The sequence below is a fragment of the Heloderma suspectum genome, chromosome 3 (genome assembly GCF_057233095.1).
Source record: "Heloderma suspectum isolate Gila_16-S chromosome 3, 16-S_ref, whole genome shotgun sequence".
Lineage (NCBI taxonomy): Eukaryota > Metazoa > Chordata > Lepidosauria > Squamata > Helodermatidae > Heloderma > Heloderma suspectum.
This window is the reverse complement of record NC_139460.1, coordinates 283,680,214-283,812,547: the sequence shown is the minus strand read 5'-3', so window position 1 is coordinate 283,812,547 and position 132,334 is coordinate 283,680,214. Positions and strand designations below refer to the sequence as shown.

General features: G+C 43.3%; 1 protein-coding gene across 2 annotated transcripts; it reads left to right on the top strand.

Annotated features, from left to right (window-relative positions):
* Window positions 1-41,054: 41,054 nt before the first annotated feature.
* On the top strand, window positions 41,055-107,111 carry IRS1 (insulin receptor substrate 1). Of its 2 annotated transcripts, XR_014788896.1 has the most exons (3): window positions 41,055-44,658; window positions 73,184-73,275; window positions 105,791-107,111. XR_014788896.1 is itself a non-coding variant. In XM_084842028.1 (2 exons), the coding sequence occupies exon 1, from the start codon at window positions 41,055-41,057 to the stop codon at window positions 44,634-44,636; it is 3,582 nt and encodes a 1,193-aa protein (XP_084698154.1). In that variant the 3' UTR covers window positions 44,637-44,658; window positions 105,791-107,111. The 2 variants fall into 2 exon arrangements, 1 of the variants encoding a protein (XP_084698154.1); XM_084842028.1 differs by lacking the exon at window positions 73,184-73,275.
* Window positions 107,112-132,334: the final 25,223 nt, after the last annotated feature.

Sequence of the window (132,334 nt, the reverse complement as noted above, 5' to 3'; positions counted from 1 at the left end):
GGTTGAAAGAGCAGCTGCCGCCCCCGCCCCTGACGAAGACCTGCCGAACTGCCGCTGGGACCCGCCGTCGGGAGGGACATTTGTGAAAGGCAAGTCCCATCCGGGGGGGGGGGGCGGAGAATTTCTCCCCGAACAACCTTCGGAGGACCGAATGCGTTGGCACTCGGCCCCCCGAAGTTTCGGGGAGAAATTCTCCCCCATCCCTAGTGTATATATACATACATACATACATACATACATCCCCTTCATGGATCACTGCCTTGTTGTGGCGAAGGGGCTTGCGTAACTCAGTGAAGCCATAAGCTATGCCGTGCAGGGCCACCCGAGACGGACAGGTCATGGCAGAGAGTACTGACAAAATGTGGTCCACTGGAGAAGGAAATGGCAACCCACTCCAGTATTCTTGCCAAGAAAACCCCATGGAACGTATCACAAGGCTAAAAGAGATGACGCCGGAAGATGAGCCCCTCAGGTCGGAAGGTGTCCAATATGCTACTGGGGAAGAGCAGAGGGTATTTCCAAGTAGCGCCAGAAAGAGTGAAGCGGCTGGGCCAAAGCCGAAAGGACACTCAGCTGTGGATGTGTCTGGTGGTGAAAAGAAAATCCGATGCTGTAAAGAACAATATTGTTTAGGAACCTGGAATGTCAGATCAATGAATCAAGGTAAGCTGGAGGTGGTCAAACATGAGATGGCAAGATTGAACATCGACATCTTGGGAATCAGCGAACTCAAATGGACAGGCATGGGCGAATTTAATTCAGGTGACCATCATATCTACTATTGTGGGCAAGAATCCCTTAGAAGAAATGGAGTAGCACTCATAGTCAACAAAAGGGTGGGAAAAGCAGTACTGGGGTACAAACTTAAAAATGATAGAATGATCTCAGTACGAATCCAAGGCAAACCATTCAACATCACAGTAATTCAAGTCTATGCCCCAACCACTGAGGCCGAAGAAGCTGAGGTTGATCGGTTCTATGAAGACCTACAACACCAAAAAAGATGTCCTCTTCATCATAGGGGATTGGAATGCTAAAGTAGGAAGTCAAGAAATCACCGGGATAACAGGCAGGCATGGCCTTGGTGTACAAAATGAAGCAGGACAAAAGCTAATAGAGTTTTGCCAAGAGAACATGCTGATCATAGCAAACACTCTTTTCCAACAGCACAAGAGGCGACTCTACACATGGACGTCACCAGATGGTCAATATCGGAATCAGATTGATTATGTCCTTTGCAACCAAAGATGGAGAAGCTCCATACAGTCAGTAAAAACAAGACCTGGAGCTGACTGTGGCTCAGATCATGAGCTGCTTCTTGCAAAATTTCGGCTTAAATTGAAGAACGTCGGGAAAACCACTAAACCGTTCAGGTATGACCTAAATCATATCCCTGATGAATATACAGTGGAGGTGAGGAATAGATTTCAGGGATTAGACCTGATAGACAGAGTGCCTGAGGAACTATGGACGGAGGTCCGTAACATTGTTCAGGAGGCAGCAACGAAATCCATCCCAAAGAAAAAGAAATGCAAGAAAGCCAAGTGGCTGTCTGATGAGGCTTTACAAGTGGCTGAGGAAAGAAGGGAAGCAAAAAGCAAGGGAGAAAGGGGAAGATATACCCAACTGAATGCAGAGTTCCAGAGAATAGCAAGGAGAGACAAGAAGGCCTTCTGAAATGAACAATGCAAAGAAATCGAGGAAAACAACAGAATGGGAAAGACTAGAGATCTCTTCAAGAAAATTGGAGATCTCAAGGGAACGTTTTGTGCAAAGACGGGCATGATAAAGGACAAAGAAGGCAGGGACTAACAGAAGCAGATGAGATTAAGAAGAGGTGGCAAGAATACACAGAAGAACTATACAGGAAAGATCTGAATGTCCCTGATAGCCATGATAGTGCGGTCACTGAACTTGAGCCGGACATCCTAGAGAGTGAAGTCAAGTGGGCCTTAGGAAGCATTAGTAACAACAAAGCTAGCGGAGATGACAGTATTCCAGCTCAGCTATTTAAAATCCTAAAAGATGATGCATTCAATATGCCAACAAATCTGGAACACTCAACAGTGGCCACAAGACTGGAAAAGGTCAGTTTACATTCCAATTCCAAAGAAGGGCAACGCCAAAGAGTGTTCAAACTACCGCACAATTGCGCTCATTTCACATGCCAGCAAGGTGATGCTCAAAATCCTACAAGCTAGGCTTCAGCAGTATGCGAACCGAGAACTACCGGAAGTACAAGCTGGGTTTAGAAGAGGCAGAGGAACTAAAGATCAAATCACCAACATTCGCTGCATCATGGAGAAAGCAAGAGAATTCCAGAAAAACGTCTATTTCTGCTTCATTGACTACGCTAAAGCCTTTGATTGTGTGGATCACAACAAACTGTGGCAAATTCTGAAAGTGATGGGAGTACCAGACCCCCTTACCTGTCTCCTGAGAAACCTGTACGAGGGTCAAGAAGCAACAATAAGAACCAGACATGGAACAACCGATTGGTTCAAAATTGGGAAAGGAGTACGACAAGGCTGCATATTGTCACCCTGCTTATTTAACTTATATGCAGAGTACATCATGAGAAATGCTGGGTTGGATGAATCAGAGGTCGGAATTAAGATTGCTGGGAGAATTATCAACAACCTCCGATATGCAGACGATACCACCCTAATGGCAGAAAGCGAAGAGGATCTCAAGAGCCTCTTGTTGAGGGTGAAAGAGGAGAGTGCAAAAGCTGGTTTGAAACTCAGCATTAAAAAAGCGAAGATCATGGCATCTGGCCCCATCACTTCCTAGCATATAGAAGGGGAAGAAATGGAAGCAGTGACAGATTTTACTTTCTTGGGCTCCAAGATCACCGCAGACGGTGACTGTAGCCATGAAATTAAAAGACGCTTGCTCCTTGGGAGGAAAGCTATGGCCAACCTAGACAGCATAGTAAGAAGCAGAGACATCACCTTGCCGACAAAGGTCCGTCTAATCAAAGCTATGGTTTTCCCAGTAGTAATGTATGGCTGTGAGAGCTGGACTATAAGGAAGGCTGAGCGCCGAAGAATTGATGCTTTCGAACTGTGGTGCTGGAGAAGACTCTTACGAGTGCCCTGGACTGCAAGGAGGTCAAATCAGTCCATCCTAAAGGAAATCAACCCTGAGTGCTCATTGGAAGGACAGATAATGAAGCTGAAGCTCCAATATTTTGGCCACCTAATGCGAAGAGAAAACTCCCTGGAAAAGACCCTGATGCTGGGAAAGACTGAAGGCAAAAGGAGAAGGGGACGGCAGAGGATGAGATGGCTAGATAGCATCACGGATGCAATGAATATGAACTTGAGCACGCTCCGGGAGAGAGCGCAGGACAGGAAGGCCTGGCGTGCTATGGTCCATGGGGTCACGAAGAGTCGGACACGACTGAACGACTGAACAACAACAACAACATACATACATACATATTTTAAAGAAGTTGCAGGACATGAATGTGAATTTATACCACTTCCAGCTGCTTCCTATACTCAATATATTGAAGATTATTTTAAATATCATTACTCCCAGTAGCAAGACCCAAATAGCTAGAAAAGATGAACTAAAGGCAAGAGTTTGGATACAGAAGCAGAGATTACTGTAGTTTGGCTAAAAGTAAAATATTAAGGGTGCAATCCTATGCATGTTTAGACAGAAAAAGTCCTACAACTCTCAGCATGTTGGCTGGGGAATGCTGGGAGTTGTAAGACTAAACATGCATAGGATTGTGCCCTAAGAGACAATAAAGTTCCCTGTGAAAATGACTTGCCGAAACCCTGCAAGCTGCCAACCATTTGCTCTTATGTGCAGAGAGTGACGTAAAAGTGGGGACAAGATTAAGTAAGTGAATGCACTTATAACACAATAAAATAAAAGAGGCCCACCCTCTTTTATTTTATTATAAAAACAATATAACTTGTTTTTATAGACAGTTGCATATTGTGTTAAAGATTTTTTCTTTTTCTTCCAGTTCTTTTAGTATACATACATGGATTTGTATATATCCGTAGCAATGAATACATGTGAAATGCATATATATATGGAAATATAACTTTCTAGCAGTTATACATTGTATTCTTTCCAGCGCCAGGTGAAGACCTTTTTATTTTCTCAGGCATTTTAATATTTTAGCTCTTTAGACTTTTAGCTTTACTGTTTTAAATCTGTATTTTAAATCCCTGCGTTGCTGCTAGGTTTTATTCTGGTTGTATTGTTTGCTGTGGTTTTAATGTTTTATATATTTTGTATTGTTTTATTGTGTGCTCTTTGATTTTAATTTTTGTGAACCGCCCAGAGAGCTCCAGCTATTGGGCAGTATAGAAATGAAATAAATAAATAAATAAATAAATAAATAAATAAGCAAGCAAGCAAGCAAGCAAGCAAGCAAGCAAGCTTCAACAAAAGTGGACCAGATATCCAGATAAGCAACCATTTGAAGGTGGCCTCTATATGCCACCCGTTCAAATATTGAAACTATTGTCAATCCATTGCATTATAGGAGGTGAGTGTTTATCTTTCCAGTGTTGTAATATGAGTCTTTTAGGTGTCAAAAGGGTGCGGGAGAATCCATTGATGCTGACCGTTCATTAATTTCCATGAGGCAGGTAACTAATTTAAAAGCTGTTCTGTTATCCAGTAGACAGGAAATAAATGGTTTTGCTGAATAAGATCCATAGGTATAGATGCCAAAGTGATGATCCACTGATTAGGCAATATTGTGTTATAGATTTGACCAGCCATACCCAACCTGATGCCCTCCAGATGTGTTAAACTATAACTCCTATCATCCCCAATCAGCCATTGGCCATTCTGGCTAAGGGTGATGAGAGTTGTAGTCCAATACATTGGAGAGCACCAGGTTAGGGAAGGCTGAATTGGACTAGTACTACAATGTGCTGACCAGGCTGGAACCCTTTCTTGGGTGACTTAGGGTGCAATCCTATCAGGATAGGCAGCTGCCTCTGAACTCAGAGGCAACTGCCTATCCAATGCAGGTCAGGAGCAGCGCAGAGGGGATCTTCCCCTCCGTACTTCAGCCGCCCTGCATTCGTGGCTAGACAGCTGATTTTGGCTGTCTAGCCACAGGAAGTCGGAATGGGTGTGTGTGTGGACGCTGGATGATGCATAGGAAGTGTCAGAAAGGCACGTCCGCCCTCCTCGCCTCAGCCCGCCCCCAGGAATGCCCCGTTTTTGCTGCTCTGCACTGCTCTTACAAATGCAGAGTGTGGGGCTGATCCACACTGCCTACGAGGCAACATGGGAGGGGGTGGAGGTCACTTCTCAGGAAACCAACCTATCCTATGGCCGTCTAGCTGCTGACTAGCGGCCGTAGGATTGCGCCCTTAGTGTTGGTGAGATCCTAGATGGGTGCAGTGCTTATATCAAATCCAGTCCCTGTCTTAGAGGGGCCTCCCTAACACTTGATCAGGGCTGGCATCAAGAGTAGGCATGGTCAGCCCAGTGGGGTCCCACTGACAAGAGCCCCCTGGACTTGCTCCTCCTCTTCATAATTACAACCTGCTTCTTCACTTGTTTCTTAAACTGGTCGAGACAGTGGTGGTGGGGGGAAGGAAGAGAAACAGATGCCTCTGCCTTCTTGTGCACTGGCCCTCTGCCTTTCAAGCAAGCAAATGGTAGCAATGATGAGAAAGAGGGGGAGCAAGAGAAGCTGGTGACAATGGTGGTGAGAAGGCAGTGAGGGGGAAGGCCTATTGAGGGCGCCTTGCCCAAGGGCCCTCAGAAACTTGAAGCTGGCACTACACTTGATTCTTGCCATGAGGAAGGAACACGGATTGCCGCTAGTAGCTGTTTCTTCCTTAAATGCTGCAATCCTGTGCACACTTACTTGGAGTAAGTTCCATTGATTCAGTGGGATTTACTTCTTAGTAAATATGCATAGAAGTGTGCTGTATCATTCAGGAGCAACTTCATAAGTGCCTTTTCTGAACCATCCTAGACCTAGCTTCACCTTTTCTGCATTTCACTGCCACCTAACATTCCCCTCCCAGTCAAGGCATCAAGTTTATTTATATACTCCTTTTCCATGACTGCACTCAAAGTAGGTTAACAACAATATAAGTTCACAACAGAAATGAATAAATAATCACAACTAATATAATTACAGAATAAACCATTTCAGTCGTCAGTACAATGATGCTCAATTCCCAAGAACAGTTAATTGTAGTAGAATAAAGAACAACATAATGTCAGCAACAACAGCAGAACTCTGCAGTAGCAGTAACAATAATCACTAATTTTTAAAAATCCCTTTCACTATTTGTGTTTTCTGTTTAATGTATGTTGTGGCTTGATGGATACACAAATCTGTTAATTGGTTGTATCTATTTTCAGTTTCATTGTAGAATTGAGATTCGAGCACTACACCAAAAGTGTTTCTTGTTTTTCCACTACATAACCTCTAAGTGGCACTGTGATATAGCAGAAAAGTGCAAATATACAAGTAGAAACAGCACTTTCTTTCACTTTCACAATTAAATGTTGCATTTTTTTCTGCTCTAGAAACACTTGCCAGAAGCGCTGGTTAGACACAGAAGTGAAACTTGAGGGTCATGACATTGTCTACAGAGCCTGTAAAGAACCATGAGTAGGGAATGACAGGCACATGATAAATGCCTTATGTAGAAAAGCCTGAAGACACGGGCTTGGATCCTATGAAATTAACTTACAGAAGTTCATGGAAGGAAAGTTGTGTATGCTTCCCTTCCCCCTTTAGCCTCCAGCACTCCCTACAAAGCCTTCCTGGGGATTGGAGAACTCTTCTAAACAATGTAGGGTGGGGTGTTCAGGGGGCTGCTGGGTGAGGGTTATTACAGAGGAGCTTCAGATGTGTTGGCTCTCTGACATGTGTATTCTATGCTATCTGTTCAATCGGCATGGCCCTAATACCTTGGCTCAAGAATCTGTTTTGGTCTGGAAGAAGCAGCATGGGAAGTTGCCAGCAACATTGCCGGTAAGGCTCTGAATGGCTGCAGATGTACAGTGCGTATGTGCTTCCCCTTTAACTGTAATTACGGAAACATGCAAATACCTGCCTAATTGCAATGCCACTGCCCAACCAAGTACCCCACAAGGATACCTTTGAATTAGCCAATCCAGAGCCTTGGCAGGGAAAAAGTCCCATCCTGAAGCATCCCCACTTCCTAGACTTGTCAGCAATGTCAAGCACCACCTGATGACACATTTTGTTTTGAGTACTGTAGTATTGCCCTGTATAGCCATCTAGCTGTAAATAAATCAAGGGGCAAGGAACCTGAACCTCCCTGAGCTTTATATTCATTCACCAGAATGAAACTATTGTTCCCTTTGTTTTGTCTGAGTCCATTATCTGAGCCATCTTTGTACCCTTTGTTTTGAACCCTGTAACTGCCTTGGAGTTAGGGCAGCAGTTGTTCATTCTTTCTGCTTAAGGATCCCTGACACTGGTCTGTTTCAGCCCCATGGTCCGATTGGATATTTAATATAGGTCCTCATGACTCCTAGCAATTTTCTGCTTCATGCTGGTGCCTGTCCCATGATTCCAGGGCCATACTGCCCCACTTTCCTATTGAACCACCTTATTGCTGCATTTGCCTTGTTTTCCCAAAGAGAAAGCTTTATTCCCTGGTAACATGCCCCACTTAGCCCAGAGCCAGGTTGATACATTGCAGGAATGCAGCTCGACCTGCCTCCCTCTGTCAGTTGCTAACTCTGAGTCCAAGGGAGGTGGTTGAGAAGAGAGCCCAGAGCATTGGGAAGTTGTTGCTAAATGTCTCTTTTAAATGCACAATTTCTTAATTTTAGTGGGAATTCTAAGGAGAAGCCCCATTTTTATGGCTTTCTATCCAAATCTTTAGCAAAAATTGTGGTGGCTCCAGGGTTCCTAATAATGGCTTAGCCTCCATTCGGTCCCCCCATCACTGCCCATCCAAAAGCCTTTCTTCTGGATGTCTGTGGACAACATGGTGCATCTTGTTGTTAATAAGGCCAGTGCAACTTTCACCCCATTTTTGAATCTGTAGCTAAAACCTAAGGCAGTTTCCCTGCCACTCCATTTACAGAGCAGCACAAGGTAACTATAACCTTGAGGTGACAAACTTAGCTCAGCAAGGTAAACCATGATTTCACTATCCATTTGGGATCTTAACCAGGGTTAGGGCAGCAAATCATGATTACAACTAACAAGGCTAGCATTAAACATTAATTATTATGGTTTGGATCTTAAGACAGTTAACTTAGGGCATAATCCTATGTATGTATAGCTGGGGCATGCTGGGAACTGTAGGACTTTTTTTTCTGTCTAAACATGTATAGGATTGTGCCCTTAAGGAAGTGCACAGAAGGAAAGCTTCCTATCCCCTCTTCTCCTTACACTAACCTGTGCATCCTCAAGTCTCTCCAGAGAGTAGGGAAGGGCCTTCTGAACAACATGGGGTGGGATATGGTAATCTGATGCAGGGACAAGTGAACAGAAAGCTCTCCTCCTGTGAAATTTCTTAAATGAACTCATCTTAAGATCCAAGCCTGATTTTTGGTGATTCTGCCCTGTTGCAAACATCTAATCAAGATGATATACACAAATGAATCAGGCTTAGCCCATATGAAGCTATCTTATACTGAGTCAGACTATTGGTCCACCCAGCTCTCTAGGGTGTCAGGCAGAGCTGTTTTCTGAGCCCTAATACATGAGATCCTTTCAGATGATATCAGGGACTGAACTCTGGTCCTTCGGCATGTTGCCACCAGTGAACTAAGGCCCCCTCCTCCCCTACATGGTTCTTAGCACCTCATTCTACAAGAGAACTCCCTGAGCTATTTGCATTGGTATCAGAAACAGCAAGATGGTTAGAGGGGTCCAGATTAAATGTCAAGGAAACCAGTGTTAGTAATACAAGGGGCTATTGGAAATAAATTTTCTCATGCATCCTAGAGACTAACAGGAAGAGGAGAATTGTAAAAGGACTATTAAAATATGAAGCTATCCACTAACATTTGCATGAGAGCCAGTGTGGTTAGATTATTGGACTGTGATTTGGGAGATCCGGGTTCTAGTTCCCACTTGGCTATAAAGCTCACTGGCTATGAAGTTCACTGAGTGACTTTGGGCCAGTCACTAACCTATATCACAGGGTTGTTGTGATGATAAAATGGAGGAGGAGGTATTGGGTTCCTTGCATGAGGGAAAAAAGGTGGGATATAAATGTAATAGAATCATAGAATCATAGGGTTGGAAGGGGTCTACAAGACCATTGAGTCCAAGCCCTTGCTCAATGCAGGAAGCCTGATTCCCAGGTGGTCTCCCATCCAAGTACTAACCAGGACTGACCCTGCTTAGCTTCCAAGATCAGACAAGGTCTCTGATGTCATGTCTAATAAATAAGATGATGAACCCACATTATTGTGAAACTTTTCATTCCCGTACATTACAACAAGGGACTAGTGCTCTACAAATTGATCTTGGATTGAGTATCTTTCCAGCAGTCATTCATAATACATTAGTTTCATCATTACAGCAAAGTTCCATATTTTGTAGAACTATAAGCAGATGATGCAACTGGATATATGATGTGTCTGGTGGTGAAAAGAAAATCCGATGCTGTAAAGAACAATATTGTTTAGGAACCTGGAATGTAAGATCAGTGAATCAAGGTAAGCTGGAGGTGGTCAAACATGAGATGGCAAGATTGAACACTGACATCTTGGGAATCAGTGAACTAAAATGGACAGGCATGGGCGAATTTAATTCAGGTGACCATCATATCTACTATTGTGGGCAAGAATCCCTTAGAAGAAATGGAGTAGCACTCATAGTCAACAAAAGGGTGGGAAAAGCAGTACTGGGGTACAATCTTAAAAATGATAGAATGATCTCAGTACGAATCCAAGGCAAACCATTCAACATCACAGTAATTCAAGTCTACGCCCCAACCACTGATGCCGAAGAAGCTGAGGTTGATCGGTTCTATGAAGACCTACAACACCTTCTAGAACTAACACCAAAAAAAGATGTCCACTTCATCATAGGGGACTGGAATGCTAAAGTAGGAAGTCAAGAAATCACTGGGATAACAGGCAAGCATGGCCTTGGTGTACAAAATGAAGCAGGACAAAAGCTAATAGAGTTTTGCCAAGAGAACGTGCTGATCATAGCAAACACTCTTTTCCAACAGCACAAGAGACGACTCTACACATGGACATCACCAGATGGTCAATATCGAAATCAGATTGATTATGTCCTTTGCAGGCAAAGATGGAGATGCTCTATACAGTCAGTCAAAACAAGACCTGGAGCTGACTGTGGCTCAGATCATGAGCTGCTTCTTGCAAAATTTCGGCTTAAATTGAAGAACGTAGGGAAAACCACTAAACCATTCAGGTATGACCTAAATCATATCCCTGATGAATATACACTGGAGGTGAGGAATAGATTTCAGGGATTAGACCTGATAGACAGAATGCCTGAGGAACTATGGACGGAGGTCCGTAACATTGTTCAGGAGGCAGCAACGAAATCCATCCCAAAGAAAAAGAAATGCAAGAAAGCCAAGTGGCTGTCTGATGAGGCTTTACAAGTAGCTGAGGAAAGAAGGGAAGCGAAAAGCAAGGGAGAAAGGGGAAGATATATCCAACTGAATGCAGAGTTCCAGAGAATAGCAAGGAGAGACAAGAAGGCCTTCTTAAATGAACAATGCAAAGAAATCGAGGAAAACAACAGAATGGGAAAGACTAGAGATCTCTTCAAGAAAATTGGAGATCTCAAGGGAACGTTTTGTGCAAAGACGGGCATGATAAAGGACAAAGAAGGCAGGGACCTAACAGATGCAGATGAGATTAAGAAGAGGTGGAAAGAATACACAGAAGAACTATACAGGAAAGATCTTAATGTCCCGGATAGCCATGATAGTGCGGTCACTGAACTTGAGCCGGACATCCTCGAGAGTGAAGTCAAGTGGGCCTTAGGAAGCATTACTAACAACAAAGCTAGCGGAGATGACAGTCTTCCAGCTGAGCTATTTAAAATCCTAAAAGATGATGCTGTTAAAGTGCTGCATTCAATATGCCAACAAATTTGGAACACTCAACAATGGCCGCAAGACTGGAAAAGGTCTGTTTACATTCCAATTCCAAAGAAGGGCAACGCCAAAGAGTGTTCAAACTACCGCACAATTGCGCTCATTTCACATGCCAGCAAGGTGATGCTCAAAATCCTACAAGCTAGGCTTCAGCAGTATGTGAACCGAGAACTACTGGAAGTACAAGCAGGGTTTCGAAGAGGCAGAGGAACTAGAGATCAAATCGCCAACATTCGCTGCATCATGGAGAAAGCAAGAGAATTCCAGAAAAACGTCTATTTCTGCTTCATTGACTACGCTAAAGCCTTTGATTGTGTGGATCACAACAAACTGTGGCAAATTCTGAAAGTGATGGGAGTACCAGACCACCTTACCTGTCTCCTGAGAAACCTGTACAAGGGTCAAGAAGCAACAGTAAGAACCAGACATGGAACAACTGAGTGGTTCAAAATTGGGAAAGGAGTACGACAAGGCTGCATATTGTCACCCTGCTTATTTAACTTATATGCAGAGTACATCATGAGAAATGCCGGGTTGGATGAATCAGAGGTCGGAATTAAGATTGCTGGGAGAATTATCAACAACCTCCGATATGCAGACGATACCACCCTAATGGCAGAAAGCGAAGAGGATCTCAAGAGCCTCTTGTTGAGGGTGAAAGAGGAGAGTGCAAAAGCTGTTTTGAAACTCAACATTAAAAAAACGAAGATCATGGCATCTGGCCCCATCACTTCCTGGCATATAGAAGGGGAAGAAATGGAAGCAGTGACAGATTTTACTTTCTTGGACTCCAAGATCACTGCAGACGGTGACTGTAGCCATGAAATTAAAAGACGCTTGCTCCTTGGGAGGAAAGCTATGGCCAACCTAGACAGCATAGTAAGAAGCAGAGACATCACCTTGCCGACAAAGGTCCGTCTAATCAAAGCTATGGTTTTCCCAGTAGTAATGTATGGCTGTGAGAGCTGGACTATAAGGAAGGCTGAGCGCCGAAGAATTGATGCTTTCGAACGGTGGTGCTGGAGAAGACTCTTACGAGTCCCCTGGACTGCAAGGAGGTCAAATCAGTCAATCCTAAAGGAAATCAACCCTGACTGCTCATTGGAAGGACAGATAATGAAGCTGAAGCTCCAATATTTTGGCCACCTAATGCGAAGAGAAAACTCTCTGGAAAAGACCCTGATGCTGGGAAAGACTGAAGGCAAAAGGAGAAGGGGACGGCAGAGGATGAGATGGCTAGATAGCATCACCGATGCAGTGAATATGAACTTGAGCATGCTCCGGGAGAGAGTGGAGGACAGGAAGGCCTGGCGTGCTATGGTCCATGGGGTCATGAAGAGTCGGACACGACTGAACGACTGAACAACAACAAGACCTGGAAGCAGGATGTGGCAATAGCTCCTTACCTACCTGCCGTCAGCTGGTTGCTTGTGTGCCCTATGTGCACACAAACTGCTTTCTGTAGGATTCCCAACCATGTGAACAAAGCCTATGTGTGTACAGTTTGGACATATTTCGGTTCTATTCAGGTGACCAGCTCTAAATATGCCCATCCATTGTCCTTGGTTATGGTGTCTAAACAGGGCTATTTTGTTAGTGTGCTGTTTTCTCCAGAGTCAGACATAGTAATTTTTGCTATGGCCAGCAGATCTATAATCCATTTCCAGTCAGCTTCCTGCACAGTATCTTCAGATATCCTAACAGTGATGATAGTGCCCACCTAGCAGGAATAGTTTGGGAATAATATTGCACTGGGAACAGGCAGCTGAATATCTTCCATATCCAGACTCAATGCTCTAACCCAGTCAGCTACTTGCCGAGCTTTTCCATTCACCCCGCTACCCCACTTTTCTTTTTACATGGAAAAATACAGCTTCTCAATTCTTTGTCCTCATTTTTTTTGGCAGATTTGAACTGCTTTACACAAGGGTATATATATAGAAGGTTCTCAGACTATGAACAACAAAAATAGGGCATTGCCATTCTTGACACAGGGAAATGAATAAGCTAAGGGGGTTGGAGGAGGATAGTATAAACAGGAAACTTCAACCAGTGCAAAAATGATTTCCTCATCCACGTTAGCATTGGTCCTTGTCTTTTTATTTACATATTTGCACTGGGGACTAATAAATATGTGTACGCTATTTTGTTATGAAACGTCACAGGAACACATGATGGCTATTTTCTTTGGACTGTTTGGAATACAATGTATAATGACCAGATATTTTGAGAATGGATAGGATTAAAACAAACCCCAAACTTAATTTAAGTTTTATACAACCTTAGTGAGCCTACTTTTTGTACACAGTTCAGACAAACATTGTCACAGGATCTGTCTTGCAAAGGTGAAGCTGCATTAAATTTGTCACCAGGTAGGAAAGTCAGCAAAATGGTACAGCGCAATTCTGTTGGAAGTTTTGTAGCAGACAGGGTCAATAGAAGGTCAGCTGCTGACATCACATCATGGCCTGGAGGTTCTGACCTTTAATCATAAGCTTTATAGAATGCAATTCAGCATAACATTATTGAATTCACCTCTAGATTGAGAGGGGCCTCATTGACATATACTGCTCTATGTGCAAGGTAATAGCTGGCTTATCTGTTTAATTTCACAGACTTTGATGTTAGACCAGTGACTCTACATTTGCAATTCAGAGATATTTCTTTAAAGGTCTTGACAGTTTGAATGTTTCATGAAGTAACATAAAGCGACATTCACGATGCAGCTAATTCTTATTCAGGTAGTGTTCACATGTATGCCTGCTGGCTCAAGGGTGGCAGATCAAACTGCCCTCTTCCCCCCTTATCACCCATCAGGTATGACCTGTTTGTGGTCAGGCGGGTTCATAACTCCACATGTATAGTTTCTGGTCCTTTTCAAGGAAACCCATGCCAGTATAATGTTTGGTATCCTGTATATGACAAATGACCAGTATCAAAATCCTCTTCTGTGTATTTGGGAGCAGGGCGATGTAAGGTCTGAGGGGGAAGAAGGTAAAGATAGCCCATAGCCAGTATTTATTTAAGAGAGCAATCCTATGGTCCCTGGGTGAGTGTTTGGAGTCTCCCTTCTGAGGTTAGAGACAGTGCATCGACCATAGAAGAGGGAGTCAGAGATCTGCCTCCCTGCCCCAACCCCTTTCAGCCGGAGTGGAAGGAACAATACCGGCTGCCCTCCAACATAAAAAATCGACCTTGGGGGAGGAGGAAAGGGGGCATTCTGGTGGGCATGGATGTGAGGAGACCAGAATGACCAGATTACAAGATATCCTGAGCCTCCTCCAGCCTCCTTCCCTTCCCCTCCAAAGCTCCCTCACTAGACAGGCTGAAAAAAGTCCATCTGGGAAAAATCGCCAAAGATGGAGGATGGGGAGGTGAAGATCACCTCCGCTGCTCCTCTTGTCCTGCTGGCTTCAGCCTGGCCGGGCATAGGAATCTCGGAAGCCTCTGAGTTCGGAGGCTTCTGAACAGCAAGGGCGCAATCCTAAAACATTTATACCCCACTTTTCAGCCAAAAAGGCTACTGGAGCAGCTTATATAAGATCATTAACAAGCAAGACAGTCCTTGCCCTCAGGTGTCCTGTTGCTTAAGCCAGCGAGCATAATTGTAACCCAGATATAAAGGTCACTTTCCAGAGGGGTAGCCGAGTTAGCTGTAGCAAAGAAAGAAAGAAAGAAAGAGGAGAGGAGAGGAGAGGAGAGGAGAGGAGAGGAGAGGAGAGGAGAAAAGTCTTGTGACACCTTAGTCTTTTAACACACTTGTTATGCCATAAGCTTTTGAAGATTCTACTTCACCAAATGCATGAAGTGTAAACCTAAATTGGCAGACACACATGTCTCTGGGGTGGAGAGTTGTGGTGGGGAAAATGAAGAGGAGTGAGGTCAGAGGGAATGCAAAACGAACAGACAGTGATAATTACATAAAAGCAAAATAGTTACTGTACACAGGGTCAGCCCTACCATTAGGCAGAGTGAGGCAGCACCTCTGGCAGCAGACATTGGATGTCATGAAAGGGTAGCAAATCTTTATTTAAATAAATAGTTATTTGATTTGTTATTATTTTATTTTTTCTTTTATGGGGGTGGGTGGCAGGCAGCATTTGCTGCTCTGCCTCAGGCAGCAAAATGTCTTGGGCCAGCCCTGACTATGATGATTAATTGCAGTAGTGGTGATCACTTGACGTATCACCTGACTCTCTCTGCCCTATTGGTGCAAGGGGGCTTTGTTCAGTTCCCTCTTCCTTTGACTAGAGACTGATGGTACCCAGGCTAACTCCCTGGCTGCCATCCCTTATGTACTTCTTCACACAGCGCATAGTCAAATTATGGAATTTTCCTACCACAAGACGTAATGATGGCCACCAATTTGGATGGCTTTGGGGGTTAGACAAATTCCTGGAGGATAAGGCTCTTGATGGCTACTAGCCTGATGGCTATATGCTACCTCCAGTATGTATTAGGATTTTAATGTTCATCAGGACACATATTGAATGCTCTGTGTTTTTCACAGGACCATTTTTGACCAACAAAGACAAGGCTTTGTATTCTTACTATACATTAAGAAGGCATGATGTATCTTAAGATTTATTTATCATATTTGTATCTCACAAATACACGGATCCAAGGAAGTCAGAGTAGGGTATATAGGGACGTCCTATTTTATTCTTACAAAAGCCCTATGATTTGAACAAAGCTGCATCAGTCAATCAAAGTTGATTATACAGACACAGACACATTCAATGAACAAAGACACACACCCAAAACAGCCAAGTTTAACATAAGATCATAAATTACACTATGTGGACTGAAATAACAAAGTACTGTAACATCACCCAGATAAAAATGTAATATGCAAAATTAAAATATACAGACTATGATATGATGCAATAGATTAAGGTATGTGAACTAAAATATATAGAATAGTAAATTCGGATATAGAAATTAAGATATATGGTGCATATATAAGCTAGGGAAAAGACAACACAAGATGAATTTAAGCAGAGAGAATCCTTTTCAGCTGAAAAAAATAAATATGGCCTCTCTTTCTCTTATTATTTTTTTCTCATCTGGTAAATCAACCAGATGAACAAAGCTGTATTAGTCGATGTTCAAGTCCAGGATCCAAAGTGCGCACTAGGGATGAATGGACCAGTCTGTTTCTGGTCTGTGTCACTTTTGCATGCATTCATTCATAAGACCAGTTATGCCTGTTTCAACATTAGTCTGCAATTCTTTTTTTAATCCACACAAAAATTCACATTTAAATTTTCTCACATAATACGTATTTCTAAATGTATTCTCTCTCAAAGTACGTATTTCTAAACATCCTTTATCATAAAATACAGACTTTATATGCATTTTGGTATGATTATTTTTGAGCTATGAACCGCATTGCAAAATTCAAGAAGTGCATAATCCGAAGGAAAACTGTGATACGATCTGCACATTAGTCTAGGACAGCCTTCTCCAACTTGGAGCCATCCAGATGTTTTGGACTTCCATCAGCCCCAGGTAGCATAGGCAATGATCAGGAAAGCTAGGATTGGTAGTCCAGAACCTCTGGAGGGTACCAGGTTGGGGAAGGCTGCTCTAGATGCAGAGCAGGTTGGGTCACTTCAAAATGTGGACTGAATGAAATCCTGGAGCATCCTTAATGCTCATTCAAGGGTTCATGAATCCTCTAGGGTTTTATATTTTATCTTTGAAGAAGCCATAGCATTAACTGCTTTTGAAACTCCTCTCGACCATCATTTAGGGATGAAGGAATAGGTATGATCTAAAGCCCCACAGGGACTTACTAAAAAAAAATGTATGATGGGAAGTCAAATATTCTGCACATGCATAAGAATTCCCCATTGTTCACTCTGCCTATGGAAGAGCAAGGAAAAGTTCTAAATGCACATTGGAGCCATTGGATCATCACCATTATCTTCAATCAATAATGAAGATAACATTGGACATCCTTGCATCAATCACTGTGGGTGACGGCAATAATGTCATGAAGGTATTTATTTGATTTGTATCCCATCATTCTATCAAGAAAGGTGGCACATGAAGTAGCTCTTGCTTGAGAGCCAGTGTGGTGTAGTGGCAAGAGTGTTGGACTAGGAGCTGGGAGATCTGGGTTCTAGTCCCCACTTGGCCATGGAAGCTCACTGGGTGACTTTGGGCCAGTCACAGACTCTCAGCCCAACCCACCTCACAGGGTTGTTGTTGTGAGGATAAAATGGAAAGGAGGAGGATAATGTCAGCCGCCTTGGGTTCCTTGCAAGAGGAAAAAAGGCAGGGTATAAATGCAATAAATAAATAAATAATAAATTTAGCCTTTCCTGACATTTCAAGCACTTGCCTTTTCCATCAATAATATTCCCCAAAATTAACAGCCTTCCATCAATTTCCTTACATTAATTATTTCCAGCTTTATTAATGACATAGTCATGTTTGGAATAGAGCCCTTATCTCTATTAAATCATCAAGAAGTGTGTTTGAAAATGGAAGAGTTTTGTCTGCAGAATATTTTCTTTTCTTCTTGCATGTCACACACTTCCCCATCTTTCAGAACTCTCCCTTCTATCCTACTCCTCTCCTTTAATTTCCAGCAATGAGAAGATATATTGATAAGGGAAATGAATGGAAGCAATGCTGACCTGGGAGATAGAAGACGATATTTGTTTCCTGACAAATCACTGTGTCTGCCTCTGTAGTCTGTCAGTAAAGTGATGGGAGCATTATCCTTTTACCTCTTAAATTACCTTGAAGCACCAAGCTACATGTTACATTATTTACACATTTTAAAAAGTGTACTTAAACTGGCTACTTTAATTTTGAATATAAAACAGCTATGGTATACTAATCTAAACTGTGCTCCCAAACCAGCTTCCTGCTGATCTATCATACATACCCGCCCCCTGGTCATGGACCAGCAATGTTGTGTCCCATGACTGGAAGGGCAAACAGGCAAAATAGGATCCCCCACTCCTTGTTGCCCTCCTCGTCTTATGGCCTTTTCCACTGCCGCTACGTGGAAATTTTTCTTTCTGGCTGCCTTTCCTGCCAAGGCTGAATCAGACTCAGTGTCAGAGCAAATTATGGGGCAATCCAAAAGGCAAGGCAACAAAACAGGCAAATGGTCAAGCACAAGTTTCAGTCCAGCATGGGATCAGGCTAAGGCGGGAGCGGCCAAGATACAAGCAAAAGATAAAGCACAGTTAAGCAGTCAGTTACAGTCCAGAAGCAGACTCAAGCAGAAGTCCAAGTAGGGATGGGAGAGAAATCCTCCGCGGACCCCAGTGAGGCCGGACTCAAAAGAATCTGGCCCCCCAGAGTCCGTGGAGGATTGGAAGACTTACCTCCGTCTCCTGAAGAAATCCTTGATTTCAACTGCCAGCTGGTTCTGGAGTGCCAGCGATACGGCCGCCATTGCCGTATCGCTGGCTGGGCGGATTAACTGTGGCTGCATATGGCACCTGGAATGCCATTTTCAGCTGTAAAGGCCTTAGTTTAAGGTAAATGCAGCCATAAATGGCTGCATTTACCTTAAACTAAGGCTTTTACGGCTGCAAATGGCGTCCCAGGTGCCATTTGCGGCCACAGTCATTTCCCTCCCTTCAACCAGTGGTACAGCATGGTGACCGTACCCCTGGCATTTCGGAGCCGGCCGGCGGCTCCGCAGATTCGCCGCGGAGTGGAGCTGACCAGCAAAGATTCCGGGGGGGGGGGACAGATCACCTCCCCCCCCATGGACCCCCACGGAGCCCAGGTAAGGGGTTTTTGTACACCCCTAAGTCCAAGGGTCAGTAGCACGGAGGGTCAATCACAAGGCAAGGTCCAGGAAACAAGGCACCAGAACTGAAAGAACAATATTATTTCCAGCACTGGCTAGGCAGAAACTGTAGACTTTTATCACTAGAGCCTGCTGAGCCCCACCCAGGGGTCAGCTGCAGACATTAGAGTTCTCTGGCCAGAGCCCTACTCATGAGGAGTCACTTTCTCCTGAGGAGTCCTTGGCAAGTTGGCACACCTTCTCATGGGACCCCTACTAGCTTGCCACTTGAGGTGACAATGGTCCCGGGGCCCAAGGGGTTGCTCAGCCTCTGCCTCAGAGTCAGAGTCCCCTCCCCTTGGTAGGTATGGGCCTGTAGCCATCTCCCTGAGGGCCCAGGCACCTCCTGGTCTGGTGACAGTGATTGACCTGGAGTGTTCTTGGTTTCTGGGTGTCAGGAATGATTCTGAGCATGTGGAGATAGTTAGCAGCTCAGACCCAGAATGGGAACAGCCAGAACCAGGAGAGGATTCCTCCCTGGCGAGCTCAGATATGGATAGGCATTCTTCTCAGGACCTTGGCACACAGTTGGCTTGACCTGAAGGCCCCCCCCTTTCCTCCTCCATGAGAACTCAGGTCTCGGAGGAGGAGGAGAGTGCGGGGTGTGACCTGAAGGGTGCTAGAGTCCGGTGCACGGTGAAGCAGGAAAAGTTAGAGGCAGAGCTCAGACGTTCCACCCAGTTGGCTATGCATGATAGCCTATGTAGGAGGGCACAACTGTAAGGGAGGGGAATCCCCCCTAACTTATTCTGGCCAGCAAGTTCTGATTCCCACTTGGCTCCTCTTTTGATATTCATAATTGTGTGGAGTAGCTCTTTTCCTTTGTAACCTGAGAGTCTCCAAGGATTTGCATTTGTAAAAAGCCTGGTCATTAACTAATAAAGTAGTGAGCCTGAAGCCTGGTATCTTGGAGTGTGTTGATTGAGAAGGGGGAGGACCAAGGGACCTGACACTGGGAGCTCTAGCTGTTTCTCAGGGGAGGATTCCTCTGCTAGGGACATAACACTGTCTCAACCAAACCATCCTTAAAACTCTCTGGTTCTCAGGTATCTACTTCAGGTATTGTGCAGGTTGGCTATTAGATGTGGGGTGGGTAACCTCTCAAAAAGAGAGACCAACAAAGTTTAAAATAACAAAGTTTAAAATTTTACTGAAGAAAAATGTCAAAAGGAAAAAGTCCTAAAATCTGAATGGATATACACACAACACACAAAAAAACATATGGTTAATAGGGCATTAAAACAACCAGAGGTATCCAGGGTACCTAAAACTATATGTTTCCATCATTACAGGCCCAGAGTCTAGGGATTGCTGAATGGCTTCCTGACTATGAGGTGGAGGCATGCCTGTGAAATGCCATTGAAGTGAAGCTAAAGAAGAAAGGCAGCAGGGGAGGAAGGCCATTTGTCAAAGACTCCAAAGGTTAAATTTAAGAGTCCAGAGAGTGACATAATCACTGAGGACCCTCCCAGAATCACCAGGTAAGATTTTCTTGCTTTCCCTCTTCACCTTTCGCACTTGATTGGTGACTCCAGGGCACAGGGTCTTCAGAGAATCAAGGACTTGGGGAGATAACAGAAACCAAACTAACCCAACCTCTGTTTATAATGATCAGAGCAGTGTCATGAGAAGATGCTCAGGTACAAATACATACTAAGAAATGAGAACCAACACTGTTTAAACAGAACTGATGTCAAGTTCAGCATAAATATGTGCTGGATGAGGCAGGAGGTGCTGAATGAACAGCTACTTCACATAACATGGTAGTTAAGCATTTTGCACTTCTGATTTCAGAAGTGTGTTGTTCACTTAAACAAGATACTTTTAGAATGCGACTCCATATTTAATTTTAAGATTATATCAAAAGCATGCTTCCTCCAAATTTGGTTAATCTGAAAAAAGAATTCCACACAGAGATTTTATCCTCTGGAGCTTCATCCACACTGTTATTCTAAAGGTATTTCAGCCAAAATGGATTGGGGACATAGATGTCACTGGAAACCTGTGCAGGTGCCAGATGAGAAGGTAGATGGAAATATAACCAGAGGGAAAGCAGGACTGAGAGAGCATTAGTGGTATCACAGAAAAGGAAGGACCACTTGACACTTACTTATTTGGACTATGTTTAATTATTTAGAATGCTTGAACTGGATGGAACTGGCATTTATCAATGCAAGTAGCACCAGCAGCCAGTGACAAAGGTAAAGGGAGGAAGCATATAATTTTCACCCTATTTTCCCTATTTTAAATATACATAAATGTTAACAGTTATATAGGTTAATCTTCACTTACATATATAATCTATGCAGCCGCAGGAAGATATTGTCTAGCGATTTGGAGTGCAGTATCATCAGTATACTGTTGACAGCCAACTCTACTTTTCTTTTTTACCTGATCTAGCTGCAGCAGGCAGTTCCTTGTTGTTTGGACTTGATTAAAGGGCTGTCTGAGGAGAATAAAATGAATGCAGAAAGGCAGAAGTGCTAATGGTTGGGGAGTCATGTTATCTGGGTGCTGGTAACTAAGGTTGCCTAGAACTAGGTTTACCTGTGGGCAGTGGGTCAGACTCCCTGCCCTACCCAAAATATGGCTTGCAGTCTAGATCTGGTCCTGTATCCTGCCTTGCCAGTTGATTCACAGGTGGTAGCAGTGGCCAGGTCTGCATTTTGTCACCTTCTGAAACCCTTTTTCCACACTTGGACCTTGCCATTGTCAACCATGCTTCAGTTCCCTTCCAGTTGGATTACTCCACAGTGCTCTATGTGGGCCTGACCTTGAAGACAGTTTGGCAGCTGCAGCTGGTGCAGAATTATGTGGTCTGTCTTTCAGGGAGCATGTTACATCTATTCTCGTTTACCTGCAGTTGCCGCTAGTTAGCTTTGGAGCTTGTTTATTACCTTTAAAGCCTTAAAAGGTATGGTCTTCGTCTTATATATTCCTCCCCATCTTCTGAGGTCAACAGAAGAAGGCCCTGCTTCAGATCCTCTTCTTTTAAAAAGTGAGATTGGTGACTTGGAGCAGGGCCTTCTTGATAGTTGCACCAACACTGTGGGACTTCTTGCTCAGGAAAGCCTGACTTTCAACATCGTTACACTATTTTCATGGTATAATTCAAACTTCGCTGCCTGATAGGTTTCTCTGGGGTTGATGATCTTTTTTTCTGTTGTTTTGTTTTTCATCATACTGCTGCTGTATTTTTCTTGTATTTGGATTGTTTGTTTTATTGTTGGTTGCATTGTTTGTATTTGATTGTCTTGCACAATGTATTTTTGCATAGAAAAAGCATGTCATAAACAAATTTAATAATGAGAAAAATAATGATATACTATGCTAATGAAGTACTTGCACACTGCCCACTTGCTTCTATTTATAGGGAGGTGCACAAGAATTTTCCAGTGGAAGTCTGGATTTTAATGTTTATAGTATTATGAGGTATATATGAGAATATTAGCCTCATATTATTTGGCACTAATGAAGGATAACTCTCCTAAGTCAAAGTCGTATTTACTTATTTTAAAATGTGCATTCCACCTTTCCAGTTGCATTGCCCATGGAGGTTCAATATAATAATCAATTAAAATCGCCATTTGAAGCAATAAAATAACAATGCAAACCCCATATGTAACCAGGAGCCAGAGGTATAAAACTCTATGCAGCTAAGAGACCCAGCCATTGACGTTTGTTTTCATTAGGCCAAATCAATTTCTTAAGAGATGCTTCAAAAAAGTGATTGACCCAGTTAAGCATGTTCTAGTTAAGTAACAACTAGAGTGGCAATATTTTAAATGCACCGTCGTGGGGCTGGCTCTTGATGTGGAACGTTTCCACAGGAATCATGTCGCTGACTTGCTTCTGGCTACTAAAAAAGCCAGACACCAGACCCCATTCCCCTTGAGTCTTTTCTCTGAGAGTGCATTAGTAATCACAATGATATACAACCCAGGTTCAACCCAATTGTTGATTTAATTCTAGCTTTCCCCCAGCTCTTAAATTTATAATTTGAGATTTAGGGTAGATTTGCCTGTTCACTTGAAGTGCCAAAGTCCATACTGCGTGTGTATATGCACTGTGCTCCCTGCTGCATATACAGATACATATGTATAAAACATATGTTTTTAAAGCAAAATTTTAATATGGTGTTTTAACCTTTTCATTCATTTAGTGTTTTATGTTTTGGGTTCACTACTCTGAAATCTATTTTAGATATGGAGCGGTATACAAGTATTGTAAATAAATAAATAAGCAAATGAAATGGTGGAATTTATTTCTGGCAACATGTCTTAAGATGTACATCAGTAATAATAATTTAAAAAATCCCGGGGATGCTCTTCACTGGTATAATACCTGTAGATGAAATCACTGCACTAATCTGAGATAAATAGTAATAAAAGAATAAATAAAATATTGAAATAGTTATAATATTTGGAGCAAAAAACCCTGCAATTCACCCATTATACTGTAGAAGTGCTGACCTCACCACGCAAATTGGCTGTGCATGACATGAGAATTTGGTATGTAAACTGAACCACTGAATCTTTTCACACTGGGGTTAGTATTGCAGTTTGCAATTTGAAGTTTGTTTGCCCCTCTTGTATGATAATCTCCCTGGTCAGCTAAGCTGAGGAGGGACCATAGCTTTCAAAAAAAAAAAATGAACATGGGATATCCCTCCCAATAAATGACATTTGATTGATATGCTGCCAGCTACTTCCTTCTAATCTCATTGTATTCATGTGTCTTGTGAGGGTGGGCATGTTTAGGATCAAAGGAAGCTGCCTTATACCAGGTCAGGCTATTTGTCCAGCTAGTGTGGTATTGTCTATTCTGGCTGGCAGTGGTCTCAGACGGAGATCTTTTACATCACTTGCCACCTTTAACTCAAGATGCTAGCAACTAAACCTGGGACCGTCTGCATGCAAAGCTATGGTCCTGGCTGAGTTGCTTTATGGAAGGAAGAAATAACAAAGTTACTCAGTCCTTATCTTTCAACCACTTATCTATATCCTCTCCTTCTGTTCTCTCAATAGTGTCAGGTTTTTAATTGTATGCTCCATGGGATTTTTAATTGTATGCTCCATGGGATTGTATGCTCCATGGGATCTGGATCTTGGATTCCCCCCCCCCCACTCATGTGGTAAAGAGCCAAGTATGATTTACGATGCTGAATCAATCATCATCACCATTATTATCGTCATTGTCATATTGACTGGGAGACTAGAATTCTGTGCTAAAGAAAGGAAAGTAGATTACACAGCTCCAGAAGTTGTACAGAGCCTGGAACAGTGATTGGATTTTTAAGGATCCCATTACTTAGTTGCACATTGGTGCACAATCAGTGGATAGGTGAGCTATGGATTATTGCTGATTGTATGGGCCAGTTGTCCAGTAGTGTGGTGCTAATGTGAAACCAATGGTACAAAAGTACAATAACTGACTCTTTATTTTTATTGTCCTTGGCATACCCCTGGATGTTCATGCGTTTTATACTGGAGATAGAAGCATTTCTAGAATAGGGATACTTTTTGGAGTTTGTTAGAGGGCTTTTCTTCCCTCTGAAAGGAGGATGCCACATCCATACCATGAAAATCATCTGGTGCGATGCTATCCAGGTAAAGGATTAGCTTTATCTTGCCAGAGTATTTCTTGTCACATAAAACAAGGCTATATCTCCCTTGAAGCTGTTATTTTCCTGTCTGGTTTGCTGTGTTAAGAGTTTGTCAATGTGACATCTGCTGAGAAACTGAGGGAACTGCCCTTATCTGCCCTACTTTCATAGTTTGTCATGCTCAGGACCCTGGAAACAGTGCTTGGAGAGGCAAACAAGCAAGGACTTGATATTCCTTGCCTTCCGCCATGATACTGTGGCAAAGAAACATGAGCTTGAACAAGAGGTGAGCCTTTGTGTGAATGACAAAGTGGAATTTATTAGTACAATGCACAGGGCAACCCTATCACATCTTCTATGTCTATATATCCATTGACTTATGAAATCCCATTTCCATCCTGGTATTCAACTGGTATACAACGATTGACTGTTTCTTGAAAAGTCAATGCTGGGATTTCAGTCTCTTCAATGTCAATGGACTGAATGCACCCAGGAACCCAACACCACCAATCATCTGGATCTAGTGCCAGCCATTTGAGGGGGCTGACCTGTTTCACATTCTCTGTACACCCACTGCAGTTGTGGAAGATCTGGCCAACCATTTATTGCCTGTAGAGAAAGGAGCAAATCAAACCTTTGCTAGGCAGTTACAGACCACAGTTCTTAAATACTCAAGGTGTGTGTGTGGGGTTGGTTATTAGGGCTTTTGTGTGTCTAGCAGTTAGAGGGAGAATTGGAGGTGAAGCCAGGAGAGGTTGAGAGGAGCTGAACTGGGAAGTACGGAGCCTTGTTTGGTGTGAGGTAGTAGCAGGGCCAGCCCTACCATGGTAGATGCTGGGGAAGGGCCAGCCCTCCCATGAAGCAGGGTGAGAAACCCACATTGGGTGGCAGAGCAAGAGGAGTGGTGAACTGCACTGCTCCCTCCTCCACTCCTCCCAGAGGGCCTGCCACTGCTGCTGCCCCGCTGCCTCCAGTGGGTGCTCTGGAGAGCCCTGCCACTCACTTTCCTGCTGTGGCATTTGCTGCAGCAAGGGAGTGGCCATGGGGCTCTCTAGAACAGCCTCCCATCCTCTGTTTGCCTCAAGAGAGCCGCACAGCCAGAAGAAGCAGCCACCAGGGTCTTGTGAGAGCTCGCCTGGAGCCAGGGGGTGAATGGCGGTGGCAGCAGCAAAGGTAAGGGGAGGGGGGAATGTGGTGGCGATGACAAGGGGTGCAATGTGGTGGTGGTGCATATTCTCTCCCACCTCAGGCAGCAAAAGTTCTTGCACCAGGGCTGTGCTGGGGGTGGTGATGGTGGTGGCAGTTTCCTGATCAGATGGTAGATGCTGGGGGCTAGCAGTTTCATGATAATTACTCCTGGGACCCCTAGGCTAGCCTGCCCTGCATCACCTAAGCTAGCCTGCTGCCCTCACGTGCACTGGAGGATACCACCCCGTCACCAGTGTTAAGGTAAGATTCAGCTGCCAGTCTGGTCAAATTCTGTACATGGGATAGAAAGTTGGACTTACTGTGAAGTGGTGTTCTCTGGTCAGCGAGGTATGGACAGGGAGGAAAGGGTTAACTCCCACTTCTGTAGAAGGCAGGGCCAATCACATCAAAAATGTGTCCCACAGGAAGAGGAGGAACCCCCTCACAGTCACAGGACTTGCTGCAGCTACCAGAAAAGCTAAAAACTGTAACACTTCAAAATAATTGCTAGAACTAAATTAACCATGGTAGCATAGTCTGGATTTACACGGAGCCAGTTTTTGTAGTGATTCTGTTTAAATCTGAATTTTCATGAAATCGAGTTAGCAGATGGTAGCCAGTAAAGCAGTTTCTACAAAACAAAAACAAAACAAAAACACAACACCCCCTGCTTGCGTGGGGCAAATGGCTCCTGAAACCACATTAGTTTGGGGTTGGGTGGACAGAGTCCCGCTGAATGTCATCAACTGCCTAGGTGTGGGGCAGCGAATGAGCAGAAACTTACTCCCTGAACTCCCCCCCCCATGCTAAGTGAATAGCAATAGAGGATGAGTTACTTCCAAGTAGGCACGCATAGTTTTCAACTCAACAGGTTTGAGGCTTGCTCTCCGCCACTGCCACTCCCCATTCCTGCAGTCAGTGAAGGGCAATTAGAGAGTGTTACTTCTGGGTAGGCATGTTCACAAGAGCGTGGTTTCAAAGCAACAGGGCTGGCTGCCCACCCCCTCCCCACTCCCACAGTCAGTGAATATTTAAGGCAACAGGCAAAGGAATTCTCCTGACCCCTCTGCTCCTGTACTTGGCAAAGTGCAATTGAAGTTACTTCCAGGTAGACATGTTTAGCCCTCTGCTCTCCACACTCCCACCCCCCATGCAACTTTCTCTTCCACCAATCAGCACTGCTCCCAGCAGCCCACACCGAGGGCAGTTCAGGGTTACAGAAATTCCCAAATGAAGCCGCCCTGATGGGAAAATCTGTCAGAAAAGTAGTCCCCCCACAAAAAGGGGGGGGGGAGGATTTTATGGCAAGAAACAGTGCTCTTGCTACGGAGTAGAGCATATCTCGTATGCCATGATCGTCTTGGGGCTGCAGCAGGACAGGAGTAAATACCCCATGTAGATAGGCCCCTGGATAGAATAACAGAGAGGGACTTGAGCAGAATCCCTAACTAACTTGCGGGGTGTGTGTGTGTGTGAGTGTGTTTCCATGCAAATGTGAAGTAGCACGAACCACCACCACCCATAACAAGAAAAACTCCCCTTATTTATATGTGTGACACAGGGAGGGTGTAACATCTGCCTGTTTTGTTTTGTTATATTATCTTATATTGTTAAACTTAACCCAGGTAAGAGAGGGTTAATAGTATGCCAGAGAGTGAGTGAAAGCTGAGAGGGGCCTGTATGTGTGTGAGGATTCTGAGATTATATAAGGAATGATCTCACAGATAGGGTTCATGGTCTGAAGAAGCAACATCTAGGTAGTGGGTTTTGTGTGTGGGATTTTAGGAGGGTAGAGTAGTTAGGAAAGTTAAGAACAAGCATTGATTAATAATAACTTATAACTTTTCAGGTTTTAAATAAATCTTTATTTGTTTTTAAAAATGCGAATTCCCATGTGTTGATTGATTTTACTCTACCTTTATTAAATCTGTTTCCTTGTTACTTCTGCTGTAGTGAGTTGAGAGAACCAATTGATCATATTGAATTTCTCTGGAACACAGTGAGAGTAAAAAGGGATGAAGCTTGTGGGATGGTGGGTACAGCTTTCCCAATGTGAAAGCAGGCGTTCCCTGAGGGGTTTGTTTCTGTTTCTGAGTAGGAGGCTGAGGACAGGTGGAACTTCAGGCGAGATTGTCATAGAGGGAATCCTTGCTCCACACCTCACTGACCAGAACACTTCATGGTGTCCAACTTTCCGTTCTTGGTCAGTAAAGGAGTGGAGCAGGTAGGAAAGGGATATACCAGAGCTGTATCCCAGGTAGGGTGGGTCATGATGATAAGACCTGTTGTAGGACTTGACGTCTGAAGGATGTCTTGGCGGAAGCAAACTTATCAATTTTATAGTGGCGTATGCATGTGGAAGGCAAAGATCAGGTAGCCGTTTTACAACTGTCTTCCAACGGTGCATTGGTCTGTAGTGCAGCTGTGGTAGAATTTTATAGAATTTATAGGTTATAGAATTTTTAATGAAAATTATGTCCTGTCCTGGCCCCCACCCCTAGATCTGTCCTTATCCTTATATAATGTTATTAAATGAACAAGGGAAAAGGCACAACTGGAACTGAAGGTGCATCCCTGGGAAAACCTCAGCTGCTCCTAGCAGCATCTCATCAACTGCCTCAGTTTCAGCTGGAGCTTGGGACGGAACCTTTAATTTTAAAGTCTTTAGGGCTTTGGTCAAAATAACTAGAAAAAACTCTGGGCTGAACAGTCTGCTCTGGGAGGGTGCGAAGTCAGGGGGTGTCCCCTTCAGAAAACTCCCCTTCTCCTTGCTCAGAGCCTACGTTAGACCCTTGCTCAGTATCCAAAGCATACCCCAAAGAATCCCCTCTGCCAGAAGGTGACGAGCTTTCCCAGTATTTTCTGTCTATCACCCCATCGCTTCTGAGTTTCTCTGGTAATACACTAGCGGTAGAAAGCTGGGGCAAAGGAGGAGGTTCTGTCTTATGCACTGAAGAGTGCCATGATGACTGCTGGTGCTGGGGCTTGCTCTTTATTACAAACTTTCCTCCCTTTTTTTTGTAACTAGAGGCAATGGAGGAGGTAGAGAAGGAAACAGAGTTACTAGATGAAGAAGTGTGGCATCATCCTGCTTTTGTTTGTGACCGCGTGACTCCTTTGCCAACTGTTTGCCTAGTGCTGTGGCTGCTTCACGGACCATCTGCTTGTTTAAGTGCAGGATATCTGCTTGAGTTCAGGCCAGTCCACCTGTTGCAGGCAAGCCTGAAACAGCTTCTCTCGCTCCTTTGGAAGGGCCTGAGAATGACAGAGCAGTTTTGCTGAGCTGCCCTCATGGTTGCTGCTGTCCTCGCTAATGTAGAGAGATTTCCCATACGTGGGAGATCTCTCTCCTCCTGACAGATATTCCCCTTCCCCACCTGTAGCATAGCTTTACATGCCACGTCTGAAGGAGTGATATGAGAGTGGTTGTCACCAACTCCATAGAGATGAGGCGTCTGGAGTGGCGGCAGAGACAGTCTTGCCTGGCTGGAGCCCTGTGGGCACTAGTGAAACCAGCGATATTAGGGGACGGCCCCTCCTTCGATGAGGGAAAATGCTGAGAGACCCGGTAGCACTGTGGTAGTGAAGTGCTCCCGAAGCCTGCAAACAAAATATTGGGGGTAGGCTCCCACAGGCAACAGTGGTCCTGAGAAAACAACCCCTTTCCACAGATTTTTTTTTTTTTTTAATGAGGTAATTTCGAAGGTGAAAAAGACAGAAAGGAGGGGAAGCCAGGGCAGGGGGTGGGTGGGTTGAAAGAGTCTCTCACTCACTCATGCAGTGGGAGCCCAACGCAGAATATAAGAAAACTTAACACTTCTGTCTAAGAACTGATGGAAAAGTGACAGAAAGTGAGAGAAAAGGCCTATGCTCCAAAATAAACGAGGAACAAACGATTAACCCCACACTAATGTGGAAGGCCAAGCCTAGCCTGAGAGGGGGTTCCTCCCCTTCCTGTGGGACACAACGTTGATGTGATTGGCCTTGCCTTCTATGGACGTGGGAGTTAATCTTTTCCTCCCTGCTCCACTCCCTTGCTGGCCAAGAATGCCATTTTTTCCTGTGTCTCAGCAAAGGCAAGGCAGCAAAATGTCTTGAGCCAGCTCTGAGATGGCCCATGGTGTGACAGTGAGCAGGGCTCTGAATACTACCCAAGCCACTAGAGACCTTAATCCTTGCCTTAATTACTGTATAACTAACTCTTATCCCTGTCTAATTTTGAAGTGACTTCCACTTAATATTTTAGAGTAAAATCCTGCAAGGAACAGTAATATTACAGTGTAAAAATAAATGCACCTCTTTGACACGCGACTGTTTGGAGGGACTCCGAAACTACTCCCACAGAATTCATAGTGTTTATATCACACTTCTTGCAGTCTGTTCTTTAAAAACATATCACCTGTTGGTTTCTTTTGATTGGGGGGGGGGGGGCGTAAAGTGATTACTTTTAAATCCAATCCACACAGCGGCTCATAAAAATATGCCTGCTAGTTTTAAAAAACAACCACCCTCTTCTTAATTGTTTCTTTTTGCTTCTAGCTATAATTCCTTCAACAATCCTAAAGAGTTCCCTCCCGCTACCTTCTCTCTCCAAACGTTCTGATTATTGTAGATGCCTGGTGTATAAAAGGAGATCTCCTCAGCATGGCTCAGCCCTTGGGGCAGGCTTCCTCTAGTGATTTCATTTTCATTACTTTCTAGACTATATTTTGCTCACTCACCTCTTCTTGCTCAAGGACTGCTGGACACTGCCCCCCCCATTAATACCGCTTAGTGTACTGGACAGATGATTTTTACAATGCACATGACTGAGCATTTTGACTACAGAGGCTATTGTCTATCTATCAGCAAGAATAATATATGAGGAAGTGTTTATTTTTCATGAACTGGCTATCTAAGAAAGTGTTACAGATAATTGCTACAGGACTTCAGGGCTCATCCGCTTAGCTGTTATCCAATGATCATTTTTAGTCTTCTATTGGATTAATAGAATAGCAATGGGAATTCCTGGTTTCTCAACAGGAAGAAGGGGAAAGGAATGCAACATATGAAGAAGCATGGAAGGAATAAATTACCCATAGGTATAACCAATTATTCTCAGTAGAATTTTCCAGGTAAAAAATATACTGTATGCTGTATATTATTGGGTTGTTTTTTCTTGCAACCCTGGTTGTCTGTGGACTATAATTACTAATTTAACCATCTTGAGGTTGGATGTGCCATTCTAGTCCTGCAATCCACATTCATGGGTACCAAGTTCAGCTATTTTGATCTCCTATCTGTTCAAACGGATGACAAAAATGATTGTGAGATGTGTGGTCACCTATCCAGTAGGTATTGGCCAGAGAAATCACACACACACACTGAATTTTAGGGCAGAAATCACCCTTCTTGACTTCATTAATTCATAACTGAATGATCAGAGTGAATGTGTTTATCATATGGTGCCAATTAATATGAACAGACATTCAGACATTCATATTTATTGTGAATAAATCTCTTTGGACAGAATGTGTTCAAAAGGGGTTTTTAAAGGAATATGATTGGCCCACAGATGGCAGCATTGAGCAATGTATTGTCTATCATTGAATTGTTGAAATACTTCTTTTAAAAATACTGAGACTGAAAGAAAAGTTATGTACCCAATCCGGTTTGATACTGTAAAGTGTAGATCTTGTTGCATGTTTAGTTTAATCTGGCATATAATGATTTTGGAAAATACAGTTGATATGACATTAAGGAAGTAATTAAAACCAAAGGGAAGGTGAGAGTTTCACAAATGTTTTTATGAGATATGAAAAACACATTCACTTTCGGTAATTTTTCAGGGATCACTGCAAAGGAGAGAGAGAGAGAAATATTTGCAGCATGACCCTTCCTTCTCTCAAGTCAATTTGCAAGTACTTTGCCAATTTCAATGAGGTGATTTACACAGTGATCCCTCCTTTTGCAAGCACATTGCAGATCCCACTACAGTTTGCCTCCTTTACACTAGTGAAGGAGTTGACTCATGGTGTGAACCTTTTCCTCTCTTGGCAAATCACTTGAAAATTACAAAAGAAAAGCAGGGATGATTACACTGTGCATTCCATTGTCAGATCATTTTCTTTAAACTGTCCATTTGCAGGTGCTTGGCCTGTTTACAGGAGAGATGATGCCTTTCTGATTAGTTAGGATTGCCCATGTGTTCAGTCCAGGAAGCACTGCCCTCATTTGCCCTCAATAATGTATTCTTATAACATGGCCCCTGATTGGATAGGATCACCCCAGAAAAGAGAATTGGGGGTGGGGAGGAAAAGTTGCTGGGGGACAATGGCTGTGAACAGTGGTTTTTTTTAAAAGTTAAAAACAAGAGGTTGAACAAAATAGTTTATCCCCGCCCCCCAAGCACAATGTTCATTTTTGAAAATGTTCCTGGACAAATATTTGGCATGCCCCTACAAGCAATAGAGGGAGGGAGCCTCCATTGTTTTATGGAGCTATGTCGATATATGACGGAAACTGGGTATAAATCTCAGCTCATCGCTGAAACTCAAACTCAAGCATTATCATGCTGTAGTCAGAGAAGACAGAAAATGGCTATTTCTAGCCCTATGAAACAAAGGTTGTTAAATCAGAAGTAAATGTGAAATACAAACATACAGATCACAGAAATATTCAAAGGATAATTCTCAGACTACTTGCACTAGTGAAGCCAATAAGCCTAACTAGAAGAAGTGGTTGGTGAATCACCCCCCACAGACATCAAGAGCTCCGATCTAGCAAAATGGACTTGTGACTAAATCCCATTGAAAATAATGGGGCAAGTTAGTTGTGACTCCCATTGCTTTCAAAGAGATGTGTGGCAGAGCCTGTGCATGTTTTGACCCACTGAGCTAAATAGGACTTACTCCTAAGTAAGTGTTCATTGGATTGCAGTCAATTGTGACTAAGGAAACAATCCTAAATTCACTTACCTGGAAAAAACGCACACACTTACCTGAAACTAAGCCCCACTGAAATTAGTAAAATGTATATTCAAATAAACCTGGCTAGGAGGCTCAGACTGCATGTATATCTGCTTAAGGTTGGGCTGCAACATATTTAGTATCAGGTTATAAAGCTACAATGCTAAGCATCTTGGTGGGCCGACTGAATTCAGTGGGTTTCTTCTGGGAAAGCATGGTTAAGATCATGCAGCATATGTGCTAGCTGTTGTTTTTCCTTGTCTGAAAGATTTGTTTCTCATTTATTATTTCTTGACATTTAATTCACATTGTGCCTTTCAGATCCAAACATCCCTAAAGAGTGGCTAGCAAAATCATAAAATGCAAATATATAGAAGAAGGATATGATGTTTCTAACTGAGCACTCCTCCGTTCAGTTTAATACCATAAGAACATACAATACAAGTTAATACCTTTCTATTTTCCCCCTTCAACAGAAGTATTAGTTTATGGAAACATTGTTCTATGTGTACTTGCCCTTTTCTTGCTTGTTTTGATTGGGAAAGGCTGGAACCTTCATAGGTTAAGATGGAATTATTATGTTAATATATGAGAAAGCTGCATATAAAGAGAGAAAAATATAAAGCTAGTAGAATTAGCCATAATGCCTATTCAGTTCTACAGTTGAGGCTGTAGTTTAGAGTAGTTAATTACAAAATTGTGTATGTTTGGTTAGGGTATGACATTGGGTGCTTCCAGATGAGGCTTTTAATGAGTAGTGCCCTGCCTCATTCACAGACTTTTACGGGGTGGGTGGGTCCAGATGTTGTTATTTTCTACTCGTAACCCTCCCATATTTTCCCACCACTTTCATCTTTTTTCATAGCAGGTAAAATCCATTAATGAGAAAAAGAAGGAATTGCTGCACAATGCTCCCTAATAAGTAGTGCTCAGAGCCCTCTGGAAGCACCCATTGTTATCCCAAACTTACACCTTTATTTGGACACAAGTCCCATTGATTTTTAAGAAGTTATGGTTAAGCAAGTGTGCTTCGGATCAAAGCCTTAGATTTGGTACTGTTTCTATATTTCTTACTATGTGACTTAAGGTTTGGTATGAAATGGCATTAACACTGCACTGTTAATGCCATTTAATAGGTAATGCAAGTTGAGTTCATGTGACTGAGAGTATAGGAACATTAAAACTATGTACTAGAAAAAGTGGTATTGGTTTCAGGTTCATTCTTTAATACAGAGATGGGAAACCTTTTCTGGCCCAAGGGCCTCATTACTTCTGTAGAAACTTGTTGGGGGCCACATGCCAGCAGTGGGTGAGGCCAAAACAATAGTGGGCGGTGTCAGAGCTGACACTGGATGTAGGCACCCCCCCCCTCACATACGCACACACTTGAAAGGCTTCTCAAGTCTTTAAAAAAATGATAAGAACAAGGAGTGGGCATCCTAATTGCTTGCACTTTCATATGATTGCTCAGTCCTATCAGTAGTTTCCAAATAAAGATAATTCTTAGAGGACTTCATGGTATGTCTTCACCACACTCTCATCACCACCATATAGCCTCATTATTGTTTGGAAACATACATAGGATCAACCCTTTTTATTCTAGATGCATTAATTTGAAGTATCAGCCACCCCGACTAGCTAATTTGATTAGAATCACCAAACCACACAATGAAAGCACAGAAATAATTTGGGATTTTATTCGTCTTGATGGTGAGTGAAAAATAATGGATAAATTGGTATTAATAGGCTAATCATTCCAGAAGATTAATGTGAAGAAAGGTGGATCATGTGTGTATACCCATAGATCAGCCTTCCCCAACCTGGTGCCCTTCAGATGTTTTGAATTCAGGTCCCATCAGCGCCAGCCAGAATGACCAATAGTTAGGAATGTTGGGAGTTGTAGACCAAAACATCTGGAGCACACCAGGTTGAAAAAGGCTGCCATAGATATATCTTCCCATACTAATTTCTCCTCAGACTCATTGTGGTCATGCTGAGGGGCACTTATTTATTTATTTATTTATTTATTTATTTAATTTATCTTATCACTTATCATCTTATGGTTTTGTACACATGTAAACACTCATAAATGAGGATGTGTATGTTTTGCAAGATGAGTATGGTATGGATCTGTGAATGTATCTTTGTTCTCATCTTGTTATATGAATGTCAACACTGACAGACAGCGGATCTCCAGGGTTTCAGGCAAGAGTTTTTCCTAGCCCTACCTGGAGATGCCAGGGATCGAAGCTTGGAACCTCTGCATGCAAAGCATATACTCTTATCACTGAGCTATCGCCCCTCCCCTGTAGATCCCTCTATCTAGTTCCTGACATGTGTATTGAGGTGAAAAAATACATTGGTAAAGACATACACGTGTTATAAAACATACGTTGTGTGAATGTTTCTGCATGGCAATGCAAGAGGAAAATCACCTTTTCTTCTGACATTCAAGCCCTAAATACTGTGAGATTGGAGACACTACGTATCTACCCTAGCAAGATGAATAAGGGTGCAATCCTATGCAAGTTCAGACAGAAAAAAGTCCTACAACTCCCAGCATTCCCCAGCCAGCCTAGGATTGTGCCCTAAATCCCTGGGGACCAACAACCTAATACAATTAATTGTACAAATATGTATTTTTAAAAAATATATATTGTTTTTTTCTAATCACCCCTACCTGAAGAACTTTGTAAAGTCTGAAAGCTTAAAGAAAATACCCTTTTCTCCCATTTTGAGTTGTACAGAAGATAATAAGCAAGCACAAGACCACAGTGCACTCTGGAGTGGTTGCCTGGTATCCTGGGCCAAGTCAATATGATTGCAGTATTTCCCTGCTTCCTGATTCTTTCTCTATCCCATTAGAAAAGAAGTGTTATTGTGGATTTTAAATGTTTGCATTGTTTTTCTTGTTATCGTTTTCTTAGCCACCTTGTGAAAAATATACATTAAAATATAATGTATAAATATAATATGGGGTATATAAATGTGTAAGATAAATACATACATAATAAATAAATTTTTGTGGGACAGCAGGAGAATGATATCCCTCCTAGTGGCTTCTTAGGGACTGGTTTTTGAATGAAAATCAAGTTGAAGGGGCAGGTTCTGGGAATTACAGGTCCAGAGAAAGAAATGGGGTCCAGGCCACACTTCTTCTCCAGTAGGACTATGGAGGACATCCCCATCTGAAAGGAATTTGCATGTGTGTGTGTGGGGTGGTGGGGGGAAGGGGGAAACTGGACAATGCTTCCTACTGCCTATGAATCCTAGGAATGTTCTTTGTCAAAAAAGAAGCTAAGCGTCTCCTATGAGGAGTGACCATAAGAAGGGCCCTGCTGGATCAGACCAAAGTCCATCTATTTCCCACAGTGGGCAACCAGATACTTCCTGGGTTGTGTCTCCATGACAATGGAAGGAGAAGCGAATGGAGGAATACTGGAGTTTTTAAAAAGGCATCAGCTTTGCTGTGCTTTGGTTTATGCAGGGCTCCACGAGCAGGTTCTCTGCACCAGTAAAAATGGTTTCAACGAACATACTTCCTGGTGGGGGTTGAAGTGAATTTCACCTGACTGGCAGGGGCTGCTCAACCAATAAGAGAGGCTTTCCCCCTCTCCCCTTTTCTCCTCTCCCCTGAAAGTCCAGATGCACCTGCATTTCAAGAGCAAGCCTCACTGAACACAATGGGAGTTACTTCTGAGTAAACATACATACACTTGTGCTGTGAAAGAGCGGGGGGGACACACAGGGATGTGACACCAGCCCCTTTTCTAACTGCAGGATCTCTATAACGAAAGTGTGAAGTAGTTACTTTCTAAGGCAATAAACCAAGCCATGGAGAATCGCATGTTCAGTAAAGTGCTTTACAGGCTTCAGGGAATCCATGCTTTAAACTCTGTATTCAATTCAGGGGGATCTCTGTAAATTCTGATATGGGAATTTAGAGAGCAAGCCTCATTCAGCACAATGGGAGTTACTTCTGAGGAGATAAAACACTACTGGGTTTGTTGTGGGAAAGAAAGCAGTAAACACAAAGATGGGAAACCAGCCCCCATTGTAACATGATGCTGTGGAGGATTTCTATAACGAAGGGTTGAAGTAGTTACTTCCTAAGGCAATAAACCAAATAATAGAGAATCAGAGCCTTGAGATCACACTTTACAGCACTTAGGGAATTGGGCTGTAAACTGTGGCATTTCAATTGAGGGGGATCTCTGTAAGTTCTGATGTGGGCATTCAGGGGAGAAGCCTCACTGATTGCAATGGGACTTACTTCTGAGTAGACACTAACTGGTTTGTGGAGGGATGAGAAACACACAAGAAACGTCTCTTGACCGGGTTCACGGTGAAACGTGCACACTACTGGGCAGGGCTAGCATACCCGAGGTAAATGTGGGGGTTTGGGCACACAACTATACTGGGGAGAACCTGACATGAGGAAAAGAATCGGACTTTAAGCAGTCTCAGGAAATCCGTTTTTTCCCTGATAAGCTCCAGGGTGGCTGCTGGATAGCCACGATGTCATATATCCCTAACGACCTCCAAACACAGCCAGCTTGGAGTAAAAGGCTCATGGAGACACCGCTCTGGAAAGCCATAAGCAGGACATGAAGGCAATAGCTCTCTCCTGCTTTTGCCTCCCCACAACAATTTGCATTCAGTTAGATATGTCTCTGAGCATGGGAATTCCAATTATCAAAAGTCAGTACTTGTTAATAGACCCGTCCTCTATGAATTTATCTAATCCCCTTGTAGCTCTTTAAGCTAGTGGGCATCTTGGGGGGAGGAAAGTCGGAGCTCTTCATGAATTTGTGTGGCACCCTTGTTAGGGATGTCAGAGAATTCCGCCACGGATCTCGGTGAGGCCGAATGCCAGTGCATTTGGACCCCCGAAATCTGTGGCGGAACGGCCTGCCACCCCACCGTCCCACCGCGGATCCCCCCCAGGACAAGACTTACCTGGGGCGGATCTTCCAGGCGGTGGCTCCGGCAGGCGGTCTTCCGACTGGCTGCCGCCACCGCCATTTCCAGGCTTGTGTGAAAAAAAAAAAAAAGACGTGATAGGCTACGTAAATCTTTACGTAGCCTATCATGGTTGGGGGTGGGTTTAATAAAAAAAAGCGTATGCAAATGGCGGCGGCTATGGCCGCCGCCATTTGCATTCCTTCTTTTTGCCCTCTTAACCTACGTAAATATTTACGTAGACTATGATGGCGAAAATCAAGGGGAATGCAAATAGCGTAGCGGGCACTATTTGCGTTCCCCTTGATTTTCACCGTCATAGTCTACGTAAATATTTACGTAGATTAAGAGGGCAAAAATAAGGAACGCAAATGGTGGCGGTCATAGCCGCCATTTGCGTACGCGGTTGTTGTTGTTTTTTTACCCAGAGCCCTCCGCGGCCGGAAATCCGGCTGCGGATGGCTCTGGCCTGGCCGGGCTGGGCCTGGCCGGCTGCTCCGCAGAGCTGCAGGATTCCGGGGGGAGGGACAGAACGCCTCCCCTCCCACCATAAACATAATCCGCGAACAGGTAAGTCACTTTTGTACAATCCTAACCCTCGTGCAGCAGGAGCCAAACCAATCTCTGTATTCTTTCAGTTTTGGTAAGTGTGGCCCCAAAGTGTGTGCGTGTGTATGTGGGAGGGGTGTTGCTTCTTCTTGCCCTGGCACTGATATTTTAGAAGCATCACAGCCTAGGCATTCCCTCCCATGTACTGCCTGATGCATGAAAGAGGTTCTAGTGTGGACCTCCCCTTGCCTGCAGCCCAGTCCCTTCCATGTTTATTAGGAAGTAAGCCCCACTGAATTCAATGGGACTTGTAGCCTTCATTATTTATTTGTGACACTTATATACCACTGAATATAATAAAATCTCTCAGCGGTTCACAATAAATCTTAAAATACATTTAAATACAGTATTAAAACACAACATTAAAAACACTTCCAACTACAGTTAAAAAAAAAATTCAAAGAGCAGCATAACGTGTTGAGACGAGATGAGAGGGAGAATGAGAATAGTTTATGGGAGAAATATTAAATATTTTGGTGATTGCTACGTTGTGACTTTTTTTAATGACTACATTTTGGTCTAGCCGCTGTATTTATTCCTTGAATGGTCTTGACATTGATTTTGCATGCTTGTTTTGTTTATATGCAGCCTTCCTCAACTTGGTGTCCTCCAGATGTGTCAGCCTACGTCTCCCATCATCCAAAGCCAACATGGTCAATGGGGATGATGGGCTCTGTAATCCAACACATTTGGAGGGCACCCAGGTTGGGGAAGGCTGTATTACTGTATTTAATTTGGTTTGGTATGATTGGTTTGGTCATGCCCTTGTTACCTGTAAGGACCGAGCGCAGGTTAAAAACGTATTTTTCACAAATAAATGATTTTTTTTTTTTTTTTAAAGTCTGAGGGGACTGCAGGGCATTTTCCCGTAAATAAATAAAAAGTCTGAGGGGACTGCAGTCTGCAGGGCGAGAAGAGGAAGAAGAGCACTGCTTAAGTCACAGAAGCCGCCCGGCAGAGAGCGAGCGATTCACAACCCCTCGTTTATAAATAACACGCCGCTGAATGGCGTCTACTCCCTCCCTCCCTCCCTCTTATTTGAAGGGGGGGGGAATACTACGCCGTGCTTCTCAACCAAGCCTGGGTGCCTCCCCGTCTGGCTTTCCACAGCCCTTCGATGGCTTGAAGGACAGGCAGGCGCGCCAATAGGGCGGCGGCCCCCCCGAGGCTCGGGACGGATCGGCGCCCAAAGGTAAGCGCGCTCGCTGCGGTGCTGAATGAAAGCCGCGGCAGGCGGGGCGGGTCCGGGCGGATTGGAATGCCGCGCCACTACGTTCGGCTGCCGGAGAGCGCCTCCCTCTCCCCCTCCCTCTGCCGCTGCTGGGTCTGGAGATGGGGATGGTCCGCGCGCTGGCGCCGTCACGTGTTTTTCTCCTAGGAGTGAGACGGAGCGGCGGCGGCGGCGGCGGCTGGAGGGGGCTGGACTCGTAAACACAGACGCGGCCGCTTGTTTTGGTTTGGGGCTCCTCAGAAAAGTCTGCGAAGCTGCAGCTCCTGCAGCAGCAGCAGCAGCTCGAGCCGCGAGTCCGGCGGCGGCTGCGTGCGCCGCCGCGCTGCCCGCTCGTCTCCCGCGGTCGCCACCAGCGCGCCTCGCCTCCTCCGTTCTGGGGCGCACGAGGAGGAGGAGGAGGAGGAAAAAGACCCGGCGGCGGGGCTGCCGCTGCCGCCGCTGCCGCGGGAGGAAGGGACCCTGCCGCTGCCCTCCGAGACTTTCCCGACTGGAATGAAGAAGAGGAGGAGGAGGTGGAAGCCGCCGCCGCCGCGAGGATGTGCCCCCTCCTCTCGCTGCTTCTCCACTCGGGCAGCTTCTCCTCTTCGCCTTCCCGGCTCTCGCCTCTGCAGCCGCCTGCTTCCCTTCGGCGTGGAAATGACACTTTCTCTACTTAACCAGGCGGGACTGAATGGTGCCGCCAGCCGCCGCCGCCTCCTGCACAAGCTGAAGAAGCTGCTGCTGCTGCTGCTGCTGCTGCAATCTCCTTAGCGCCGATTTGGGATATTATTGGCGTGTTCGTTTGTTTGTTCGCGCCCCCCCCCCCACCCGACCTCTCTCCGCACGAAGGATATTTTTATTGACATCTCTCTCTCTCTCTCTCTCTCTTTCTTTCTCTCTCTCTCCCTATATAGGCGGGGAAGAAAACCAGGGGGCTCGTGTGGTGTTATTTGGCTGCCCCCCTTTATTATTTTCCTTATTTTCGAAAAGGCTTGCCTGTGTTCAGCTGAGACTTTCTCTTTTTTAAAAACAAAAACAAATCCTCCCCCCCCCATCCGCGCGCCTCCTTTCCGAGAGGAAGGATATTTAATCGGCGTCTGAAATTTGCTCCTTGCGGAGGGGTAATCCGAGAAGGGGAGGGGGCTGTTTGTTTGGGAGGGAAGCGACGGGGGAACCCCATCCTGCTCCCGTCGCCAGAGGAATTTCCACCCAGTACGGACGAAATGATGCACTTCTCCCCTTCCCCAGCGGCTGCTGCCCGGTTGAAGCTTCCCTGCGGCTTAATCGGGACTGGACTTTTGAAAGCCACGTTTTTCCGGCGGAGGGTGATTTGGGAATAAAACAGCGACCCAAGCTCTGCTTCTGGATCTGGGAGAAGGCTCTGGTCGCTGAACAGCTGTTCTCTGCCTGCCGCTCGTCCCTCTTCCCGCCCCAGTTTGGAGAGGGGAGCCAGAGCTATTTTGCTGGGGTGTTTTGTTTGTTTATTTTTCTGGGTCGCTGCTGCATGAATTGTATTTTGGACTGCTGCATTTGTTCCTTCTTCGTTTCTCCCTCCGCTCCCTCACTCTGCCGTTTTGGAAGCTGCCCCTTGCAATAGGAGCCGCGCTGCCACCTCTCTCCTTCCAGCATGGCGAGCCCCACCGAGAACAGTGAGGGCTTCTTCTCAGATGTCAGAAAGGTGGGTTACTTGCGCAAACCCAAGAGCATGCATAAGCGCTTCTTCGTGCTGAGGGCAGCCAGCGAGTTGGGACCCGCCCGGCTGGAATACTATGAGAATGAAAAGAAATGGAGACACAAGTCGGGGGCTCCCAAGCGCTCTATCCCGCTGGAGAGCTGCTTCAACATCAACAAGAGGGCAGACTCCAAAAATAAGCATCTGGTGGCTCTCTACACCAAGGATGAGCACTTTGCCATTGCTGCTGACAGTGAGCCCGAGCAAGAGAGCTGGTACCAGGCGCTGCTACAACTACACAACCGGGCCAAGAGCCAGCACCACCATCACCACCAGCACCATGGAGATGTCACGGTGGGAGGTGGGAGTGTTGGGATGGGAGAGGCAGGGGAGGACAGCTACGGTGATACGGCTCCTGGCCCGGCATTCAGAGAAGTTTGGCAAGTGATCCTGAAGCCCAAGGGTCTGGGCCAGACTAAGAACCTGATTGGCATCTACCGCCTGTGCCTAACCAACAAGACCATCAGTTTTGTCAAGCTGAACTCCGACGCAGCAGCTGTGGTGCTGCAGCTGCTCAACATCCGGAGGTGTGGCCACTCGGAGAACTTCTTTTTCATTGAAGTGGGGCGCTCTGCGGCTACTGGACCGGGTGAGTTCTGGATGCAGGTAGATGACTCAGTAGTAGCACAGAATATGCATGAGACTATCTTGGAGGCTATGCGGGCCATGAGTGAAGAGTTCCGGCCTCGCAGCAAAAGCCAGTCTTCTTCCAATTGCTCCAATCCCATATCCGTGCCTCTCCGCAGCAGGCATCACATCAGCAACCCACCACCCAGCCAGGTGGGGCTCAGCCGTAGGGCCAGGACTGAGAGTGTGACTGCCACTTCTCCTGCTGGTAGTGGTGTGGGAGGTGGAGGAGGGGCAGGGGGCAAACCCAACTCTTTCCGCGTCAGAGCCTCGAGTGACGGAGAAGGTACTATGTCCAGGCCAGCGTCAGTGGATGGAAGTCCAGTGAGTCCAAGTGCCAACCGGACCCACTCCCACAGACACCGTGGCAGCTCCAGGCTTCATCCTCCTCTCAACCATAGCCGCTCCATCCCAATGCCCTCCTCACGCTGCTCCCCGTCAGCCACAAGCCCCGTCAGCCTGTCATCCAGCAGTACCAGTGGCCATGGCTCCACCTCAGACTGCCTCTTCCCACGTCGGTCCAGTGCTTCGGTCTCTGGCTCCCCCAGTGATGGGGGCTTCATTTCCTCTGATGAGTACGGATCTAGCCCCTGTGATTTCCGCAGCTCCTTTCGCAGCGTTACCCCTGATTCCCTGGGACACACCCCACCTGCCCGGGGAGATGAGGAGCTCAGCAACTACATATGTATGGGGGGGAAGGCTGCCTCATCCTGCTGCAGCATCACAGCTCCTAATGGCCATTTCGCCCCGCGCACTTGCCACCTTCAGCAGCAAACCCGCTACCCTGGTGCCCCGTGCTGCCCACGGCTTGGCAGTGAGGATGCAGGTGATTTGGAGAAAGGCTTCAGGAAACGGACACATTCAGCTGGCACCTCCCCTACCATCTCCCACCAGAAGACTCCCTCACAGTCCTCGGTGGCATCCATTGAAGAATATACCGAGATGCTCCCCTCGTATTCCTCTGGTGGCAGCAGGCTCTCCTCTTATCGACATTCTGCCTTTGTGCCAACCCATTCTTACCCTGAGGAGTGTCTAGAGATGCACCAGGTGGAGGGCAACCACCACCGGATCGACTCTACCCCGCACACTGATGATGGCTACATGCCAATGCTGCCCGGAGTCGCTCCTGTCCCCAGTGGTGGTAGTACTCCCAAAGGTGGCGATTACATGCCCATGAGCCCCAAGAGCGTGTCTGCCCCACAGCAGATCATCAACCCCGGGAGAGGAGGTCGTCACGCACAGGCCATGGTGGACTCAAATGGCTACATGATGATGTCTCCCAGTGGCAGCTGCTCTCCAGACAGCGGCCCCACTGGCTACAGCAAACTATGGATGAATGGGGCTAGTCATCATCCCAAACTCTCAGTGGAGAGTAATGAGGGGAAGCTGCCAAGCGGTGGCAGTGATTATATCAACATGTCTCCAGCCAGCGGCTCTGGTACCAGCTCCCCTCCGGATTGCTACTTTGCCAGCCCAGGACCTCCAGGCCCAGAAGAGCCATCAGTGCAGGGTCCCAGCCAGTCCCTCCACAAACCCGTGTACCCCTACTTCTCCCTGCCGCGTTCCTTCAAACACATGCAGCGCAGGGCAGGCGAAGAGGGAAACGCCCAGATGCGCCTGTCCTTCAGCTCTGGCCGCTTGCTGTGTGCTGCTGCGGAGGACTCTTCCTCCTCCACTAGCAGCGACAGTCTCGGTGGTGCTGGGGGACAGGAGGGGGGCGGGTGTACCCTCCCCGCCCCAGCACAGCCTCTGCAGCCTGCTCCTTCCTGCGCTGCGGACACGGCTGTGCGGACCAAGAGCCATCTGGCCAGACCTACCCGTCTGTCCTTGGATGGCCCAAAGGCCAGCACCCTGCCTCGTGCTCGGGAACAGCTCCCAGAGCCCAAAAGCCCTGGTGAATATGTGAACATTGAGTTTAAGCAGCCAGCCTTCCCATCGCCCCATGGAGATGCGGGCTCCAGTTCAGAGGAGTATATGAATATGGATTGGGGGGCCGCCTGCCCAGCCGCCTTGGGATCTGTGCAGCCAAGCCGAGGTGGGGCAGGCCCCACCGGTGCTCGAGACTATATGAGCATGCAGCTGGGCAGCGGGGGACAGTATGTGGTCTGTGCCCACACTCCCTCGCCGTCCCCTCCGGCCCTTCTGCTCAGCTATGCTGACATGAGGATGGGTCATGCTAGGCCAGAGAAAAGCCCACTGCCCCTGGGGCTGCCTTCCCCACATCCTCAGACTCAGCCAGGCGAACTGACTACAGTCTTGCCCCACTCCTGCTCCTCGTCCACGATTGGGGGCCCAGGGATGGGTAGCGCCTTTACACACGTCAGCCTCAGCCCTAGCCGCAGCACCCAGAGTGCCAAAGTGATCCGTGCTGACCCTCAGGGAGGCCGGCGTCGTCACAGTTCCGAGACATTTGCTTCCTCCTCCACCCGTAATGGTGGCCTCGGGGCCTCGTCCCTACCCCATGGACCAGGAGGGGGCCCTGAGGATGCAAAACGCCACAGCTCAGCCTCCTTTGAAAACGTCTGGCTCAAGCCTGTGTCTGGGGAGCTGGGGGCCTCCCCTGGCCTTGGAAGCACCATCAGGAGAGAGCAGACAGCTGGCGGGATGGGGGGAGGCACTGAGAATGGGCTCAATTACATTGACCTGGACTTAGTGAAGGATTTTAATCATCACCAAAATCACCATCACCACCCCCACCCTCAAGAGAGTACTTCTCTGCTAGGGGTCAAGCAGCCGACCCAGCAGCATCAGCCACCTAAATCTCCAAATCAGCCTTGTGGGAGTAGCCACTTGAGTGATGAATTAAGTGCATATGCCAGCATTAGCTTCCACAAGGAGGACATCCAGTAGCTGGGCAGGAGCCAGAGACAAGGTGAGCATGCTGTAAGCTAACAATTGCTCCGTAGTGTTGGGATGGCGGGGTGGTGTTGTGGAGATGGAAACTGCTTTGGGTCATTACAGAGGATGACTTCAGTAGTTTCCCTTAAACTAACATGTGCTCAGTTTGAGTATGGCTAGGTTACGTTTTGCTAGTTGACTGCATAATGGGTCCGTTCTATTATCTACATGTATTAGTTAGTACACTATTTAGTCCCCTTTCCACTTTCACCTCTACTCCTAGAATAAGCCTGTTTTGTAAAGGGTTTGGGGTAGGGGTGTTCTAGTTAAGAAGAGTTAGGATTAGTGGTATTATATTCTTTTTATGGATATAATATAAATATTTATATTTATACATGTAAGTCCTATGAAAGGGTTGTTAATGGGTGGAGGGAAAAATCACAATTAATAGATAACAAACATGAAATGTAATCTCAGGCTGTGATTGTTTTGAAGCCTGTTAATTGCAGAGAAAATGTATGTACAATAACCTCAAATATCTTTGAGTCTTGCTTCATGTTTTGTTATGTAATATCCCTTTTAATAGCATTTGATCTTGGAAATGGTTGCAGTTGCACAAAGGGGGAAAATTGCAAAATGTTGCAGCAGTTTAAAGTGCTGATAATGGGACAGTAAATGGATTTCTGTAGTTACTAGTTTGGTTTTGTTAATTAACTATTCCTTTAGAAACAAGATAGTGTATAATGCAGCATCCCTGAAGCATAGTCTCTTCTTAAATGTGAGTCTGTAACAATACACAGGCTAGACATTGTTATTATTAATGTTATTTTTACTAGTTATAGTGTGAGTGTTTTCTCTATGAAATCCCCTAATCTACTTTTGCTGAGATTCTGGGAAGTGTCTTTGTGAGTGCTCTACTGCCCTACTTGTGTAACCTTCAGAAAATTGCAGCTTAAAAGAAAGGAATCCTGTGTGTGTGTGTGTGTGTGTATGTGCGCGCACACACATGTGCGCGCGCACAGTTGCGTATGTTGTGTATGAGAAAGAGGTGTGGTCTTGTACTTAGGGCATGAGAGCTGGAATTGGAAACCTCTGCAGTCTAATCCTGAATGAGCCAGTGACAAGTTTGGTGGCTCTGGGCAAGTTTTCCTGTGTGCAAAATACATGTAGTAATACCTCAAATGGTTGCTATGGGGATTAATTAGATAATGTTTACAAAGCATTGTGTATATGAAACAAATGACACAATACTAACTTAGTAGTATGTATGTGAGTTTGCTTGTTGCTGTTAAAAAGTTTCCCTGCTGTTGCGTTCCATTGAGAGGAACACTGATGATTTAGTAATTCTTAAATTGTAAATTAGGCAGAATTTCCATAAACTTGTCGCATTACTCTTAGCGTGATCAGTGCAGTAACAAAGATAATGTTTTAGGTTCTTTTATGGTCTGAGTCTGCACAAGACCCACGAATAATGAGATGCTTTCTCACCACTTCAGTTTTCCCAAAGTGTGTGTACTGCTGATGTGAATATGGCTGCCACTCTTATGAAGTGTTTCTTCCACCAATTATACTTGTCAAAATGTTGACGTTCTGCACAGCTATGACTCTGTTCCAAGCATTGTATTATCACAGTCCTCCTGATCTGAGCTGACCTCTCCCCCCCCCCCATCTTTGATCCATAGTAATCACTGGTGAGACGTAGAAAATGTTTATATTGGCACAGATGGAGGCAAATTCAGCAGTACGCTTTGGGGTTTTAAAATGTCATAACAAACATTTCTTCTGTGATGTGCTTTAATTGCTTGTTTGCTGGGTGCAAGTACTAACGGCATGAGAGAGGGGAGTGGTAAATGCCCTTATAAAATACATGAGTAGCTATCCTGTGTTTGAACTTGTGAGAACTGAAAACAAAAACCATAAATACCCCGAATAAACAACAATTAAACAGTTTTCATTGTCAAAAACAAATCAAGCACCTTACTGCTGCTTTCAGCTATGTAGTTAACCACGAATTACCATGTGGAATATTAAGACAGTCCTGCTGCTTCTCCTGTATGACTGCTAGGCCAGTTTTAAAAATTCAGTGTGAGAAGTGCAACTGGAAATAGTACAGAATGGGTGGCTATGTGTCCTGTTTTAGGTGGTTGTTATAATGAAAATAATGTTTTTCATGGACACAATCTTGAAAGTCATGTTAGTTGCAGTCACAATATCTCTAGGACATTGTTACAGGCAGCTTCATTCCTGTCCATTCAGAATAGTCTAAACAACCTTCAGGGCACCATTCTCTAGGTTCCAGTTCACCTTGAACAGGACTGCTTCTCCCCTCTTGTTTCTGCTCTTAACCAGAGATACATTCCCTTGCCACTGCAGCATTAAGAACACTGTAATACTGTTACTGTAGGATGTATAAGCAGATAATTGTTTTACAGTCCGCTATTTCCACGCTTCTTTAATTGTTCGTTCATCATGCCGCCATCAGATCTTGAGAACAGTTATGGAGTTAAATAACTGTTAATGCAAATTTAGTGATAGATAGGAGTACTTGGCTGCTAATAGTATGGTGATATTAATGTCGGTCTATTCCTTGATGGTCTCAATAAAACGTTATTGCATTGGACTTTAGCTGGCATGGGGTTGTGTTTTTTTAATGAATCAGTCATGCTTTTCTAAGGTGTTGAACGAGTGAATGTCATTCTCTCATTGTAGTAGAAATCACTGTAAGAAGATCAAGTAAAAAGACCAATACAATCATATTGTGAAAGTTTATTACTTAGCTTTTCCCCCAAAGGACATACATGCTGCTACTTCCTAATATTTAGCTAGCCAAAGCATCGTTTTTGGGGACATGCTTTTACATTCTTTGAAGAAGTGACGTGGGAAATCTAAACCTTGGAGAGCCCAAATTCTCCCCCTATCCACTGATGAAAAGTACACCACTTACTTTCCTCAAGCCTAACTCCAGGCCCCAGCTTGCTGAGAACTGGCATCTTCATGCTTCTCACTGGTGCCATTGTTCAGAAATAGCATGAAGGTAGCATGCACGCTCATACTTCACTGTTGTGCTGGTGGTGGTGGTGTGTGTTTCAGGAACCAAAACAAAGCAACCAGTGTTTCTGCATAACTCAGGAGAGATCCACTCCTGTCCTTTCCCTTAGTGCCAGCATTCCTGCATACAGGATACCCACTTCACTGAAAGGGGGTGATATTGACCAAATGGACTCAAGTAATGCGTTGAGACAATCCTCAGTCAATGGGTTGGAGCCAAATGTAGTCATTCTTTGAGAAGACCCATTGAAGCCAATGGGACTTAAGTTATGTAAGTCCAGTTGATTTCATTTATTTATATTTATTTATTTATTTATTTCATTTCTATACCGCCCAATAGCCGAAGCTCTCTGGGCGGTTCACAAAAACTAAAACCAAACAACACACAATAAAACAATTTAAAATATATAGAACATTAAAACCACAATATAACAATACAACCACAATAAAACCTAGCAGCAGTACAGGAGTTTAAAATTGGATTTCATTGGGTCTGTGATTAAATTTGGATCCCACCCAATATCTCTAACCCTATAGAATATATTTCCATAAAACAGAATTGACTAATACAAAGCAATACTCTATGACTGTCCCACAAATGTAAAACATTAATTTTTTTTGCACCAATCCAATTATTTGTAAATTATTAATCTCCCTTCCAAGAACACCTCATCTCATTCACTGTGTCCAGTATCAACATGGTATACAGGACAGATAAAAAAATAAACTGGATTTGTTTTTTCAAATTAGATTTTTAATTTAAAAAATAATCAATACAATATTACATTTATCTCTTGTTTAACAAATAACATAGTTACAGTTAAAACTCATCACAAACATGCTAAACCTTCACTTACAGTCTCATAAAAATGAAGTTTCTTACCAATAAAACGGGGGCTTAATTTCAGTTCTTTCATCAGATGAAAATGGCTCTGTCCAGCCTACCACCTCTTGCTTCTTGAAAGTTCTGGAGTTTTAAGTTTCTGTTTCTGTCATATGTGCAGGCTGGATGGGATTGTTGTTGTTCTATGCTTATGTGGTGGTGGAGCCAGGCCAAGCAAGGCAGAGGAATTAGTTGAATCAGAGAGACAATATAAGAATGGCTGGCTGGAGGCAGAGTAGAAAGGAACAGTGGAGTGGAGTGGAAAGAATTTATTTCTTACTATTCCTAATGTACTGCTGCTGCATCTGCAGCTTGACACAGTTAATAGTATTAAGTACTATTTCCTAAATTGATAAAAATCAAGTTATGTAAAAAATTACACAACGTCTACCCTCATCGATGTAAAATACTGTATAGAGTTGTGTATTAACATGTTTTAGTGATCGGATGTGCACCATTGTTTAAGAAATATGTGATGAACTATCAGTGGCAAACTTTATCTAAATCAATGATTTAAATCAGGGTTTTCTCATAGTGATTTAAATAATTGATTCAAATTGCCTTGTTTTAAATCAATCTGTTGTGATGGTCAACAAATGTAAATTATCATTACAGGGAATGAACAGGCCGGCCTTAATTAATTCTCTTTTGTCAGTGAAAGTATCAGTGGCTCTTCATAGTGCTTACTGGTTCGCAGTTCTCCTCAGCCTGCGTAGGCTAAAAAGTGCAAGACGTCTTAAAGTCAAGACTATTTTTGTTTCGTAACCCTCTTATGCTGCTCTTTTGCTGGTTTATGAGAGGGGTTATTTTGCTGCCATTTTGTGTGTGTGCATGATGAAATCCACTAGATATTGGTAGGGGATATTATGCATGTACTGATTGGCGAATGTCAGTCAGTTGCAACCTGCAAAGTTTGGCTCCTCTTAGTCCTTTTTAGATCTGATCATACAATCACAGAATGGTAGGGCTGGAAGGGGCCTACAAGACCATCGAGTCCAACCCCCTGCTCAATGCAGGAATCCAAGTCAGAGCATCCCTGACAGATGGCTGTCCAGCCTCGTCTTGAATGCCTCCAGTGTGGGAGAGCCCACTGCCTCCCTAGGTAATTGGTTCCATTGTCCTATCGCTCTAATAGTCAGGAAGTTTTTCCTGATGTTCAGCCGGAATCTGGCTTCCTGTAACTTGAGCCCATTATTCCATGTCCTGCACTCTGGGACGATCAAGAAGAGATCCTGGCCTTCCTCTCTGTGACAACCTTTCAAGTACTTGAAGAGCGCTATCATATCTCCCCTCAGTCTTCTCTTCTCAAGGCTAAACATGCCCAGTTCTTTCAGTCTCTTCATAGGGCTTTGTTTCCAGTCCCCTGATCATCTTTGTTGCCCTCCTCTGAACCCTCTCCAGCTTGTCTGCATCCTTCTGAAAGTGTGGTGCCCAGAACTGGACACAGTACTCCAGATGAGGCCTAACCAGTGCTGAGTAGAGGGGAACTCGTACTTCCTGGGATTTGGAAGCTGTGCTTCTATGAATGCAGCCCAAAAGAGCATTGGCCTTTTTTGCAGCCACATCACATTGTTGGCTCATCTTCAGCTTGTGATCGACAACAATTCCAAGATCCTTCTTGCTAGTAGTGTTGTTGAGCCACGTATCCCCCATCTTGTAACTGTGCCTTTGGTTTCTTTTTCCTAGGTGCAGAACTTGGCATGTATTCCTATTAAATGTCATTCTGTTGTTTTCTGCCCAGCGCTCCAGTCTATCAAGATCACTTTGAATTTTGTTTCTGTCTTCCAAAGTATTAGCTATCCCGCCCAGTTTTGTGTCATCTGCAGATTTGATCAGGATTCCCTGCACCTCCTCCTCCAAGTCATTAATAAAAATGTTGAAGAGCACTGGGCCCAGGACTGAGCCCTGTGGTACCCCACTCATTACCTCTCCCCAGTTTGAGACCAGATTCGTCTGGTAGGATTTGTTCTTCACAAATCCATATCTGGTGGGCTTTAGTCTGATTCATAGTTGAAGACATCCATATGTTCACTTCTCATTCAGACACAGGCGAAAAACTGTTCAAACTGGCAGTACTGCCCCTATAAGCCAGGATTGCTAACCAGTTGAGATGCCAATTCAGATGTGACAGCACGTATGACTCAGTCGTAATCCTCCAAATCATGATCCAGAGGATCAGAGAACGTGACATCTGAATGCGGCTGCCATCTTGTGCTGTATGAGACTAACATATCGCTTTTTGAGACAGGCCAGTGGAAACTTAATTGTAGCTTTTATGATACATGCTTTTTCAGTTACCGGTTAGAACTATTGACATCAGAAAATAAATAAAATAAGCCCCATTCAAACTTTTGGCTAACCTGCCAGTAGAATTTTGACTTCATTCACAATGTGCCAAAAACTGACCTGGAAATAATAATCTCAACAACAACTCCTGGGAGCCTGGTGAACCATGACTGCGCTGGTGAGGTTCCAGCTCTCTATTTAAGAAGTGCTGCTTAACTGTTATATTTGCTTAGTGACCATTAATTTATTTCTTGTCGTATTTGTGAGACACATTCTCTTAGGCAGCCAAAACAATATGCAGCATTAAAATAATAGAGAGCTAATGTATTCCTTTTATACCCCTTGTGCAGTTTACCTTCTTTATTTATACAAGCCTAGGCTACTCCCATGGGGGAGTTCAGATATAATGCCAAGCAGTAGCCCTGCCTACACTTCCCTGTGCTATCATTGCATCAGCAAAAGTTGGGTTGGCAGGCAAATATGCATTTTTGACATGGAATCTCAGGACAGAATGGGCAGAACATGTTTCCCAAACTGGTTGTAGCCCATATCTGAGCTTTACGTAACTCTATCTGCTTCCAGCAGCAAGTTAAGTATTTGAGGTTTTCTTTTCAAAGCTATATTAATATCATGTTTTGTACTGTTTAAAAACAACACAGAATTGTTAATGGATGATTCCTCCCATTACTAGCATCTTGGTCCAGTTAAGGAGATCTTTGCACAGAGGCAGGCATATTTATTGTGTGTTTAAACATGGTGTGCATTGGAATGTGCATGTGAGTTGGATGCCAGCTGTCCACTCTTGAATTAGGCCTGGTGTACATATGCAGTAAACTGGATATGTCAGGCTGCCAATCTGGGACAAGATTTCTCCTTTGTGAAAAAAAAACACCTCCCTCTGAGTACAAAACCAGAACAACAAAAAGAACGGGGCTAGAAACATTCTCCGGGTTTTTAGTTAGGGCAGGGTTTTTCAAACTTCCTTTTCCCAGGGCCCACTTGAGAGACCTGAAAATTATTGAGGCTTACCAGTCAGAAAATGGCAGAGCAGGGGTAGAGCCAGTCACAAAATGGTGGAAGATGGATACAGAGCTTGGCAAAATCACCCGGCAATTATTGATAGCATTTTCTATTGATATCTAATCCCTTTTTGGAAATGGCTTAATTCTTTGCCATAGTAATTTCCTTGTGATGGCCCTATTCAGGTGTTCTTAACTGTGTAGTGTAAACATGCGAGGACAGGGAGCATGCTAGCCCTACCCCCTTTTCTTGTGCATTTCTGTCGCTCTCTACATATGGAGAATGACATTCTGAAAAGGAGAGCCTCTTCTATTCATGGAGGCTCTTCATGCAAGCTCAAACACTGGAAAACCAGCATTCAAAATAATTTCTGTCTCTTTCTGTCTCTGTGCCCTTGTTCATATTAAATTGACATTTTATTTAAAAATGTGAAAGCTAATGAGTCATTGGACTACCTTGCACACCATATTGTGCAGTGTGGAAGTATATTCTAAAAGAAGTTTTAAGAGAGAGAAAAGAACTCTCATCTGTTAACCAAAGATCTAAAAAGAGTAAGAATAGTTTGTTTAAATGGAAAACTTGATAAGGAATGTCTTATAAAACAATTGCCAGGCTCAGTCATTTTTGTACTGCACTTTATGGAACATGTTGAAATACAGTAGTTCACAAATGTGGCTTTGTACGCCTTTGCTTAACTCAGTATGGGTTCAATCATTTCAGAATAAAATATGGATTATAAACATTTCTGCTAAATTCTACAGTGGCAAAGAAGTCACTAATCAAGTCCTGTTGGGAATGTCTGAGTAAACATCATTAACGATTCATGTATCAGTCTGACAAATTTTAATCAACACAGAGTGTAAATAGTTAAAGGGGATTTAAATAACTCTGACACTTAAAAACCAACCAAAAGATGGCTTGAAGTGTACCTCTGTGATCATACTTGACATAGTTAGATCACATTCAACCTTCTATAATTGAAAGGTTTGCTGATTTCTTCATTAAACTTCACAGTGCAATTGGAAAGGAGGGAAAATGTGTGTGGGGTGTCTCATTACAGATTGTTGTTCAGTTGTTCAGTCGTATCCGTCTCTTCGTGACCCCATGGACCATAGCACGCCAGGCCTTCCTGTCCTCTGCTCTCTCCTGGAGTGTGATCAAGTCCATATTCATTGCATCGGTGATGCTATCTAGCCATCTCATCTTCTGCCGTCCCCTTCTCCTTTTGCCTTCAATCTTTCCCAGCATCAGGGTCTTTTCCAGGGAGTTTTCTCTTCACATTAGGTGGCCAAAATATGTGAGCTTCAGCTTCAGTATCTGTCCTTCCAATGAGCACTCAGGGTTGATTTCCTTTAGGATGGACTGATTTGACCTCCTTGCAGTCCAGGGGACTCGTAAGAGTCTTCTCCAGCACCACAGTTCGAAAGCATCAATTCTTCTGTGCTCAGCCTTCCTTATAGTCCAGCTCTCACAGCCATACGTTGCTACTGGAAAAACCATAGCTTTGATTATATGGACCTTTGTCGGCAAGGTGATGTCTCTGCTTCTTACTATGCTGTCTAGGTTTGCCATAGCTTTCCTCCCAAGGAGCAAGCGTCTTTTAATTTCATGGCTACAGTCACTGTCTGCGGTGATCTTGGAACCCAAGAAAATAAAATCTGTCACTGCTTCCATTTCTTCCCCTTCTATATGCCAGGAAGTGATGGGGCCAGATGCCATGATCTTAGTTTTTTTAATGTTGAGTTTCAAACCTGCTTTTGCACTCTCCACTTTCACCCTCAACAAGAGGCTCTTTAGATCCCCTTCACTTTCTGCCGTAAGGGTGGTATCGTCTGCGTATCTGAGGTTGTTGATAATTCTCCTGGCAATCTTAATTCCGACCTGTGATTCATCCAACCTGGCGTTCCTCATGATGTATTCTGCATATCAATTAAATAAGCAGGGCGACAATATACAGCCTTGTCGTACTCCTTTCCCAATTTTGAACCAATCGGTTGTTCCATATCCGGTTCTTATTGTTGCTTCTTGAACCTCGTACAGGTTTCTCAGGAGACAGGTAAGGTGGTCTGGTACTCCCATCTCTTTAAGAATTTGCCAGTTTGTTATGATCCACACAATCAAAGGCTTTAGTGTAGTCAATGAAGCAGAAATAGACGTTTTTCTGGAATTCTCTTGCTTTCTCCATGATGCAGTGAATGTTGGCGATTCGATCTCTAGTTCCTCTGCCTCTTCGAAACCCAGCTTGTACTTCTGGTAGTTCTCGGTTCACATACTGCTGAAGCCTAGCTTGTAGGATTTTGAGCATAACCTTGCTGGCATGTGAAATGAGCGCAATTGTGCGGTAGTTTGAACACTCTTTGGCATTGCCCTTCTTTGGAATTGGAATGCAAACTGACCTTTTCCAGTCTTGTGGCCACTGTTGAGTGTTCCAAATTTGTTGGCATATTGAGTGCAGCACTTTAACAGCATCATTTTTTAGGATTTTAAATAGCTCAGCTGGAAGACTGTCATCTCCGCTAGCTTTGTTGTTAGTAATGCTTCCTAAGGCCCACTTGACTTCACTCTCTAGGATGTCAGGCTCAAGTTCAGTGACCACACTATCATGGCTATCAGGGACATTAAGATCTTTCCTGTATAGTTCTTCTGTGTATTCTTTCCACCTCTTTTTAATCTCATCTGCTTCTGTTAGGTCCCTGCCTTCTTTGTCCTTTATCATGCCAGTCTTTGCACAAAACATTCCCTTGAGATCTCCGATTTTCTTGAAGAGATCTCTAGTCTTTCCCATTCTGTTGTTTTCCTTGATTTCTTTGCATTGTTCATTTAAGAAGGCCTTCTTATCTCTCCTTGCTATTCTCTGGAACTCTGCATTCAGTTGGATATATCTTCCCCTTTCTCCCTTGCTTTTCGCTTCCCTTCTTTCCTCAGCTACTTGTAAAGCCTCATCAGACAGCCACTTGGCTTTCTTGCATTTCTTTTTCTTTGGGATGGATTTCGTTGCTGCCTCCTGAACAATGTTACGGACCTCCGTCCATAGTTCCTCAGGCATTCTGTCTATCTGGTCTAATCCCTGAAATCTATTCCTCACCTCCACAGTATATTCATAAGGGATATGATTTAGGTCATACCTGAATGGTTTAGTGGTTTTCCCTACATTCTTCAATTTAAGCCGAAATTTTGCAACAAGAAGCTCATGATCTGAGCCACAGTCAGCTCCAGGTCTTATTTTGACTGACTGTATAGAGCTTCTCCACCTTTGGCTGCAAAGTACATAATGAATCTGATTTCGATATTGACCATCTGGTGATGTCCATGTGTAGAGTCGTCTCTTGTGCTGTTGGAAAAGCGTGTTTGCTATGATCAGCGTGTTCTCTTGGCAAAACTCTATTAGCTTTTGTCCTGATTCATTTTGTACACCAAGGCCATGCTTGCCTGTTATCCCGGTGATTTCTTGACTTCTTACTTTAGCATTCCAATCCCCTATGATGAAGAGGACATCTTTTGTTGGTGTTAGTTCTAGAAGGTGTTGTATGTCTTCATAGAACCGATCAACCTCAGCTTCTTCGGCATCAGTGGTTGGGGCATAGACCTGAATTACTGTGATGTTGAATGGTTTGCCTTGGAGTCGTACTGAGATCATTCTATAGTTTTTAAGATTGTACCCCAGTACTGCTTTTCCCACCCTTTTATTGACTATGAGTGCTACTCCATTTCTTCTAAGGGATTCTTGCCCACAATAGTAGATATGATGGTCACCTGAATTAAATTCGCCCATGCCTGTCCATTTTAGTTCGCTGATTCCCAAGATGTCGATGTTCAATCCTGCCATCTCATGTCTGACCACCTCCAACTTACCTTGATTCATTGATCTGACATTCCAGGTTCCTAAACGATATTGTTCTTTACAGCATCGGATTTTCTTTTCACCACCAGACACATCCACAGCTGAGTGTCCTTTTGGGTTTGGCCCAGCCGCTTCACTCTTTCTGGCGCTACTTGGAAATACCCTCTGCTCTTCCCCAGTAGTATATTGGACACCTTCCAACCTGAGGGGCTCATCTTCCGGTGTCATATCTTTTAGCCTTGTGATACGTTCCATGGGGTTTTCTTGGCAAGAATACTGGAGTGGGTTGCCATTTCCTTCTCCAGTGGACCACATTTTGTCAGAACTCTCTGCCATGACCTGTGCGTCTTGGGTGGCCCTGCACGGCATAGCTTATGGCTTCACTGAGTTACGCAAGCCCCTTCGCCACAGCAAGGCAGTGATCCATGAAGGGGTTAGTCACAGTAGGAAGCTTCTGATAGGAGAAAAACGAGATTGAAGAGCAATTATGATAAGAGAACACATTTCAGTCTTTTGCTAATTGGATAAAACTTCAGCACTGTGGTTCTTCTTGGTGGAATTCCCAGATGTATCTTCCCATCCATATTCTGTAGAATACGTAAGAGGACGTAGAAAAGAGAACCATTTTGAAGAACTTCACAAAAGACAAGTTCAGAATGTCTTTTGAACAGTTCAGATCAAAGTTGTGGCACTGATTTCTGGGTCTGTGAATCAAGTGCAATCAAAGAGCTTTTGGAATTTATAATACAAATAAATTCCAAACGATTTAACTAAATAGGATAATCTGCAGCCAGGGTTACTTAATTCAGTGGCAGGGAACTGTGGTTCGGGGCAGGGGTGGGAACAGTACCAGAGATGTTCAGCTCTGCAAAGGCTGGAATCCCAGATTATTAAGGGTCTTGCATTCACCTAATTGCTAGCAACATCTTGTGTAATCTGCAATTATTTGTTTCACTTAGTCTTTCTATATAAGATTGGTCACTGTGAACACAAACATATAATTTTGTTTGTTTTGCTTTAACCTTAAAGTTAAATACAAGCTTTGAAAAGGAACTTTATGATGACATTGCGCTCGATTGTATACATATAATGTATGCTTCTGTGCCTATTTTGCTTAGGAACTGTAGAGTTTCAAACATATTTTGCGGGGTTTCTGCCCCTTTCCAATGTTACCTCCTTAACAAGTTAGGTATAATAGCGCTGACTTTTGGTTTTGCTGCAGGAAGAGTGGATTTTGTAGCAAAATATTTATCTTAGATACCTTGTATTTTAAGCACCATAAATATATTTAATTTAGTACTTCTTCTGACATGTTCAATAATATTTGGGTTTTAAGGGAAGAGTGAATAGAGCAAGTAGACATAAGATAGAAAACACTTGTCAGAAATGTTTGGTAAACATGTTGTCAGGTTTTCCTTTGCCCCCACTGATCTTCAGACGCCGAATCAAACACAGACAAGAGGCTTCAATCTACAGCTTTTAATTCCATTACCACAAGGAGTCATACAGATGCAAATTCTCAGTGACTCTCAGTCTGTAAGGAAATGCCTTCAGGGAGTTCAAAAGGTAGCTACAAAAGTTGCCCACTGTTTGAAAGAAGGCGGGCTTACTAGCCTAACTTAAGGGGTGGGCGGAGGTCTCTCTCTCTCTCTCCCACCCCCCCCTCTCTCGTGAGGCTTCTAAGCGCCGCTGTTCACACAGGGCCAATCGGGAAGACCTCCTGAGTTCTGCCCCGTCCATCTCCCTCTTGGCTCTGCATCTGTGCCTTACCTCTATTAATTCAGATTCACCAAACACCACCTCTCTGTGTTCGCTATCTCTAATGGTGTGTGTGTGTGTGTGTGTGTGTGAGTGTGAAGAGGGACCTTCCTCCAGCTGCACCTTTGAAACCTGAGGAGCCTGCCTCGCCATTTCTGGAATAGCCTGGGAACATTCCTCGCCCATGTCTGGCAGCTCCTCTTCAGACTCTGAACTGCTCTCCTGCTCCCTGCACTCAGAAGCACCGCTGACACACATTGACAGTGGCAAGGTTTTAAAGAAAGGCATTGGATTAAAGATCCCATTACTTGAGCAGAAGGCCTTTCTACTTTCATTGGGTATGTGGGCTGACCTGCTTTTCCTCCAAATCTGTAGTTTCTCCCCCCCTGCCCCCGCCTGCCCAAAATTAGCTCCAAGGGGTTAAGGGACCCTCCACAGCAACTTGTGTGTGTGTGTGTGGGGGGGGAGTGTTGTGGCTGCAGACAGAAGAAGTATTGGCAACATTCCAAACCCAGCATGAGTGGAAGTATCTTTCAGTCATGCAGATGGATGTTTGGACTGAAGCCACTACATTTACAATTGTGTTTCTTATCAACACATGCATTGCTAAGTGGTCAGTGCCTTATCAATTTGGCATGAAACAAAAATTGAAGTGGATGGAAGGAACTGTAGCAGTGTTGGCTGTAGCAGTTGACCATGAACTACAGTTTAGTTGCTGCCCCGACACATGTGTTAAATCAGTATGGAAAGAACATGACAAGATTGTAGATCCCCCCCCCACACACACACATTTCTGAGTGGCTCTGCTAAATTGCCCATGCAGGGAATAACCAGCTATCCAAATACTGTTCTAGTGTTTGGAAGGGAAAGATCCTGCTCCTGGAAAGAGGAGGATAGGCATGCCCTTGGAAGCGTGGAAGTACTTAATATTTAACCTAAATCTACATTAAACCCATTCCCTCTCCCCACCCAATAGACAGAGTGACCTATTGTTCCCTCTTCTTTTTGACTATTACGAAACGTGAACAAGCTGTTATGACACCCCCCTCCCCCGCCTTCAGTCTTGTGACTTTCACTATTTCTGATGTTATTTAACATGTATTTTTATTTGGTCCTTGCCAGAGCTGAAGGGTTCTGCATATGTACCTCTTGCCTGATAAGGAATAAACATAAACAGGTCCTGTGTGTGCAGGTCTAACAGCTAGGGTCACGTGCAGAGTCCTTTTAAAAAAGCTAAAATCCCACCAATTGGCTATCTCCCTGAAACATCTGATGGATAGGAATTTAGGTTTTTTAAATGCTGCATGCATATTTTGTTGGGTTGGAGCCAGAACAATTAAAATATATGAAGCAGTTTCTTCAGACAAGGAAACGAGTTTCAGCAGAACAGCAGCAAATTGTGCTGTTGTAGAATGCTGCTGTAGACCATCTGAGGCAGGACTAGATCCTGCATTTCTTTTTTGCAATAGTGAAAAACATTTTACATTACAGCCCCCTCCCATTACACCCCTTGGGAAATAGAGGTGAAAATGACATTTGATGTACCTGGTATAGCCACTTCTGCCTGGAATGGGTGTTGAACACATCCAGAATAACAGAAATGGGGGTGGGAGAGATTAAAATGAGATAGTATACATCTGCTGTTGCAATTGCACACACCATTGTAGCCACTCAACCTAACTGAGAGGCTTCATTGTACATGTACATAAACACTTCCACATTCATTGTGCTTTTTGGGAGAGCTCTGCATGTGAATTGGACAGGCTGTACTTCCTAGGGATTTGATGTATATACTGGAGTACCTGCATAGCTTGGACTGGGATCACTCCATGCTGTAATTTGCTATGGTTTATAATGCATGAAAGATGAAATGTTGTAGTCCTGTGAATTAAATTAAAATGGTTGCTTATCTAAATCAAAAGTTCTGATGACAATTTTACCTAATTAACCATCTTTAAACACTCTAATAAATATGTGCTTCATCCCACTTTTGTATCTTGCAAGTTTCTACAAGGGGAAAGGTGTGCAGGCACGTAACTGGGATATGTGGTTTCTCAGGCCTTTGAACTAGGTAAGGAATGTTTCTCAAGATGGAAGAATGAATGGTTGGATGGTGCTTTCTGCCTAAGGGCTTGAAACTCACAAGAGGAATGTTATCATGTATTCAAAGCCTGTTTCACACAAGTCTTTGTTGAACAAGATCTTGGATAGATTCTTTGTTATTATCCAGCACTCTGCAGCAACAACGAAAAAGAGTTCCCCAAAGTGCTTTCATTGAATGGTGATATAGAAAAGAATGTGAGGGATGTGCAAATTGTGATATGACACTATAAACTGTTTTCAGACTGTCCTTTTTTATTTATATGGAAACACCATTCAGAGCTAAGGCTGCATAATCAAGGTCAATAGACAAATTGGTCTATTGCTAGCATGTCCCGCTAAGTACCAGTGGTGGTATGGAACCCATCTTTCCTATGTAGCAGCGGGTAGCATTTCTACCATTGTTGACTGCCTTTTTGAATTATCCCATATTTTATTCAATACAACCCTACTTCTCTGCATTAGCCGAGAGAAGTAGTGGGAATAGTATTCCATGTTGTTCAGGAATAGAAATACTGCAGTATGAGTCTATGCGAGGACTGAACAATATGTGGAATTGGTGGAATATTTCAAACCTATAATAGTACTATCATTAAAATCTGGTAACATGTACAGTCAGGGCCATGCAGCTGCTTGTCAGCCATTCGTTCCATTACTTATGAGCCACCAATGATGGGTGTGTGTGTATGCCACTGGCTGTACTTCCTGAATGGTTAGTGCCCTACTTTTGTCAAACCCCTTGAATTACGGCTGAAAGTCCTGACTTCGCTCCCATCTGGGTGTGTTTCCTTCCAACTTCAATGTGGTGGTGTACAGAGGCCAACTGCCCAAACAGTTATCCTTGTTCCAGTATGACTGTACATATTGTTACATGGCCCTGACTGTATGTAACAAAACAAGTGTGAGCTTTCTGGTAGGTAGAGCTGGCTGGGTAGAGGGAAGCAGTAGAGTCCATCTTTTGCTTGCTTGCCCTGTCCACCTTCCCATGCCTCCTGCCTCAACGGTTAATCAGCTGGGGTGTTATCTGGCACTGCTCTTTAAGGTTTGATGGAGTTGGGATCTTCCCAAAAATGTTGGTTAAGCTGTGCCTTCATTTCAGCACACCATGGAAGTCTGAGGAATGATTCCTGACATCTATTCTCAAAACTGTTGATAGTCATACCAAGCTGTGGTTAAATGTTAATTAGACATATCAATAATATGATACCAAAAAGTGCTCTGTCTAATTATATCAATACCCTTAGGTGTTCCCCATTTCCCAAAAATCATGGTCTTGAAATTAACAGGGCCTCATTTTTTTATGTGAGATGTTTACTGTTTCACTTGCTACGTTAACTAAGCAAGTTCTATTCTGTTTCTAAAGAGCTCTTGTAACAGTAATTGCCTCTTACTGATTTAGGTCATAGCAGTTTCATTTAGGTTTGAGGACAGAAAAATGAATGGCTGTGGTGTATGTTTTATAGTTTAGTTTACTGTTGTAGAACTTGTATTTCCCCCCTGTCTTAGACTTGCCTATGTATCTTGTAAGATGGTGCTTACAGCTAACTTTGAATGGGACAACAGGCTTTTAATAAGGTTTTACAAAGCCACAACCTGCACATTTCAGGTGTATGCAGTCAGTGGAATTTCAGTAGCCTAATTTTGTGCAGGGTTGCAATGTCTGTGTGTTTTAATAATATTTCCAGGACTCTAGGTTGTGGTAGTGGATTAATCTTCAGATACATTCTCTGAGGTTTTCAAATGCCCTTTGTCATTTGCCCTAAATGTGTGTGACTGGAAATGCTGTATGGTCTTTTTAAAAAGGAGGGCTAGGATATTCATAAGTCCTGCGATTTTGCTGGGGTGTCTCAGTCTGTCATGGGCATGTCACACTAAAAAGGAATTTCCCTTTAAAGCATTTTTTTGGAATCACATTGCTCAGTTCTGTATATATGCAACTTGGGATGTGTTTGGACAGTCAAGATTCTGAGATTGATGCCCTCTTCTGTGTGACAGAGGGAATTCCATGGTGTTTCAGCCATGCCCACTACCCCCTTTGTTGACTTCCTTTGGTTCTACACTGGTCACTGTGCTTCTGTATGGGAATACAAACTCCAGTGACTACAGGTTAAAAATAAGCAAACTCCTGCTGTTGTTTGCATGGCCACTTATCCTAGGATGGAAGAAAAGAAGCTTAAGAGCTCTTGCTAGGGATGGTTGACTGCCTCTGTCATTTAATGTAATCACATCTGATAGGGATTTCATTTGCTATTAACCCAGGGTAACCAAGGGTGTAAATGGACCTAACATATTATAAAATGTAAAGTGAAATAGAATACCAGCTAAACCAGAAAGCAAACCATTTCTTTTAGCCTGGCAAATAATTATTTGGAAGAGAGTGGCTCAGCCATCTGTGGCTTTGAGTCTCCTGGGTACCTTTTGCTCCTTCTTTCCACTTTTGGGTTGGACAAGTGAGAAGCACCTGCCTCAGCTGCAAGAGGAGCAGAATGGCAGCATGAAGGCAGTGCAGTGCAGTTTGTCACTTCAGGAAGATTGGCACTTCCTGAGAATCGGATTGCAGTCATCAAATTACTTGTAAGCATCAAATTACTTGATGCCATTCCTTCAATAATATTGAAGCAGAGTCAGTGATTAGAGAGTTGCTATATAATATACTAGGCTATGCTGGCTAGGAATGATGGGTGTTGCAGTCCAACACATCTGGAAGGCAACAGGTTTGGGGAGGTTATGATTGAAATTGACTGGCAGGGTTTGGTACCATTCATTTTAAAGTTGGGCTTTAATTTTTGCAGAAAACCTCTGCAATGGGAGACTAAACATCTCTAATTGTAGAACTGCTAAGATGTTTTCATGCCTTTGTTGAAAATGGGGCTCTGATAAGAGGGCTGAAATAAACACTAGGGGTGGCAGATATTTTTGTGGCTTTCTTTTTTACATACCTTTTGGGGAGTCTACACTTTTCTTCTTGGTAGGATGAAAGTAATGGAATGGAGCAAATTGATGCAGATTGAGCAGTAGTTTTCCTCCACCTTATGTGACTCTGGCTGTGTCAACCATTTTGGCACCTCCTAATCTCTCTGTGTCACTCTATGACAGGATTCCCTTAAGTTCATTCTGCCTTAGCAAGTGAAGGTCACATAGCACACTCTTCCTTTCATTTGCCATCTGGCAGTTTATTATTAGCAGTACTGTGAAAAACAGAAATTAGAAACACAGGACCAAAACAGTCTTAGCAAGTTCAGCCATTTTGCTCCACCAAATGAAGCCATTCCTCCTCAGATGGCACCTTGGTCAAGAAAAGGAGGATGCCACTTCCACATTTTACAGATGCATCATTCTGTAACACGTGGTATTACTAGATGTCACAACTTTATAATAACAAGAGCAGATATGCTAAGCTCATCTTGGAATGTAGGAATTGCTATTATACACCCCAAATTAGCACAAACCTGGTATTAATAGATCATCTTGCAACATCAGCAAGCTGGATTTTTAAAGCTTTTACAGTATTTCTTCATCACTATAGGTAAGAATAGATAGGGCTCAGTCTTTATGATGAGTTTCTACCTTCACTACCTTTATTCCTTCCAGAACTTATGAAATGTACGTCTGTATATAGAATTACTGATATATACGACCTGGTATATACGGCTAACAGTTCAGTCCTATACATGTCTACTCAGAAATAAGTTCCACTGAATTCAATAGGGCTCACTTCTGGATATGTTTGCATAGGATTGCAGTCCAAGTTTCAGTTTGTAACAAACCCATTGGGCATTTTTGTCATTTTTTGCTCACGCCACTAAAAGGTGTGAATGTATATTAGAACATGGCCACAAAGATAGAGTATTGCTGCATGGTCAATGTGTGCCTGTCTCAATTTTCCTTTCCTGATCCTAACAGGATTTGGCTTACCTTCCTTTTCTTTGGTCCCTGCGTACTGGCTCTGAACCCGTCTTGCCCAAGATTCCCATGGATCTTGCTTCCTCCATGTCCCATGTTGTAGACCTTTTGTTTCCTCCATGCTCCTTCTGTCAGTTCCCTTGCCTCTGTCTATGGCCCCTTCTGCTGCCTTACCTTAGTCTCCTAACCTGTTTCCCTCTTCCCATGAGTCCTATTCAGTTACAACCCCAGCTTGACAGCACTGTTGGATGGAAATATGTAAATAACTATGAGAGGAAGGATGACATTGGCTGATGATTTCACAAAAGCATTGAAAGCTGTTTTTGCTCTCCTCCATTGCAGTTTCTAGGTAGAAGGGACATTTGAGAGGTTCACCCTGACTATTAGCTCCCTCTCAGCGTTCCATTGTGCCTCTCCCACCTACACCAGCAAAGCATTTCAGTAGGATAAAGTGGACAAACAGACACACTGATACGTGAACAGTAATTATATACAGTTGTGAGGCACTCTGTCCAGGCTCTCAGTTTTTGTGTTATGCTCATGTTGTTTACTGTAAATCTGACTTGGCTGGAAAGGAAACTGTTGAAAGACCAATGTTCTAACCCATGTGGCTCCCATTATACAAGGTGTGCTTGTGTGTGTGTGATAGGTAGTGAACGAACGAAGAGTTGGTCCCATACAAGAATTTTCACTGAAATAACTGAACTGATCCCTATTCCTGTGCAGGTTTGTATAGATCAGCAATGTGTTCCTTTATAGAAGTTGCTTTTGCAAGCTACTGGAGGGGGGAGGTTATTTGTAGCTCAGTCTTTTAATGAATGCATGTAGAGCATCTATTACATATTCAAAATACATGTTACATGTACTATGAAATGTAAATAAATAACCAAAAAGTAGTTTCACAGAAGATTTTAACCTGAGAAACTCATGGAATAGAATATTTAGAAGTGGGCAAGGGTGAAAGGTAGGGAAGAAATATTGAGTATTAACACAAAGGATGTCTGTTTTCAGCCCACCCCCACCCAAACCTTTGTGGGAAAGGGTGTATATTATAGAGGGTCTTCAACCTTACTAGGAAAATAACTTCTGGATGTGTTCTTCCAGTATATTTGCTTATATGCCACTACTCACCAATAGAGTTTTGGTATGTTTACAGGAACAGGTGATTTTCCAGGAGTTTGGGTCTCCAGAAGGTAGTTATCAAAGTGGAGAATTCACAGGCCAACCGTGCCTTCCGGCACATTTTCACTCCTTCCTGATTTGTTTGAAAGCACCACAAAAATGTAGGGGGCAAATTCAAAAGTCTTCTTTCCATTTCCAAAACTTAGAGTGCCGAGCCTCAAATCACGGCAGTCATACTGCCTACCCAGTAGACTGTCAGTACTAATCCAAGATATATGTGGGCTATTAATAGTTGCCCTGGGGTGAAGAAGTATATTCTGTATATGCTCAAGAAACACACTTCTTTTTTTAGTATTTCACAGGTTCTAGGGTAGAGATCTGTTACTGAGAAACTTAGCTCTAATTTTATCCTTGGGAACACTTTCATATTGTAAACTGGAGTTGACCCAGGGAGGGGAAAATATCCACAAGTGACTAATTATAATTGCTATGACCCGTCAGTTTAAGAAAAGAGTCCATGTCTGAAACCTGACTGTCATAGTCAGAAATCTTGTCCTTAAAGGTGATATCCAAAAATCTGATATACCAGTACATCCCCATCCAAATACTTATATTTGTCACATGCATATTATTTCTTTCCTTATCATATTATTTCTTTCCTTATTACCCTGTCATCTGTCCTGCTGCCTTGACTTATTAATTGGAACTTAAGAGCAACACAAAACAGTCAAGAGCTAATGTAAATCTTTCATTATTTAATAAGATATTCTTTGTCATTTTTCTAAAATAGATCTTTTGATGAAAAGTAAACCTGCAAAAACTACTTGGCATCAAGCTATTTGTTTGTTATTAAATACAGTTTGTTTTGTGTCGGTGTGTGGAATTTCCCTATTTAGTGAAAACATATGAAGCTTAGTACACCTCACCCTTATACAGATCTCAGAGATGTTGAATGAGGGAATGTTTTGAAGGGTCCTTATTGTAAGTCACTTCTATTTATTCATCACACACATTGAAACTTGCCCTTCCTTCAAGGATTTCAAGGTGACATACCTGGGTTCTCTATCTGTAGAACAAAAAGTGAGGTAGGTTAGGTCAAAAGGTTTTAACTTGGCTGGGTCCATCTAGTGCACTTTTTGGCTGAGCAGGGCTTCAAACTTGGGATTCCCACATTCTAACCCAGCATTCTAGCCATAGCACCAGTTATCTACTTGTGCTGTAAACTGAAAAAAGCGAGAGGCTAATGACTTCTGCTGCAAATCAAACAGCAAGAGGCTTTCCACTGATATGTGATACTAAACAAAAGGAATGGAAGGTAAATTTCATGAAGAATAAGATTATGACAGTTTATACTAGTTGGAGGGGGGACGACGCTACACAAGTGCACTGTGCATGTGCATAGCTGCTACTGTGCTCACAGTAGCTGCGAAGCACTCACAAGGAGGCTTACTTGTATGAAGAGTTTTCAGCTGTCACAGCCATGACGATTATGGCAACCATGTGTATGTCTTCTACTTCTGTTAATTAAGCACCACCTCTGCATACATACCATTAGGCCTTGAGCTGGGCATTCACACACTTTCATGACACCTTTGTGCAAGCCGCTGGTCCGTGAGACCTGGATCAAATATACTCTCAAATAAGGTTGAGTTGAATATTCCCCACCACCACTTTTGAGAGTGTCGCCTGTGACAGTGGAGGATTATATTCAGTGACTTTCCTGGGGCAGGTGAATTCTAAGAACTTTGGGAAGGATAGGCTTACCTTTTGAAAGATGGGGTGTCTGAGGTTCCCACCTTCCCCCCCCTTTTTTTAGCAAAAAAACCCATTGCCACTTCAAGCAGCAGCTTGTGTCTCTGCAGTTGCTCAATGGCATTCGCTTTCTAATTTGGGACCCAGTGCCCCATGGGAACGAAGTCACCTGTCCCAAATTACAACACAAATATTTTTTTCTGTTCTTAAAAAACAGGGGGGGGGGAAGCAGAGGTGAGACCTTAGCCACTTCGGCTTTAAAGGTAAGTCCAGCCTAACTTAAAAAGTTCATAGATTTTGCTACCACAAAAATTACTCTCCCCGAAATGCTTGTAAAAATTCTGAATACTTTGGCCTATCACTAGTCTCAAACAGCATCTTTTGTCAGTTTCTTCTTTACTGCATAATTACTATTGGCTGTGCTTTCCTTAGCTTTGGTCTAGCCCACTAACAATAAATGCTAATTAATAGATCGTCAATGTGAACTAGGAATGCAGGTCATATCTACCTGCCAGGGTAGAATTTTAGGCCAGTCCTCCTTTGGAAGAGTAAACCAAGAGTCAAGGGCAGTGCTGAATCTGGAGTGGTGGGATCAGCAACAGTAACAACTGTGTAGATTACAAAGGTCAACACAACTCTACAGTGCCTAACATTTTTAAAACACCAGCCCTTCTCAAGGGCAAAACTTGTTTGATTTTGGGTGTTGTTTTTAGATTTGTCAATCAACACCCTTATCTTTCTATGAAAATAATCCACATACCTACATGTCATTTTCTTATGTCTATACTGTCAAAAAGAACAAATTTGTTTCTTAACAGACAAATAAGTAATTGGATTTGTGACAGAATTGTCCACTGGGACTAACAAGCCTAAAACTAACTCCCTGTATGTGACAACTTCAGAAAAAGGACACCACTTGCTATGTAGAAGATATACTATATAGGTGAAGACACCTACTCCGTGTGATGTGAGGAAACCCCCTCCCCCCCAATCCTGAGTCAGGGTGGGAAGAGCAGTTTCGCATGTCATTTGAGACAGGCAAAAGCAGCAGAATAGAAACTAGAGCTACTTATACCTGCAGGGTGGGTGACAGGTCTGCTCTACACGTTGAAAGTGGGGTGGGGCACAGTCACTGTGAAAGCTGGGAGAAAGGTGTGTCCTAGTTGTGCAAGAAGAAGCAACCCAATTTAATGGAGCGATGGAGGGGATTCCCCACATGATCATGGGGTCAGATGAAGTGGTAATCAGGAGCTCTGTTGTAGTGGCAACAGTAGTCTCAGCCCATGGAAGCATGCCTAAGAGAGGTGGTTCTGTTGTCAAAGTGAGATAGGGACATCTTCCCCAGGTCCTGAAAGACCTAGAGCAATTCTGGAAAGAATGAGGAAGAAGGCATTTTCAGCTTCGATGCTACTACTAAAGGGAGTGAGGAGCAACAGGGCTCCCACCTGACCCAAAACAGCCTGGGAGGTGGAGAAAGAGGCTGCATGTTTGAGAAGTTCTCTAGCTGACGTCTTTAGCATGTATGCTGTGAGTTGTACAGCACCCCCTTTACGACCCCTGTCTCCCAAGTTCTCTGGCATGTTTAGAGGATTTGGGAGCAAACCTTTGCCAGGGAAGATACTCATCAGAGGACCAAAGGCACCTGCTCCTTGTGAGTAGATTTGTGGGTGCCTGATTGGATAACAAAAGGTAAATGTCTGTGTATAGCAACTCAGATGTATATGTCCATAAGCTGGAGCAAAGACTGTAAGAGAGCAATTAACACAGCAAAGCTCTGAGGAGAGACCGAGGGTACATATGCATGCTGTCACCTCTCTCTCTTCCTGGTTTATCAGTTGCAGCCAAGTCTGCACTGTCATTGTCTGTAGCTGGAATTTTCCCTCCTCCTGAGTAGACCCTTCCTCCTGATTAGACCCTTCCTCCTGAGTAGATGAAAGAGTTTTCTGGCAGGCAGTCCAGCAGCAACTCTTGAGTCTTCTTTCTGGTTCATCATTCCCAGTGCTCTGGAGAGCGGTGGGGTGAGGGAGAAATGGGGAGAAAGGCTGGGCTTGGAATGGGGTCAGGGGGTTCCGTCGGGGACCAGGCAAAGCATTCCTGTGATGGGGCTCTTCAGGTTGCCCCATGTCGTCTGTGGGAGTAGGACTTAACTGTAGAATCCCAATCCTCGCCGAAGTAGTCTCCCCTGGAGTTACGTTGGCCTGGGGGACTGACACCACGCAGGAACTGCTATTATTGTGAAAATATGCTAATAAACATAGAGTTATATTTAATGTAGCAGCCCTTTCTGCATGGCTGTTTGGGAACTGACTCATACATGCCTTAAATAAGGGGTGCAGAACAATTTTGGGGTGGAGGGCCAAGTTGCCCCCCACCCTGCGACCCACAAGCCAGATGACATCAGGGCGTGTGATTCCACCCCCTGTTGTCACACCCTCTTTGTTGGCAGCAAGGTTGGGATTCTTCAGTGCACAGGGACAAGTGACTGCTCTTCCTTGCATGTAGACGAATCCCAACCCCTGTTGCCTCTCACCCTGTTGTTACCCCTGAGATCGGAGATAGCAGCAGGGATGAGAGGCAGTGGGACTCAGCTGCGCAGAGGGAAGAGCATTCACTTTTCTCTGCATGAGGGGAGTCTTAGCAGTGGAAATGTCCAGCAGCAGGGGCTATCTCAGATCTCAGCCCTCCAAGGGGTTTCCTCTAGGGGGCAGGGTTTGGAACCTAAGCCCTGCCCCCTAGAGAAACCCCAGGAGGTAACGTGGGCTAGATTGGGGTGCCCTGCAGGCTGGATTAGGTCCATGGGCTGGTGGTTCTGCAGCCTTCTCTTAGATTGTAGGCAAGAGTATGATCAGAATTAGTGGTCATTGAAACAGTTGCGCAACTGGTTCACTGCAAATTAGAAGTTCGCAGTTATTTCAGAAATCAGATATACTCCTTAAGATGCTAGAGGTTGTATGAATTGGCCCTGTGAATGTCAAAGTCAAAGAATACCTTATGTAAAACAAGGCCACATAGGAAAGAACTACATTCCAGCTTAGGGCAACTCATTAAATACTGACCATGAAAGAACATTCTTCGCTAACTCGGTTGATTTTCTCATAGAATCACAGAGTTAGAAGGGATCTTGAAGATTCTCTCCCTCGCTGTCCGACTTGGTTCTTTTTGTTACTTTATTAACTTTCAGGCAGGAATTGAACAAAAACAATTTATATATGTGCCACTGCAAATTCATATCAACAGAAGATGTTCTCTACTCTTTTGAACTGGATTCCAAACACAGAGAGGAGGGTAGAGCCACAAAGACTGGTTTAGGGAATTTATGTTGTTGGCGGCCCAAACTCTTTAATCAGAATAGTTGGGTGCAATCCAGTGAATGTTAGTCGTGCCTGCATCCAATTAAAATCAGTGGAATAATTCACATAACTGTGGGCTAGGCCTACCTTTCTCTGGATTGTAAATGTGTAAAGCTCAACTATGTAGATAATGATCACGTGAAAACTGCAGTCATAAATTCATTAGCACATCATGTAAGGCTCCTATCCAGTAATTCTCTGATTGCTACCAATGATGCCAAAGCCCATGCCCAGAATTGCAGGTTAACCAGCAGCTGTTTTCATAGGAACTTGAACATGGGGATAGCAAGGGAAACTCTGAGCAGATTGCCAGTTACATCTTTTTAGTTCCCACAAAGTAGCATCTTGTATGGAGATCTAATACTGTTCTTATCTTGAGGCTCCTTTGGATATTTCAGCCCATAGTAGCCCTTTAAAATAAAAACATGGCATCTTCCAGTTTCTCAAACTTCTGTTGTAATTGCAAACGATCGGCTTATCTATCTAGAATCCTGGAAAAGTGCAGATATGGAAACTTGCCAAGTTAGCACAGATTCTTACAAAGAGAATAGGAATTATGCTTCATTTCAGTTAAAGGACACATGACTGTAGTAGCAGAAAGTCTCTTAAGGACTGAAAACTTCAATATCTATTACTGTTCAGTATGAGAAAAAAGATGTTCGTACAACCAGATTTTTCCTATCAAAATGTGCATCTATCCCATAATTGCTTTGTACAATGGAACAGTCCTTAAAGATGAGCAGAAAGCCATCATGGGCATCTTTCCATTCTTATTCTGTGTATCCCTGTCTGCCTTTACTAAGTCCTAGAGAAACCTGAATTCAACATCTAACCTGAGACACATTTGCCACACCAATTGCAAAATTCTCTGCTTGTTGTTGTTCAGTCGTGTCCGACTCTTCGTGACCCCATGGACCATAGCACGCCAGGCCTTCCTGTCCTGCGCTCTCTCCCGGAGCGTGCTCAAGTTCACATTCATTGCATCGGTGATGCTGTCTAGCCATCTCATCCTCTGCCGTCCCCTTCTCCTTTTGCCTTCAGTCTTTCCCAGCATCAGGGTCTTTTCCAGAGAGTTTTCTCTTCGCATTAGGGGGCCAAAATATTTCAGCTTCAGCTTCAGTATCTGTCCTTCCAATGAGCACTCAGGGTTGATTTCCTTTAGGATTGACTGATTTGACCTTCTTGCAGTCCAGGGGATTCGTAAGAGTCTTCTCCAGCACCACAGTTCGAAAGCATCAATTCTTCTGTGCTCAGCCTTCCTTATAGTCCAGCTCTCACAGCCATACATTACTACTGGGAAAACCATAGCTTTGATTAGACGGACCTTTGTCGGCAAGGCGATGTCTCTGCTTCTTACTATGCTGTCTAGGTTTGCCATAGCTTTCCTCCCAAGGAGCAAGCGTCTTTTAATTTCATGGCTACAGTCACCATCTGCGGTGATCTTGGAGCCCATGAAAGTAAAATCTGTCACTGCTTCCATTTCTTCCCCTTCTATATGCCAGGAAGTGATAGGGCCAGATGACATGATCTTCGTTTTTTTAATGTTGAGTTTCAAACCAGCTTTTGCACTCTCCTCTTTCACCCTCAACAAGAGGCTCTTGAGATCCTCTTCGCTTTCTGCCATTAGGGTGGTATCGTCTGCATATCGGAGGTTGTTGATAATTCTCCCAGCAATCTTAATTCCGACCTCTGATTCATCCAACCCGGCATTTCTCATGATGTACTCTGCATATAAGTTAAATAAGCAGGGAGACAATATGCAGCCTTGTCGTACTCCTTTCCCAATTTTGAACCACTCGGTTGTTCCATGTCTGGTTCTTACTGTTGCTTCTTGACCCTCATACAGGTTTCTCAGGAGACAGGTAAGGTGGTCTGGTACTCCCATCACTTTAAGAATTTGCCACAGTTTGTTGTGATCCACACAATCAAAGGCTTTAGCGTAGTCAATGAAGCAGAAATAGACGTTTTTCTGGAATTCTCTTGCTTTCTCCATGATGCAGCAAATGTTGGCGATTTGATCTCTAGTTCCTCTGCGTCTTCGAAACCCAGCTTGTACTTCCGGTAGTTCTCAGTTCGCATACTGCTGAAGCCTAGCTTGTAGGATTTTGAGCATCACCTTGCTGGCATGTGAAATGAGCGCAATTGTGTGGTAGTTTGAACACTCTTTGGCGTTGCCCTTCTTTGGAATTGGAATGTAAACTGACCTTTTCCAGTCTTGCGGCCATTGTTGAGTGTTCCAAATTTGTTGGCATATTGAATGCAGCACTTTAACAGCATCATCTTTTAGGATTTTAAATAGCTCAGCTGGAAGACTGTCATCTCCGCTAGCTTTGTTGTTAGTAATGCTTCTTAAGGCCCACTTGACTTCACTCTCTAGGATGTCCGGCTCAAGTTCAGTGACCGCACTATCATGGCTATCAAGGACATTCAGATCTTTCCTGTATAGTTCTTCTGTGTATTCTTTCCACCTCTTCTTAATCTCATCTGCATCTGTTAGGTCCCTGCCTTCTTTGTCCTTTATCATGCCTGTCTTTGCACAAAACGTTCCCTTGAGATCTCCAATTTTCTTGAAGAGATCTCTAGTCTTTCCCATTCTGTTGTTTTCCTTGATTTCTTTGCATTGTTCATTTAAGAAGGCCTTCTTGTCTCTCTGCTACACTAGTTCAAAACCAGGGCATTTTGTTTTTCCTCTCTCCTAGAAACAGTCATAGTAATAAGACATTCTATTTTCTGACAATGTTTTCTCATAAGTGACTTAAAATTTTGTCATTAAAACAATAAAAACAAAATATTTTTTAGCAATGAAAATATAAAGTGAGCATTTCTAAAATGTTATCTGTCTAACCGTGGGGACTGTTTCCTGCCTAATCCACATCCAGATGTTCTGCCTACTTCAGTCATAATAAACGGACAATGTTAAACTCTTGAAGGAAACTTCAGAATTCCATTGCTGCTTGTTAAGTATTACCTATTTCTACTACTTATAGATGCTGAATGAAAAATGTAAATAATCTTTGAAATATGCTAGTATTAGTCCTATTTCAGTGCTTTCAATTTTTGAAACAGTACAAACTAAATGTTTTAAATTCTTACAATTGTCTTAGACTGCAATCCTGTACCCACTTACCAGGGAGTAAGTCCCACTGAACTCAACAGGATTGACTTCTCGGTAAATATGTATAGCATTGCACTGTTAATTCTTGAAGCAATGTCTCAAAATCTTTTGAACTCACAGTATTAAAAGGGCCAGTTCCCACATGCATATTCATCATTTGTTCACCAAAGCATCAGTAATAACTTGCATGTGCAAATCAACCATCACAGATTAATCTCTAAAAACAACAACATCTTGTGGCATCTAAAGAGTAATGAATTTATTGTGGCATAAGCATTCATGGATTCCATCTGATGAAGCAGACTCTAGTCCACAAAAGCTTATGCTATAATAATTTTGTAAGCCTTTAAGGTGCTATCTTCATTGCTCTTGTTTCAACAGACTAATGTGACAACCCTTCTGGAGATTAATCTTTCCTATCACCTGGAGTCAACTCTAGAACAATATTTTCAATGGAAATAGTTCACAGTCAGGTGAGCTTCATCAAGTGTTAATTATGTGTGGTTCTAGAAAAAAAGTGTGGCTCTAGTAAAATGTGCCTACGGATTGTAGTAGAAATTATGATAATATCCAGAACCCTTTAAGGAGGTTATATATAGAAGAAAGGACAATGAGCATTTTATCAGAGAATACCAGATTTTGCAAACAACTTCCAAATATCCTTTTTAAAGTAAGATTAAATGTTTTGGGATGACGTGTTGCACAAATCTACAAAAAACATAAAGAGGAATACGCATCACCTCAATTTCTGAAGGTTTACTCCAACCAGTGAAACTTATGCTACCAAGCTGGAATCGGAGGGAATGCTCCTATCCTCCTTTCCAGACATCTTCTGATACCCAGTTGAGAAATTATCAGTTTTGTAGTATTATGTCTATAGAATTTTTTAAAATATCAAATTGGTTATCAGGATCAGCTGATAAGAAGTGTCCTAATTCTATTTGGAGGACTGTGTCTAGAAGTCCTAATTGCAAAATACAGAAGTGGGTGGGGAGGGGAGGAAATTGTCATTTACTTAAGTGAACGTGACTTGCCACATCAGCAGCTGCTCCTTATGTACATTTATATTTGCCTTTTTCTTGATAATGCTATTCAGTTTGTTTTCTACGTGTAGTTTTACATAAACAGCCAGCAATGAAACTTGGCACTATTGGTTTTCCTCAACCCAATGAGGGAAACCTCAGCGGGTCATGCAGCTTGGCAGAAATGGGCACATATAACTAGAGCAAGGAGTCTGCTATTGCAGTGTTATATTGCACTTTCAATTCCAAAGGTGTCCCTCCCCCTAAACCACATATCCATTTTAAGTTGCTGATAAGTCCTAATGACCAGGTTTGGATGAACAGCATGGAAAAGAAGCCACCATGGCTTCTTTCCCTAGCCCTGGACGTGCTGCTTGAATGCCTGCAATTTCCCTAATTACCTGCGCCACAGTGCAGTTTGCTGAGTTGTCCAAACCCAGTGAGGTGCCTGGTGGGGGTGGCTTCCAAACTACCCCACAACCCCTACAATAAGCCATGGGTTGTGCGGTGGTTTGGAAGCCACTCCGCTGCGCACCTCGCCAGGTTCGGGCGACACAGCAACCCGTGTTGCGGCGTGGGCAATTAGGGAAATGGTGTGTGTGCGAACGGTAAGTGCGGAGCTTACCATGCTGTCTTCTTTTCTTCCACTGATTGTCCAAACCTGGCCAATGTGTTTTAATATAGGTGCATTTTAACCATGCTGTGTATGTGTGTCTGCTATTCTTTTTGGAAAGCTAAAGTTTGCTTATAAGGTAGTAATCCTTCCCAATTTCATAGGAAAAGACTTTAAAACCAAGCATGACTATCACAAAAAGAAAACAGTTGTCATTTTACTTGCATCCTGGGGATTCTGTCATTTGCCTTTGGATTCGTTCTTCATTTTGTACATATGTATGTTGAATAAAATTTTGACCGGCTCTATCTACTACAAAAACATGCTTTAGTTTCTGTCCATGACATAAAGATATTCCATGTGTACATGAATACTGATAATATGGTATGTTTCAGATTTTATATATGAAGCTTATGCAAAAACCCTTTAACAGGATACAACTCTACTGGTGGTATATACCTTGCTTATATTTAAATAAGGTATTCCTGTGTTTAGTTGTGATCTTTTTTTTCTTTTTTTTACAGAGATGTTTCTTTTGCACATGTGTAGTTTTACAGGATTTTGAACAAAGGAGCCTCAATCAGTAATTGATCTAACCTATTGCTTTTCCATGGCCTCATGCTTTGTACTGTGGTCTACTGTGGTCTTTTCTTTTTTTAAGGTTATCTGAAATGTTATGGGATGCAGGTATCAAGTTTTCATCAGGCTCGAGTAGTGTTAATCTGATGTATTACTACTCAGTCACATACAATCATTTAGTTTATTCTTTGCATGACTGCTAAATCTCCAATGCTAATTGATGCAGATGGTATCATATTTTTGCAGCAGTTGAAAGAAGGGTGACATATTGTGCCATGTTGTAGTGACTCTTGCTTTATTGAGAAATGGTTTGCTTTACCAGGACTGCTTCTTGCATTATGTTCACAGCATGGGAAAGACTGCAGTGTGGGTCCTTCCTATGTCTGGCAGGTAATGTGAGAAGCCTAGGGCCACATGGGAAGAGCCTGTACTACAGCTCCTCCCAGTTTCAGCACTGCCAGAGTTGCCTGGAGGGGCAATGCTGATATAGGCACTTTCCGCACGGCCCCTGGTTTCTCGTGTTACTAGAGCAGTGCAGGAAGGAACCACACTCCGGTGGCTTGCACACCGCAAACTTAATGTGAGAAGAAGTGGAGTGCAGAAACTGATGCGGTGTGAATAGAGCTCTGGTTGGATGTGTGCAGTTTTATTGGGAAATGAAATAATCTATTAACCAATCTCATTGAAGTATGTAAGTGGCTTGATGCCTCTGTTTAGTGCAGTGTACATACCAGAATATATTCTGATATAGGAGGTGCAGCAAAGTTTCTGAACTTGATTTGCTGCAGCTGCTCTTCTGTGGCTAATGCTACAAGACATTTACCAGCTGCCCCCATAGTCTAGATCCTCAAAAATAGCCAACTGGTATCATTTGGGTTGGCAAATTTTCTTCATATTTTTTGTGAGCAACTCTGCCTGCAGATGTTAAAGCTAGTGTGTATTATCATGCAAAGCAACTTTATTCATCCCATTGCCTTGGTAGATGTAAATATATGGAATAATTCCATATATGTATTTGTGTGTGTTTATGATGTCTTACATGCAAATAAAGACTTTGATTAGTTCTTGTAACAAATGCTTTATTAAGCATAAAGGAGCTTAAGCTGTTCTATTAAGGACCTGGAGAGAGGAGCTAAGTGAGCCCTTTGGGATAGAGTTTTGATTTGATTGTGGGAATTTTATGTTTTTTCTCCTCCCCAGAGGCTGTGGGGTGGGATTAGTTGGATAAAAGTATGCATTTATGCAGTAAAAGTGTTGAAGTAGGTGAAACTATGGTGCGTTCTTCCAACATTTTGAGGGTCAGTCACCCGGCTTGCTGGGAAGCATGGTGTTGTTTAATAGTGGTGTGCAGCTTCTCTTTCTGTATTAGATTTTTGCTGAGGCTCCTTGCACTAATACTGATTGTCAGTGTGGATGCACTTCTTGCAGTGATGACTGATTGGACTTTTCTCAGTAGCATCGCTTTTTACTATTTTGCCTTGACTTGTTCATTCAGCTTGTGGCGGCACTGCAATAGAGAGGACTAGTGTGAGTCCTTTCTTTCCACAACTCATGGGCATTCACGTAGCGGGGATATCTGTAGTTAGCATTGCTCTTCCATCATACTGCTGCAGAGACACCCTTGAGTGGATGTATGAACCAGGATTATATCTCCATCCTTAATTTTCTTTCCCTCCTTTTAATGTAATGTTATTGTGCACAGTATAGCAATCTCCTATTGCATTGATAATGGGCCTCAATTTCCCTCCTTTTCATACTTTCATTGTATTCTAGCACTTTGGGCATTTGGAGCTGTTCAGGAACTCAGGTTATCTCTTTTGTATTTGATTGGCTAAGGATTTCATTGAACAGAATGCACCACTGGGGCATTCTTAGCTGGCAAACACATAACATTGTCCTGAGTCACATTAACCTTATTGCATGCAAGGCTGTTACATTTGGGAATGCAATCTTTGCCAAGCCACGCCCCCCATTATTTTTGGTCTTTCGTGTTGCATTGGCAAGTTCTGGAGTGGTGATCAATTCCGAGACCTTTGGGAAACTTGATTGCCACTCCAGAGATAGCTGGGGAAACACGGAAGTGCTCCAGAGAAAGAAGCCTGTTTCCAAAGGAGCCACTGTATCAAGGCAACATTTGTATGAGTGCAAATGGGTACAAGGTGTTTCTGTGTATAAATGGTGCGTGAGTAATTTGAATGGTGTGTACATGGAATGTGTGTACATCAGAAGGAGGGTGGGGGTGGCTGTGGCCCCACTCATTTTAAGCTGTGCCTCTTCCTGCTGCTGTCATGTGGCCCTTGACATCTGTCAGGGTGGAACTTGAGCCCATAGAGCCCCAGAGCAGTTCTGATTCTGAGGATGAGCAACAACCCATGGGAGAGGAGCTCGCCCATCGCTCACAGGCACAGTGGCAGGGAGAGATTCCTCCTGCCTGCGTTTCCCAGAGAGATAATGACCCTGGCTGCGAGAGAGCGGGGGAGGGGGCCTTGCTGGATGCACGGCGCAGATGCAGGGAGCGGCGCCAGATGGAGGGCGCCGAGAGGAGGCGCTCTGCTTGCTTGGCGCTAAAACAACGGTTGCGTCCCGAGGACCCAAGGGTAAGAGGAAGGACCTCTCCATAACCCATAAGTTCAGAGTCTTCCCGCCCTCCTCCTTCAAATGGGGACCAACTGCCTTACCTGGAGCTTAGGCTACTCTGCTAACTACCCCAGTGCAGTTCCTTACTTAGACGCTGGTGATTAGCATCTGAAAGAGTCATTAAGTCATTAAGAGTCATTAAGTCATTAAAAGGAATAAAGCCTTGGAAAGAATCCTTTTCATCTGTGTCTTGAGTTGGCTGTTGGAGGGGCCTGTAAGAGTCAGCTTTCCTGGTGCAAAACTGGCCCTCAGGCCAAAATACTTTCGCCATGCCTGTTGTAAAGGTATGGTTGTCTTTGGTTCTGGATATAGTGGATGGGATGTCACAACATTATAGTACTATTACCTTTTAATATAACAACATTATTTCTGTAATGGAATTATTAATATTGCCTTAGCTATTTCTTAAAAGAATTTATAAATTTCCCTTCATTTTCAGAGATACAAGGGTGTTATGGAATACGTATGACTAAAGACAAAGTAAAATAGAATACAATCATCAAAGCAATTAAGAGGTAGCCAATACATTAAGACAAATAATACAACTTAAAATGCCTGGGCAAAGAGAACAGTTTTAACCTGGCACCAGAAAGATTGCAGTGCCATTGTTGGTCCCAGACTCTACAGGAAGGGTGTTCCAAAATCTGGACAGCACAGCTTTTCATGATGCTGGTGAAGCTATTTAGATTTGCAGAATTCTATCCATATTTTGGATTATCCAGAAATGTTTACAGCAGAATTTCTATTATCCGAAACAAAACACTATGTACTTCTATGTTATCATTTCTGCTTTGAATAAATCAGGAAATTATGTACAATTATGGATGTCCATAGATATAATGAAGTAGGTACCTTACACAAGGCATGTAGGTTTAGTTTCTTTTAAAAAACTGAATCATTTTGTGTGCAGCACACGTTGTGGATGCTGTCAAAATCTTACTGAATGCTTTAGTTTTGTATTGTTTGACCTGAGTAGTTGAAGCAATAAAATACGTGAAGGCTTTCAATCCAATACTAAAGAAATCTCAGTTCACATTGGTGTATCAACGTTATAATTAATGTTGATGATTAGCTTTTAATACTAAATGTTTGATTGATAAATTACTTGTGCAGTGACCCATTTCTACATTTTTTTTACTTTGGCTGTTTAACACTAGCAGTTCAAAAATAAATTTTGCTATCACACATACAGCTACGTGTTGTGGAGAGTATAAGTGAGTCACTTTCTGAAACTCGCAAGGCATGAAGAACTTGATGAGGGACAGACTGGGGCCCATTCAGTGTAACTTAATCCAGAGAACAGATAAATTCTTTTCAAAGTCAAAGCTAGGAATGAGTTCTTTCCCAATATACAAATGTTACGCCACCGTATAAATGGCCGATTGATTTAAGGGCTTCCTTTCTGTTGGGTTCTAAATCATGACCAGATTTGAGACAGCTAAGGCTTTAAGGTAAAAAAAAAAAAAAAGTCTAGTAATAACTTCAGTTTAACTAAAATTATTCCACAAAACCTTTCCTGGACCATAATGTTGTCTTTTCTCTTCTGCCTACCATCAGTTAACCTTCCCAACTCCATCCTTACTTCCTCCTTTGTTAAGGTCTGTCTTCTCCCTTTGACTTTGACTCAGAGAGTAAGTCCTCTTGGCAGTATGTAGAATAGGACATTGGTGTACAGAGAGTGGTCTAGTTTAGTGTGATTCACTGGGTTCAACCACTACAGTTGTCAGTCTTCCTTCTAAACCAGTTGTGGGTTGGAAGGATCCCCTTCCTCCCATATCCCAAAAGAGCAGATGTTGCCCATATAATTCTACCGGCCTATTTAGCTCACATTTACTTTAGTTTACCCTAGGTATAGAATGAACCACCTTGGTCATCTGACTCACCTTGTGTTGCTCTTTCTGTTCTGGCCCTCATGAGGGAAACCTGAACCTTCCCTTCTTTTATTTATTTAAAATATTTCTGGACTGCCTTTCAGGGCAGGAGCCCTTCTTCCAGAAAATTTCATTTCAAGTTGTGCAGTATTTGAGCCCATCCATACTGGAACATGCTTACTGAGGGCCTTTTCACACATGCATGCATACACATTCTTTGATTTCTCATCACTTGGTCACTCAGCACTTGATGACTTGTTGCAGAATGTGTGAACTCCATCAAAAAACATATTGCCTGGGATGATTTGAAAGTTCTATCAGTGGTCCCTAAATCTGTGATGGTTCATCCACATATGCAAGTCATCACTTGATACTCCAGTCATTAGGTGATGAAGCAGCCCACAGTAACTAAGGTAGTATATTTCTTTTCTTTTCCTGTTTCCCAGCTGCCTACTAGCCATGCACAGTAATTATTACTAGTAGTAATAGGATTAGTAAATTGAGACAATATGGAATATTTAATTTCAAAAATTAAAACAAAATTGGCGTTCCTTTTTTTGTTGATTTGCTTAAATGCATTTTCTACCGAATTGTCAGTGGCTTCTTTTCCAGAGCGCGATCCAGATGGCATTACTTATTCCCTTGCATTCATTTGGGTGCCCAGCGTTCTCCAGTGAAGTAGTGAATGGTGAGCAGCGGAGCATGTAACTGTTCGGTGCAAAGCACTCCAAGCACTCCTCATTAACTTTCACAGATATGAGGGCTTGTTCTAGTGCAGCTTTGATGAAATGACCATACCTATAGCCATACTCTATATTCACCAAAAAGAAATATTGTAGAGTGCATATTTTTATTTCTCAGAAATTGAATTGCAGGTCCTGGTTTGTGTATGCTTTCAGAGTTTTCTGAAAGCAGTCATAATTTATTTATCATTAAACTGCAGTATAGAATCATAGAATAGTAGGGTTGGAAGGGGCCTACAAGGGGCCTACATTAATGTCAATTGAGGTCATACTCATAAATGTAGCTTCAGTTGTCTTGCTAAACTGGCAGTGCTTTAAAAGCAACGTCATTGTTTAGCACTTATCCGGGCACAGCATGTTTTGATCTGTATAGGGAATATTTTACAAAGTGGAGGCCTCAGAAGAAGGCCTCCATTTCTTCTCCTTATTGTTTATGAAACATAAACAATAAAGAAAGGAAAGGGCAGCTGTTTTCTATTAGTTTTTAATCTTGAGCACTTCTCTGTCCTCTAATGTTATGGGACATTTTGGCTGCATATGAGACACCGTGGCTTATAATATTACAAATGTCCTGGTTACGTTTTACCATTTTTAAAAAGTAAGAAGAAAAATCTGGTAAGATATATAAATTCTCAGACACTGGGATTGAAATACAAGGCTCGTTGACCTGTAAAGGGCAGTTATTTATAAGTGATTGTGTTAAGAGACATAGAATCATAGAATCGTAGAATAGTAGGGTTGGAGGGGGCCTACAAGGTCATCGAGTCCAATCCCCTGCTCAGTGCCCCCCTAACATGTTGGGTTAGGGACCTCTGTGGTCCGACGATAGCTTTTCAGTGATACTCTGCAGTAGCCCTAGTGCTGGGATAGGTAACTTTATGCCCCCCCAGATGTTTTGGACTGCAACTCTCATAAATTCCAGTCAGAATAGCCAATGGTCAAGGATTATGGCACTTGTAGTCCAAAGCATCTGGTGGCACAAGATTGCCTACCTGTCTCCCAGCGACTTGGGGGCTCCTACAGTGTCATTCAGCCATCATGCAAGTGGTGCTGGTGTGGGAACTTTGATACTACCATAGTGGCATGGCATAGCTGCAGTATCCTGGAAAAACAGAAAGTAGCCCCTGGGAGTGTGACTGGCAGTGTTGCAATTGACCTGTGTATGTTTTCAGCTGTTTATCTCACACATTTGCTGGATAGAATCCATGACAAGTAACAAACCCTCACACTAACCCCACCCAGAGCACTTTGAATGGTTTTAAATGTATTTGCAATATTTCAGAATGTGTCACCAACCATGTGTTCATCTGCTTAGCTACAAAATACATTCATAATAAACAATTATATATTTGGATTGTTTTAAGTAAAGGTTTTTGAGAAAATCTTAATATTTTTGATTTTTCACTGTGTTGAATTATTTTATTGCTTTCAAACTACAAATGTATATTAATTTGTAGTCATTCATCAATCCTGAATCACTCATTACTCTCATTATGAACAATTACTATCATGTAGTTCTGGGTTTTATTTAAAATCAGGAATATTAAATTGAAGCTGTCCAGGCCATTTGTAACACAGAGGTATACCCCTCAACTGGCACTGGAGCCCATACCAGCATTGTAACCCAGTAACTCCAGTTATAGAAAAGAGAGAACCACTGGTGTAATGGACCAGGAATACAGGGTGGGGTGGGATGCAGCTCCAGTACTTTGTAGAATAGAAACAATGACATAATCTGCTGGAGTGGTATTTGCTGGTGTTGTAAACTTGTGGTGTTGGAGGGCACATCTGGCCTGGAACATGATCCCTTCGTTAGGCAGGCTCAGACAATGACTAGTCCATGCTCACCCACTGAACTTCATGACTGATCAGAGATGTGAACCTGGGTCTCCCCAGACACACCCACACACCCAGACACACACACAGTGGCCTATGGATCCACACAGCTGCTTGAATTTTTGGACTCTTCTTGGAGTGTGGCTATGAGGGTTGTCATGAGGAGCTCTTGCACTTCAAAGTTTAGCACTACACCACTGGAGAGAATGCACAATGCAGTGCAATGCACAATGATACCCATGCTGTTGTTCAAGCTGGCAAATAGCTAAGACTTTGCATGTGACTTAGGTGAGGAGCCTTCTGCTTTGGCCTGGAAGTTGTATCAGCCATAGGGCAAATAGGACTTTTTTTGTAAGTGCTGACATGCCAGCATCCTTTGGCAGAATACTCAGGTACCACATGCTTCTAGCCCTATCCTAGCTGGCCAGGCAGGTCTACAATATAGAGAAGATACATATCTGGTGAATAAAGAGCATAGGAAGAGCACTGCTGAACCAGACCAAAGGCCTATCTAGTCCAGCATTCTGTTTTTACAGTGGCCAACCAGATGCCTATGGGAAGCCCACAAGCGGAACATCAGTGAAACAGCATCTTCCTTGCGTTCCCTACTGATATTTGAAAGCATATAGTCTTTAATACTGGAGGTAATGTATAGCCATCATAACTAGTAGCCATTGATAGCCCTATCCTCCATAAATGTGATTAATCTCTTTTTAAAGCTGCCCAAATTGGCAGCCTTCACCACACCTTATGGTAGTAAATGCCATAGTCTGACTGTGCTGTATGAAGAAGTTAATCTGTTTATCTGTCTTGAATCTCCCACCTTTCAGCTTCATTGGATGACCCTGGGTTCTAGTATTTTATGAAAAGAAGAAAAACTTCTCATATCCAGTTTCTTTGCACCATGCATAATGCTACACATCTCTATTATATCTCCCTTACTCACCCTTTTTCTAAGCTAAAAAGCCCCAAACATTGTAACCTTTCCTCAAAGGGCAGTCGCTTCAGTCCCTTGGTCATTTTGGTTGCCCTTTCCATGGTAATATCATGGTGAAGTATTTCCTTACTCTTTCTGCTCAGAGTGACAATACTGGGTCAGCAGTGACCTTGTGGAGGACCACCAAACCAGGATAGAGGGTGGGCACAGATCCACTTTAGACCAGTCACATCTTGCTGTCTCTGCTCTTACCTGAATATTGACCCTGGCTTTGTGTCTTGATCTAGAGTGCTGATGCCTCTAATAATATTTTTGGTAGTTTTGGAAAAGAGAGCAAAGGGTTGTTCTTGTTTTTAATGTAAGCCTCAGTAAGGAACTTGTGTCAGAATCCTACACACAATGCATTTTAATGATCCATAAGTGTGCTTGTGAAGAATAAGTTGTTAGCAGAGATTGAGAGGTAGAACTGTGCAATATTGCATTACAGCTTCATTGTGAAATAGCTTCTCATTGACCATGTCTTTGGTTATGATGATACAGCAGGTGTAGGAGTTTCTTTTTCCACTGGGATGACACAAGTAGTCTATGACATCATTTATATCAGGTATCTTATAATATGATCTTCAAAACAGGACACTTAATATGGCTCAGAGCTTGTGATGAATTCATTTACAACATTTGTTAAAGCCCTGTGTAGATGATACACATCCTGTTCATAGCTGTTTTCCCTGCCATACTGACAATAATAAGTAATAATAAACAAACACGGTTAACTATATCAGTGGTATACCATCAGTGAATCTCCTCGTTGTTCTTAGGGACATGATTTTGTGGTAGCTACAGTACAGAATATACTGTAGGTCTCCTGGTCTCCTGGGAAGGCAGAGAACCCAAGCTAGGCTTCATAGTCAGCACATTGACTTTCCTAGGCCCACCTTTCCCATATATCCTCTTCCCAAAAGGTGGGGAGCACCAAGGGTTGCTTCATCATCCTAGTATTCTCCGTGTTTTCAGGGCCCTGAAAAGCTTGGCAGTAACTCACTCCACTTCCCCATCTCCTCTGACAGTGGGCCAGTTCAAATGATTAAACAAGCTGCCATGGTGGCTTGTTTTAATTCCCAGTGTGTGCTGGGTGCCATTTCCCTAATTACCCACCCAAGCATGGCTTGTCAAGTCATTTGAACTTGGGTAACATGGCTTGTTTGAGGGGGAAACCAGCCACACCTTGTCAAGCAAGCCACATGACAAGCTGTGCCTGGGTTGGTAATTAAGGAAATGGCACCAAGCACACGCTGGCATGTCCCAGGAATTAAAAGAAGCCAACATGGCTTATTAAGCCACTGTGGGTTGTTTTGATCATGTGAACCAGAGTCTGGACAGGCAGACAGAGGCCCTTCCCTCATTTTTCTTGGTCTGAATTTCAGATCTTCACCATGCAGTACTCTTGTATTCTACCATTTTCATTGGCTTGCAGTGTGTTTCTGGGTTCAGTTCAAAGGAACACCTCCTTCAGTACAAGGCTCCCTGTGCACTCAGATCATCAAGAGGTCCTCCTCTGTATCCTCCACCCTCAAAGTGTGGGGAGAGAGGCTCTGCATGAGAGGGCATTTACATTGATTGCCCTGAGATTGTGGAATTCCTTCCTGAGGAAGTCTTCATCCCTTTTGACCTTCCGGTGGATGGTAAAAATCTTCCTGTTTCAGAAGGCATTTCAAAGTGTAGCAGTTTGAGCTGCCACTGTGTGTTTTGGTCTGTATATTTAATTTGGCTGGTTTGTATATTTAATTTGGCTGCTGCTGTTATTTATTATTTTGCTTCTGTATCTGTGTTTTCATTCTGGATCATTTTCGTTTTTGTTAATTTTAGGATTTATGTAATGATTTTTTTTAATCTTTTGATCTTGTTAGCCCCCATGGATATCCTATGAGAGAAGGGAATGCCAAAACATGGTAAATAAATGAATCTCTTTATTTCCCTCTGTCATCCTTTGATTCTGTTAGCTGTGAGAGAGAGAGAGAGAGAGAGATGCTGAAAACCTGCAGGCTGCCCTCCCCAAAACATTGCTTCTTGGTATCCTTTCTCTGTCTGATTTTTTTTTTAAGTGGGGAGAGCTAAGAGATGTTCCCCTTTGCAATCCAACCTCCCCAGGCTTGTCCAAATAGATTGCTTTGGAAAGATAAGGAGTTTGCAAAGGGGAATATGCATCTTTGCTCAGATCTGGGAAGGAGGAAGTTCAGAGGAAAGGGAAGTACAGAAATCCCTTTCCCAGTTTGATCATGGAACGTATCACAAGGCTAAAAGAAGGCCTGGCATGCGTGCTATGGTCTATGGGGTCATGAAGAATCGGACACGACTGAACGACAACAACAACAAAAAAGTGCATGCTCCTTTGAGAAGCGTTGGGGTATATTGGATAGAATGTTGGACGAGGACCAGGGGTCGAATCTCTCCCTTACTTCGTGACCTTGGACAAGTGATTGTCAATTTAATGCACCACATAGGGTTATTGGGGGGTAAAATGGGTTGGTCCCCATGTGCACCACCCCGAGTTCCATAGAGGAAAGTTGGGTCAGGAGTGTGATAAAAATAAACTAGGGGTCCATAGCCAAAGATTTGGCTGGTTATTTTAGACTCATATATGAACTTTAGCTTCCCTCACTTTTGTGGCTTCGGGCCTTGAGCACTTCTCTCTCTGTTTTCCGTCTCAAACTCTTCTCTCTTATCTTCCCTGTATTCATTTTCCCCACTTCCTCTTCCCCCCTGTTTTCTTAGCATCCCCTCTTTCCCTTGTCCTGATCCTGCAGTGGAGCCAGGGCTCACAGGAACACAGCCCTGGCACTTTTTTATTAGCTAGGATGCTCATGTCATCTGGCACCCTCCCCAGAATTTCCTGTTCCCTCAGAGCTTCTCTGCAGTCCTCACAGTAGCTAGGGAGAGAAATACAACAAGAGTATATTGTTCCCCGTTGTAATGCAAAATATTTTGGAGTGTCTTGGTCTTGAATGGGCAATTGACCATTAGCTTTACAAAAGGCCTGGTGGAGGTGAAAACTGCTAGAACTTTGGTTTGTTGGTACAGATCAACAGGGCAATTTTGGGATTCTCCTTGGGAGCATGGCTTTGGAGACTGTCATGAAGAGTGCCTTGAACATTTACCTCTACACCACTGGTCCTGATGCTTTTTCAAGTCTTTTCTTTCGTAGGCCTCTGCTTCTTCTGTCACTCTGTCTCTGGGTGTTTGTTTGCGTTGCCTTTCTGTAAGAAGTGAGCAGTTTGGTCAATGGCAATAAGAGATCTTAAGGATTCGAGCAGCCCAGCCAATTGAAGCCAAGAGCCTTCTGCCCACCTTGTCCCTCTCTGACATTGAGACAGCTCAGTCAATTACAGCATTACAATTTAGGCAACCTTTTACCAAATTCTAAATGTTGTTTTAAGTCCTCATTTAGATAAGAGTAAATATCACATAGGTGTCCTATTTTAAGGAAAGGGCCGCTGTATTTGGTGATGCTTTGAGATTTTCCACTCTGTTGATGGTGAAATGTACCCTCATCTCATAAGTCCTCTTTCATAAGCCATAAAATTATCATAAAATAACAGTTTCAGAGTAATCAGTAAAGAATGGTGGTATAGTCAAGCAAAAAGCCATATAAATTAGGGGTCTGTCCATCACTGTTAAGATTTCATTTGCTATAAAACTGAGGCTATGCCTTGTAACCTGCTTAGGATTTCCCATGTATGCCAACTTGCCAAGGTGGGTGGATGATGCATTGCTGAACTCTCTTTTTACTAATGGTTTTGTTGTCGTTCAGTCGTGTCCGACTCTTCGTGACCCCATGGACCATAGCACGCCAGGCCTTCCTGTCCTGCGCTCTCTCCCGGAGTGTGCTCAAGTTCATATTCATTGCATCGGTGATGCTACCTAGCCATCTCATCCTCTGCCGTCCCCTTCTCCTTTTGCCTTCAATCTTTCCCAGCATCAGGGTCTTTTCCAGTGACTTTTCTCTTCGCATTTACTAATGGTAGTTGCCACCAGCAACTTCCAAAGTGACACACATGCATCTCTCATAGCTATTGAAATACTAACATATTTGTTATTCAGATCTTTTTCTATCTTTGGAAATGGTATGTGGAATTTTGTTGTTGTTGCTTAACAGCCTACAAAACATGTACCCTGCAGCTTTAAAAAAGCATGTAATATGTGTACTTTATAAGGCAGCACTAGTGCCCATGGTATTGCTTTACTACCAAAGTCTTTTGTATTAAAAACAACAACAACAACAATTCAGACTGAATGATTCCCCAGTGTATCTTTTTCTATTCCATTCCTTTTAATACCTCTTTGACTTTTGCAATGATTTTTGTCCTTTTCTTATTGTTTGTTTTAATAGTTTTACTAGCTTCTTGCATCTTTATTTTAGTGCCAACAACAGCCTTTGCCTACTTATGAATGCTCCTTCTGCTGCCAGTTGGGTAATCTTCTGGGCAAGGGCAATATATTTTTAAAAGGTTGTGTGTGCCAAAAATAACTGTCCTGAAGGAATATTAGCCGTCAAGAATTTAGAATGAGCACTAGTGTGAAATTTTGAGTTCATAGAAGCCTTCCACTGGTATGACTATGATTGTTGTCTTGTGTTTCATGTGTAACATTTTTTTTTAGCATGTTTGTCTAAAGAAAGCTTTAGGAGATAGCTGAAGTAGATAGTTGGTTAGATCAGCCTTCCCCAACTTGGTGCCCTCCAGATGTATTGCACAACAACTCCCAAAATTCCTAGCCAGCATGGTCATTGGCCATGGGAGTTGTAGTCCAACACATCTGGAGGGCATCAGGTTGGGGGTTAGATGTATGGCCACATTGTGCCCCACCCTCCATCTGCACATCTCAAACTGGTACAGACCTAAGGAGTATTTATGACTTGTTCAGATGCCAGTAGTGTGCTTTGTTCTGGGTATAAATGAAGATACTGTGCCTGAACGAAGGACGTTTATAATTTAAATGGGCAGAAGCACAAATATAAAAAAGTAGAAGTCCAGAGAATTGTATGAATATAACTACATGTTTAAATGGGAAAATAAAGGAGGACTTGTGAACATTGGTTACCATAGTATTTTTGTGCCTTGAAGGGAGAGGAGGAGTCTTTATGCATTTTGAACACTATTTTCAGTATAGGGTTGAAAACATTTTCTGGTTAGGGGGCTTGCTTGGTGGCAAAATCTCAGTGGCCTATAGATGTTCCTTAACTAGAAGCAGGCTGGGATTACAGCTAGCAGACCTGGTATAGATACAGAGTCTGGCAGGCCAAAGATTAAGGTATTCACTTGTACAAGGCTACTGTGGTGTAGTTATTCTAGGACCAGGACATCCTTGGTCTGAATCCCCATTTAGCCATGATATTACTGGTAATCTTGGGGCAGTCACTCTCTGTCAGGTTACCTACCTCGCAGAGTTGTTGTGAGGTGAGGATATAATGGGGAGGGCAAAGATCCATGTATGTTGCCTTGAGTTCCTTGGAGGAAAAGGTGGAATATAAATATATTCCATCTATTAAAGCTGAGTGCTGTGGGAGCAATGCACAGGACTCGATTTGAGGATGTGGAAGGTTTTTATCCCAAACTTGGGTGGGAAAACGTTAGATTTTACACTAATAACTCATATTCTAGAACCATAAAATACAAATTTTACATTCGAACAAAAAGGGGTAATGCTGAAATGTTCAACTGCAAAAGGATTCCCTACAGGATTGGTTTGGAGCAGCCTTCCACACCCTGGTGCCTCCAGATGTGTTGGACTGCAACTCCCATAATTCACAGTACCAATAGGGGTCGGAAAAAATGTCTGTAAGGCTGGAAACCAAAGTAAAAAAGGAACAGCTGCATCAATTGAATTCCCAACGCGTTTTGACATGAGTCTTTTTTAAGGGAATTGCAAACTCTTAGAGACTTTTCTGGAGGATTCCCTCTCCCTTCTTCTTTGGAAGAAGTAAGGGAGAGGGAATCCTCCAGAAAAGTCTCTAAGAGTTTGCAATTACCTTGATAAAGACCCGAGTTGAAACACATTGGGAATCCAACTGGTGCAGCTGTTCCTTTTTTTATTTAAACTCCCATAATTCCCAGCCCACATGGCCATGCCAGCTGGGAATTATGGGAGTTGTAGACCAACACATCTGGGAGGCATCAGGGGGAGGATCCAATGGGGACCTTACCTCTGGCAGCAAGCACCACTGATTCCTGATGCGTGCACGGCCCCTACTGCCGGCTGCAGTGATGTAGCGCTTCTGGGGGCAAGCCCCCAAACGACTGGAGACACATGTTTCTGGAAGGTGCAACCTGTTGCTCGTAGGTGCCACACCAGGAACTAGCAGTACTTGCCATCACTGGTAGGCTCCTGTTGGATACCACTCTATGGTGGGGAAGGCTGGTTTAGAGATTCATTTTTCTTTTTTGTGATCAACTTCGTTAAAGTCTGCTGAGAAACTTCACATTGGAAAATTTATTTGGGATGAACAAATTTGTGGTCTGGAGTAATAGAAATGGGATGACATTTACTAGTACAAAGTGTAATGGCCTGTCTTTGGGGAGTAATAAAGAACAGTGTCTTGCTGAAAATCCATCAACTGGAAACACCAGAGGAAAATCCAAAAGATGTTGAAATCTTGGTTAATCTCAAAGTATAACATGCTGCTGATGTCAACATGATACATCCAAAAAGATGGCAAATGCCATTCCCAACCATGGAAGTTGCAGCAGCAGCACTGTGAATTATCTGCTTACATGATGCACTGCTCATGTGAACAGGCTGATCAAATTGAGAGGTGGGGATAAATAAGTAGCGGTATTTGAATGGATTTTGGTGAGGCATTTCCATTTGTCTTGAGGAAAGACCCATTTCATTGTAGAAGGTGTTAGTCAGTTTTCATCCAGAATGCTGTGCTGAGGATTGGCCACTTTTGTTTGAGGATGACTAATTTAAACAGCTACTCCTGTTCTCTTAAAGTCACTTGATGAAAGGAACAGTCTTTCACTGCCAGATACACTCTTTGACTGTATCCTTTGGGATACAGCTGTGAGTGAAATGGAATATAATCCTCTCCAAAGAGGAAGAGAAGCTATCATTTTGTTTTTTAAAAAACAGAAGGAAAAGTTATACAGGAAAATACACTCAAGGCATGGGTGGATAACTTTCATGTCAAATACGTATTCCATTGATACACATAATGGGATGGGCTTTGATCATAGGTAGAAATAAGGCCAACCAGCCCAAAGTTGTAGATTTTCAGGGAATATTATTAATTCTGCTGTTGAGCTCACATGTAGTTTTCTTGAAGTATCTCTGGGACAGGGCAGTCTTGACATGGAAAGTGTGTGACTCAAGAGTGAATGACTCAAACAGAATGAAGCTATGATAATTACAAGAAGGGTTTAAGAATCCCTTGTCCTCTCACAGTAAGATACCATAGCAGTTTGTCTGGAATAAATACCCAGATAGAAGGTCAGAGCTCTTTGCGTGAAAGTACAACCTGCCTTTTTAACAATTGGTAGAGGCATACTTATGATGATGATCATTGTGAAGGCTATCTTTTTATACAGCAATCTTGATTACTGCTGATTTTACAGTGTGGTTCCTGTGCTGGCTCCCAAAGCGGTTGATTTATTTATTTATTATTTATTAAATTTATTAATCGCCCATCTGACTGGTCACCCAGCCACTCTGGGCGATGTACAACCCACCATAAAACAATTTAAAACAATAAAATTTTACCATAATTTTTTTTTTTTTTAAAATACCCTAACCCACCCGAAATGCCTGCCTGAACAACCACGTTTTTAATGCACGACGGAAGCTCATTAAAGAGGGGGCATGACGGAGTTCCCTAGGGAGGGAGTTCCACAGAGTGGGGGCCACCACAGAAAAGGCCCTCTCCCTCGTCCCCACCAGTCTAGCTGTCCTGGCTGATGGGACAGAGAGAAGGCCATCCGAGGCTGATCTTGTTAAGCGGCCTGTCTGGTGTTGCTGGAGGCGCTCCTTAAGATAGGCTGGGCCAGAACCATATAGGGTTTTAAAGGTCAAAACCAACACCTTGAATTTGGCCCGAAAAACAACTGGTAACCAGTGCAACTCCTTCAGCACTGGAGTGATGTGATCTCGCCGGCGGCTGCCTTTAATCAGGCGAGCCGCCGCGTTCTGTACCAGCTGCAGTTTCCGAACCGTCTTCAAGGGTAACCCCACGTAGAGCGCATTACAGTAGTCTAAACGAAAGGAGACCAGGGCATGTACTACCGATGGGAGCAGATGGTCGGGAAGGAAGGGGTGCAGCCGCCGTATCAGATGGAGTTGATACAGCGCTGTCCGGCTCACAGCTGACACCTGAGCCTCCATGGACAGCTGGGAGTCCAAAATGACCCCCAGGCTGCGGACCTGGTCTCTCAAGGGTAGCCGTACCCCATTCAACACCAGGTCAACATCCCCCAGCCTCCTCTTGTCTCCCACCAAAAGTACCTCGGTCTTGTCAAGGTTCAGCTTCAGCTTATTCCTCCCCATCCAGCCACTCACCGTCTCCAGACATTTGGACAGGGATTCTACGGCCAACCTTGGTGAAGATTTGAATGAGAGGTAGAGCTGCGTGTCATCCGCATATTGATGACACTGCACCCCAAACCTCCTGATGATAGCCCCCAGTGGCTTCACATAGATGTTAAATAGCATCGGGGAGAGGATGGAACCCTGTGGCACCCCACAAATAAGTGGCCACGGGTCCGAAACCTCCTCTCCCAGTGCTACCCTCTGGTACCTGCCGGAGAGGAAGGACCGGAACCACCGCAATACAGTGTCTCCAATGCCCAACCCCTCCAGGCGGTCCAGGAGGGTACCGTGGTCAACGGTGTCAAAAGCCGCTGAGAGGTCGAGGAGAACAAGGAAGGAGCATTCACCCCTATCCAGAGCCCTCCTCATATCATCCACCAAGGCGACCAAGGCCATTTCTATCCCATGCCCAGGCCTGAAGCCCGACTGAAATGGGTCTAGATAATCAGTTTCTTCCAAGTGTGCCTTCAACTGCACCGCCACCACCCGCTCAATCACCTTGCCCAAAAATGGCAGATTTGAGACTGGGCGAAAGTTGTTCAGAACTTGAGGATCCAAGGAGGGCTTCTTTAAGAGCGGTCTTATCACTGTCTCCTTGAGGGCTGATGGCATCACTCCCTCCTCAAGGGAGGTGTTCACCACCGCCTTGATCCCCTCACCCAGTCTCTCTCTGCAGCTCATAATGAGCCAAGATGGGCAAGGTTGATGTTTGCTTTAGGACAGACAGAAGCTTACATCTATATTGGGCACAATCCAAGATCATGCATTCAACTTGTAAGCAGATACTTCTTCACAAAACAATCTGCAATTGTTTAAACGATTTTCTCAGTTTTTCTCTTTTCTCCATTTTGCATTGGCCTTTATCCTAAGATGTTTTTATCAGTACAAACTGCAAATGTTACTACTATAAATTGATTGTTTTTATTTAATATTTTCCTATAAGTACAGGTGATAGATAGGGTTTCCCCTCATAAGTCAAACAAGGGCAGGGCAGGTGGCAGTGACGATGGCTGTATTTGTGGATTTTCACTTTGCTTCTCAATCATATGGAATCAGCATAGTGTTGGTGGTTCAGGCAGTGCTTGATATAAACAAGTCTCAATGTTTAGATAGTGTCAGACATCCTAAGCTGCCATATCAACAATGTAATGTTGGTCATTTTGTTGCATTTCTACAAGAGGCCTTGTACCAGGCCATGCAGGCATTATGACAGCCCGGCATTTTGATATGTGAATTGATGGGAAATTTACATGCTCAGGGTCATAGAAACTTCAAGTGGGCTGCATTTCCCTTTCTCTTTGCTATAAGACTGAAATGCAATGGGTGGCATCTGCTAATATATGTGCAGGAGTTCAAAGCACATGGGAACGCAGGGGAGCACTGCAGATTTTTAATTGATGGATACAGATGCATCAGCTCTGTAATTCTTTGAAATGTCTGGTGACTGGTTTTATAATGTATCAAATTATAAGTTAAATCTGTAAATTTAAATGTAGAATTGATTTTATGTACTTGAAGTGTGACTTTGAAATATTAATGTACCTGCCGTGGCAGTGTAGCTTTAGTTACAATTAAGGGCATATCCTTTATTCCTTTTACACACTGAATTGTATCAAACCATAATTTTAAAATCTCAGGGAATTGCTAACTTTATTCATGTCACCCCCATATATGGACTTTGAGACATCATATCAGGATAATTTGTTTCTAGTGAAATAATGCAAGGCAAACAATACTGACACTGTATTAAATGTGTGTTTTTAAACTGATATCAGATTGTTAATCCAGCAGCTCACTAGTTTTTCATCAAAAACTTTAATGTTAATATCTGTCTAAAGTGAGGCACCCCATTAATATCATTTTTGTTGTTGCATGTGCTACTAAATGATTTAACATGCATATCATTTTAACATACTGAATTTCCATGAATAGAAGTATAAAGAACCAAAAATCAAATGGTTTCAATTTTATCCAGGGTTGTATCCAAATCATTACCTCAGGCCCTGCAGTATGTTTCTTTCTTTGTCTATCTGATTCAAACCCTGTTAACTTCCTCTTTTTGTATTTGAGAAAAATGGGACTTGGTCTGCAGTCCTTCTTTAATTAAAGTGTTTTCATCTTTCTGTTAAGTTTACTTCAAAATGTAAAATTGATGTCACTACTGGTTTTGAACGGCTAATCCAGAGGCAGATAGTGAAGTGTACAGTTACAGAGGTAAACGTGCAGCAGTTAGTTCAACTCATGCTGTGTGAACTGATTAAGTAATTCCATGCCGCTTTTGATGTTAATCGCACTAGAGTTCAAAATATCTTGATAGTTAAATCAAGAGGACTATATGCTTGTACATAAGAGCTTCTTGCATGAGCAAGAAAGGAACTGCTCATCCTCTCTGTAAACCGGTCTTTGCTTACTTTTTGTTTTTGTAACTAGCAGTGGGTTGTTTAAAAGCATCTTAAATGTTGACTCCCGTTGTCCTTTGCATCCCAGTAGCAGATGGATTATCATTCCAAAGTTTTTCTTGCCATGTTGGTCCCCTGTCTGTACTCTTACTTCAGTGTGCATTCAGAAACTTCCCAATATCTCCTAATACACCTGCCTGTACCCACCTGCTATTTTCCCCTCAGAGCCTCACTCAAGATATTTCTTAAAGGTTTTATTTTGTTCTCTTTGTCCTTATACAAATACAGTTGTAGAAACAATAGGAATAGGCCACCTCTTTCTGAATTAAGCTGAGAAATTTCACTATAGTTAGACATAATTAAGCATATCACCCATCAGCACACCATAATATGGGCTCATCTCTCAGTGAGTCTGAGGAAAAGCTTCAGGGTCACAAGATCTTTGAGCTTATGTCTGCAGAGGAACACAGTCACTGGATTGCTTTTAAAGGGTGAGGAATACAGAGGGCAAGTAACAGTTTCACTTGGGATAGAAAGAGAAGGGGAAGGTTGAATGGGTCATGGATTGTCTCAGTTTGATTTGGTTACTTATAATTACTGTTTCTGACTTTCTGAAGTGGGTGAATCATGGGTTACTTGTTATTGTTAATTATTACATTTTAATCCCACCTGTACTCCAAGGAGCTCAGGGCTGTATACATGCCCTCCCCAATTCTCACAACAACCCTGTGAGGTAGGTTAGAGAGAGAGAGAGAGAGAGAGAGAGAGAGAGAGAGATTAACTGGCCTAAGGTCACCCAGTGAGCTTGGTGGCTGTATCTGGATTTGAACTCAGTCTTCCCAGCTCCTATTCTATCTCTATAATAAGTACACCACATTAGGTGGATAGCCTTTCATTTCTCAGCTTGTGGCCACTGCTGTCAAAAAGGCTCTAATCTGTGCTGACCTCCATTGTGATGTTGGTTACATGTGTGTACATGGTTTTTCTTTAAAGTTGATATTCAGTTGCTCCTAGTGTAATGGATTAGTAGGCTTCCCTGCCTTGTGTAATAGGAAGCAGCTAAGCCTGCAGCCTTCAAGTGTTTGGCTGCCTTCACTCTCTTTATCTTTTCCTTTCTGCCTCCCTCTCCCAAGTGTGCTCCTAAAGAACATACCCTGTGTGCCGATGCTTTTGCCCTTAATGTTAGTCCATTGTTGTGGACCATCCCACATCTAGGGAAGGGTATGGGTCTGTATTGCAATGCTTTTCCCATCCTGCTTCATGGAGGATAAGGCTGTCAATGGCCACTAGTCATATTGACCCAGTTTGCATGAACATGGTGGCTTGTTTAAGCCGCAGGGCATGCCGGGCACGATTTGCCTTATCAGCCACCCAGGCACGGCTTGTGTCGCCTGAACCTGGGCGGCATGGCTTGTTGAAGGGGGAAACAACCCTCAAATAATCCTACAACAGCCCATGGGTTATTTGAGGGTTGGTTCCCCCTCCAACATGCCATGCCGTCCAGGTTTGGATGACACAACAAGCTACACCTGGGAGGGTGATTAGGCAGATGGCACCTGGTATGCTCTGTGGCTTAAACAAGCCACCATGGCGTCTTTAAACTACGGTGATCATGTGAACTGGGCCTTGGCTGTAAGTCCAGTATCAGGGAAAGTCTGCCCCTCAATACCAGTTGCTGGGGAACATGCATAGGAGGGTGCTCTTGCGTTCATATCCTGTTGTGAGCATCAGGCAGTCACTGTATCAACAGAATGCTGAACTAGATAGGCCTTTAGTCTGATCCAGCACAGCTTTTCTTATGTTCTTATGCTTCTTTCATGGTGTCTCTGTCCCTGGCCTCCCAGTTGTATCGATGGCATTGCTCTAATCTTTCCTATCCTCTTTACAGCAAGAATAGGAGTGCCTCATGTTCCCTGGCTGGTTTTATATGGATATCCTCTATTATTTAGATAGTGCTGTTATTTCTTGTTTCACCCAATAAAACAAGAAATACTTCCTTTTCACTACATGAAGAATAAATAAACTGCCAGGAAGATGGGAGGAAAATGGCAAAGGTGAACGCTTTGAAAATTAAATGCCTGTTTTTCTCAGTTCTTATTTGTGTAAAAGAAGTACAGCTATCTCATTAGGAGACGATTCTGCAAGACGTAAATAGGGATTTAAATAGCTGCTTTGCAAATACTTAAATTTTTATTAGTAATCTTGAGCATAACATTTTTGAAAGATAATTAAACTTTAACTGCAGTCAGTGAAGGGTTTTTTCTGGTTTCATTTCAACATTCCCTCGCCCTCACCGACAATTGGATTGTGCTGCTTGCCTCTCTGGGCAACTGAGGCAACCCTCCCCCCCACACACCTTCTGTAAAAGACTGGTGGCTGTCCCCACACAGGGTCTCTCTGAACTTCAGGCTAGGCATAAATACTGTGAATTTCTCCCACTGCTTCTGCTTCTTCTAAAGCTCTGCACAACATTTAAAATTCACCATCCCCATCCCCAACTTCAGAGAGGGAATGGTGTCTCTTGAGGAGGGTCCTCACCAGAGGACCATAAGCATTTGTCACTGATGAGTGGATTTGTGGAGGCTTCCTATGGTATAGATATATTTAGGAGAAATCTTCCTGACCTGTCCAAAAGGTACTCATAGAATGTGACTTTCAATACCTGCTGTAATTAAGCACAGCTGAAGTAGTAGCAGCTATTTTCTTGGAGGATCTGTTTGCTGTGATCAGGCTCATGGCCAGGAAACACAAGGGGCAGATTGTAAAAGCTTTCAAATGCTAAAATGCCTGCAGAGGCTGGATACGCAGTGCTGCTGGCACCCAACTCCATTGCCTGGAAGCTGCAGGCGCATATCATCCCTGTCTTTCCATGGAGGTACCTGTGCAGGTGACCCCTTGCGCCAGTAATGAGTAGTGCTGTGCATCTCCCACCAGGCTGTCATGCAGCTAGGGCTATACAGGGTGTATAAGAGCTAGGCAACTACTCAGAAGGACCATGGTAGGGGACCTTGCTGAGGGGATCCCATGGTAAAGAGCAGGCTTCTTGTGACTGGCAGGTGCTGTAGATTTGACGTGAGGCTTAAAGGAAACTTGAGACCTAGGTCAGAATAATTGGCCGCACAAGGGCTTCCTTGGTCTTCACTTATGCACTTATACTTGCTGAGCTTGGATAGCTATTGCATTGCCCATGGGAATGAGCTTCAGCAGGTAAAGAAGAAAAATAAAGTAGCTGCTGCTCACCTGTTAATTTGAAAGACCCTTTTTGTATTTTCATAGTTTTGAAAAGTGTTAGGTTTAATGGTAATTAACAAACACATTCTTAGGTTATTTATTTATTTATTTAAAATATTTCTTGGTCGCCTTTCAGAGCAGAAGCCCTCCCAAGGCGGCTTACAACAATAAAATACATAAAAATAATTAAAATGTGATAAAAATGTGAAAAAAATAAAAACAATAAGAGCCAACAATAAACAATTAAAACCAACAATAAAACCAATTATGATACTAACAGCAGCAACATGAGCAGTCATATCAGTAGAAGGCCAAGGTAAAATAATATGTTTTCAAAGCCTTCTTAAAAGACTGCAATGAGGGAGCATGGCGGACCTCCAATGGCAGCTTGTTCCAAAGATGTGGGGCCACTGCAGAGAAGGCCCTATTACATGTGTTCACCCACCTGACTGCTCTCACAGATGGGCAAATGAGAAGGGCCTCTCTTTCTGATCTTAAACTGCAGGCAGGCTGATATGGGTGTAGAAGGTCCTTCAAGTAACTTGGTCCCAAACTGTTTAAGGCTTTAAAGGTTAAAACCAGCAGTTTGAATTGGGCTTGGAAACGCACTGGTAACCAGTGCAGCTGACGCAGTATAGGCGTTATATGATCAAATCGGCTTGCCCCCACCAATACCCGGGCAGCCACATTCTGCGCAAGCTGGAGTTTCAGAACCGTCTTCAAAGGCAGCCCCACATATAGCGCATTACAGTAGTCCAGCCTGGACGTGACTAGTGGGTGGATAAGTGAGGCAAGGTCTGTCCTCACCAGATAGGGCTGCAGTTGGTGTACCAGCCTAAGACGGTAAAAAGCACTCCTGGATAACACGGCCACCTGGGCTTCCCCAGTTAGCTCAGAGTCCAGGAGGTCTCCCAAACTGCACACTTGGTCTTTCAGGGGGAGTGCAACCCCATCTAGGACCAGTTGTAAACCTCCATCCAAAGTAGTTGGTTTTCCAGCCCACAGTACCTCCGTCTTGACTGGATTAAGTTTGAGCTTGTTCACCTCATCCATCCCAAAACAGCCTCCAGACACTGGTTCAAGAGTTCCACAGCCTCCCTGGGATGTGCAGATGGAAATGAGAGGTAGAGCTGAGTATCATCTGCATACTGATGACATTTCATCCCAAACCTCCTGATGACTTCCCCCAGCGATTTCATGTAGATGTTGTGAGGCCATCACACGGCCCAGCACCTTGCCCTCAAACGGCAAATTTGACACAGGGCAGTAATTATCTGGTACCGTGGGATCTAAATTTGTTTTCTTCAGCAAGGGCCTCACCACAGCTTTTTTCAAAGCTGTGGAGACCTTGCTGTCCTGCAAGGAGACATTTACCACCTCCAAGGTCCAGATATCCAGCCCAGCTCTGGCAGATTTCACAAGCCAGGATGGGCAAGGATCTAAAGAACAAGTAGTAGGCCTCAGTCCTCCAAGCAGTTTGTCCACATCCTCAAGTTGCACAAGCTGAAAGGTATCCATAACATGACTAAATGGTGTACCAGCCTCATCCATATCAGACTCTGTCAAAGCATCCAAATCAGCATAAATGTGAGTGATTTTATCTGCAAAGTGTCTGGCAAATGGTTCACGGTGGGTCTTTGAGGGTTCAAGTTATTGTGTGTCAAGACCTACGCCTAAAAGGCCTTTAACCACATGAAAGAACTCCGCTGGACAACGCTGAGCAGATGCAATGGTGGCGGAGAAGTAGGATTTCTTCGCCGCCATCACCACCACAGAATAAGATCGCAAGTGGATTCTTACCTGTGTTCGATCGTATTCATTCCGAGTCTTCTGCCATTTGTGCTCTAATCGTCGACACAGTCATTTCATCGCCCTCAGTTCCTCAGAATACCAAGGAGCTGACACAGTTCTACGATTAGGTTGAGGACGTTTGGGAGTTATCATATCAATAGACCGGGTCATCTCCTCATTCCAAGCAGTGACCAGGACCTCAGCAGGACAGCTGCCTAAGCCTGCAGGAAAATCCCCAAGAGACCTCAAAAAACCATCTGGATTCATCAGTCTCTGGGGGCCGACCATCAAATTTGGTTCCCCACCCCTGTGGAGGTTACAGGTGGCCTGAAGGTCTAAACTGATATATGATCTGTCCGTGCCAAAGGAGTCACCACTGGCTCCCCCACCTGCAGATCATTTTCTCCCAATCCAGCACAGAAAACCAGGTCCAAAGTGTGTCCTGCCACATGTGTTGGGCAAGATATTATTTGAGACAGGCTCATGGTTGACATGGTGGCCATGAAGTCCTGAGCTGCGCCTGACAAAGTAGTCTCAGCATGAATATTAAAGTCTCCCAAGACCATAAGCTTTGGGGTCCTCAACATCATGCTCGAGACCACCTCAGTCAGCTCAGGCAGGGAGACTGTTGGGCAGTGGGGTGGGCGGTACACCAACAGAATCCCTATCCTGTCTCAGGTGCCCAGCACCAGGTACAGACACTCAAAACTGGATGACTGTTGGATAGGGAATCTGACCAGGGGGATAGAATCCCTATAGACCAAGGGTACCCCCCCCCCCGCCCCTCTAGTCAAGCTTGGTGCTGCACAGGAAATCCTGGTGGACACATTTGGGGGAGACTAACTCCTCCCTGTTCATCCAACCAGGTTTTGGTAACACAAGCCAGGTCAGCATGTCCTTCAGCTATAAGCTCAGAAATGGTGTTACCTTTCTGAGTAGCTGACCTGGCATTCATCAGCAGCACCTTCAGGCTAGAGGGGACTGCAGGCAAGACACCAAAATCACTGAGGTTGGAAGGGGATAGAGCATGCAGATGTCTCAATCGCCTTCCCCTCTCCTGATGTCGTCGCCTCCCACTACCATAAGAAGAAATGGATGAATAAAATGTCAACACATTTTCAGTCCTTATGAAAAAAGAGGATTCCATAGATTTCGGATAAATTGTTGTTTCATTGCCTGAAGGCTTAAGCCCTTTTAGCTTTATAGATGAATACAAACAAACTTTTTCTATATTAATTATATGGTTATTTGAAATATTAGTATGCTTTACTAGTAGCGTGAGCCATGACATAAATGCCTGTGTCCCCTTGTTGAACAGCCTTAAAAAGAAAATGGGTTACGAGCTGAATCATGCATTAGTGTTATCTCCATGTATTTTGCAGCAGATGTTGAGCAGAGACCACTTGTCAAAGGTACCTTATAGTATAAGATGCATGTTGGGTGGTTTGTTTTGTTTTGTTCAAGTACATTTTTCTTGCATTACCAGTGACTTCCATAAAGTCAGCCACAAAGCCATATTATTGGGGAATCCAGCTTGAAGCCTGTGGTGAGTAGGAAATGGATTAAACACAGGTTTTCCCTATTTTCAAGCTGCCAGCAATGATGTCATTAATGTTAACGACCCTTACCACAACACACTGAAGTCAGAGAACCTTCTTTTAAAACTCTTGTCCTCTGCGTAGTTTTATGCGTTGTTAAGGAAACATTGATCTTTGTTGATAAGAAACAATAGGGGTATCCAAACACTGACTTTAAAACTGTGAAAGCCACCCTCCAAATGAACTTAACTTTTTATATGATTCATTTTTATACTAACATATACTGCCAATGAAATAAATTGGATTTTTTAAAAGAGGGAGCACTTTTAGTCATCTCAATGTTCTACATTAGTTTCTTAACATACACTACATGTTAATATATCACATGTTCATAAGATAAAATTGTTCTGATGTTTCAATGCTTTATTGTGCCTGTGAATCAGATGTGCCGCTTAAATTATAGGATATTGCTGGCTAGCAGTTTTGACAATCTCAAATTAAAATCCTGCCAGAAGAGGAATTTTCCTTATTTAGCATTCAGCATATCTGATTTTTGTTCTCTGGTTGCATAAACTCTGTGATTTTTAACTCTCCAAAAAGAAGTGAGTAGTGCTGTATTAGTTCTGTCATGTTATTGAAAATGTCAACCGTATATGAATATTATATGACAGGATATCTGAGTGTATGGTTGTCTGTGTCATCTTAAAACTATACTTGTAAATTGTATGCTTGCACATATTATTTCCCTTTTCAGGTTTTGTCACTTACTGAAAAAGTATTTTGGAGGTAGGAAGAGGCGCACAATACACAATAGGGTTTCATCTCATGCTATTTTTAAGTTGTTGCATTTTCAGAGCCTACTCTAAATTGTATCAGATAATATCCTTAAGCAATTAGTATTATCTTTGGTCCACATTTGATCCTACAGAAGCATGCAAACAGGTGATCATGGTGATTTTGTTTGTGATAAATTCTAGTTTCCCATGCAGAAATCTTGTGATTATATTGCCAGTAGAAAAATGCCTTGCTGTTTTTGAGTGGTATCCATGAGTAGATCACATCATATTTGAGCCAATGACAAAACCTTCTGTGTCACTAAAACCCTACCCATAGTGTATGATGGAATCTTGCTACTACTACCAGGGCTGGCACAAGACCTCCCGCTGCTTGCCCACCTGCTGTTTTCTTCTCAGCCCCAGCCATGATGATGATGGGGACAGCTGCTGCTGCCAATCACTCCCCTCCTCCTCCTCCCTTCCCACCCTGATGATGGTGACAGGGGCATCTGCCCCTCCTCCCTTCCCCACCCTGACAACAGTGGTGATGGCGGGCACCATCACTTGCCCCTTCCTCTTCCTTGGCCCTTCTCCACCATTGATGATGATGGCAACAGCTGCTGCCCCCCCCCCCATTCCCCTGGAGGTGGCAGCAGCGATGCACTGCAGGCCTCTCCCTCAGTGCCTCCCTGTGAGGGGTCCTTCCTCAGAGCGAGTCATTGTGGGGAGATTCAAGACAGATAAAAGAAAGTACTTCTTCACACAGCACATAGTTAAACTATGGAATTCGCTACCACAAGATGTAGTGATGGCCACCAATTTGGATGGCTTTAAAAGGGGGTTGGACAAATTGATGGAGGAGAAGGCTATTGGTGGCTACTAGTCCTTATGGCTATGTGCTACCTCTAGTACCAGGGGCAGTGAGCCTGTGTACACCAGTTGCTGGGGAACATGGGTGGGAGGGCGCTATTGCGTTCATGCCCTGCTTGTGGGTTCCCAGTCTACAGCTGGTTGGCTACTGTATGAACAGAATGCTGGACTAGATGGACCCTGGGTCTCATCCAGCATTGCTTTTCTTATGTTCTTAAGTGGCCCTGGAGATTGCCTGTGCTGTGGCAGCACAGGCGATCTTCAGGACCATCTCCCTGCCAGTGTCTCTCAATCTGAGGAAAGGCCCTTATAGTGAGGCATTTGGTGCTGGCTCTCTGGAGAACTGCACTGGCCACTCATGGCCAAGTTCATGGGAGAAGAGCGAGTTCTTCACATCTGCATACCATTTTAGGGCTTTGTAGGTAATAACCAACACCTTAAATTGAGCACAAAAACACACTGGAAGCAATTGCAGATTAAGTAGAACTGGAGTAATAACCTCTGAAATGCAAGCCCCAGATACCATTCCAGCAATTGCTTAGCCATTTTGTCATACAACCAACTTTCACTAGAAAACTGTGCATGTATTACATCAAGCTTCTGCAATCTAGTGCCCCCCAGAGTTTTTTATTTTAACTCCCATCAGCCCCAACCAGCATGACCAGTGGTCAGGAATGCTGGGTGTTGTAGTCCAAAACAACTGGAGGGCACCAGGTTGGGGAAGGCTGTATTACGTGATCTCATTCTGCACAAACCAGGGCTTTCTCCTAAGTCTATAAATAGCAACCCAGCCCTGCCTGCCTCTTGCAAGAAGCCCCCCCAAACCCACATTCCAACATGCAGCAGTGCAGGCAGGCCTAAAGCAGGGTTCATCCAATCCAACCCCCTTTTCCAAACGGATTATGTCTGAAAATATTTCAAGACCTTACTGCTGAAGAACTTGAGAGAATAGAAATGTGTGACCTGTGCTACCACTATTAACTGGTGTTTTCATGCTTGTGGTTGATAAAGAACGATCTCTATGTACTGTCCCCTGTATTTTTAGGGTTCGTCTCCAATTATAAAGATAAGACCTACTCTAGCCTTTGCCTAGTTCTGTCTGTTGAAATCTTCAATCATTGTAAGAATGTCTCCCTAATTTCTAAATTGTATCGATTTTTTAATGCTGCAGAACTGACAACTTATCTCCCAAGGTGAAAGGAGTGTTTGTAGAGGCCTGGGCAATATTGTTAAGTCCCGAAAGCTAGTGCTGTAAATTTTAAGGACAGATGCGACAAGCCTAACCCATAGGATCACAGTAATATGTTGTTTATATTTGCAGTCCTATGTGTATTTATTTATACCTGGAAATAAAACCTGGTCATTTACTATTCTTGGGCATTTTCAGAACATCAGACTTGCATTCTAGTCCTGTGCATGCTCACGCAGACACTAAGCCAGCACTAGTATCTTGGGGATTTTCAGAACATTCTGGTTGACAGAGGTGAATTTATTTTCCAAGGCCTTTTAAATGTTTATTGTATTCATTGTTTTTAGCTTGTCTTGCTGTGTGAGCTGCCCTGAATTTTTTTGTTATATGGCAGCATATAAATATAATAAAGAAATAACACATGACTATGTATGACGGTTAACCTCAAAAGTCACATCCTTCTGCGCCTAGTTTACTCCTCCCCCTTAAAAAAAAATAAAATAGAAAACTGGCCTTACCTCAAACAACATAGAGAGTCATGGATTCAATTTTAAGAGATGATTAGTGTAGACCTTTGTATTACATTTGGTTATCTGTTTAAACCAGGTTATTGATAAGGGAAATGTAATGTAACTGTCCCCCCCCCCTAAAAATTAAGAAACTAAATAAGGAAAATAATTGATTTTTATCTACCCTAGAGGGGAGTTGCCTTTCCTCTCAACTGTCCCTCACGTTTGGGTAGTGGAGGTAGAGGAGAGATGCATTAACTAAAGTGGGACATTTCTGCTTTCATCTGTTCCAAGTATCTCAGGGCAACAAGCACTGACATATGTAGCAGAACTGTCTATTTCCTTCTCCACTTCTTTGATTGTATATCTGTCACAGGTTAGAGCATGTGATCATTTTGCTGGGTACAGTTTGTTCCTGGACTAAGCTGTTCATTCAGCTATACTGGAAGAGAGCCAAATATGAAACGAAAAGTAAACCATGTACACCTCACCCCTTCACAGTTTAAATGAAGCAATTTCTTTCTTTGTTACTAGCTTTTAAATAAAGTATGGCAGTCCTGTCTAATTTTAGGCCCAACAGGGTTTAATGCTGGGACTGTATGTAAGTTTCATATAGCTATTCTAGTTGGAATGTTCCTATAGATTGGCAATTGGAGTTCAGGAGAAAGTTGAAAGTATATAAAAGGTCTGTGAGTGAATTCTCCAGGGAGTTTTCACAGTACACCACACATTTGCAAAGATAGGCTTCCCGTTCACATGAAGGACTGCACAAAATAAATTCATTTTCTTGGGCAATTAACGTATGTAGCACAGGCAATCTTTTCAGTCTTTCTGTGTCTCTGAGGGGAAGTCTCAGCATTTTAGCAAAGGGGGATAATATACTACTTCGCTATCTTCAGGAGCAAACAATCTATAATGTGAAAAATACAGACCTTTTTATACATCAGAGCCTTGGTTTAAGCAAGTTGAGAATAATAAAACTGTTAAAGGCAAATCAGTAAATGCAGTTTGCACACCAGAAAGCACAGTGGCAGCACAGGCAATCTTCATAGCCACCTCACCCAGAATGCCTCTCTTTAGGGAAGGACCCTTTGAAGCACAGTATTTTGGCCTGGCCAGTACTCTGGCCACCCTGTTTGCCCCCACAAAGCAACAGCCCTGAAGGGGCTAAGAACTTTACAATATTCATCCATAATGCTTGTCCTTGACTGTCACGAAGCAAAATATTCTCCCATTCCCTGTCCAACATTGCTTGAACTGTGTAATAAGGTAACAAGAGAACTGAGAGATGATAAAGTGTCCAGCCAGTTGTAATGGCTACTCACAATATTCAGGAGTTATGTATAGTTCTGTTTTGCTTTTCCCTGAGGGCTTATTTTAAAAAACCAGGTAAAGCAGCTACCAGCAACTTCAGGCTGAATGGAGAACTGGTGTAAGTCATGGGGAGAAGACAAGCCCTTAACTCTCAGTGATTTGTCTGCTCTTAATTGCCTCTCCCCAGCTGTTGATATGTTAAATAGCCCATTTCCACTGCCAGTCTTCTGCTCACTCTGACGCTACCCATGGCTGCTTTACCTGATCAAACAGAGCCCTCAGGGAAAAGAATACATGGAACTTGTAGATTCCTCCTTATTCAGTACAATAATTATTGCAGATGTCTAGCCAGGTAGGCTGCAGAAGATTTTGTATGACTATTGTGGTAATGTTTGCTGATAGCATTTGCTTATATTTTATCTGTTTAGTCCCCCCCCCCAAAATACTTCTCACTCCATGTCTTCCATTTTTACAGGAATTGCAATCGTATGTTTATAACACACACACACACACACACACACACACCTATAAGTAATTTTTTTTCTTCTATTCTCAGGACGATGACCTATACAACCTCAGAAAAATCCTTCTTTGAACTCATGGGTATCCAGACTCTGTTTTGTATATCACAACTAGGACCCCACATCTTCTTCCCTAGTAGATGGGTACGATGCATCCAGTTCAATTTGTTTACTTTACACAAACCTCAGGAGTTAGTTGACTGAACTGCACATTCTTTTTCTTTTTTTCTTTTTTTTTGTGCCAAGCAAAAGCACTGTGACACCTGGACAACGAGTCTATGATTACTTCCTCCTCTACCATAAAGACTTAGCTGGCTACAGCGAACTCACGTGCCCACCACTGTAATATGGTGAGAGTGGGTATACTACTAGCTTATTTACGTAAGACATGAAATTTTAATTTGCTGCTGAAAAACCTGTACGACAAATCATCAGTGTAAATTATTACATACAAACTGTTAATGTTGGTTGAAGAGTATTAAATATTTAACATAGGTTTTTGATTTATACATGTACTTTTTTAATTGTAACTTTTCCTACAGCACATCTTTTTTTTGATGTGGAACTGAGGTATACTATATTCTGTTGTAAACAGAGTGGGGTGGGGTGGGGGAAACTGCTTAAAATAAGGCGATTTAAGAATAGAGTAGGGTACTATTCTTTTTAAGATTGTAATTCAGAATATAATATAATATGGATCGATGGCCCGTGGATCTGGATTGTACAGTCATATTTACTGATAACATAATTTGTAAGATAACCCTGCAATTGAGCTGAGTTCTTTCAAAAAGAAAATATTTTGTACTCTTCCTGTAAAACAGTAGGGTGTATTAATGAAAAGGCAAACTTAACTGTGCATGGTATTTACAAGAGTGAATTTTAAATTGTTGGTTGCACAGGAACTTAGAAAACATCAGAAAAATAAATCTAAGTCTTCCATTGTATATATATATTGAAGAAGAAAAAGAAAGCAGTCAAAATATGGGCAGACTCTTCAAATCAAAATATCCCTGGAATGAAATATGTGGGTGTTTGTAAATTCTGGAAATCTCTTTCTATACATAATAAACTAGATCCTGTTTTATCTTTATTTCTCCTACTTCAATTACTTCTCTCTCTCTTCCTCTCTCTCTCTCTCTCTTATCTCTTTACACATAGTAGTTTTGGAGGTATCCTTGCATTCTCAGTGATGGGGGCAGGTCAACCTTGACATTGTTATTTTAGAATTAATATTTCAAATGTAACTTGAGTAATGATATTTCAGTAGAAAGAATACATCATCCCTGTAGGATCTCACTGATACCATGAATCCATGTTATTTCACAGTCTGATAATATTAAATCCTTTTTCCTTTCCATTGAGAATTTCACAGTGACTTCAATATTAAGAGGATCTTCCCATTACTTTTAAAAGGGTAAAATTGCGCCACCATATGTACGCTGTGCAATAGTTCTTCTGCTGATGCACTTTTACATCTTGTCTGTTCCATTTAAACATACTTTTAGAACAGGGATTCTGTGTTCTACATCATCATCCCGTCCTATCTAGGTGTTGGACTCGATGGTCTTGTAGGCTCCTTCCAACCCTACTATTCTATGATTTTAGGTGGCCTTTCATGCCAAAATAGGAACTTTATTCCTTTTGGTGTGTACCATGAAGAATTATCCTGCTGTTTCCCATTCCTCATATGTTTAACAAATAGTGTCAGCCAGTAGGTAAGTACTGTTGGAGCTTCAGTGGGAATCACAAGATCAGGCTGGGGGGCAATATGATAGATGTATAGATATACTATACATAGATAGTACTCTACATGTGGGCAGCCATCAGCTGGATATTAGGGAACAGATAACTGTTTTGCTGCTGTTATTAGCAGCAGGAAAAAAGCAATCTTCATCAGAATCGCTAGAGGGCAATGTTAAAGCCTCCCTCCCCCAAGTGATCCTGATCAGGGTTGCTGGGGGGGGGGGGATGTTTTAACATCACCCTCCTAGCAGTCCTAATGAGGCTTGTTCATTCCTTGCTATTACCAGCAGGGAAATAGCAATCTAAATTGGGATTGCTATGGTGGGGAGTGTCTTGGCCCCATCTACCAGCAGCTCCACCTGTTCATGCACCCCCCTAAGGCTTCCATTTGGGCCAGTGTGGCCTCCAACCCTGAAATGTTTGCCAAGACTTGGTTTAAACCAGTAGAAGGTCATAAAACAATTGCTCAGACACATAAGACACAAATACAGAATATAGATGAATTAAAACCATTTTTTAAAGAAAGTTACCATTCACATGCATAAAAAGGGACACCAAGCCCATGAACCATATCTACCTTTTTACAATTTGGATTATAAATTCAGATCTAGGTTTGCTGCAGCAAGGTAGCAAAACATGCTTACTTTAAGCATAATTTGACAGTTTTTTCTGTTCAAGTTTAAGGTTGAAATCCTAAACACATGGAAGTAAGACTCATTGAAACCAGTGGAACCTACTTCTGAGTAGACATGCATAGGATTGCACATGCCATCATTGGTTTGTTTTTTGAGACATAGATGTGATGATTCACATTAAGTGTACATTTCTGCAGGGATTCTTCACTAGTGCTATGCAGGAGATCAGGGGAATCTATGAGGTTAGTGTGGGTAGTAAAGTTCAGGTAGAATAGAATCATAGGGTTGGAAGGGATCTACAAGACCATCGAGTCCAACCCCCTGCTCGGTGCAGGAAGCCTGATTCCCAGGTGGTCTTCCATCCAAGTACTAACCAGGGCTGACCCTGCTTAGCTTCTGAGATCAGACGAGATCAGGCACATCCAGCGAAATGTAGAACTCTGCATATCCTGGTACCTGTTTTTTTCAGGAACTATCTCATACTGTTTTAGTTTATCCCTAATGTGTTGAATTTGAAGCATGGGAAGCTCTCATATGGGCATACATGAAGTGGAGAGAAAAGATACATAATCACACACAATAATATATATAACCAATTATATATATACACACACATAACCTCAACATTTTATATAATGTATATTTTTGTGAATATGCAAAAATATCAGTGGATGCTGGTAGTCACCTAAATGTGATTGCCAACATTCACTAGTGTATCTGGAAAGTGAAGAGATATATAGTTGGACAAACTGGCATTCCTATGTGACTGTGGATGTATCATATTTCAGGAGAAGAAGGTTACTGGAGACCACAGTAATGTAATTGACAAAGTCTACTTTTCAGGAGAAAATCTCAGATACCTACAGTTGCCTCCAAACCTCAGTACCAATAGGGATCAGAAAAAACAGGTTTCAAGCTGTAAGACTTGAAACCAAAATCAAAAAAGGAACAGCTGCACCAATTGAATTCCCAACGCATTTCAACCCAGGTCTTTATCAAGGGAATTACAAACTCTTAGGGTGCAATCCTATTCAAAGCAGGGCAGGAGAAGCATGGAGAGGATCGTTCCCTCCACGTTTCTCCTGCCCTGCTTTTTTGGCTAGACAGCCAATTGTGGCTGTGTAGACGCGGGAGCATGGAGCGGGGAGGGAGGCTGCTGTACAACACACAGGATGTGTCATACAGGCATTTCCACCCGCCCTGGAACGCCCCCAGCCACGCCCCTTTCTGGCTGCTCCATGCTCCTCTTGTGAGCACAGAGGATGAGGCTGTTCCGTGCTGCCTCCAAGGCAGCGCCGAAGTGGGGGGAGGTTGGTTCACCAGGAACTGACCTCGGAGCGCGGGCTCCAAGGTTGGTTCCCAGAAAACAACATATTCTATGGCCATCTAGCCACTGTCTAGCATCCATAGGATTGCTCCCTCTGAGGCTTTTCTGGAGGATTGCCCCTCCCTTGTTGTTAAGTCGTGTCTGACTCTTCGGTGCATGGACCATAGCACACCAGGCCTTCCTGTCCTCTGCTCTCTCCCGGAGTGTGCTCAAGAACACTTGAAACCATCATCTATCACTCTGTACATTTGCATGATCAAGTATCAACACCCAAGCCCTATTATATAACCACATTTGTTCCAGGTGGACGCAAATGCAATCCCAATAACTCTCCACTGTCTAGCTGATTGAATACCTTTTGCTGGATTGCCCCTGCCATTACATCACTATATTGACTGCTACAAGAAAAGGATAGACGTCTAATTCCTAAAGAAATAGTACTTTAGCCATAATATCACCATAGAATGAAAAACAGCAACCCACTGACATTATCATGATTTACAACTTTCCTCTTAGCAATAGCAACTTTTATTCCAAATGTTTGGGCACAAACACACTCACACCTGCCTACCGTATGCTAGTTTTATGAGGGAAAGTACCGTGTTGTGGGAAAATACCTGGAAAAGATCCACTATTACATTTCACATGTTAACAGGCCTTAAATCATTTTATCACTTCTTTTCCACCATTTGAACCCTTTCGAAACATCCCTGGAGCATTTACAGAAAGCCATTGAACAATGGGCTTCTGCAGACTGCTGCATTATTCATAACGTACACCTACCTGTATAGTCCAGGAACCACACAAACACACTCTTTTTCCTGCAGGTAGGTGTGACTGAGCCTTCTCCCGGGTCACCTCTCAGTACCCTAAGACTCCTGTCATGCACTTTAACCCTTCTTGTTAACCCCTCCCAGGGCTTTCCTTAACGGGAATAAGGTGCTTATTTAAATGGACAAGTGGGTGTATCTTTGTGTCTATGATGGTGCATGGCTGGGACCCAGTAAGTTCCCTGACAGATTAGGCTCAGGCAAAGGGTTAACAGGAACAAAGAAATAGGTTTTATTTACAGGCTTCTCTTTATCACAACAGGAACAGACTGCCACACATTCCCAGCTAATTTGGTTACATTTGTACCAGTTCTTAACCTTCCCCTGAACTACATCTCTCTCTCCCTCTTGCTCCAAAACTCCCTCCTTTCCCCCTCTCTCACCCAGCCTTCCCTGAACTGTCCCAAGCCCCCAAACACCTTTTTTCCCCTACACCTTCACAACATTCCAGGGGCTGTGATTGGTTGACCCAGGAAGGAGCGGACTCCACTCTGTCCGTCACAGTAGGTATGAAGGTAACACAGAATCCACTCGAGAAAAGCACTATCCACAACCCTCATCTTGGTACATTTTAAGAACAGCCTTTACCATGGAAGGCCATCCCATCCCAAAGTTAGCTCAGTAGTCCCATTATCTTCAGTGGGATTTATTTGAAAATAAGTTCCATTATCTTCAGTGGGATTTACTCTCATGTAAGTGTGTATAGGATTGCAACCAAATATTATTTCCGATGGAGATACTTCCAGTTTTTCTTGTACTGTCTCTTAATATACAAAGTTTTCAATTTTAAGGTAATGTTATTTAAATTATTTACTTCGATAACGAATCTGGCATTCATACCTTAAGGATGTGACATGCACTACAGTTGATGATCAATGACAGTTGGACATCTGTGTTTGCCTGTAATCAGCTATTTGTTTATGGATGATTACAGACCTCAAGAATATAATGACTATGGATATCTTTACCAATTATAAATTAAGGATATAGTCATTTCTGATATTATGTCTTTTAAGTCATGAAACTACACCTACACATAATGGCCTTGTCAAAAGGCTAGTATATTTGTCTTTTTCAGGAAATTCACCGATTCACCAAGAATCTGAAAATTAGTTTGGTGACATTGTAAAGCTGCATGTGCTCATGATAGGTATGTTTTGCATGAAGCGGGCTTTGTTTTTACAAAATACTACTTTGTACTTCTGTTTGGCAGCAGCCTGCTCCCAATATGGAGTACTGTAACTGGAAGTGCCCTTGACATTTATGTTAAAAGATCTAGCACTTTAAATATCCAAAGTGCAGAAGAGCACTCCAAATTTTTTGAGGAGTTGTAGATCAAGGCTTTAGAAATCTAAAAATCTAATTCCAAGAACCTCCTTTGCTTATAGCAAAGCGCAACATTTTTCATTATGGCTACTGTCACACTACAATCCTTTATGTGGAAGTAAATCCCATTGAACTTAATGAGAAATGGATCTGTTCTACACATGCAGCAGAATGAGGTGGTAGAATGCAGAGGTGACCAAATGGACTCTATCACATCAGACTACAACTGGGGGTATCACTTGAATGTTCACCCTTTTTTAAAAAAGAAGCCTAGAAACAGAAAATCAGCACATCAAGGAGAAAGGCTGTAGCCCAGGGGTAGGCAGTCTGGTTCCTTCCAGATGTTTTGGAATACAACTCCCAGAATCCTTGACCATTGGCTGTGCTGGCTTATGAAAACTGTAGTCCAAAATAACTGGAAGGCACCAGGTTGCCTATCCCTGCTCTAGCCAATCTCTTTTCCAGCTGTAGTGTTGTCTGGATTTTTTAAAGGGGATTCCCCACCTGCCATCTGATTAGGTGCAGTCCATTCTATCACTTCATTCTGCTGCATGTCTTCAGACTCATAGAATCATAAGGTTGGAAGGGGCCTACAAGGCCATTGAGTCCGACCCCCTGCTCAGTGCAGGAAGTTTGATTCCCAGGAGGTCTCCCATCCAAGTACTAACCAGGACTGACCCTGCTTAGCTTCTGAGATCAGATCAATCCAAGCAGGTGTGGTGGGTTGACACAGCCTTATTCCAAGTAAACATCTATGGGGTCGGACTGTCCAGATGTTGGTTAATGATGATGTCATCGTGATCATTTAGTTTTTCTGTGCAATTCTTTGGGTCATGATAGTTCAGATAGAGCAGTTCTGACCAACATTCAAAGATTATTTATGGGAAAGGGTGTTCGTTTGTTTTTTGAAGAAGAATTACTGTTCTGCCAGTGCCTATGTGGATTACTATGGCTAGGACTTAGAGTGCATCTTAGGCAGCCAGTGTGGTGTAGCGGTGAGAGTGTTGGGATTGGGAGCTGGGAGATCCAGGTTCTAGTCCCCACTCAGCCATGGAAGCTCACTGGGTGACTCTGGGCCAGTCACAGACTCTCAGTCCAACCTACCTCACAGGGTTGTTGTTGTGAGGATAAAACAGAGAGGGGGAGGAGGATTATATAAGCCACCTTGGGTTCCTTACAAGAGGAAAAAAGGCAGGATAGAAATGAAATGATTGAATGAATGAATAAATAAATAAATAAATAAATGTCCTATGCATGTTTAGACAGAAAAAAGGCCTACAACTCCTAGCATACCCCAGCCAGCCATGCTGGTTGGGGCATGCTGACAGTTTTAGGCCTTTTTTCTGTCTAAACATGCATAGGATTGCGCCTTTAGGCTGCAATCTGTGCATAATTACCTGGGAGTAAGCCTCATTGAACGCAGGACTTCCTTCCAAGTAAACATTCATCTGATTGCATTTTAACATTGCACTCAAGTGTGTATAGGATTGCAGCCTAACAGCACAGTCCTGTACATGTTTATTTGAAAATAAGCCCCATTATCTTCAGTGGGATTTACTCTCATGTAAGTGTGTATAGGATTGCAACCGAATATTATTTCCAATGGAAATACTTCCAATTTTTCTTGTACTGTCTCTTAATATACAAAGTTTTCAATTTTAAGGTAATGTTATTTAAATTATTTACTTTGATAACGAATCTGGCATTCATACCTTATTAAATTTTTGTTGTTGTGTTGCTTTGGTGGAGCAGTATTAAAGTATTTTTGCTTTGGATCAGTATCAGAACACTGGTCTGTTAAGAAGTCTGGTGTCATCGTCCCCCCCAGTTCTGATTTCTTAAATGATGTATTTTATGCATATACTGAACCGCACCTGTTGCATTTGAATAATATAAACCAAATGGACATGAATTTCTAGAGTTGTATGTTGGACATTCAGAAATTTGATTTAAGGAATACATGAAACACTTTGCAGAAAATGTAAATGCTTCCAGATTATTTAGTCTGTCTAGTTTTAATTTCCAGCCAAAGCTAATATCTGTGATTAGATGATCAGAAGTTAACCTAAGTGTTTTTCCAAGTCATTTCCGTTTGTTAATTCGTACCAAAATGTGTTTAGGGTTGTGTATCACTGATTTAAGTGTTTGCATAATTCATCAGTCCAGTGTGATCTCATCCATTCTCCATCCAAACAACTCCCAGATGTTCATTTGGAAGGATATGGTTACATCTACAATAAATCAAAAGTAAAACAATGCAAAAGTGGCTTATTCCCTCAATTAGTGTAAAATAAAATAGGAGGCACGAAACAATGCTTTCAGCTGTCACATTTACACTATCAAAATGTGGCATCCATACTGCACTCCCTAGCTCTTTTGCCACTTGTTCTCCTATAGAATGTGGGTGTAGGGTGGGTCTTAATTTCTCTTCCTTATATGTTAACTGCTGATTGACAGGCATCTCTTTACCACAAAAGGTGATAATTGGATGAAAACTATACAATTCTGCTAGAAGAACTGTAACACAGCCCACAGTGCTCTCTGGTGAGAGAAATATAATGGTCTAAATCCAGCACTATGAAAGCAAACGTCCACCCGTGCAGTGGAAGTTACCCTTCCTCTCCTTCTCCCCCCGCCCCAGGCACCTGCACACACCCCAAATCTTCTCTGGAGTGTGTCCTAGCCTCTGGAGCAGGGGGCAGGGGAAATTTGATCCATCAGCAGCATCTATTTCAGTGGCAAAAGCACACCTTTGGATACAACCCAATCTCTGAAAGCCGCAGGAGAATAAACTTGTTCAATTCCATGTCATCAGTGGAATATTCCTGTTTATTACAACTCATTCATTTACAAGGTATTGGGAGCTGTTGAGCCAACAATCACAATAGTGTGGAATTCGCTACCACAGGGTGTAATGATGGCTACTAGCTTAGGTGGCTTTAGAAGGGGATTAAATAATTTCATGTAGGATAGGTCTATCGATGACACTTAGCAGGGCTGGCCCAAGAAATGTTGCTGCCTGGCAAATGGCAAAATGGTGCCCCCTCCCCATTCCACCTACAGAAGCTGACTGGACTGCCAATAGAATCTTACTGCAACACTGGTGAGGGGATAGCATCCTCCACCACACCCGAACGCAGCAGGCCAGTTTAGACGATGCAAGACAGGCCATGTGGCACACACAACTTTGTCCTCCAACAGTGGGGAACACCAAGGGGGTTCAGGTGGAACAGCTGAGGGCCATTGCTGCTGCCCTCCAACATCTGTCGCCTGAGGCAGTTGCCTCACTATGCCTAATGGAAGGGCTGGCCCTGGCTCTTGGAATGCCCATGTTCAGAGACAGCATGTCATTGGATACGATGTGTGTGTGTGTTTATTTCCTTCATGCCTTGCTTCCAAGCTTCCTAGAGGTATCTGGTTGGCTACTGTGAGAAGCACAAAGCTGGACTAGATGGATCTTTTGGTCTGATCCAGCAGGGGTCTCCTTAGGTTTTTACTCAACAGAGAGATAAATGAAATTTTGTATACACACAGTCTATGACAGCTTGATTATAAAAAGACATTTACGCCTTTCACCCATAAATATGTCTTCCCCTTACCTAGCAGGCAGCACTCCAGGAGCCAGGAAATTGGCAAGCCAAGCCATGTCTCATTCAGGTATGTGGGATTTCCCTCTTCAAACTGTAACCACCATCAGATTAGGATTGGGGGGGGGGGAATTTCCAAGGATAGCAAAGAATATATTTTTGCATGCAGTATAATAAAGTAAGTTTGTCTTTCTTTGTGGTGTAACCCAATTGAATCATAAGGTTGGCCTTGATACTTGAAAATGTACTCAAAACACATACAGCATCCCCATGGTCAATGTTGCTGCTGGAAATTCTTCTTAATATTGCACCTCATTCAGAGTTGATTGGAATGTAGATTCCCCATGTTATACTATACCTGCTTCAGCAACAGCCATGTTTAATGTTTAATTAAAACATTGCAGCTAGCGAAGATATTCTGCCTTCTTCTCACAGCCTTTTATTAGTTCGGTTTGGTAAAAATTCCATGAACCATACTGAAGTTATGTGATGAATCCTTTGATGATCATGTCCTGCTACTGAATATGGTCATAAATTAGAACATACGTCTCCATAGTTATACATCTATCCCAGGAATAGGCAACCTTTTGGTATGGGAGGTATGGCAAAGGACAAGTAACCCAAAGACTGAGTGCAAGGCAGAGGTAGCGTCAGAGCCACAACACTCTAAAACCACTCCTTTGAACCCACAGTTTTCAGCACCAACAGAAACCTATTTCCTAGCAATCCTAGCTGCTGGTAAGAAAATGTGTTTATTAAACAAAAGATAGGAGGGGTGGGGCACCTTGGGAGGTCCCAAAAATGTATCTGGGGGTGCATTGGTGTCCGTGGGCCCAGTCTATTCTTCTCATGAAATGGACTCTAGTCTACAAATGCATAGGCCATAAGAAATCCTAACATAGCTCTGGAAGTTTTTATCCCTAATATAGTTTAGAGTGAGTTTGCTGTGTTGACAAATAATCTCTCTCTCTCTCTCTCTCTCACACACACACACACACACACACACACACAATCTCAGTATTCTGAGGGCTGGTTGTCAAAACAGCATCTACCTATCCACAACAGGGATATATCAGAAGATTTAAACCTCATGGTTTGCAGAAGTACAAAAACATCTTTAAGAGACAAAACCCCCTCAGGGCTGGGGTACCTCCCTAAACAGCCCAATGATGGAACCTGTTCACTGGGTATGCAAAGCTGACCTACTGTTGGGAGAAAAAGCAGAAAAGTAGGTGGGGAGGGGATATGGATTCAGGTATCCTGAATAGAAGCACTCCATGCTTCTTAGGGAGCATTGGCTAGAGCAACCATACAATATGATGTCTAGAGAAATTCCTATTGTGCATGTATTGCTGTTTACCAGCACTTGGCACCAAAGTTGCCAAGTTGCCACCAAACACCAATTCTTGGCCTCATTTAAAAAAACAAAAACATCTCGTATCACTTTCCACTCGGTGTGTGGAAAGTAGTTGTGTTAGTGTTGCATGTGCCTGGTGGTGCATACCTGTGATCCTGCCTCCTGCACATTTGTAGAATGCATACTGATTCTATATTAACCTGCTAGTCACATGCCCTTCCCATATACAGGGAGAGATCTGGAAATTGCTAGCTATAATACACTACTTCTGCCTTTGGGGGAAAGCACTTTGATCTTGAAAGGCTTTACTCATAGGTAATACCTAGATATAAGTATTATGTAATTGTACTTCCAGTAAGACTTGTTTTGGTTTTCTAAAGCTCTAGAAAATTAGAAATAAGAGCCTCCCCTGCCCCCAACACACTTTGGCTGCTATCCTGTACTCACTTTCTTTGGCATAAGCCCCGTTGGATTCAATGGAACTTACTTCGGAGTAGTCATTTGTATAACATTGCACAATTCAACTCTGTGTTAGATCCTGCTTACCCAGTGATAGGTTTCATACTAAGAAGTGGGGATGATACAGATGTTAAAATAATGCCTTTGTAAAAAGTCTTTGAAGTTGCCATTGATCATTCCTGTGGGTAGTATCTGCCAGTGAAAGTTTTATATTTGAGGTGGTCTCTGATGTGCGTGTACAGTCCCCTAACTTACTGGTGTTGGGGGACTTCAACATACATTCGGAGGCCATCCTCACAGGAGCACCTCGGGACTTCATGGAGACCATGGCCTCCTGGGAGCTGCACCATATTCTAACTGGGCCTACCCATGTAGCCGGTCATGCACTAGACCTTGTGTTTGTTTCTGGAGAAGCGGGGAGTGATCTGGAAGTTGGGGGTATATCCACCACCCCCTTGTCATGGTCAGATCACTATCTGGTGATGTTGGACTTCTCGGTTCCACAACCCCTCCACAGGGGTGGAGGACCCATTAAAATGGTCCGCCCCAGGCGTCTTATGGATCCAAATGGATTCCTGAACGCGCTTGGGGATTCTCTGGGGCATGCCAACGGCCACTCGGTCGAGACCCTGGTGGGTGGCTGGAATGCCGCAATCACTGGGGCATTAGATCGGGTGGCTCCAAAATGCCCTCTCCCCCTGAACAGGGCTCGGACTGCACCATGGTTCAATCCACGGTTACGAGCTCTGAAACAGGAGGTGAGACGGCTAGAGCGCCGGTGGTGGAAGTCTCGCTCCAAAGACGATCAGACACGGGCTAGAGCTGTATTTTCAGCCTATCACGTGGCGGTGAAGGCAGCAAAAAAGGAATATTATGCTGCCTCCATCGCGTCTGCAGAGTGCTGTCCCAGGAGGCTGTTCCAAGTGGTCTGGAGCCTGGTTGGTCCTGTGGCTCCGGAACCACTGGAGCATTCTAAGGCCTCCTGTGAGGCTTTGGCAAGGCACTTTGCAGATAAAATTGATCAGATTAGGTGTGTTACTCTGCACACTGTGTGGATACAGTTAGTGAGCAAGAGGCGGCTGGTGGCAAACCGGTTTTGTGGGATCGGTTCCAGCTTCTTCCTCCTGATGAAGTGGACAAGGTGCTTTCATCTGTAAGGCCGACCACCTGCTTACTTGATCCTTGCCCATCTTGGCTCATTATGAGCTGCAGAGAGAGACTGGGTGAGGGGATCAAGGCGGTGGTGAACGCCTCCCTTGAGGAGGGAGTGATGCCATCAGCCCTCAAGGAGGCAGTGATAAGACCGCTCTTAAAGAAGCCCTCCTTGGATCCTCAAGTTCTGAACAACTTTCGCCCAGTCTCAAATCTGCCATTTTGGGGCAAGGTGATTGAGCGGGTGGTGGCGGTGCAGTTGAAGGCACACTTGGAAGAAACTGATTATCTAGACCCATTTCAGTCGGGCTTCAGGCCTGGGCATGGGACAGAAACGGCCTTGGTCGCCTTGGTGGATGATATGAGGAGGGCTCTGGATAGGGGTAAATGCTCCTTCCTTGTTCTCCTCGACCTCTCAGTGGCTTTTGATACCGTTGACCACGGTATCCTCCTGGACCTCCTGGAGGGGTTGGGCATTGGAGACACTGTATTGCGGTGGTTCCGGTCCTTTCTCTCCGGCAAGTACCAGAGGATAGCACTGGGAGAGGAGGTTTCGGACCCGTGGCCACTTACTTGTGGGGTGCCACAGGGTTCCATCCTCTCCCCGATGCTATTTAACATCTATGTGAAGCCACTGGGGGCTATCATCAGGAGGTTTGGGGTGCAGTGTCATCAATATGCGGATGACACGCAGCTCTACCTCTCATTCAAATCTTCATCAAGGTTGGCCGTAGAATCCCTGTCCAAATGTCTGGAGACGGTGAGTGGCTGGATGGGGAGGAATAAGCTGAAGCTGAACCCTGACAAGACCGAGGTACTTTTGGTGGGAGACAAGAGGAGGCTGGGGGATGTTGACCTGGTGTTGAATGGGGTACGGCTACCCTTGAAAGACCAGGTCCGCAGCCTGGGGGTCATTTTGGACTCCCAGCTGTCCATGGAGGCTCAGGTGTCAGCTGTGAGCCGGACAGCGCTGTATCAACTCCATCTGATACGGCGGCTGCACCCCTTCCTTCCCGACCATCTGCTCCCAAAGGTAGTACATGCCCTGGTCTCCTCTCGTTTAGACTACTGTAATGCGCTCTACGTGGGGTTACCCTTGAAGACGGTTCGGAAGCTGCAGCTGGTACAGAACGCGGCGGCTCGCCTGATTAAAGGCAGCCGCCGGCGAGATCACATCACTCCAGTGCTGAAGGAGTTGCACTGGTTACCAGTTGTTTTCCGGGCCAAATTCAAGGTGTTGGTTTTGACCTTTAAAACCCTATATGGTTCTGGCCCAGCCTATCTTAAGGAGCGCCTCCAGCAACACCAGACAGGCCGCTTAACAAGATCAGCCTCGGATGGCCTTCTCTCTGTCCCATCAGCCAGGACAGCTAGACTGGTGGGGACGAGGGAGAGGGCCTTTTCTGTGGTGGCCCCCACTCTGTGGAACTCCCTCCCTAGGGAACTCCGTCATGCCCCCTCTTTAATGAGCTTCCGTCGTGCATTAAAAACGTGGTTGTTCAGGCAGGCATTTGGGGTGGGTTAGGGTATTAAAAAAAAAAAATTATGGTAGAATTTTATTGTTTTAAATTGTTTTATGGTGTGTTGTACATCGCCCAGAGTGGCTGGGTGACCAGCCAGATGGGCGATTAATAAATTTAATAAATAAAATAAAATAAAAATAAATTATATGAAGTCATCAGCACAAGGGAAGTATGAAAGCGGCGAGAAAAAGGAGTCATTGTAAACATTTGATAGTACAGTATCTTGGCTTCTTATTGCTCTAGTACCTTTCAAATAACTTTTGGGAGCTTTGTGCTATGTAGCTGCTATAATCCATCTAGTAATAAATCATGAATGGACTGTGTCCAAAACTCAACAGTATCAATGAAAAGTAAGCTGCCATTTGACTTTCATCAGCTGCTTGTTAGTAAAATTATGGAGAAAACGTCTAGAAGGGAAGCTGTACCTTCAGAATATATCCTCATAGCACAACATTTCTAGAAGAATGGGTTTATATCTGGAGAAAAATGAACATGTGCAATAAACATGACCTCTCCAAAAGAGTAAATTAAGCTGGTTTTAGTGGTGCTTTTATTAGTGTGGCTCTCAGTGTATGGTATTTATGATCTAGGATACACAGATGTTTATTTGTTACATTTATTTCCCTCCTTTCCTTCAAGGCACCCAAGGCAGCATACATGATCCTCCTCTCAATTTTATCTTCAGTACAACCCTATGAGGTAAGCTAGGCTAAGAGTCAGTGACTGGCCCAGTCTTAGTCCAACACTCTAACCACTACACCACATTGCCACTGTTTCAAAAAATGTTTCAAATTCTTTGTTCAAAAGGCAACAGCTCTATAAATTATACTGGATTGAATCCAGGTGTAGTCATACTTAGAGCAGACCCACTGAAATCAATGGGACTTAAGTTAGAGATTACTTCTCCCATTAATTTCCATGGGTCTACTCTAAGCATGACTAAATCTGGATCCAACCAACCATGTGCAAGTGTACACTACAACTGTTTTCATTCTCATGGCTTTCCCAAAGAATCCTGGAAATTATAGTTTGGTGATCCCTAGCACCCACTCTCATGCATAGAACAGCATCTTAAAGTTTCCCTGGGAAGAGGGAACAACTATGAAGTACAGTACTGTTTGAGTCTGTAACACAGATAAATCCTGTGGTCTTTGGGAAGAAATTAAGTCTAGCATACTCAGCAGAAGAGCCAAAACATTTATGCCATGCTTAAGCATCATTGTATTACTTAAGAAGAAGACTTATTCTAAATGTTACCAAACATACATACTCTGCTGTAAAAAGAGATGGTGTTCAGAATCTATGGGTAGGGCTGGCCTAAGACATTTTGCTGTTTAATGTGAAGAACAAGATGGTGCCCCCTCCTGTTCCATGTAAGAAAGCTGACTGGGCTGGCAGATGAATCTGTCTTCAACACTGATGATAGGATAGCATCCTCCACTTCAGCTGAAGGCAACAGGCTAACTTAGGTCACTTGGCACACAGGCCTCTCCTCCATCACTTTGGTGCTGCCTCCCATTATCTGCTGCCTGAGGCAACTGCGTCACTCTTCCTAATGATCCGGCTGGCCCTAATATGGCAGATATGTACTATAGGTAAATGAGGTTGCCAGATGATGGGATGGCTCATACCCCAGTTCTATAGTGTTTAAATCTTAAGTTGTAGAACTAAACTGTAATAACTAGCGTATAGTCTGTGGATTCACATACATAAAGGTTTGAACAAACATTTGATTCATTTATTTAATTAAAATATTTCTATCTAGCTCCTCTGCCAAAAAGGCTCCTGAAGCAGTTTCAAACAATCAGGTAAATAAGATGCTTTAAAACATCTAAAAAAGGCATGACACACAAGGAAAAGGGTATGGGGAGGGAAGAGGCATTTACTTTCAAAATACAAATTTAAAACAATGTGAATTTCATTCTGTAAATGCAAATATACCTGATCACTACTTTGTCAAACTAGTAGAAAAGCAACCATCCAGCTGCATACCTTAGATCAATGAGCTAATCCTGAATTAGGATTTTTTTTTTTTCATTTGGGGTAGTTATTAGACTGGCATAACAATAATACCACCCTCCCAATAGTTTCTCTCTTTCTTCTCCCCACCTCCCCACCACCACCTTTGGAAGATTTGAGGCAAAATTAGATTAAACGCTGTGCTTTGACCATTGTTTTTGCCTGTGACATGTCAGATGGGTTGATATTATTGTGATGTCGAGGGCTTGTGAATACATACAGGTTTGTGTCCAGATCTAGCTGAGAATAGCAGGATCATTTCGACCTTCTATGGGGAAACTATTGTCCTCCTCTAATAAAGTAATAGATGTTTCCGAAGTGCTTTGAAGTCCTTCCAGCTTCTTCACAGCACTGTGAAATCTGATACTTCTGCTTTTAAGAAGTCTGTGAAAGTACAAACTGTAGTACATGTGGAATTCATTCACTGACTTCCAAGCTGAAGTCTGGGTGGAAAAAATGGTGAAAGAAAAAATCTACGAAAGGAGAGCCTGCAGTAAAAAGTGGCATCTTATTGTCAACTTTGGCACACTCTCAAGTGTAGAGCTTCCTGCACCCTTGAGGTAAGCTGTGACTTTCCTCATGGGTTCAAAAAATGTAACTTTCCTTTGAAATCTTCACAATTGTTTTGACTGTGAAAAGGGGAGCAGAACAGAAACAACAAAATGACAGGCTTTTATAAGGCATTCCAGAGTTATAGCTTCTGGTAGATTGTAAGTTGGGGGTTTCCCCCCCTCCCCCTTGTGATTCTGTCTTTGCTTAGGCCTCTGTGTTAATGGCTTGTTACACAACTACTTCTTATTGCCAGAAATGTAACAAAATCCCTTAAGTTATTCATGCCAGCGGGTATGCTGGCAGGCGATGTTTGCCTATACCCTGAGCCCTGTAATCAAGGGTTTGCTTTTAGAAGGAAAGACCAGGGATAATAAGATGTTTTCTTCTCTCTGAGATAGCAGAGTTTCCCATATGCAGTATAGCAGAGGTGCACTCTAGACAGAAGAATAAAAAGATACAGGCATGGAGAAACACTACTTTCAGTGTTTAGGTCACAAATAGTAAACGGTGACTTTACATCTAATGAGGCATTCTGAAAAAGTGTGGTGTAGTGCAGGGGTCCAGAACAGGGAGCTCAGTGGTACTGCACCTGCTTTGCATTCAGAAGGTCCCCGGTTTGATTCCCAGCATCTCCAAGTAGTGCTAGGAAATAATCGCACCTGAAAACCTGGAGAGCTGCTGCCAGTCAGTGTGGACAATACTGGGCGACATGGACCCATGGTCCGATTCAGTATAAGGCAGCTTCCTATGTTCCTAACCTCTTTCCACCCAAGGGCCAAATTCCATTTCGGAAAAGCTCTTGGGGGCCACATTCTAGTGGTGGGCGGAGCCAAAGGCAACAGGGGTGGGGCCAAAATACCAGCATGTTTTAGTGATCTTGATAGACTGGAGTACCGGGCAGAAAACAACAGAATGACATTTAATAGGAATACATGCCAAGTTCTGCACCTAGGAAAAAGAAACCAAATGCACAGTTACGAGATGGGGGAGACTTGGCTCAACAACACTACAAGCAAGAAGGATCTTGGAATTGTTGTCAATCACAAGCTGAAGATGAGCCAACAATGTGATGTGGCTGCAAAAAAGGCAAATGCTATTTTGGGCTACATTAATAGAAGCATAGCTTCCAAATCCCAGGAAGTACGAGTTCCCCTCTACTCAGCACTGGTTAGGCCTCATCTGGAGTACTATGTCCAGTTCTGGGCACCACACTTAAGAAGGGTGCAGACAAGCTGGAGAGGGTTCAGAGGAGGGCAACAAAGATGATCAGGGGACTGGAAACAAAGCCTTATGAAGAGAGACTGAAAGAACTGGGCATGTTTAGCCTTGAGAAGAGAAGACTGAGGGGAGATACAATAGCACTCTTCAAGTACTTGAAAGGTGGTTGTCAAAGAGAGGAAGGCCAGCATCTCTTCTCGATTATCCCAGAATGCAGGACACAGAATAATGGGCTCAAGTTACAGGAAGCCAGATTCCGGCTGAACATCAGGAAAAACTTCCTGACTATTAGAGCGATAGGACAATGGAACCAATTACCTAGGGAGGCAGTGGGCTCTCCCACACTGGAGGCATTCAAGATGAAGCTAGACAGCCATCTGTCAGGGATGCTCTGACTTGGATTCCTGCATTGAGCAGGGGGTTGGACTCGATGGTCTTGTAGGCCCCTTCCAACCCTACTACTATTCTATTCTATTCTATTCTATTCTATTCTATTCTATTCTATTCTATTCTATTCTAGGTTAAAGCTCTTTCTGGCAGTAACTAAAGCTTTAGGAGAGGCATTTCAACATTTTAGGATGGGGGGAAAAGCTCTCCAAAAGGCACCAAATGATTGATGGTTGGGGGAAAGGGGGTGGGGCCAGAGGAAGTGTGCATGGCTTTCTGAGGAACCCTGGAGGGTGGATTGGGACTCCCAGAGGGCTGAATTTGGCCTCTGGGAGTCCCAATCACCCATGGTGTAGTAAACAGAGTATTGTACTTTCATTAATTTCCTGTCATTTATTTCATTTTCTGTACTCAATAGCCAAATCTGTCTGAGCAGTTCATAAAAACTACGACTGACAAATGCAGGATAATAAAAACAATATAAAATGTGTAACAGACAAAACATTAAAAAAATAAATAAAACGGCTAAAAACAGTTGCAGTAAGATACCAGGATTTGATCTTAGCCAAAAGCCCAAGAAGTGTCCAATACAGAAGTTCATCAGCACTGGATTTGTGACCAGACTGGACATTCAGCAACAAACCAAGTTCAGGAACCTGGAGGGGAGGACTCAGTTTGGAGGGACAAAGCAGTGAGTGGGGAGGAGAGCCTAGCCTTCCCTTGGCCACCATTTCCCCCCTAACACTGCTCCACAAGTTGCTTTCCCCCAGCTGGGAATCCCAGATGTCATATGTGTTTGCTGTGGCAAGGAGAAAAGTGGTTAGGGCCAGCCTGTTAGAACATCGGGTGGGGAGTTTGGCTTTTGAGCTCCCTCCTCCTTCAACATTTTGCCCTATCCCCAGTTGAAAGTTTCAAACAGACCAGCTGCTGTCATGATTAGTGCCCAACCTTTTCAAACTAATATTCAAATTGTTTGGCAGGAGGAACAAGCATTAATTTGGGGGGTAGATCTATCTATATTTTTAACCCAACAAGCCCCAGGACTCCAAATTGGAAACATAACTGCTTGGGCTGCCAGGTAAAGTAAGTAATTTGCTTTACATTTCTCTAAACTAGCTCCCTTGACCTTTTATCTATTTAAAACCCTGCATGCAGAAGGCCAATGTGTAAGTTTCAGATGCCCAGTAAAATGGCAGGCCGGAGCACAAAATGTCAAGCCATGAATAATTACAGCACATCCTCAGATTACAGTTCCAATCGCAGATGGGGTGGTGGAGAGGAGCTCAGTCATCTGGTAATTAGGAAGGAAAAGGAGGATTTTTGTTCCAACACAAAAAGGAGTCTAGGTTAGTTTGAAAACAAATGTATACAAGGAAGCTGTTAAAGGTAACCATACTGTCACCCTTCTCCTTTCTTTTTTCTCCAGAAACTGCAGCCGTTGTCCTGATAGCATTAGCAACAAAATGCATTATTTTGAATCAGCCCTGCCACCTTGCTCTGGGCTGGCCCTACAATTAGAAAGGGTGAAGTGACCCAGTTCAGGTAGAGTATTTGGGGGGACCATTAAAAGGCAGCAAACAGTCAATTATTTAGGTTATTATGGTATTTTTACCATCATGGTTGGTACCATATGAGTTTCCTTTTTCAGGTAACCAAAATGTTCTGGCCTGTCTCTACTCCTTGCTCATTGGCATGATGAGAAACAGGATGAAGATTGAAGAATGACATGATTCCCTCATTATTCCACCATGAATGTTCCCTCTCCTTCACTGACAATTTAATTCTGCATGTATTTAGACTGCTTCATGTCTACACTCCAGAGCAATCTGAATATGGGAGATGTTTCAACACTTCATTTTGAAAGTCTTTTGGAACTGGAAAACTTATTTTTGGTGCGTTGATATCACCCCCTGCTTCTGGGAAATAAAAAAAGATGGCTTAGCATAATATTTCTGACTTTTTCCTCCAAAAAAGAAGACCAAGTTTGTGTGTTTGTTTTTAATGCATGGGTCTAGGTAAGAGCTAAGCGAGAGCCTTGCAATATGCTCTGCCAAAGGATTTCTCCAATGTTAATGAGCAGACAAATTCATGTTGAGGAAACAATTTGCTGCTAAAAATAGACGCCAGCCGAACTATGACTGAAATCATTACAGAAGCGGAGCTAGTGAGGCTCCTGATTTCTAAAGGCACTAAGAGATGAACCTGTTACAAATGGGTGTGTGTGTGTGTGTATAATAAGGGCCAACTGAGCCTGATTTGAAATTAATCTACATTCAAGCTTCCCTTGAAAATTTCCTGGAGAATTTTCTTCACAGTCCCCAAAGCAAACCAGCAGTATGTTTATAGTACTGTAACAGAAGGAAAAACACCTCACATGCCCTATTTATAAGGTACTGAAGTCAAACAGTGAAGAGGCCACGTACAAGAATTCTGGGAGAACTGTCTTCTTTGCAATCTTGATCTTCTGATGTTTACAATGGAGCTTCCTTTTTAAAAGAAAGTAGTTAAGAATAGTGATTATTATTTTCATTAGAAGAATGGAATTCACTTCAACAAGATGTTATAATGGCTACCAATTTGGATGGGTTTAAAAGGGGATTAGACAAGTTCATGGAGGACAAGGCTATCGATGGCTATTCGTCTTAATGGCTATGTGCTACTTCCAGTATAAGAGGCAGTATGCCTATGTACACCAGTTGCTGGGGAAAATGGGTATGAGGGTGCTGTTGCACTCATGTCCTGCTTGTGGGTTTCCTGTGGGCAGCTGGTTGGCCACTGTGTGAACTGAATGCTGGAGAAGATGGACTCTTGGTCAGAGCCAGCAGGGATCTTCTTTTCTTAAGAGACTGCTTACATTTGCTCACTGATTCATAAATACTGCAATGCAGCCTGTGTCCCAGTTTGAAAGATGTAGATGTTTTCTTGTGGAAGCAGAAAAGCCTTTCCAGTAAGCCCTATCCACTTATTACACATGGAGTGGAGCCATTCCCCTGATGTTTCATAACCGGGCTACCCCTGTCCCCAATGTCTGCATCTGGAACACAGATGTCTGAAGAACAGCTGATCCTGTGTAGGGGTTCCTCTTCAGATGGCCACACCCAATACATGGACATCAGGGGCGGGGTTAGCCTGAGCACATGATGAGGCACATGTTTTTCTTTCAAACAATGTGAAGTGTATTCTCCCCGCCCCTCCATGATACTTCTTTATGTCATTGGTGGGGAAATGTTTTCAGCTTGAGGGCCACATTCCCTCATGCCTAGCCTTCTGGGGCCTGCATGCTAGCAGGCAGGGCCGAAGCAAAAAAAGTGGGTAGGGCAAAAGCAAAATAGGTGAGTCCACCACCACACTCTCATCTATGCATAAACACAGACACATACATTCATACACATACATACCCATACACATTCATACACATCGACACAGGCCACTAATTTATAATGAAATGTAGAAATCTTGATGTCTCCAGTTAGAACAGAAACAGAGCAGCCCTTACAGGTAAACACAATGGATTTCTTACTGTACATGCAGCTATTCCATCTTCTCAGAAAGAGGCTTCTCTCAGGTAAGCTCCCCTCACCCCAATGCCCCAACTCTGCTTCTCCTCTGTTTGCTTGCTCTAGTTATCAGCCTCACGCAATGTATATATTTGTATTCCCATATGTTTTTTTTTATTAATTAATTGCCTATCTGGCCAGTCACCATATGTTGGCCTCACAGGCAATTTCACAGATTTGCTAATGGAGAAACAAAGGTTTTCAATACAGTTTCTTGGAGGCTCTTGTAAAAAGATGTGGATGCAGTCTAAAAACCTGGTCAGTGATAAGAGGTGGAATTTTCATGGCTTTCATGCAAATACAGTTTGTTTCAAAAGTCAAGAGTCACTCTTCGTTTAAGTAACTGATTTCACCTAGGTCAGTAACTTTTCAGGAACTCCCAAGTTGTTCCCTGAGGTTATGCATTTATTTCCTAAGCAATGTGATAGACACACAGTAAAGAGAAGTCACAGAAAAATATTTTGCACTTCACCCATATGTCTCCTTGGGACCTTTCTCTGACCAGTTTTTACTGTGGATCACATAGAGGAGCATCTCTATTTCATGCCCTGTTCAAATATTATATGTGGTAATCCCCAGTTTTGGGGGGAAAATCTATAAAGGCCATTACATCACTCTCTAGTACTGGGGTGGGGAACAATTCTTCTGTCCAGGGCTGTGTTCCCTTGAGGGTAATATGTCTGGCTGCATTCTGCTGGTGGTCATGGGTGGGGCTAAAGCATGCAATGGGTATGGCCACATCCAAAAGTGGGCAGGGCCACACCCTTTTCTCTCTTTTTACCACTTCCTTTTCTCTCCCCTTCTCTCTCTGGCTTTTCTCTCTGAATTGATCACTTGCAGAGGGCTTTTGAAACTAGGCTGAGGGCTTAAGAGTAGCTCTTCCCTGCTGTAATATAACAAAAAATCATTGGTGCTATGCACCAATGCATCATGCATGTCTGCATTGGTGGCTGGCTTGGTTCTCAATAGTTCCCACTGGCTACAGGCAGGGACATAGTTGTGAGGAAGCAAAATTGACTTCTCACTCTAGATGCAGGGACCCAAGGGGAATTTTAAGGGTCACATTTGTGGTGGTCACAAGTGAAACCCTTTGCTTTCTTCCACATAAGTCAATGATGTTCATTTCTATGAGATAAATGTTAGTGGTGAACTCAAGGACAACACTGTGATGAGGTAGAAAGAAACCATCACTATGTGGAACATTAGGGGAGAGAACAATGTCCTTTCTACTTCCGAAGGTAGTTCCAGTCAAAGGGGATAATTTGTTCCTTCAGCAGCCATGGGACCCCAATCCAGAACATGCTGTTGATCCTGACCCCTGTACCAGTTTTCTACCAAACAACAACCTCCCCCTAGCTGTTATTCTCCCCCACCCCAATGCTCTTTGCAGTAAACAGCATTTTGGGGGCAAATAGCAGCTATGGGGTAGCGGGAGATTTGGCAGGTCCTGGTGCTGGGCCCTGGTCTAGATCAAAAGCATATTCTGGATTGGGGCCTCACAACTGCTTTTTCTTCAGAAAGAAAAGGGGGCAGTTTAAGGATTCTTCTTAAAAAGCGTGTTTATCATAACATGCAGGTTGGCGCATAGTCATGATATGTTGGCCAGAAAGGGCCTCTTTCTCCTTTGCAAGATGGTTTCTCAGTGTATATCTCAATGGGAGTATATGGTATCTCTGTGGTCCCATATCATTTATTGATTGACAATAACAGAGCCAATACACCAATCTGCTTTTTATGCATATTTAACTTCCCTACAGCTACCTTATCATTCCAGACCTATGAGGTCTCAACTTCCAATGCCTAAGTTGTGGTTATGCCATCTCTTGGTTTTTGTGTACATTCAGTTCATATGACCATATTGCCCTATTGCTGACGTTGTAAAGTGAACCTACCTTGTGTTCAGCGCATAACTCCTCATGTTCTTTCTCAAATCTTTCTGTGTCCTGGTGCAAAGCTTTTAATATTGGGTTGATTAAAAATATCTTGAAACTTTTTGAATCCTTACCATGAGTGGTATCCTTTGTTAAAAGTTAACCAAGAGTGTGAGTGAGAATCAGACTATTTTGTATTTGAAGATGCAGACAATTTTTGTTCTTAGGGGGAGCATATCATATTGAGAAACCCCCTCTCAGATAAATTTACTTTACTTCTCCATTTTGAAAATAGGAAAATAGTTCCTGTTCCTATGCTGACAAAGCCCAGACAACATAGATCTCTTATGTAGCACTGATAAAAATCATGTGGTAGTAATTTGGCAGGAGGTTTGAGAGGTAGCTATAAATTGTGGGCATCCCTTAATTTTCTGAGTTACAGGCACACTGAGTTCAAAGAAACAAAATGTGTGGACTGTGGCATCGTTTTTGTTTGCCCTTTACACTGCAGCACAATGGATGACTTCCTCATGGCTGTGGAGAACAAAGCTTTGGAAACATAGTTGTGTGGTACATGACTAAACTAAAAGATCAGATACCAGAAAACAAAATTAAAAACAGTGTTGCTTTATACTTCTCATAATGGCAAGGCAAAATCATCATTTTACATATCTGCAGTAATATTTTATATACCTGCAGTAATATGGATGATATTCTGGAGGTGATGGACTCGACCTTGGGGGAGCTGAGGGTGGCGACAGCTGACAGGAAGCTCTGGTGTGGGCTGGTCCATGAAGTCACGAAGAGTCAGAAGCGACTGAACGAATAAACAAGTAATATTTTAATATTTGATGATGGCAATGTAAGACTGGAGAAAAGTGGATCCATTTGTGAAGATACGGTATAAAGCAGGGGTGGACATTTTGTGGCCCTCCAGATATTTTGGCCTACGACTCCCATCATCCCTCACCATTGGCTATGCCTGCTAGGGCTGAAGGGAGTTGTGGGCCAAAACATCTGTCATCTGTCTCTCAGTCATCTGTTTGCCTGCCTGCCTGCCTGCCTGCCTGCCTGCCTGCCTGCCTGCCTGCCTGCCTGCCTGCCTGCCTGCCTATCTATCTATCTATCTATCTATCTATCTATCTATCTATCTATCTATCTAATTTCTAGGCTATGTTTAAAGGCAGAACCCTCTCATTTCCATGGCCATAAGTTGCCCACCCATTGTATAAAGAGTGGGAAAATTGGATTTAGCACTGATTCTGCCTCTACATCGTTTCTCATATCCCAGGGCATGAAGGCCAAAGCCTGGTTTTCAAAGGATGAATGGAGGAATATTCTCTTGGATCAGGGACAGGAGGGTCAGGAGAGGGACAGATGAATAATAATAATAATAATAATAATAATAATAATAATTATTATTATTATTATTATTATTATTTTAACACAGTGACAAGCATGAGTTTGGTGAGGGGATTAGCAGAGACATTCAGAAGTAGCCAGAAGCAGGAACCCTATGTAAATGGCTGGAAAGACAACAGGAACTGACTCCATAGGGATTATGAAAGAAATATGGAGGACCTATTTTGTGACTAGGGGATTAGTAAGGATAATATGGGTAATGTGTTCCGGACAAGAGAGAGGCTACTTTCCTTGCCTTTCCCTCTTGATGACATTGATTGATTAAGATTCTGCTTTATCTTGGCATATGGGATGCCTAATTCTGTATTTAGATTGCCTCTGGAACATTCCACTTGGCCTCAGCACATGTTCTTCTGTCTGTCATGGCACTGGTGACATTCTTCTCCCTCATGTCCACCTCTATGCATGAACTCAAGCTAGCTTTCCCCCTAATATAACATCATGATCTGAACTCCAGCCAGTTCATTAAAGATGTGGTGGAAGGAAGACATCAAGTTCCATGAAAGGACGGTAATATGAATAGAACGAGGATTTTCTTAGGGTATCATATCAGAGCACAAATGGATTCAGCATGTTCCTCACCAACATGCACCTCTCGCCCCCTGAGATTTGTACCGTAAGTAATTCTTTGGGCAGTCGCCTCTGAATAGGAACCCTCTGAAACAAGAGATTTCACCACAGTAGTCATCCCATACGTCTAATAAATGCCAAAACCAATATTATTTTTGTATACAGTGTTTTGGCTGGGTGGCCATGTGCCCTCCTTGACAGAGGATAGTACCCTATTTCAAAGGCTGTCAGAGGACAGACATTTATTTATTTATTTATTTATTTATTTATTTATTTGATAGTTACATTAATATCCCACTTTTCCTCCAAGGCAGCATATATGAGCCTCTTCCTTTCCATCTTATCCTCACAACAACCCTGTGAGATAGGTTAGGCTGAAAGTCAGTGGCTGGCCCAAAGTCATCCAGTGAGCTTCATGGCAGAGTAGGAACTGGAACAAGGGTCTCCCGGGTACCAATCCAACACTCTAACTACTGTACTACACTGTTTCTCTGTATCACACTGGCTCTCTCAGTTTGAATGTCTCCTCTATTTCAAGGGCTGACCATCCAAGTCTGGTTTAAAGTTAAAGAACCGTAAAAAAGGAGAGCTTTGAAGTTGCCCATCAACAGAGCCTGGACAGCAGACTGAGCAGGCACACAGGAGTGCTTGTCCCACTCTTCATTACTATGGTGAGACATATTGTATTTCTATTTAAATTATAGTAATTATTTCTAAATGTGCATCTCTCTCTCTCTCTCTCTCTCAAATTAGCATATGCAAATGTTATGCAAATCTGTGTCCTCTTCTTTGGCCATGCATAAATGCCCACCTTAGCCGGTTCCCTATTTAAAACAACAACAACCCACCCTTGAAGTAGCAAACAATTCACACAAGCTAAAAATAGCATCCATTAAAACAACAACATACAAAAACAGCAGTGGTATAATTATAGCAATTTCTTTCTAAATGTGCATCTGTACATACAAACGAACATATGCCAATTTTATGCAAATCTATATTCCTCTTTTGCCTTCTTTTTTGATATGTAAGCAGCCACCATAG

Coding starts and splice junctions, on each gene's coding strand:
- IRS1 (XM_084842028.1), top strand. CDS start 41,055: ATGGCGAGCCCCACCGAGAACAGTGAGGGCTTCTTCTCAGATGTCAGA.